This window comes from Lonchura striata, chromosome 6 (assembly GCF_046129695.1).
Source record: "Lonchura striata isolate bLonStr1 chromosome 6, bLonStr1.mat, whole genome shotgun sequence".
NCBI lineage: Eukaryota > Metazoa > Chordata > Aves > Passeriformes > Estrildidae > Lonchura > Lonchura striata.
The window spans coordinates 61,333,670-61,477,848 of NC_134608.1; the positions used below are offsets into that span (position 1 = coordinate 61,333,670).

Sequence of the window (144,179 nt, forward strand, 5' to 3'; positions counted from 1 at the left end):
GGTTATAAAGGTGAAGATGAGGGGATTCTGCATGTTTGTGCTGCTCTTATCTCCTCCCAGAGCAGCTGCTTTACTGCCCAGCCCTTCCCATTGTGTGTGGAAGTGGCACTGTGGCCACCAGCTGGGGATGTCAACTGGCCCCAGGCTGCAGTGGGAGCATGGAATTCCCAGCAGCTGCCAGCTGGGAGCTGCAGCCTCCAGCTTGCCCAGCAAGGCAGGTGGCATTAACACCAGGATCCTGCCACATCCAGAGCCCAGTCGTGCCCCCACTCCTCCTGCTGCTGACCAGGATTGATCTTTGGTATCCTCTGGCTTTGCTGCCCGTCTGTCCATGCCCATGGGGTGCAAGTGTGCAGCTGAAACCTCCTCCTCCTCCTCCTCCTCCTCTTCCTCCTCCTCCTCCTCCTCCTCCTCCTCCTGCTCTCTGGCACTGGCCCCTGTGTGCTGGTTTAGTCTGGGGTTAACTCTCTGCCTCATGCCTTCTGTGGGGTGCTTAGAAAGTGGTCTCAATAATACAGGAAAACTTTAAAAATAGTTTAAAAAAGTGTAGCTAACAATACAGAAAAGTTTAACTCGTGCTGAGCTGGGCTTACATGGAGCCAAAGCCTTTTCTCCTCTCGGCCCACCCGCGAGGGGCTCAGGGGGCACAAGATGCTGGGAGGGGACAGAGCCAGGACAGCTGACCCAGCTCACCCAGGGGACAGCCCAGGCCATATGGCCTCATGCTCAGCATGTAAAGCTGGGGAAGAAGGAGGACAGGGGACATTCAGTGACAGCATTTGTCTCCCCAAGAGGCCATTGTGGGAGCTGGACCCTGGGGATGGCTGAGCTCCTGCCTGCCTGGGAGAACTGGGGAGGGAATTCCTTGCTTTGCTTTGCTTTGCTTTGCTTTGCTTTGCTTTGCTTTGCTTGCATTGTGGCTTTTGCTTTCCCTATTAAACTGTCTTTACCTGGAAAATCCTTTACCAGGCTCTTCCTTCCACCCTTGCCAATTCTCTCCCCCATCCCTCCAGGGGGAATAAGTGAGGGCTGTGTGGGGCTTAGTTGCCAGCTGGAGTTAAACCTTGACACCTTGCAAAAAATGTTAAACATCTGTGGCAGGAAGTACTCGAATGGAACTGCCAACCATGCATCACACAGAATTTATGGAAGTCTTCCCCTCACATCTGAAACCTTGCATTCACTGAAGGCCACAGCACTCAGATATTATTGCCATGTATCTTACACAAACAGGGACTCAACTAACCTGAGGTCAGGGAGTGGGGGAGCATGAGATGCTCTCACTGTGTCCTCCTCCCATTTTTATTTCTCTGGATGCAACCCAGATGCATTTTAATAAGTAGGAGCTGTCAGTATAACATCTTGCCATCCTCATATCCTGTGTGGGAACATTAAAATAGCATTAATAATAACATAGAATTAATTATATATTAGTTATATTGTGTGTGTTAGTTATAATTATATATATTAGTTATATTAGTTATAATTAACTAATAAATTAACAATTGATTAATAATTAAAATAATATTAAAATAAGAAGTTCATTTTTGATCCAGAGATCTTGGAGTGTTTTTTGAGGGACAGGAGCAGACTGGAGGATCAGGGCCAGGACAAACATAAGTCCTGCCCTGTGGAGGGACTGTGCTGGAGTGTCACAGACCCCTGTGCTCAGCATTTCTCAGGCTACATCACAACTGAGATTGTGAGATCCAGGCTCCCTCATGTAAGGAAGGAGAAGAAACTCTGCAGGAACTATTTAGTCTGATTTCTGCATCACCATCCAGTTCTGCCACAGGAGTGTCCTTAACCTGCAAAGGGGGGAGTACAGTAATAACATGTCAACCCCAAAATCCCTGTCCTGCATCCAAGGCTCCTGGGATCAGACTGCCACATTTTATAGCTTAAAAATTAAGACTAGAGCTGGTAGTCTTCATCTTTGGGGATGTCATTACCTTTAATTAGCAGCTAACACTACCCCTAACTGAGAAACTGAGTAATCTTTGTGACTCATACAGCCAAGCCAGAATAAACTGCCCTAAGGTTTAAGAGCAGCTTCAAATATCACTTATTTCCATCCCTGCTTCAGACACTTTGTCTTCAAATTGGCTCAAGAAAGCAAGCACATCAAAGATCAATATACTTCAGGGAATGTGGGGGAGGAAGGGAAGAAGAGTAATGGTGAGATGATTCCCATATTGCTTTGAGGCACATTAATATTTCTTTGGCCACAAAGCACAGATCACAGGTGAGCTGAGCTCCTAAACAAGGTTGGTTTTACTGCAAGATGCAAAACACTTGTATGAGCTAGGAGCCCTGCAGGTTTCTTTAATGGGTACCAAACATTTATTGAGAAAACAGGAAGGAAGAGTGGTGATTAACACCAAAGCAGTTGGCAGAGGCTCACAGAGCACAGCAATGCACTGTGATAAATGTAGGCAGCAATGTACATCATTCTGCACAGTCAGAGCCAAAGACTGTATAGACCAGGTAAGAATTAACCAAATACCAGCAAAAAAAGAAAAAAAAATACCAAAGAGGATATTATCCTCCAGTAATTCATTTTTTTTGGATGTGACCAGCGCTTGAGACCAGGGCACAGTGTGGTGGCAGTGCCACAGTTCACACTTCTGTAAGAGGCTTTATAATCAGGCAACAGCACTTAATTTTGCTCTTAATAAAAAATGGCAGGAGATTAAGACCAAGCTGAAGATTCCTACTGCCATCCTGGGATTTAGAGGTTATGCTGAAATCATTAATACAACCACTATTTGAACTCTTTTGATCACCCAGTATTAAATTCATCCCTGAGTACATAAATCCTGGGAAGCAGGAAAGCAGAGCTACCAGCATTGCTGGTCCTTTTTCATCTGCTTTTCCCATCATTGCTGGTGCTTGTAATGTCTCTCAATCATCCCCTGAACTGCATGAAGAACAACAGTCCCTCCCCATAAAAAGCTCTCCTAAATTATCCTGGAAAATCTGGGGTTTGTTTTAATTTCAGACTCTCAGAGCATCCATTAAAACCCCAGTGGCTTTGTTGCCTCCCTGGGGCTCGTGTCCATGATTTGTGCTAGCCCAGGGAAGCAGGCCTGGCCCTGGCCCTGCTCTTTCTAGCAGCAGGTACTGCTCAAAGCAAAGAGCCTTGGTGCATTTGCAGTTGTGACAGCCCAGTGCAGGGCAGTGCTGGCAAAGGGTGAGACACATTTCATTCTTTTTTATGCTATTATTATTTTTTCTTCTCAACCTTATCCCTGTGCTGTGATGATAGAGAATAAAGCTTTTTTTTTTTTTTTTTTCTGGGAGTAAAATGAGTACCTAACATAAAATCTGTGCTCTAAACCTGACCTCAAGCCATTTATTAAACCAAAATTTCCCTTGCAAGTAGATGAGTCAGCACAGTAGTCAGGGAACTCTAATAGCAATTTCTTGTTGTTGTTTTAGAAGTTCTTAACAAATATTTCTAAGTCAGACAAAGGATTATGCTAATGAACCTGCTGAGCTGACACTGCCTTTCTACAACTTTTTAAGACAATAGCCACATTTTCTTCTAAAAGCAACTCTCTCATTAGCAGGAAGGCTCCAGAATACATTCCAGTTCTCACAGAGAAATAATTTCTCTAGTTGTATTTTCTGTTTTACTTCAAGCAGTATTTGAATAAAACTGTCACTCCAAAGTGTTATGGCATTGTTCCATTTCTTCAAGCCTTTCTTTTCACATCCTTTTCCACCTTTAAAATGAAGGCTCATGAAGTTTGCTCTTGCAGCAAATTGTTGTTGTGTGTGTTGGGCTTTTTTAAGCACCCCTCACCACAACACTGACAGCTCAGGTGAGCTTACAGGATCTCGTGGGAGGTGGGATGGACTTAGCAAGGCTTTCATCACTCAGCCAGAATGGAGAGTCTATCAGTTACACCTGCATTGGCAGGCTGCTGAATTAATTGGCACGTTTGACAAGGACAGCTATTACCCCTTGTTGTTCTGACAGCTGGGCTTGATACCAGGAATTTGTCAACTTCCCCTTCACATCAGCTGCTGCAGGAACAGGTGAACACATCAGGTGAAAACATTTCAAGATTTCTTCCTCCACCCTCACCACCCCAATACAATCTCAACATCTGGTGATAACCTAAACCCTAAGTAAAACTATGGACTTCATGACATCAATAAGCAGCAATGCCAGACCTGTGCTGTAAACAATCTCCTGACTGGGCTGGTAAGGCATTCAAGGAGTCAGAGAACTAATTCATTATCGTCAGAGAAGTTAGCACCTTTCAGCAGTGCCTTTCTGTGTGCCCTTCAAGTGCCAGTGATACTTATTGGGGGGAGTGCTTCAGGTTTGTCTGAGTTTGGGACTGGTGTTCACAGAAGTGTTAATCACTTAAACCTCACTTCACTTAGGATCAGGAGCAGGTTTGAGTTACAGTTGGATGTAAAAGGTTCTGGGCATGGAACACTGTGCTGGGAACCTGTACTGCTCACTGGATGCCACGGTTCCATTTTGAGACAGTTTCTAGAGCCTTGTTCTTCATTTCCCATGGCTGCCCTCAGGAGCTTTTCCTGGTTTTAAGACCAGATTAGAAAGTGATGTGGTATTTTCTAGAAAACAACAATGCAGGCATGCTCCTGCCCAGAGCTGGCAGAGGTTCACTGGCCTCACAGTCCTACAGTCTCCTTCCTCTAGCAATGCCTCAGGTTTAGCTTTTCTATTTTTCCCATTCTGTGCTGCTTTAGTGTGCACTTCTGAGCTTCCCATGAGGGGATGCTGAGCTCTCTGCACAGAGCAGGGACACAAAACAATTCCTGCTCCAGCTGGGCACCAAGGACAAATGATCCAAATCTCAGCCCAGGAGCACAAACACCGTGGGCTGGAGAGAGAAAAACAAGCAGGATGGGGCTGCCTGGGCTGAAGCTGGAATGGGACAATGAACTCCAAGGTGCCAATGGAGCAGAACTGATCCCAGGGAGAGCCCCTGGGAGCACTCGTGCATTTTGGGACCATTTTGGGTCATTTGGGTGCAGCCCTGGCTGGGCTCTGGTGCTGCCCAAGGTGGATCCATGGAGGAGATCCTTTAAATCAAACCCTGCTTTGTTCTTTAGATCTGTCCAGCCTCTGTTCCAGGGCAGCCTTCTGAGGCATCACTAGAGGCAAATACCTGAGCCTGTCCCCAGCTTAGTGAGAGATCATCCCTTTCTCTGTGAAGAGCAAAAGCCAAGCTGTGCCTCTGCCCCTTCTGCTCCCCTTGATGCCTTAGGATTTTAGCTTTTATAGTTTTCAAACCCTGTACTGCATTAGTGCATAACTCTGACTCCATACAAAGTGTAGTAAACTGTCTTCACATTTTGGTCAGACAGAACAATCCCTCTGGGCCTGTGATGCAAGGACACACCACAGCTTCAGGCCCTGAAAAGTATAAACAAAAGTGAATTGGGAGGGAAAACTGAGGGGAATATGACTTCATTAGCTGAAAGTGTAATTGGAGGATTAACCCCTGATATGTTATTGGGCCAAACTTGTATCTGTCTAAAAAACTCATGAGTGTCATCCATCTTGGGTGTAGCCTCAGAGGCTTTTGACTGCCCTGTTTGAAAGCCTTTAATAAATACCCACTTTATTCTCTTAACCTTGTCTAGCCTCACTTCTAGGCAGCCACTGCAAGGCATCACTCTCTGCTGGGCACAGAGAGGGAGGAATGCCCTTGTCAGGAGATCCTACCCAAGCCTGACAGGAGGGCAGTGAAAATAAACTCATCCTCACAGCCCAAAGTGGCTCAGAAACAAATCCTGAGACATGAGACTCCATTAGGTCTAGCACTTAGCACCAGTCAGGCTTAAAAGTTAATTTGTAAACAATTAGGATAGGCTAAAGCTGTTAGAAAGTAAAGACTTAGCACAGTTCTATAAAAAGGAAAAAAGAAAGATGTGCCAAACTTCCTAATTCCCCAGCTCAGCAAACAAGTAGCAGCTACTTGGCTTTCCCAATGCCACGAGGTAACCTGGGGAGAGATTTGCCTTGGGGCTGCCCTTTAGCCACAAAGCAAGTCTCTTTTTTCTTTAATAAAATGACATTATTTTTTAAGATCTGGATGGCTGGCTATCCATTACCCAAAGAGTGGCAACAGGGACAGAGCAGCAGGAGGGCTCTGGAAGGTCCTGGATCCCCAGGGAGATGGGGCTGCCTGACTGTGGCAGTGTGAAGACAGAGGCCAAGCCTGGCATCTGGCTCCTCTGGGCAAGCAAAGTGTTCATCTCCAGGTAGGTTCTTGGGGTCTGGGGGTTGGGATGACCCCAAGAGTGTAAAAGTCCTTGTTCTCCCAACCCATGCAGCCAAAGAAGAAGTTTGAAATGTATAGGGTCGGCTTCTCAAGGTTGCTTATTTTTTCTCTTATCTAGAACATTCTTTCTCTGACCTGCTGAGCTCTGTCCAGCAGTTTGACCATGGCATTCTGTCTGCCCTCAGGGCAGTGTTTACATTTTATACCAAAAACTACCTGGGCTATGTTTACAATAATGTGCCAATATCTATAATTTATGTTGGACAGTGTGTCTGTACCTTAAACCAACAGAAAAGTGTCACCATCACACCAAGACATGGAGGACAAGAAGAAGAAGAAGGTCAGGACATGCCCAAATGCCTCCATCTTGTCCTTCTGAACCTTATTTTAAAGAGTTTTAAAATTCTGCTTTTTCACCCTGTGCTAGTCCTGCTACCACACTACTCAAACCCTTGTGGCTTGTAATTCCTCATACAAAGTAGGCAGTTTTTTCCATGGGCTAAAATCGAAGCCACAGGTGTTTCTGACTTTGTGCCAGGGCCTGGAGACAGCCTGGGTGTCCAGAGGGATGTCCTGGGCTCTGACAGTAGGTGATCACCATCAATGCTTTATCCTACAGCTGTGGCTCCATTCATTCCCGGAGGAAACACAGCCAGGAGGAACTGCTGCCCTTCACCCGTCAGCCCTGGCTTAACTGTGGGCCTTGAGGCCAGGCTAGCATTAGTGCTGGAAATTCCTGCTTTTAAAGCCAAAAATGCAGGCAGGTTTTCATTTGTACCTGACTGGTTTTGCTGGGAAAGTAGAGATCCAATCACCCAAGGCTCGGTGAAAAGACACAGAGGAAACACAATTATGGTGCTTATGACTGTGGAGGGGAAATAGCTGGGACAAGCTCATTTATTTTCTTTGACCAGGTCATTTGCTCGTAGCCAGCAAAACCATTTTATCCAGTACATGGACATGTGGTTACCACCAAACTCCTTTAGCAGGTAGTCCAAGAAAAGTAAAGTTAAAAATGTATTTTACAACACATCCAAAAAGCCAGCAGAAAACAATCTGGCAAGCTCAGTCCTATGGATCTTTGAAGGAAAAAATTGTCCTGTGGTATCCAGTGGTTCTATTTTCATAGCCAGGGGCTGCTGACCTGGACAAGGGTTTTCAGGCCTGGAAAAAACACCATGGTGCCTGCCTGCCCTGGCCTCAGACCACAAGAAATGCATCCCTGGACTCTTGTTCTGCCTCTCATCCAAAGTAAAATTCCCTAAGCTGGGGAAGGATGCAAGGGGAGCAGCTTTCTTATTGCTGCTACATCTGCCTGCAAAGCTGGTAAGTGATAAACTGCAAAAAACTGAAATGTGCAATGGACAAAATGTACCCCAGTTTTTGGAGATCTGTTGATATCACCTCCAATTTAAAGGGATATTTTAAACAGATGATTCAATCAGCAAGCAGAGAAAGTTTTAAAAATTAAGTGCAGTTTAATGGTGAAGCATTTCCATTTCTGAGGCACTACCTTGAATAATGCAGCAGTGCATCACACTAACTTTCAAGTCAAAGTGACCTTTGGTCAAAGTATATTGAAATAAGCTTACTTTATAAAATATGGGTTAGGGGAAAAACCCCCAGCACCTGGCACACATAGATTTTGCCATTTCAGAAACTTGTCTTGCCAAATGAAAAAATATAGTCTTGTAGGTGTTCATTAGCAACAGAAGTAGCATGGGGATCCATACCTACAGTTAGTGTGATCAAACTGAAATGTTAAATTACCTAAGCAAGAAGTGCACTGGCAGATTTCTCTTAGGAAAAAAAAAAGGGATGGTCAAGTAGGCTGAGGCAGTAAGATTACCTTTAAAATGTTTTACTGTGGGCCTAAAATAGCTACACAGCTTTGTAAAAAAAAATAAAAAATAAAGGAGCGAGAAAGGGAGGGGGGAAACAGGGAGAACATAATTTCCAAACCCTTAGCTTATTTTTAATTTATAGTCCTTGGAAAAAAAATAAGTGGATAGCCCAATCATTTATGTGCCTGGGCAAAAGCAATACATCTATATAAAAGTACAGTGATATATTTCTGTTGCTAGTTTAATGTGCTGCTCTGTGCCCTGTGTGTTCTGATTCATTGGAGAGCAGCAATCATGTCGACAGGAGCTGTTCTTCAGTTCCCATCAGCGACAACTAAAGGCCAATTCAAGGTTGTGGTGGGGTCATGAATCTAACACACTCACTGATGGAACAATTTTCCTTCTGCATGACACTGTTGGTGGGACACAGAGGGAATACACAGCAGCTATGTCCTGTTTCCTCATCCTTCCTCCCCTCTCCCCAACCCCCCTCCTCTTTTTTTTTTTTTTTTTTTTTTTTTTTTTGTTATTTTTAATTTTTGTTGATGGTGTGCGTGCTGTTAACAAGCAGCCTCTGGGGAACATAGAGCCAGCACCATGGAAAACAAGAAGGGAGGAGATTTCTAAGCCAGCACACTCCTGGCCTCTGTGCAGGGCAGCTCAGCAACATCAACTCATCAACTTGAAATCATTAGTGGGAAAACTGGGTCCACCCTGAGACAGCTGATGAGACACCTTGAGACACAGCTGAGGGCATGGATAAAGAAGAGAGGTGCTGGACCGAGCTCCACAGTGTCTTCACCTCTGCTCCATCAATAAACAAAGAGGCATTTTTATCTGGCTCTAACTGCACCTGAGCTGCTGTCCTCCTGTGGTATGAAAAGAAGAGCTGAATTTTACCTGACAATATTATTTTCACACATTGGAGCTTGTGGGTGGGAACTTCCACTGAACTTGGCACAAGCTTTGCCCAAGCTGAAAACAAAAAGCCAACTCCCATGTGTGGCTGAGAGAACTGATCTTGGAGCTGGCGATGGTTATTTTATTCTTGTGCCATTACCTGTCACCACAGGGCTGCTCTGGTCTGAAATAACCACCCAGGGCAAGGTGAATGGTTATACTCCATGCTCTGGTTAGTCCCATGCCTGGAAAGCCAAAATTCCAGCTCAGAGCTGCAGTGGATGGTATAGGTCCAAGCTTTTCTGTCCATCACATTTCCTCCACTGTGGGTCACACTCACAGGGGACACCCGGAGCCAGGACTGGAGGGGACTCCAGGGACTCCTGGAGCCAGGCCACGCTGCTCAGGTGTGAAAAGGCCACCAGTGGGGCTGAGCACAGCACAGCTGGAAGAGGGATGGCCCTTCCTGATCCCAGGAGGCTCCACAGGGCTTGGGTGGCAGTGCCTGCTCACCTTCCTGGTGCAACACCCCGGGCACGATGAGCAGGGAAGGGAGAGGAGCCGCAGCCCCACAGGGACCCTGAGAGCAGACCTACTCTCTTGAGGGATCTCCCCAGCTTTCTAAGGGATTTCCTTCAAAAGTCAGGGAGTCGCCTCCTTGTTGTGAGCAGCTTCAAAGCCAGGTGAGACCCAGTCTGCCATTTCCCTTTGGTGCCCAAGGAAAATGCCACGGTGACTTACATGGACCCATTTACAGGCAGAGAGGAGCTGAGTGTTTCTCTGCTGCTGTGGCCTTACAGAGTTACCAGAGCACTGGCAGGCTTCCCCAAGAGCATTAGCTCTCACTCACCAGCTCTCAGGCCCTGCAGCTGTACACAGTTGTGTCCGGGTATCTGATTTTTTAACTTTTATAGTGCTGCAGTGCTCCTGATCAAGCTGACTGCAGACAAGAGCCCAGCATGTGCTGAACTCAGAGGCAGACGCTGGGGTCACCATCCTCTTCCACGTGTGCATGTGTCTGTCCCACCACAGGAGCAGAAAATGGAGAGTATACAACCTCCCAAAGCCCAGCCTTTTGCTCTTCATTGGGCAGAATGTTTGACCATATTGATTCCATTTGCATTAAAAATGCTTCTCTGGAAATTAAAGACTTGCATCTGTCTTATTATTTCAGATCTGAGCTGGCAACTGAGTTAATATTAAAATGACACATAGACACAAATCACATTTTCTGTGTTACAAATAGCAGGAGCAAAGCGAATATGCCAACATTAATAATTTACCTTTTGAGCTTATCCCTTCTTTATTTTTCTGAAACCTCTACAAGCAGATTGCCATTTCCTCCAATTTATTCATTATTCAAATTCAACCAACAGTTTAAAAGAACATGTTTACCTAACAGATAGCTTGCATTTTGCTTCCATTTTCACTGCTCAGTATTTGTAACAAAGTGTGAGTCACAATTGTGTAATTAAATCATATAATACAATTCCTGTTCCTCAGCTAAATCAAAATGTAATACTTCTGGGGGAAAAGTACTGCCAATGTGTCTATAAAAAAATCAAATTTCTACAAACAGCTTTGTCTATGCTTGAATTTCATCTACATTCATTCTGGCTAACAACTCAGCTGCTGGGATGTTTAGCAAATAATCATAAAAACAGGCAGAGCAGCTTTATGTCCTGCCTTCCTTCTCTGTAAAGGACGAAGGAAAATACATTTGCTTTCCTTGAGCCATCTTTAACTTCTTCTGCCACCGAGTCACTGCTTTCCCCCGGTCCTGCAGGTGACATTAACAACAAAAAAAGGCCACTGACAGCAGCTGCCTTTTAGTTGCCTTTTATTCACTTTCCAGCAGCAGCCTTTGGGGTTTTGCAGATCCATGGGGAAAGTGAAAACCAATAGTAAACTAAAGAAACATCAGGAGAAGAACAATAAATCTTTCACAGTTCCTCTCAATCCTTGTTTAGTTTTCATTTTTCTCACCTAAAGAAAACAATTTTTTTCCTCCTGTTTTAGTTATTTTTTGCTAATTTCAAACACCATTCCTCATTTATTTCAGGGCAAACCAGACATGAAACCTGCATATACAGAAACTTAAAAATGCACCTAGCAGACCTTTTGCAGATGTGATTTTTAGCTAAGCTCCTGGCTGTCCTGGGAGGATGCCATTAATTCCTGTCCAAGAGCACTGGAAAGGCAGCATCCCACCAGACCAGGCTGCTCAGAGCCCCATCCAGCCTGGCCTTGGACACCTCCAGGAGTGGGACAGCCACAAGGTCTCTGTGTCAGGGTCTCACCACCCTCACACGAAAAGAAATCATAACAGTTATATATGATTTAGACATGTGAGACTCTCTAATTTTCTCTGATTTCTGCCAAGCTGGGCTGAGATGCTGCTGAACGAATGTAAAATTTAACACCAGTTTGCACGTGTACTGCTCTTTTAAAAAAAAAAAAAAAAAAAAAAAAAAAAAAAAAAAAAGGAGATGCAGGGGATCTCTTGTAAATCCATTTTGACTCCAAATGGCAGCACTCTGCATTTTTGGAGGAGACAGAATAGATTTAGAAAGTGGCTGCTCATTGATTTATTGTCTTTATGCTGGACATAGTTTTTTATTAAAGAAAGCAGATACTCAATAATGTTAACTAGTAATGGGAATTGACTTTTCACTAATTGCACAGAACCTGACATTAATACACTTTAATAGAAAATAGGCTTGTGCACTCCAGATCAATCCAAAAGTTTTTTCTGAGTACGCAGCAGACAAAGGGCTCCAACAACAACACAGCTAAGTAAGACATTGCATTTGTTCACTTATTATTCCTTAATTTATTGGGATAGGGAAATACCTCCAGGGAATGAGGGAAATGCTGTATCTCAGCTGCTTTTCCACTTTCTGTTTGCTCCATAGGGCTCAGTATTTCCTGGTCTGCTCTTCTGCCCCATTTGCCTAGTTTGTAAACAGAAGCATTTTTGTCTGCCTCAGGTACTGTGGAGTGCAGGCAAAATAAATGTGTTGGATGTATGACATGCGAAATAAAACAATTTATCACTTAATATAAATATGTTATGATTGCTATAATTATTATTATCATCATTACTATTATAATTCATGTTGTTATTTATGTTATTATATTTGTTTAAAATGTTAATGTTAGAAAACAAATTCTCTGTATGTTTAGTTTCACCATCTGGCTTCTCATTAGAAGAGCACAAGGGGATTAGACACACCAGGGGCTAAACCCTTCTGCATTATCTGGGGTGTGTATCTCTGTGGGGCTCAGCTGCCTCCCAAGACACCATCATGAAACCCTTTTTCTGGGGCCTGGCAGGGGAAAGCCAGTGGGCACAGTCAAAACCACTGCATTTTCACTCAAGTTTGGAACAGTCACTGCAAGGAGGCTTGCTCCCATGGTGCAGTTAACAGATACTTTGCATTGCCTGTCAGCCACCTCCAGGAAAAAGATGAAGACAAATGAAACAAGATCAAGACTCAGTCCCTGTCCCCCTGAAACCCTTGCAGGAAATGAGACCACGTGCTCTCACAGCAAATAGTGGTTCCAAGTGGAGCAAATTGGAGTCCCAACCCTTTTTAGGCGCTATTACCAGTCCAATAAGGCAGCTAATAATAAAGGATTGCTGCTTTATTTCCTGCACTTAAATAAAAGGGATTGGCAAAACCTTGTTAATCATTCCCAACACTGAAGCACTATAGCAGCAGACAGGCTGCTGGAGAAAAGCAGGAATTTCCAGCAGGACTTTTGAAGGGTAGGAGTCCATGACTTCATCTGAATAAAGTTTGAAGCACCCTCACCTCTCTAACCACAGCTCCCATAGTTATCAGCTACTTTAGATCCTCTAGCCTTCTCCGAGCGAGCTGCAGGGTCCTGGCAGTGACACAGGGGCTGACAATGCTAGTTAGTAACCCATGCTCGTGTCACAGGAAAGCCATTTTTAGTTCTGTGCTCTGAGTGGTGGCACAGCTGGCATGGCTGTGCCACCCAGACAGAGGACAGAATTAAACTTCTGCCACGGCTGGATTCCCAAAGGATGGCCCCGAGATGAGCCAGGGCACAGCAGGGACCTGCTGCTCCCCAGGAGTGAAGTCAGCTCTGGAAGAGGAACCCGGCACTTTGGAGAACTTCTGTCTCACCTCAACACTCCAGCAGGAGACAACCAAACCCCAGAGGGAGAGCCCCTCCATGGGGAGGGGATCCCCCAGTTCCCCCCTAGACTGTCCCCACAGCTCCATCGCTGCCGTGGCTGAGATGCCTTGGGAAGGCTGGCCTAGAGCAGAGGCTGGACAGAGCTAAAGAACAAAGCAAGGATTGATTTAAAGGATCTCCTCCATGGATCCACCTTGGGCAGCACCAGAGCCCAGCCAGGGCTGCACCCAAATGACCCAAAATGGTCCCAAAATGCACGAGCGCTCCCGGGGGCTCTCCCTGGGATCAGTTCTGCTCCATTGGCACCTTGGAGTTCATTGTCCCATTCCAGCTTCAGCCCAGGCAGCCCCATCCTGCTTGTTTTTCTCTCTCCAGCCCACGCTGTTTGTGCTCCTGGGCTGAGATTTGGATCATTTGTCCTTGGTGCCCAGCTGGAGCAGGAATTGTTTTGTGTCCCTGCTCTGTGCAGAGAGCTCAGCATCCCCTCATGGGAAGCTCAGAAGTGCACACTAAAGCAGCACAGAATGTGAGAAATAGAAAGGCTAAACCTGAGGCATCAGTTGGGTACAGGAGGATGCAGGAAGGTGGGAGATGCCCCTAGCAGTGTTTCAGGCTGAGGTCTTTGCCATTAGAAAGGAGAGGAAATGTGTTCCTGCAGGCAGCTGAAGGGTGCAGCACACTGAGTTTGGTTCCATTTTGGCTTGGGACCAAAACAAGGATGGACAGCCAGAGCCACATCACCAGTGCCAGGCTGCTTGTGCCCCTGGACCTGCCTGTGGCACCAGGAGGTCACCACAGCTGCTGTGGGCTCAGGGCTTTGCTCTGCAGCTCATCCACCCCACCTGATTCCCCTGGCCCTGGGATGAGCTGCTCAGTGAGCAGAGCCTGGAGAACACTGGAATTGCCTTTTTGCTTCTTTATTTTGCTGCTGATCAAAGCAATGGCAGCTCAGACGAAACTCACTAAGGAACTATGACTAGTTTACCATCATTACTATTTAAAATTGTGTTAAGATGCTGCTTATTAAAAACTAACATATTATTGATTAATGTCCTATCTTGAAGTGAACTTACACCACTATCAAACAGTGATAAAGCCACTTATATTTGTCCCCTTTCCTAAAATGCTAATTTGTACTGGAAGAGCTACTCATAGTGCCAGACATGTTGCTTCTGGATACCTGCAGAAATACAGGGTAACTTGCCCCACATAAATGATTTATTTAGTCAGAGGGCCCTTCGAAGTGAAAAGGTAACCATTTCTGATCATAACCTTTGCTTTGCACTTCTAGTAATTATCCTTTAATTGTATTACCCTGTTTGAAATAGATTAGTAATTGGAAAACAACAATTTTATGTTCCCTTATGCATACTCTGACATGCATTATTTGCTTTTCATTCCAATATAAATGCTGTCTGCAATTCTCTAAAAGAAAACAGAAAAATAAAACCAAAGTGAAATGTCTGTAGCAATTTTGGACATGTGAGAAGCATCACCAACTAGTGCTGGGTGGGAAAAATAATATTGTGATAATTAATATAATATAATATAATATAATATAATATAATATAATATAATAGTAATATATATAATATCTATAATAATATAATGTTATATATAATAAATAATATATATTATATATAATATTATATATATAATATAATATAATATCATATTATATTATATTAATTAGTGGTGTCAGTGGAAAGAAGAGATGTGGAAGGGGAAAGGGCTCCAGCTCTGCTCCTGCAGAAGCTGTCTCTGTTCCACATGGTGGTGTCTAAATACTGAGCTGGGTACCAGCTGAATCTGAGGGACGGATGGGCCTTTAAAACTGCACTGAAGCACAGAAGATGCAGAAGCCGAGTCTCCAGCCTTCCAGCTAATTCTGAAATAATTACTGAGGTCAGTGCAAGTCCATGGAGTGCAGGTCCCCTTTCCTCATACCCTACAGGACAGAACACACACTCAGGCACAAAAGTGGTTTTACTTCTTCCTTCTTGGGCAGGTTCAAACAAATGCAGATCAGTGGTACCTTATACCCATGCCACTTTTAGCTGGGATTTCTGAGAGAGGAGCTCCACCCAGTTTGGCTGGATCAGCTGCACTTTACAATCCTACAAGCACATGTGCACATGCACATTGCTGAGATCTGGCTCAGCTCTGCCCCGTTTGGAGCACTGTGCAGACAGAAATGAAATAAGTACAGTGTTAGTGAGACAGGTTCTGCCACTCTGCAGCAAAAATAGAACTTCTAGCCAAGGATGTGCTCAGAGGGTGGACAGAGAAAACCATGTTAGCCCAGTTTGGGTCAGAGGTGCCTGGATGGGATGGAGTGTGCACACAGAGCTGGGTGCTGCAGCCCTCTCCCAGCACAGAAGAAATTACAGACATTTTCTGCAGCAGCTCCTGTGCCAGATGTCCTCTGACAGCAGCCCTGCATCCTCATGTGCTCCAAACCACAGCCAGCCCACTCTTTACTTCAAGAAGTCAGCAAGTCACAGACAAGAAATTACCACAGGAGAGTCATAAAGCAGAGGATAGCTGGCACAGGCCAGGCTGGATAAATTTGGCCTTTCTGGGGTTTTTGATAAAAACAAAACCAAACACTCAAACCCAATAGGAAGAAAACCTCTTTTGAAAAATAAAATTCTGGTGTTGTCTGGAGATATAACCAAATTCCACTAGTATAAACTACTGCTTTCTACCCAGTTTGTTTATACTGACCACATCCAACAGGAAGCACAAGAAAAGGCATTTGCTCTGCTCGTGCCCGTCTGGCTGCCCTGTCCCCATATCCAAGCCCCATCCTGAGCTCCAAAGGGAAACATAAGTACTGAAGTTCAGATCCAGGCATTTGGCACTTCAGACTTCTCTAGATCTTTAGGGAACAATCCTGCAAAGGTTACCCAGCATTTTATTTTGGGAATCCCACAACAGAAGGGATTTTATTTTAGGTGTACACTGTAACTCTGTAGCTGCTTCACACAGTGACTCCTTAGGATCATGAGATCTTGGGCACAATCTCTCCACCTGATTCACACATAACCAGTGAGGGTGAGTGGTGTCTTTGTCCAAACAGGTCTGTCAGTCTCAGCATTTCATCCTGACACATTTCACCTGGGCAGAACACACCTCTTTGCTTGGCTTCCTTCACTGCTCTAAGCAATTTCACTCAAATCACCAGGACCGCTATTAGGAGCTCACTGGTGAGATGTGGAACAGTGCAGCTGAGGTCTGCGGCTCCCTCAGCACTGACAACTTAAGGAGCCTGCTGGAGGTGAGGCATTCTGCACAGGTGTATTTAACAGAGAACTGTCTCTGATTTTTTTCTCTTTTCTTAGTGGTGAACTCCCAGGAAGCAAGCACAAAGAGAACAAATGAAAACTAAGCCAAAACATAATCACTCTAATTATAATAACTACTAAAAAGAGATGGTTCAGAGAGAAATTCCAGGAGCATTGAAGTCAGCTGTCAAGATCCAGCCCATCTCATTGAGAACTGACAAGCAAGTCAGCTGAGAGAGCAGTACCATGTCATAAAAGATGACCAGCTTGGAGGCTTGATGGTGGTGTTTTTGGTTATCTGTGAGTTTGTGGAGGTGGTTGTTTTTTTTTTTTTTTTTTTTTGCATACTACAAACTTGCAACAGAAAATTGATGAAGTGGAAAGAAAACTCATTCTCACCTGGATTATAAAGTACTCTAATGCAGGATTAACTAGAAAAAGAAATGGTGAATTAAGAAAATTTATGTTACTGAAATTTGGTAACATCTTATTTTCTACCTTTAAGCCAAGTAGTTATGTTAAAAGGTTTCCCAGATAACTTGTGAGGCGTTTGGAGCTGTGAATTAAATAGGAGCTTTGGATTGCCAGTGATTTCTCTTTGAGAATTTAAATTGTGATGGTGCTGGTAACCACTTTACTCAGGCTGCACAGCTGGTGCTTGCTGGTGTGTATATATATATATATATATATATATACATATATAAACTCTTTTTAATATATTAACTGATATTGTCTACTTCATGGTTCCAGTTCAGCAGCTAAAACAGTAAATTAAAAAGTAGGGAGAGCTATCAGTTAAAATGCAAGAAAAACTGGAAGAATAACAAGGAGAAATTAAAAAACGATAGAAGAGAATTGCTTTTACTTCAGGTTGCAGGCTGGAGCTCTGCATGGAGCACTCTCAGGAGGTTGCAGTAGGTAATGCTGACATCTGTGGGTGAGATGGAGAGCTGAGCTTAGGACACAAGTTGTTAAAACTGTCCTAACTAGAGCTTAGAAAGGCAAGCCACTTAGTGTGTGATCCAGATTTCTTCTGCTGCTGAGTACAGGGCTACCCAAGGGAAAAAGAGAAGAATTAAGGCAATTTTCTCACCACTTGGTTATGATAGGAGAATCAGGGAAAGTCCCTGTCTCTCTTGTCTTCTCCCTATCCCAACCCAACATCTATGGCTAGGCTATTCTGGCTGCTGTTGTAGCTGCTCTGGTAAAATGCTGACAGGGTATTTCCCTGGCTGTCTGGGAAAGTTTTCCCCATTTGTCTGGGAAAGTTTTCCATTTTGGGAGAGCAGGGCCCTGCTGTACCTCCTTGCTTACCCAATACTGCCTTTCTGAGACAATGCTCAGGCAGGAAGGAGATCCAAACCAAGCTTGCACAGTGGAACGTAAAATGCAAATGTATCAATAAAAATGTGCTGCTCTCCTCTGAAAGGACTAGCAACCATCGAGGTGTTTGGGGATTGGGTGTGAAGCTCTTATAAAGCCCCAAAAGAAAATAAATTCCTCTTAAGTGAAAATCTTGTGCCTGAGTCAGCTCTATTGCAGCCTCGTGGCTGTGGGTAACACTTCTCTTTCCTGCTCGATTTCTGAATGTGTCAATGAACTCCTCTTTGAGGAATGCCTCAGCCCTGGGGTCGCATCTCTTGGAGGTGCACCACGGAACTTATAACGGGTTTGCAGTAAGCTGATGCCCTCTGCTGGGTGCGAGGGACCAGAAACATGGAAATTCCCTGTTTCAGAGGGATAATGGCACAAAACTCTTTCAAACAGGCAGCTGGACAGTTTAATGGCAAGGGTTCACACCTCCCTACAATATTTTTTAATATATGTTGGAGGGCAGCTGATGATTTGAAATCTAATTGATGTCTCTTTGATTTGAAATCTAGTAACAGCAGTTCTGGTTATGGCTTCCACACTGGTGAATGTTAAATGCAACTTGTAATTAATGATCTTTGAATATATTAATTTCAATGAACTGTTTCTCTATCAGCTAGATTTAAAAGAATGTATAATTTGAAGCTGGAGAGAAGTGTCTGAAGGGGCCTTTAAATAAAGTTGCATTAGTGTGGTATTGGTTAGAAACCAGACTAAAGATGAACAAAGCTTTCAGAATGTTTGCTGAGGAGTTATTGGGAGAAAAGACCTGGATCATGAGGGACAAGCTACTGTATGTCAGCACACCCTATATTCCACTGAGAGATCAGCTGAGAAATGCTGGAACTGCATGTATTGAGACACAAATACTACAAAAGAAAACTGGGAATTTTAGGGGAAAAGAAATTTAAGCTGGAAATGTGTGTTTGTGCTTTGCCATGAGACTGAGAACGTGAAGGCCTTGATGCTGACTGCTGTAGCTGTTTCTGTCACACACCAAGGGATAGATGTCCACTTAACCTCTCTGGAGCTCTGTCACTATGGGATTTCAGTGAGAGCATTTGTGCAGCTGTTTATTGGTTCATTCTGGTTAATATGAGTAATGCCTATGAGAAAAGGCTAAAAGGAACATTAAAACAGATCTAAAATAGGTAAACATTGTCACCTTAACTGCTTTCTTTTCCTCCTTTAGAAGGTTTAATTCTGACTTCTGGCTTTACAAAATTACAATTTTTGTGTAGGTCTGTCCACTTCCAGCTCTAATGCCTTGAATGGTATGAGATTCAAAAGTTAGAAGCTGTCTTATGTTAGTCACTGAAATAATTAATTGTATTTATTGAAAGAACCCAAATTCATGCTGTGTCTAAGGATAAGGCTATAACATACTCTCAAAGATGCCTTTTTGTAGCATAATGCTGAAAAAGTTAATATAAAGCTTCTCTGAGTTAATTACCTGACTGCACTGTGCTGTTGAGTATTTAAAACAAATAATCCCAAGGGATGTTTAATTGGTTTTAAATGTTCAGCTTCATGAAGGGGCCACTATCCCTTTGTGATTGTCTCTGGTCTGAGCACTGGTTTGTGCAGCAACTCTCACAGGGTCAACAGAACAACCCTCACTGACTTTTGAAGATGTTAAATTTGCCCATTTTCTAAACTTGAAGTTTGTTCTGTGTGAGAAAGTAAGTGTTAAGGACTGGCTTGGTTTTTTACACAATTCTGGAATTTCTGTTCAATAAACTCAAACTGATTCATGGGATATGCACTCTTGATAAAACAGATTCTTTTACTGTCATTGCTTTTTGTCCCTTAAATATGTAAACTTTGCCAAGGCATAAATTCTTGCACTTAATATACCAAAAGGAAAGTTTTATTAAGCCACTGAGGTACACCTACAGTTGGTTTCACTGCATGCAGAGCTTAAAGTGGTTATGAATTTTGGATTTTATGGACAGTAGTTGTTGTTTCCTTTGGCTCAACTGAAATAATGTCCTGCTTAACAGGCTTAGGTGAGTAATTCTGGCAGATGAGGAAGTATATGTGCTACTGAGAGTCACGTGCTCACTCACTTTAGATGATGACAAAATAGTTGTGTGGTGTTTATAAAAACAGCAAAAAGAAATTCATGCTGTAAGCAGGTTAAATCTAACAAGATGGTGAAGTTTGACTTGTAACAATGTCTTTTAAGAGAAAAATGGTTGTGAGGCATATAGAACTGTATAAAAACATGCTGAACTTAGTGACACACTACAGCCTAGTCATGTTAAGGAAATACAGCTAAATGGAAATGTCCTAAATCTGTTAGGAGAACATGTGAACAGCCAACACCAAAATGACTTTTTTTTTTTTTTTTTACCAGAAAAAAAACAAACCGTAAGTGTCCTAAAGAACAGTACTCCCTATTTATATTGTTAGAAAACAAGTGTTTTATCTGGGAAAGTAACCACCTGCTAGTGCAGCTGTAAAATGAGAGGCTGAATGTATTAACTTTGCACAAACTTAATAGAAATGGAGCAATACTCTTCTAATAAATGGATGCTCTAGGCAACTTAAGTTACTGGTAGTTAGTGAATCCAAAATCTGGCTGTGGACCTGAAGGGGTTACACTCATTACACATATGGAAGCCTATTAAATTTATTAACAATGGGCACTGCCAACTCTGGTCTAATTAAAACATATGTAAATGACATGAATCAAACAGCTTTTCCCCTCTCACTCTCCTGGAAGTTACCTGTTTATATTTGCTTATGGATGAAACAGTGAGAGACATCCACTGCAACAGCCAATGCTCTGACCAAAAAAAAAAAAAAAAAGAGTCTGATTATTTTTACAACAGATTTAATAAAAATGTAGCATCTCAGTGTTTATACTCCAGCAGGACCAGCAGATGTCAGCAGAACTCAAAGCATAACTTTGGATTTTGGAAAGGCAACATTCATGACACTTAGCAGAACTGAAAAAGTTCTGCTGAGCACATTGCAAAATTATAAAACTTTACCAAGTAAGTCTGCAAGAACTTAAAGTATTATTGGAAAAATGTGACCTAACAAACATGCAGATCTTCCAAGTCATCAAAGAATAGGAAATTATACAAAACACAACAAAAATACAAAGAATAAAAATGTTACTAGAACTTAATTTATAATATCTTTTCAGTAAGTTTTTTTATAGTGTAAAACTTTAATATTATGAAGACAGAGAATGTATCAACCGAAGATACTGTCCATTCATCTGGGTTTTTCTGATAACAGTCTAGATAATTGGAAACAGAAACTCAAGTTAAAAATCAGTAAAAAAAGAAAAAAACTCAAGAGAGGGATGCTGAAATACTGGTTCAGTCCAATCACAGACTGATAACAGACAAATTATTTTAATTTTGTTCTACAGAAAAAGTAATAAGTAATACTTTAACACAATGCCTTGACAGCTTAATTTCAATATTTTAATATGAATTCATATGAATTAATATGAATTCATATCCTTATGAATTCATAAGGATAATCTGACCTCAAATCCCACTAACTGGGATGAGACCTGAACAACAAAATTATTTTGACTCCTTAAGTGAACAGGATTGGATTTATCAGGTGTAGCTTCAATACTCTATAGAAGACCCAGTATTCACTGTTAATTCTAGAAAGAGAGTTCTATTAACACTGCATGTAAATTCTTTGAGAACTTTCACAGCATTTCACATAAAACAGATTAAAACCCATGAGAGCCTGAAACTGAGAAGGAGAAATGAGGAATACACAGAAACAGTGCATCCTATAAAACACTGAATGAAAGAACAGTGCACATCTCAGGATAGATGACATTAGAATTCAGCACCTTGTACTGTTGAGTGAGATCCTACCTGCACGGCTAAGAAGCCTAACTGCAGTGCAGAACTCAAGTGTGAAAAACAGCAGTATGGTTATGTCCATAACCACACTGAAAATGACTGTGAAAGCAAGCACACCCATCATGTGGGTCCTGGCAAGTCCCAATAGCTTCCATTCAATTAAATGCTGCTCATGCTGTGTTTAACCAAAGCGTGGCCCACCCATCCAGGATGGAATAATGCACGGGTCCCCTACCCAGCGTGCTTGTTCCTGATGATCTCCCCTCCCTCGATCTCGATCTGCTCGTACAGCCACTTGCGGTCGCAGCGACACTCGGTGCCGCACTTGTTGGAGCCGCACTTGGGGCAGGCATAGAAGCAGCCCAGGCAATCTTCATCCAGGCAGTCACACAGGTCCATCCCGCTGTACAGCAGCAGCCCCTGGCTGTCATACACCTTACTCTTGGCTGGGATAACTTGCCTGTACAATGGAAAACAAACAGGTATTTTCCGTGTTAAAATCCGCTTATTACTGATACCAAGGTGCTGAGATTTTTTAGGCCAGAAGGAAAAAGCGAACTTCCTGGAAAGGAAGTTTTCCTTTCATCTTAACCTGTGTTTTTTGATGAAGTTTTCCTTTCATCTTTAACATGAAAGGTGTGTACAGCTTTCCAGTGGCTAAAAGCTTTGCATCACTTCTGTGAATGCCTCCAGTGCAAAGCCAGGACAGGAGGGGAGTTTGCTTTCTACAGGTGTTCACTTTAGCCCTGTTCATTTCAAAGATACGCGTATCTTACTGTTTTTGGTAACAATTGTAATTGTATCTCCACTCTGTGCCCAAACTAAGCAGAAGAAAGAGAGGCATAGGGAAAGATGTGTAGTTGGTGAGCAGCACATTTAGTGTCTGTTTCTGTCTGGTACAGTTACACTTAATGTGATACAACTACAACGCATTAATGTGATATTTCTTGCGTATTTTGACAAATAGAAAATGTCTTTTTTTTTTTTTATCAGTCACATTAGAAGGTTGTAACTTGTTATCTCGTATTATTCAATTTGGATATTAACTTTGTTTTTCAAAAGGAAGGCAAGATCCTAACTTGCACACTTGTTTACCAAGCGTAACTACCGAGTTTAAAAAAGATGATGATCAATATTTTCAGTGTAGCCTACTTGCTCTTAAAGTATTAAAATTTATCTTATTATCAGGATTTTAGTTTATGCATGTATTAATAGCTACATCTGTGGTCTGTGTAGTATTGTGCCTGACAAACACCTTTTTGTGTTTGCCTGAAATATGAACTGTAAGCTAACATTTTATCTTCTCTTTTATTTATCTCAGGAATGAGATGGATCATCAACATCCCTAAAACCAAGAACCCAATCCATACACACACAAACATCTACACAGATAATGTTACAGGCTGACCATTGAGGCTATTCTATTTTCAAATGGAAGTTAATGTAAATACAACTAACAAATTACCTGTCTGAATTAAACACTGAGATTTTTGTTTGCCTTCTTTTTTCCCTTTTACTGGTCTCTGGAGTGAACTCCGTTTGTCGTCCTGGGTTAGCAAACTGGAGTGACTTTAAAGCCTTGGCTGTACGCCCCTGAAGGAAGAGAAAATGTCACTTAATTATAAATACAAATTAAAAAAAGATCCAGTCAAGGGTATTGTAATAACCTAGATGAATTCTTGACCTATGATTCTATGATTTCCCAGGAGAAACAGCTTAAAATCTTTATGCTGGAGAACTATTCCTGTATCTGACCCCAGCAACACAAGCTTTGTAGTAGCAGTTTTAATCAATGCTTTCAAATCATCCTCCTAATCACACTGACATATAATTGAAAATCACAGCAAGGGAACAGCTCCTAGGATGCAACTCCTCTTTGCTCAGGGTGCATACAGGCAAGCTCTTGCTGTTTTGGTTGCCCACACCACAGGTTCCGTGTGCACAGCTGGAACTCTGCACCCAGCAAGGCACCAGCCTCACTCCAGGCTCAGCCCCTGGAGAACTGTTCTCCCACGCCCGTTCACCAGTGCCCCTGACCAAATGCCACGGCCTTCACAGCCCAGACACCACAACAGGAGTACACTTAATGCCCCTCACTGCAGGCTCATTTTCTAACGAACTGCAAGAGAAACACCTTTCTTTTGCTTTTAACTGAAGAGACATCTTTAGAAGCAACTTCTGCAGTGCTTGGTTTCAAGCACAGAGTTTGTTGTTTGCCAGGCTTGAATAACAGCTTAAAATACCAGCAGCAGCCTGGTATTTACATGAATTTATAAGAAGACACAATTTTTCAAAATTTAGAGGCCGTATTATTTAATTAGAGAAGATTTTTAAAGTCCTCCAAACAAAGGTTTAAATACAGTAAACTCCTGTACATCTAAAAGACTACATCCTTTCTTATTTCTATGAGAGACAAATTTAATTTCTTTACATAGTAGACTCTAATAGCTTGCAGAGTACAGAGGGGATGGGAAAGCTGATCCATATACATACATCTGGATCCAGCCTTCTCCTTTGTCGCTCCTCAGGTTCCACATCCACACTTCCATTTATTATCTGCATACATTTGGGACAAAGCTTCCAACCTGGAACAAACTGCCTTCCAAACTTGGCACTTAGAAAAGCTGCATCGTCTAAGTCAATTGCTCGCAAGTTTTTCTTTGATAGTTTTCTGTGGATGTTGAAGGGGTCACAACAGGATTTCTGTAAGTCTTCAAACCGTTCAATGTAAATTTTGGCATGGTGGAGGCAGATTGTGTTGCTCTCTGACAGGGTTATCCCAGTCCTGAGCTGAAGCAGCAGCAGGTCAGATGAAGAGATGTCTTGTTTGGTCTTGAAGCCGGTGTGACGGGTGTAATAGGTCTTATGGCATTCATTGGTGGCTTGGAGCTGAACTCCAACTGAACAAGGATCCATTTTACTTTATCAGAATGTCTCTCATCTGTTTTGCCCAAAATAAATCTTTGAAGCCTTTAGGAGTTTCTGTGAAGATCACCCTAGAGAAAGCATTAAAATCCATCAGATTTGCAATGCAAACTTTTATCCATAAGTCTGACATACTGGATGTAAGTAATTTAAAAAACATGTAAAGAAATTATAGCCTTCTAGTCTAGATAAAGCTAAAAAGATAATAGATTTATTCTGGAATCAAACCATGTATTTTCTATTCCTTTCAGAGGCTTTTTTTTTTTTTTTTTTTGCTAAAATAAGTATCTATTCAAAATGTTTAGTTGCATGACTGTCTCAAAAGCAATCTGGGAGCAAGGTACAAAGTCACACAGCAGCCTGCTCTTGTCATTGGTTTTCCTGGGGACCCCCTCTCCTGGGACAATCCCTGCCAGCCAAGACCTGACTGCCCACAGAAAGGGACTGCTGATGGCCACACATTTTACCCATCCTGTTTCCAAGGAGCTTCTAAAGGGGAAAAAAGCTGCAGAAGGTGGGCTGCACAGGCTGGCTGGAGTCAGTCAGCAATTCCCACCCAGCAGCACTTTCCATGTGTATCAGGTGCAGGCCAACACCCTGGATCAAACCTGAGCCTTTCCAAGAACCAGGCTGGGCTATGCACCAAGATGGGCAGCTCCAGTTGTGTGCATTTTTGGGGTCATGTGGCCTTTGTGTGCAGCCCTCTGTTGGGCAGTTATTTCATAGTTATACACTAACATCAAACCAAATTACCAAATGCCAAGTGAGCTACTGCAGACTGATGTTGGAACCCTGGTTGCTGAGAATTTCAGACTTTCTATACTGGCAGGCACTGGCCCCCAGGAGAACTCTGCATGTGACCTGAGGCTGTGGAGAAACTTCTAAAATTGAATGACAGAACTGGGATTGCGGGTGTGGAGTTTGAATAGTGGTGTAGTTTGAATCACATGGTGAAAAACTCAAGAGTTTAAGGTTTTAGAATAGGGCAGTGGCTGGTCCTTCTCCACGGGTTTGGGTGGTTTTGTGTAATTGGATAAAGCAGTCCACATTGGTTATTGGGTTAAAAGTAACAATAATTTAGATGTCACACTCTGTTTGTTGCTAGCCCAGTGATGGCCCTAACACACCACAGCCTGAGCCCATCTTGCACTATTTTCACCTCAACATAAAAAGAAAGGAGTAATTTGCTCTCAAATCCTCCAAGAACCTTAATTACAATGAGAGTAGCTTAACTGGTAGGTTTATGTTCACCTATACCCTGTTCTGCAAAGGCAAAACGCAGACAAATGGAAAAGCAGGGTACTGGTTGTGTCCGAGAGGGAGTCAAACTATTCACAGTGGCTGGTGTGTGAATGATTTTTAAAATCTTTTTTAAAAGACCACCTATCAAACTTCACCATCTTAGTGAGCCAGCTCTAACGACAATCTTTTTTTGTTAGCTGCACAAAGTTTGTGTTCCAAGCCAAGGTAACTGGAGCCGTAAATGAGCAAAGTTCACTACAGCTGAATTAACATTTTAACAGCATTTAGGCAATACTAAGTAACTTTACTCGAAAAAGTCTGTTACATCACGCCTGCTTCAAGTGCTAAGGTGCATTTTTGACCGATTCCTGTGTGTGAGGTGGGGCTTGTGTGCATGGCTGAAACTCACCACATCAATAGACAAGTGACAGTCTGAATTTTCAAAATTAGCACATGGATTTTAAGTCAGGACTCTTGGACCATGTTCTTATAAGAAACCTAATTTGTCTCCTAGGGGAAAAAAAATCCCCAAATAATTATTACAACGTCAGGTATCTCTTCTACCCGCTGACTATGCTACGTGGTATTCCCTACATTAAACTGCAGAACATCTCACGTCTGTCACCTGGCTTTGTTCAAACGACAGTACTGCTGACGGAACTTAGGGATCGCTTAACGCGCAGCAATTCTCGCTGGCAGCTTCAGCGCGTTCCCTCCGGGCGGCAGGAGCACGCCGCTGCTTTTCCTGCCAGCTCACCGGGGCGGAAGGAGCAAAGCCAGGCCCCGCGGCCCGCAGGTGTGTGCCCCTGCCGACGGCCGCCCGGCGCTGCCGCAGCCCGAGCGCTGAGGGGCCAACAGCGGCGAGGAGGAACGGGCCCCACACGGGCCTTCCAACGCCCGGGCACAGAGCCCGGCCCCTCGGGGCCGCCCCGGTACCTCCCCGCGGGCTGTGTGCCGCCGTGCCGGTACCTCTCCGCGCTGTGTGTGCCGCCGTGTGGGCTCCCGGCCTGCGCCCGGTCCCTGCGCGCCGCCGGCGGGCGGCGGCCATCAGCGGCGGCTGCGCCCCCAGAGAGCGGGGCGGGGGCGGCACTTCCGGCCGGCGGGCGGCACTTCCGGCCGGCGGGCGGCGCTTCCGGCCGGCGGGCGGCGACAGCGGCACCTGGCGGCGCGGAGCCCGGCCTCAGGGGCCCGGTGTTCGCCGGCCTTTCCCAGTGTTCCCCGGCCTTTCCCGGTGTTCGCCGGCCTTTCCCGGTGTTCGCCGGCCTTTCCCGGTGTTCCCCGGCCTTTCCCAGTGTTCCCCGGCCTTTCCCGGTGTTCGCCGGCCTTTCCCGGTGTTCCCCGGCCTTTCCCGGTGTTCCCCGGCCTTTGCCGGTGTTCCCCGGCCTTTGCCGGTGTTCCCCGGCCTTTGCCAGCGCTTCCCGGGGCCGGTGCTGAGCGAACGCGATCGGCGCGGCCGTTGAGCGGAAGGTCGCGGCCTGCTGCAGGCTCCGCCGGCACTGACCGGGCTCGGGGCCGGACCGGGGCTCGGGAGTGCCCTGTGCTGTACCGGGAATGCCCTGTGCTATCCTGGAATGCCCTGTGCTATCCCGGAACGCCCTGTGCTATCCCGGGAATGCCCTGTGCTATCCTGGGATGCCCTGTGCTATCCCGGAACGCCCTGTGCTATCCTGGGATGCCCTGTGCTATCCCGGAATGCCCTGTGCTGTACCGGCAGTGCCCTGTGCTGTACCGGCAGTGCCCTGTGCTATCCCGGGAATGCCCTGTGCTATCCCGGGAGTGTCCTGTGCTATCCCGGGAATGCCCTGTGCTATCCCGGGGGTGTCCTGTGCTGTACCGGGAGTGTCCTGTGCTGTACCGGGAGTGCCCTGTGCTGTACCGGGAGTGCCCTGTGCTGTACCGGGAATGCCCTGTGCTATCCCGGAGTGCCCTGTGCTGTACCGGGAAGCCCTGTGCTCTCCCGGGAATGCTCCGTGCTATCCGGGGAGTGTCCTGTGCTGTACCGGGAATGCCCTGTGCTATCCCGGAGTGCCCTGTGCTGTACCGGGAAGCCCTGTGCTCTCCCGGGAATGCCCTGTGCTATCCCGGGATGCCTTGTGCTGTACCGGGAATCACTTGTGCATCCCCCAGGTCCCTCAGACTGTATTCCACACCTCACCCTAACCCTGAAATCAGTGCTTCAGGAGATACCCAGTGTTCTAAAGCATTGGAAGCTTTAATATATGGGAGTAACAGCCTGTAGGTTGTTCCATTTGCTGTTTCTCCACTGACCACTAAAGAAAACCATTGTAAATTCCATATGTTAAGTTATGCAGTGGCTCAGTGATGACAGAGAGACTGTGAAGTGCTGTCATTCAAGAAAGCCTCAGTAAGGCTGCTTCTGCTGACTTGTGTGGCTTAGGATGAAATATGTGGAGTTAATGAAGGGGAATAATTCATGAAGGAGATAACTTGAGATACAGGTTGTGACATCAATTTGTATTACATAAATATAGGAAGAGCAGTGAGGTGTATTCACTTTTTCACCGTTAGTGTCAATGTGTGAGGCTCACTGTGTCAGGCTGGTTTCAGGTTATTTGGGAATTGTAACAAACATGCCAGCCATGGATTTAGACTGGTTTTGGTTGATCACAGTAGCTTTCCTCTGTAAATGGAATGGTGCCTTAATGAGGGAGAGCTTTAGGATTTAGTGTAAAAGGATTCTAGATGAAGATGAAGGGGAACTTGAACAGGAGCTAGACTGGGTGTGGTGGGAATATTCTCATGTATTCTGGTGATACTGGGTGAGTAGGGGCAGTGTGTGGTGATTGGGAGTGGGGCTGATCCTCATCCCCAGTGGGTGCAGCTGTGCAGGACAGGTGAATAAAATTGCAGGTGAGGAGCCAGGGAGTGCCCAGGTGTGCTGGGCAAGCACACAGGGCCCAGAGGCACACAGGGGCAGTGCATCAACAGGAGGGGATGAAAGGCTGGGCTGAAGAATAGAAAGATCAGCTACTTACAGCCTTCTGCTGAGGTGTGCTGTTGCTCTGTTTTGGTTGGAGCTTTCTGCAGTTGCATGGTGACACTTTGTGGATCGTGGCCATCTCAACTGTGACCTTTGCTGCCACAGGTATAATTTAAATTTGTTTCTCTGCCCATGCAGGCTGACTTCATATGCCATTTTCACTCATGAGGACATCTGAAATAGGAAATATGTGCGTCAAGGTAATTTTTAATGGATTTTGTGTTGAACAGTAGTAGAAGTCCTACTGTCTCTAGTTTGTGTCTGCTCACTAAGTCAGTGATTCATGTGTCCCTCAGTTCCCCCACATGTAATAACTGAGTAAAGCAGTATTGTGATACATGATTGCTTAAAAAATATTGTGGTTTTCCATTGCCCTCATTTCCAGACTTAAAGCAGAGACAGATTTGTTGCTGACCTGCAAAAAACTTTGTGATAGACTCAGAAGAAAGGTGTTTCTAACTCTCTTCAATATAGTGTAAATTCTAGGTAGCTCATCTCAAATTTCAAAGGTGATCAAGTAATAATTTTTCATTGCTTTACCTGTCATTTGGACATTGTTGAGCATTATTTTAAGATCTTACACCTTATCCAAAAAACCTCCCAGAGATTCTGTTCACCTATGTGGTATCCAGTTAGTCTGGTCTAGAAATCAGCAAGATACTGGAAAGTGTCAGAGATTTAATTGCTTTTTCAGTTTAAGCAAGTTTGAGGATGCTGTTAAAATGTTTTTTATTAAAATGAGACAGGCTAAGGTATTCTGCTGATATAGAATCACTATCTCATAAAGTGTTTTTTTTTTTTTTTTTGAGCTTTAGTGTCAAATGGAAATAAAATGTTGATATTATTATATTTGGCATATTTGGTTTAAAAAAAAACCCTGAATATAATTGTTGTTATATATTTTTGCTACCACCAGGGATCCTATTACTTTTCTTCAAGGCAAACGTTTCTGTCTAGTTCCTGCAAAATGTGCTGGAACACCAAGTAGGCATAGATGTTGTCTGCTTTGATTTTCTCTATGATTTTCTTATAACATATATCTGCTTTTTTAAAAACATGAAACCAGAGATGTAGAAAGCAATTGTTGCAGAGGAAAAGGCAGAAAAAAAAAAATGATGGTTTTTGTACGGAGCATTTAAAAATAAATTGAAAAAGGAAAATAAGTAGCCTACATGAGCTTTTCCTTGTGTAGAAAATGTGATGCCAAGTGAGGTATTTTATCTAAAAGTCATCAAGTAATGTTACAAAGAGAGCTGTTTATTTCACACCAAATCTTTAAGTCATGGAAAGCCTGGGTAATACCATAAAACTCATTTTTAAAATCTTAAAAATTACCTTAGCATGCTAATAAGTTTTATTTTGTTAGATATGGATTTAATGGCATGCATGTACTAGCTTAAATTCCTCTGTGGCCTAGTTGTTCTGGTTTTTTTATTTTAATTTGGTAATGTTATAAAGAGTTCTGATTATTTAAAAAATTTGCATTTACGTTTTGGCACACAACTGTTGAATATGTGAGTTTGTATTATGTAGAATTTTTGGGGTATCTAGAAATAATAGAAATTCTGTCAGGCTGAAAAAAATTGAAGTCCTCCTCAGCACTTTGATTATTGCTGTCTCACAAAGAGAATCCTCTGCTTTACTGGCACTGACCTTGGGATGCCTCTTTGGGAATCTTCTGCCCTTTCCAGGCTGATTTCGAGACAGTCCTTATAAATTTATGGCCTGGCACATTCTCTGCTCAGTGAGATCTTTGTGTTGAGAAGGATTTTGGCTGCTGCTTTCAGCCTGCTCCTCTTGTCTGAGCAACTTCCCAGATGATGCAGCATCACCCTGGTGCTATTCTGTGTTCTCTGCTTTGGGGCTGAAGGCAATGAGCTCAGAAACTTGGATGTCAGCTGTCCTTTGCAATTGGTGCAGCCACTCTCTGCCAGTTTGGGACACAAGCCCAATGTTTGGGAGTTTCGTTTACCCGTCTCTAAAGGTATTGAATTTATTTCTGATTCAAAAAGCAGGGCCATTACTAAAAGCAATCTCATTCACTCTCCTTCTAGGCACTTTCAGAGCAGCTAATCCTTGCAGACCTGAGACAGTCAATGCTTACTCACTGGTAACAGGCTAGGGTGCTCAAGGAATTTAAGATTTGTCTTTTCCTAAGAAAAATGCCCTCTCTGTGCTTGGCTTGATGGAAAATTAAGGTTGTTAATCTGACAGCTGGTGAAGATTCAAGAAGGGTCTACTTTTTTTTTTTTAATTGGTCCATGCTGAATCATTTGTCTGGGTGTTACTTCTCCCCAGTGCACCCTGATGTCCCAGGGAGCAAAGAGGTCACAAATAAATCATGTGTGAGTGAGCTTTGTCAGTGTGAGTGTGGGTTTATGGATCACGCAGCACTCCAGGAAGCCTTCCACGATTTTTACCTGTTAAATAGTCGGGCTTGATTCATGGTTACTCAGCATTTCTTTTATGCTGTTTGCCATTAAATAAGGCTGCCTTAATTGAACACCAAAGCTGGGGAGAAGAAACAACAGATGAGCATTTAGGTCAAGAATTGTCAGTTCTGTAGCTGCCACCAGCCAGTGTAAAGCACTTTAGTTAAGCCCTAATTTTGGGAAACTCATCCAGCAAAATAGCTAGTAATGATTATTATTAGCCATTTTCTGGAAACTCTTGTGTATGGTATTGTCTGTAAAGGAAGATGTTTTACTGTGTTATTTCTATTAAAGGAAAACATTTACTCTATTGACATGGCTATACTGGCATAACACTGCTACTATGGGTAGCTGGTGCATACTATATTTAAAAAGGATATTTTCCAGGGAAAATCATATCTGTCTTAACAACCACCAGTTGGTTATCTGATTGAGAAGGTCCTAGGCAATATTACTTGGGGAAGTTGAATGGCTTGCGGAAATCCTGAAGCAGACCAGTAGCAAAAAAAGAATAGAACCTCACAAACCTCAGGGTAGGCTTGAGGTCTCCTGTGCAAGGTTTGGTTGTGTCAGTTGTGCTGGTGTAGTTCACATGGGACACGTGTTTTAGAATGTTTTAGTGCAAGAGCATCTTTGCTTACCAAGTTTTCTATGCCTAACACACAGGTCCTACCACACTTCCCCAGTTCCACTCAGAGAACAGCAAGTCCCAAAATGTTTGCGGCAGGGAATGTCAAAAACTGACATTTGACTATGAAGCAAGTTGCACTTATTCTTGTCTTGATATTAAAATAGTCACTGCAGCTGGGTGTATGCACAAACCAATCAAGAAATGTTTCTGTGGACTTAGGTGGTTTTTTTTTTCAGTCCTCTTCTCCTGCAAGGGTTGGGCTATGTGAGAAGTTCAGTAATTGTTCTTCAGTTCTGCCATGCTCTGCTCCGTGACTCACTGTACATCAAAATTTTCTGTCAGCTGTAGCTATGGGAATTACCATGGTTCCTTGAAATCCTTTTAGAAACAAGACAGTCATCCCATGAAACCTTTATTGAAATCAAGTTTATTTATATCTTTTCTATTTTTGCCTTTGAGAGTGTTTTTTTTTTTTTCCTCTCAACATTGTTACATTGTCCATCAGTTTTATGGCCTTCTGACAAATCACTGACCTAAAACAACACTGTTTGCCCCCTGATTTCATGCCTCATTATGTATTTGGAGAGAAAATAGTCCAGTTGTCTGCAATTGTTAGGCCTGTTAGCAGCTACCCACAACTACTGTGAATAGTCCCGGTCTAAACCTAGTAGTTTTTGACTTGCAGAAATGAGTGTAAACCCATCACATATTGTATTAGGCTGTGCTTTATAGAAGTATTCAGACAATCAAATTTTGGATGCTTTGTCCTCTGTCATTGTTGTTTTGAAAGATAAACAGGGAAAGACTCTGCTAAATGATGAAAGGAAAGTCAAGTGTTTCCCACTCCAAATAAAAACCACAGTAAAACCTGTTCAACCTGAGCCCACTGTGTGGATGTACTTTGGATTAGCAAAACCAAACCAAGGCTAGTGCTCATTATGCTTGAGCTAAGCAATGTATGAGTCAGTCTACAATTTATCTAGTGTTGCACAGTGTATTAGGAGTTGCAGCAAGTTTTCTTTATAGATTTTATTGAATCCAGGTAACATAAGAGGACACCTCAGCTTCCAGAGGAAGTGAATGTAAGTTAATGCTAGCAGGTGTGCAGACAGAAGAAAGTGTAACTAATCCTAAAGGTGGCTTAGAAGTTCTTAGTTTTGACAGCAATTATAAGCTTTGGTTTTAAAAATTAAATCTTTGCATCTTACACCTTTATTCAGAGCTGAAATACAGGAAAGGTGATACTGTGGAGCACACAATTAAAATTTCTTTGTGAAGGCAGTGACATTGTATACTTCATTGAGACTTCTTGTTTCTCTGGGTTTTTAGTGCCATTCCAGTGCCATCATGGTGGCTGAGGGGAAGGGGGATGTCCTGTGTGTCCCCAAAGTGTTGAGGGGAGGCTCCAAGCGTGTGTCCAGTCCCAGGTTCCCAGGAGCAACTGGAGCCTGCTCCAGGCTCAGCAGTGAGTTGCTTTGAGTGTCCAGGGTACATTTTATTCTATATCTCAACACCCCTTGGAATATTTTCAAACAGCTTCTTGAGGCAGCTTATACTATCAACTGGCTTTACTTCTTGATGTCATAACATTCTTCTCTTTCCAGCCAACCTCAAATGTTCTTTTAAAGCTTTTCCCTGGGTAGGTTGAGTACCAGCTTCACCATAATGGTGTGCTGTCATTTTATCTGTAATGGTTTTCTCATGTCTGTCTCTCACAGCATGTTAGTCTGCTGGTTTGATTCTGACAAAATTCCACATTTCCCCAGTAATATTTCTGATATAAGCATTCCCTGTCCTCTAAGGAATCTTTGTTGCTATCATAGGTCAAAGGTTTTGTTTCTTGTGACCGTAATATGAATTTGCTATGCTCTAGAACCACTCTTACAGTGTAAAAATAAATTATTCACCATTTAAATAATTTTTTTTTTTTTGGAAAGCCCATGGTTTCCCTGAACTTTATAGGTAGCAAATTGTTAGGAGTTTTTGCTTCTATTTCTTGCTTTGGACCAGCTCGGTGCATTTCTCAGCTAATTGAATTGCTTTGTACATCCTTGTCAGTACCCATTTTTCATTGTCAGGGTACTGTGTTGATTCTCTGTTTATGTAGTACCATCAGTGTTTCTGTGTGACTGAGAATAGAATATTGTTTTAGTCACTAGCAAGGTATTTAAGCTCTTTTTTTTTTTGTAGTTGAGACATTTTAAAAATTCATTGAGATGTTTTTGTAGTTGCTGAGGCATCCAGCCTCCTCCAAATCTGGTTGCATTAGGAGGCATGACACACTTTTGCACTGATAAAAATGTGCTCAGTGGTGACTGAAATCCCAGAGAAGTCAGGCTTTCACCATGTCGTGGGGTTCATTTTGATTCTGACGTTTTCTTCAAGAAGTTCTGAAGTGCAAAGAACAGTTCTGTTACTGGGAGTGATACCATTTTATCCAGACTCTAGATGCTCATGCCTTAGCAGGAACAAAAAGATTCCCATTATGTGATTGTCCAACCGATGTCTAGTCATCTGGACATGATTTCCAGCTGTAAGATAATTGCTAACTGCTTTGAACACATCTCCTTGTACTTTTTCAGTTGTTATTTTCCAAGGAGAAACTTCCTTTTTCTCTCACAATTTTAGTGTTTTAATTTTAGTTTTAAAATATTCATAATTGTGTAGTGACACTTATCTTTCAGATATTTGAAATTCAGATAATCCTTTCAGAACACGTTTGGTTTTTATGACTTTATTGCCCTCCAGCTGTAGGAGACAAACATTTGGGCCATTTTTTTGTGTTGAATTCATGTTATTTTAAATACATAAGCATACCACTGGAACAGTTCTTTAATTATTCACTTTAATAGGCTGTGACCAAAATGTTGTTTTCCTTTCATGTAATTTCCTTTTCTTTTCTGTAATCTGTGTTTATGGTGGTTTTTATTGCTTTTTTTTCCCTTTATTTTGAGGCCTATGCATATTACTTTTATCCAGCCTCTTTGCAGTACAATGCTATAATGAGTGGAAGAATTCTAAAATTTTAAGAGTCTCCAGATTCTTACTCTTGATGACAAACATTCATTTGCTATCTGTGGACTTTGGAATATTAGGAAGTCTTTGGAGAAGTCCTTAGTGTCTCAAAATTCATTAGCTTTGTATAAGTGTCTGATTGTCCAAATTTGGCATCCATGAGCCACACGGTCTGCAACTTGCATGTGTCAAGTGCTGCATAAAAGAAAAAAAAATATAGCAAACCAAAGAATTAATTCTTCTATTAGGAAACCTGTCTGCAAAATAGTTTAGCAAATAAATTCTGAGGACGTAGGCTGAGAAAACTTCTCCCCCAAAGGGCTAATTCATATTGTTAATATTTTATGCCCTCTTTGAAATTCTCAACTGGAATCACTACAGTTTTGTTATGTATTGATCTGACTGGAGAGATGTTTTAAATCCGGATTTTTAGATGAATCCTCTCACAATACAGAGACACTTGAAAGGTCCTGATGCGCAGGCTCATCCTAAGATCAGTGGCTTTTCAAGTGAGGGACACACCAAAGAACTTTCAGTCTTCAGCCTCAGGAGAAATGCTCTCATAAATTAGTGTTTTGTCTATTTATCAGGTTTCTCAGGTTGTAAGTGCTTTTTCTTTCACTCTCTGGAGTGGCACAGCACAGTGAAGTGCACAGAAGCATCTGCTTTGTTCTGGGTTTGTTCCCATGAGGTAACTTGCACTCGGCACAGTGGAACATTCTTCTGCTCAAGGAGAGGAAAGCTCATTTTGTGGAGTGAAATATGGTCCCTGTGTGCTGTGCTTGGATCAGGGTGAGTGCTCTGGAGTTAGGTCAGGCTTGTATTCATTGGGTTGTGCACTGGTAGTTTGTTTTTTTTTTTGTCTGCTTGTTTTGCAACAATGGAAAGCATCAGAAAATAATGGCCAACATATAAAAAAGCAGAATAAAGATTTTGTGTTGGGGAATGGATTATTTATGGTGCCAAGTAGGATGGGTATGGATTGTTTTGACTTGTCTTTACTCTCCAGATAGTACCATGACTAACAGAAAAGAGGCAATGTGCTCTGTTACAGTCATTTGCATGGAAAAATTGTCCAACTATCCAATCCTTTTCAGATTCTTGTCTCCCCAAGGACCAAGTGATATCTGAATTACCATTTTTCAAGCAGTAACACAAGCAGGCTGATGCCTGTACAGTGCAACCCTGTGGGACAAGTTCTGAAGCTTTGCAAAATGTTTAGCTCTGAGAAGCTAGAGCAGATGTTAGTGCAGAAAGAATTTATGCTAGAACTTAGTAGGATGAACAGAAGGGGAAAAGGTACCAGAGGAAAACAAAATGAGAGACGAGGGGGCTGGGAATAGAATAAATGGAGGACCATTGAGGAGTGACTGAGAACCTAACTTAGAGATGAACTGGCAATGCAAGTTAGTAAGACTTCAGGACTGGGAAAGAAAGGATTGAAGGTGAAATATTAAAAGAACAAAAAAGGCAGAAGCAAAATAAATGGAAGTAATGGAGGAGTCTAAAGCTCTGAAGTTGTTAGACTGCAATTTTTCCCACTCTAGTTAATTTCACTTGATAAAATTATAATGTATGAGAAATGTGGCTTTGATCCTTCTGGCAGTCTAGGTGCATTTGTTTCTCAGAATAGGAAAAATAGCTAACCAGATGCATTTTTTATTTTCACAGAGAGGCCGAGTCTCCCTTTTGGTCCTAGCCTAATTTTCATTGTATTTAAATGATAGCCTTTTTGGCCCAGTCAACTTGTGTGGAAAACATTTCTTCAGCTAGAGAGCTCTATTTGGTAGGAACTCAATAAGCAGCAGTGGTCAGGATGTAATTGAATTAGTTCTGAAGTGCCAGTGAGCTTAGAGTTTGGAGTATCCCATATATTCTCACTTGAAGTTTGTTTTTTTATAAAATATCACCTATGAAGTGAATACTCTGTATTTTCTAAAAGGAAAAATTGTAGTTTTTTAATGCATTTTTAGTGCCTCTATGTGTTTCTTCATGTTGCTTTGAAGAACAGCGATAAGGATATCAGCTTTCTGGATAAGGACAAGTTTTGAGTGCTGGAGGTTGACAGAGGGTTTGGTGAGGGCTGAATCCTCCCAGAGCAAAGCAAGCAGGACAGGGAGTGTGCCAGTGCCTGTATTCCTCACCTGGGAATGCAATGTGTAATGCCATCTTGTGGAGCTGTGTGATATTCACCTAGAGGAAAATGAGTAACAAAGTCTGTGGCTTTGCTGAGTGTTTTTCTTTAACCTCAGAGGGAGACCTGTGTGTGTATCTTTAATAAACTGCAGAGCTCTAAAGCTTTATTAAGAACAGTAAATAATTCATGGCTTCAGAATAACACAAAGGTACTTACAGCTAGGTTGTGAGGGAGACAATTTAATATTCTTGGTCAACATGTTATCTCTTTTCATACAGCACAATATTATTCTTATTGACATTATAGGAAAGGAGAATTTTAAGGGAAAATATGAAAGGGAACCAGAAACTGCTTTTCTGGATGTGTCAGCTATTGACTCGACAGAAAGTATAGAGCTGAGTGTCTAAAAGATGATGGGAGCTGTCACTACTGCTTGGTTGGAGGCCTTTAAATACTTGATGAGAGGTGATGGGTAGGAAGGATCAGTCATAATGAGCTTTAAATGTGATGGCAAATACCTTATGGTTAATGCAAAGGATGATGGTCAGAAAAAGTTTGCAAAGATATATTTGGATTGGCATCAAGGCTGGTAATTTGTGCAGCAGCATTCTCCATAAATCTATTATCTATATAAAGTGCAAAAGATTTTTTACTTTTCTATGCTTTTTACTATTTGACGTTAACCTAGTCTCTGACAAATAAGTGTTCTTTATCTTCACTTTTTCCTTCTGTCTAATGTGTCCCTGGAGCACACCACCACATGGGGTATGGCATATTCTTCATTTTGCAGCTAAAGCATACACAGTGAGATGCTTATGAGACATAGGTGCTTCCAGAACTGGGAGCTGTAGCATATCTCAAACAACAGTGCTTAATCCTTCATTGGCTTTCTGCTGCATTCCTGGCAAACCACAACTGCATCACTCCCTTGAGTGAAATTAGGTGAGCAGGTTGAAAGTAGGTGAACCCACATTGTTTCTGTGGGTCTGAAGTGCCTTCTTAGCAGAGGTGCTGTTGTGTGCCTGTGCCTGTTTGTCAGTGCATGCTATTTGGCCATCATTTGATGTTTACAAATTAGGAGAATTAACTTCTGTGTGTATATTTGATTGGTTTTCTGGGTTGGTCCCACCTCCACGCCCCCCCCCCACCCCTCCCCCCCACTTCACGTGCTTCACTATGCTCTGCTGGTTTTACCATCTTTTAAAATACCTTTGAGGAATTATTCCTGCCAGTTGTTCAAGGAGACTGAATTTCAGGTTTATTTGTGGGCATGACCATACCTGGGAAACTTCATGTTTATGCCCATGTTTGGTGGTATAAGGATTCTTTATAGGAGTTGACATTCTTCATCTGGAAAAGGATGATGCTGCTTGCTTTATGTGACTCACTATAACTGCTAAGACTGATAGGATTTCAAATATTGAGATTTTACCACTTTCTTTGGAAATATTCTGAAACAGTCTGGGGGTAAGATTACCAGGTAAATCAGTTTAGCTTGATTTCTAGAATTCTGTGAGCTGAGAAAAGGTTATATTAATTTATTAATATCCTAGTTTTTTTGTGCTGTTCCAAACAGCACAAAAGTAAGATTATTTTCTGAATGCTGTATCTGTAAGTACTGATCCAGAGAGTAATAATACTTCTAGATAAGGTCTATGGGAACTAAAAGGAAAATTGCCTTGGCTCCAAAATCACATGAAATTTCAGTCTGTGTCTTTGACAGGACAAAAAAGATCAGTGGTAGATTCCTAAGGTGAGATCCCTATCTGCTGAAATAAAAGGAAATGAGCTCCTTACTGCCAGGTACCTTTTACAGCCAAAGAGGACTTATGCACCATATAAAATACTCTTGCCATCCCCAGTTTAAGAGTATCTGGCTCCATTTCATCTCTTCTCAATTTCCTGGAAGGGTCATAGCCCGGAGGTGTTCTTAAATTATGCTGGAGTGCATGGGATGCACTTGAAAAGATGATGGGAAGCCACTCATAATTGAGTTTTGAACTTTGGTGCAAATAAGTGGTTTAGATCACTTGAAAGAATCACTCTCAAAGACGCTAGAAAACCAGATTTAATATAAATATGCAGAAGCAACACTGTTAACAAAGTTCAGTGCAAGGCTTACTTCATTACTTATTAGAGAGATGAGGCTTGCAAAAGGAAATATGCTTGGAATCAGTTTAGAAATATTTAGTTCTAAAGGATTTAGCAGCACTTAATAATTGACTAGATTAATATTTGAAGAACAATTCAGTGGGATTTATATGAGCTGAATAGTAACTTTAACAGTGGATCTGAGAAAGCAAAATTTATTCTACTCTTTTTATGTACACACAAATGCAAAGGTGTACTTGTGAAATTCCCCTGAGTTCAGTGAAATATGTTGGTTGCTTTTGCCTCACTGAGCAAAGGCTTCAGCCTTGAGGAGGTGATGCTTAAGGTTTAGCTTTTATATTTTCAGATTCTGTGCTGCTTTAGTGTGTGAGACTGAGCTCCCCATGAGGGGATGCTGAGCTCTCTGCACAGAGCAGGGACACAAAACAATTCCTGCTCCAGCTGGGCACCAAGGACAAATGATCCAAATCTCAGCCCAGGAGCACAAACACCGTGGGCTGGAGAGAGAAAAACAAGCAGGATGGGGCTGCCTGGGCTGGAGCTGGAATGGGACAATGAACTCCAAGGTGCCAATGGAGCAGAACTGATCCCAGGGAGAGCCCCCGGGAGCGCTCGTGCATTTTGGGACCATTTTGGGTCATTTGGGTGCAGCCCTGGCTGGGCTCTGGTGCTGCCCAAGGTGGATCCATGGAGGAGATCCTTTTAATCAATCCCTGCTTTATTCTTTACCTCTGTCCAGCCTCTGCTCTAGGCCAGCCTTCCCAGGGGATCAGAGGGGGATATCAGCCAAAGCCCTGTTGTCACCTTATGTTGATGCTCCTCTGAGGATCCCAAATTTGAGGGCTGGCAAATTCTGGGAGCTTCCCCTTCAGGAGAGATGCTGGCACAGCCCATGGTGCTCCAGGAGAGCTCAGAGGGTGTCACAGAACTGCTGCTTGTGGTTTGCAAACTCTTTGGCTTCTGTCCTCTGCCAGTCCACATCCTGGCCATAATCTGAGGTGGCAATTACAGGGATTTTCATCAGAAGTCCTGTTATATTAATACTGTTTCACTCTGGCAGTGATTTTGGCAAATAATGTTTAAAGGCCTTCCTTGGGCAATAGAATCTTGTAGGAACAGACTGGTAAACTCAGACTTGATAAACTGATTAAGCTCATCTTAACTGGCCAGAAACCATTAATCAAGGCTGAGGCCTAACAAGAATTCCCGAGTGTGTTGAGCAGCCTGAAGAAAGGGGAAGGAGAGGGAATGCACCACCAAAAAACTAAATACCAAACCTTTGGCTTGCATTAATTCCTTGTCACTCTTAATGCCACATAGGCAAATGAGAAGGGGTTCTTATGCTGAAAAGCCTGTTTGTGATTTAGAATTTGTTTTATAAAAGAATTCTGCATTCAGAAAAGACTGCTCAAATCCAGGAAGTCTTAAAAATTATGTGGAATTTCAGAGCTGAATTCAGGCAACTTTTACTTGTACTGTGGCTTATTCAGGACACATTTGTGTACTAAAGGCTAAATGAGGTTTAGGAAACCTGACTTGTGGAGATTTTAATTTAGGTAACTAAAGAAGAACTCCTGAAAGTATTGCTTACAATGAATTATATGTAAGTTTTTTGGAAACTCAGTTTGTCACCAGGAAAATCTGTCTGACCTTGGTTTCCCAATGAATTTTACCTAAGTGCAGGCACCACTTAAAAGACATTTTCATTCAGGGAAAGAAAAATATTATTTGAAATCAAAATGTTGAGCTCAATAAGTGCTAAAAGCTGACTGAGTTGAAGAGGTGAGAGGGGAAATAGTCTCTTTTTTTCCTACATTGAAAGCAGGCTTTGTGAGTGTCATTACTCACGTGTTCAATTATGAGTTCACAATATCAATTTAATTCTGCTTTTAATGATTTTTGTTCAAATACTAGTTAAATAAACTCAGTTTTGTGCTCAGCTAAAGCAACATTTAAAAATACCAGTGATAGCGTTTTACAGACTTGACTGTACCTTTTTCTGAGTGGGAGGGACTTACTCCTATAACACAGATTTTTCCAAAGAGATCCGGAGTTGTGGGTTGTTCAGAAAGTATTTCTGCTGTCTTCTTCACTGCAGAATATGAGCATTTGATAATTATGTGGTTTAGGAACTAGCTTTTGGTGTATGACCTTCAGCTTAGGACTTTTGAAAAGGACACATGCTGTTGTGCAATTAGGCCCAAGGGATTTTCAAAAACATCCACTTCCCATCTTAAGCAGAAGATGACTGATGATTGTTCCTGGTACTGAATGTCACTGCCATTTATCAGTTACTGAAAACTTGAATTTCAAGCTTTTATGTGGCATTACAAGTTCCCAGAAGTGAGAATGTGTCCAATTAATATTAGTGCAAAACTACTGGATATATGCATATAGATACCTTTCCTCTGCAAACTTGAAAAATGCTATGCATGCAATTTGGAAAAGCAGGCATGACTTAGGTGCTTGCCATGTGAAAAGAATGAGAACAGAACTAAAAACTGACTAGAATTGCTCTTCAGAAGACTTCATGTGGAGCAGATGGGAGTTGCTAGCAATGTCATGGTCAAAAAGTGCAAAAATGCCTCTCTGCTGGTCAGTTGCCAGAAAATGTGATAAGAAAAGGAAAAGGAAAATGAAAGCAGCTGTTTTATTAAAACATCTAAAGAGAAATTAAGACTTCCCCAGTAAATTTGTGGGGTTTTTTTTTGGTTTGGTGGGTTTGGCTTTTTGGTGGGCGCTATCAGTATTATCTAGTTAGAGATGTGGGAAATAACCTGAAATGAGAGGCAGAAATTAAGGTAAGAGTGACATTAAAGGGAAATTTTCTAATTTGAGCTCTGACACTATTCCAATCTTCAAAGTGTTTGTGAATATTTACTGGCTCAGATATCTACTGGAAGGATGTAGACTGAATTATTTAAGGACGTCACAAGCCCTTGAATATTTAGCCCCTGAAGAATTGAAATTAATATTTAGGGTTACTAATTATGGTATCATGTTCATTTCCAGATGACTTCTTGTACCATTTCTTAAAAATTTATTTTTAAAGCAACATTGCTCTACATAGTGCAAGCAAAATTAAATGGCTATCCTAATCTTAAAATAAATATTGTACTAAATAGATGAAAATAAATATTCTTTGAGTGGTTTTCATGGGTCTATAATACCACTTCAGACAGACACACTTCCCATTAATTACAGTGCTTTTTCTTAGAGGTGGTGTCTGGGCTTGTGTTGGGGTGCACTGAATTTTTGTCCAAGTACCACAGCTTTGTTATCTCTGTGAATTTATTAGCTCAATATTGGAATTTCACAAGGTGATTTCCACACTCTGCTTAGAGAAATGTTTAATAAAATGGCAGTCCATATGTTGTACTTGCTGAATAACAAATAAATACTGACTAACCAGACTGTGCACAGACAGTGATTTGGTTAAGCTTTTACATTGTCCTTGAACTAAGCATCACAGTGTAAAGTGGTTTTGAGTTCCAGACACAGTAATCCCAGTATATGATACATCTAGAAACTTGTAGATCAGGATCTGCTTGTCTTAAGGCTAGATTGTGTAGACAAAGCCAGGGAGGTGAAGTTTCTGTCTGTTCACACCCACAGTGCAAATCAATCTCCCATCTAAAGTGTTAGCTCACTTTAGAATTTTCATCATGGTCAAGATATTTCACCAAAAGGAGAAATCATATAGGAAAGAAATTAAACTTATTGGGCCAGAGCTGGGCAGAACTGTCTTGTCTACATTTTGGAACTGGGAGCAGAATTAATTTCAGGTTGGCTGTATTATTTCTTGATCACTGGCTGGATGAAGTGCATAGCCCAATTTATAATACCTAGATTTTGGTGATTGAAAATTCCTGTTTGGGGCACAGAGCTGGTCTATAACCCATTGCCTCACTGTGACATAAATTTTGACAGTGTCTGAACCAAAAATTTTCTTTCTACCTGCTGACTATTTTTCTTTGTTATCATATTATTTTGACTGGGATTTTCCACAGCATTCACAAAAGCATCAAGTCTTGCCAATATTGTGTAATGAGAGAAGGAGGTCATGACAGAGAAGATAATTTTTGAATGAGATTTTAAATGTAAACACGTGAAGGAAGAGGAAAACTGGATTGGTTAAATTATTCAAAGGTTTGTCTACAAGCCATTGGGTAGTGCTAGATTAATTTATATGTCTTGAAGATTGCCATTTTAAGAAGGACATATTTTAGGGCTTGATAATATATCTGTCTCTAGCATTATTCAATGAATGCAACTACAGCTGAATGTAATCCAAATATTAGGTCCATAATTAGCTTTACTTTGTTACAGGGAATAATGTTTCTATATAATGTCTGTTTCACACAGAATAACCCAGTGCAAGGAATATATCTGACCCACCTGCCATATTTTTTCACTGAATTTAGAGGTCCAATGGTTAATTGCTGTGAAGCATAGGTGGCTAATTCTTTGCCTTCCCCACCTACACAGAATGCAACACTGACATTTGATTTCTCAAAAGGATGTCCTTTCTCTAACCCTGCTGCAGTCTCACTTGCTCTATTTCCCAGACTGTAGCCTTGTGAGCTGCTGTAATGTCTATCAGCATAAGTCATGCTGACAGACCAAGGCTGTGATAGCTAATGGTAATAACATAAATTGAAGGGAAACATGAGAGACCCAGAAAAATGTTATAGATCCCATTGCCTGAGTGCAGGGGAGCCACTAAGCTCAAGGCTGCCCTCTGCAAATGAATTTTTCAGATTAGCTGTTCAGCTGTTTTTTCGGGTTTTTCGCTAGTTTCAATTAAGATGCCAGGGCTATTTTTAAAATAAAAATAAACTATGTGGCTAAATATTGCACAGTGACAAAACTGAATGCCCTTGCTGAGTTGGGAGGGTGAAAGAGGAGCATTGCATGTGAACACCACGCTGAAGTGACTTTCCCTTGCCATTTAAATATCCAAGTTAAGTGCAGCCCCAAGCTGACCTGTGCAAGCCAAGAGTGCTGCTGCTGCTTCTTTTTTTCCCAAAACATTCCTGTTTCCCACCATTTGTAATTACCTCTGCTTCAGGCTGGATTTGTCTGAGGATTTGTGAATGACTGGTGAGTTCTTATTCATCAGCTGGCTTAATACAGGGAGAGGAGATTTACATTTCTTGCTTGTGGTAAAAAATACAGTCTGACTGAATAAGAAAAAATAAAAAATAAGCAAAAAGGAAAAAAAAGGCAAAAAAATAGAGCCCAGTTATATGGGCTGTATTTATAAATAAATATAAATAAAAATATAAATAAACATGAATATAATATATGTTATATATAAGAGAATACTGATAATGTATGTAATATATTAAAAAAATCTATATAATATATAATATATCTGTATATATAAAATATAAATTAACAAAGCAAGTGCAGGCCTGTTTTTAGCTAGGAGGAATAATTTCTTTAGGCTGGGAGTAATAGCTGAGCACTGACAAATGTGCAGTGATGTTAATTCTGTTGATGCTTTATTAATGGCTTCAGGGTGAGGAATGTGTGTTTCCTTGTCTGCCTGTAAAACCTATTGATTTTACCTATCGATTTCAATAAAAAATGTTAGGCCCATGGTAGGAGTTCTTAAAAATCTACTTCTGACTGTATTAGAAACATTTCTAAAAGCTTATCCACCAATTTACTTTTTTGAGTAGCATATCATACTGAGACTTTCACCTTTCGACAGAACTCCCATTTATTCATCTTGACAGAGCTATACAACAAGCACAAAAATGACCTCTTAAATATTTTTCTTAAATAATAAGAAGCAGATTTGGATGCCAGACTGTACTGATATTCATGGCACGTGTGTACCTTCACTAAAACTTTGCAGAAACATGATGTAAAGCTAAGTTTAATGAAATTATTGGGCAGTCAATGGAAATTGAACTTTAAAAAAGATAAAGTCTGTCTTACAAGCTATCAAATGTAGGCTAAGATACCTTCAAGTATGACCAGCCTTCTTTAGGAGGTTCTGAGTAGTTTTGCTTGCAAAATAAAAATGTGTGGTGCATTTGTCTGATGGATGAAATGAGACCTGGATGATTTTAGGTTTTGCATTCAATAAAATTTGTGACAGATGTGAGCACAGCTCTGGACAGCTTCTAATGTCTGTAATTTAAATAAGATATTAATGATTACCATTTTTATCCATACTACTCTAATATTGCTACTATGTAATATTTCATTATTATATTACTGGGTCAGGCTAAAATATTTGATGTAATTTGGTCATATAATGCATATATGGCTCTAGTGGCTGTACTAGTTACATGGGAAAAATTATGAGAGGAAGAAAAAAACATGCAATTTAAAGCATAATAAAGTTGGCAAGTTGACCCTTAAGTTTTAAAATTGGCTTATGAAGACTCATAACAGAAGTGTAATAATTTTTTTATTATTTGAAAATGCACAAGAGACAATACAGATCTATTTTGAAAACATACTTTTTTTTTACATACTTTTTTTTCTACAGGCTACTTTGTTTTGCAATTGCAATTCAAAATTCTCTAATTTAGAATGGATAATTGCTGATATTAATAATATGCTTAGTTTTAACTGAAATTTACTCATGTTTAAAATTGAAATTAGTGAACCTCAATGTGATTTATCCATTACTTTACCACTTTTAAAGCTCCACTAAACCAAAGAAAATGCATATAAATCTTATAAATAAAATCAAGAGAATGAAAACCTTTTAGTAAAAAAAAGCTAAAAACTATGTAAGTTAAAATATCTATTATCTATTACAAGATAGATTCAGAGTAGATTCAGGCAAATCTTCCTTAAATAAACACATCTGTAAGGCTCTCAAAAGCAGACATGCCAGATAACTCCTCCTTCATTGCCCTGCCTCGCACTGAATGAGCTTTGCCTGTCATTCCCAACAGGTTCCAGGTGTTCTGGAAGACCTGTGCTGGTCACTCACCCACAGCCCTTGCACCCTTCCTTCATTCCCTCCCTCCTTCTCCCAGCCCCTGACAGCTTATTGCAGTGTCTGTAGCTTTCAGAAGATTTGCTGGTGGCTACTCTGAATCTTTCATCAGTTGTTCTGCTCTCTTTGGACATGGAGAACTGAACTGTTCTCCTCCGTGTAACAGTCTTCAAGCATGTAAAATATTCTGCTGATGTTCCCCCTAAGCAAAATGACAACATTTAAATAAATCTTTTTCTCCTAAGATGATTTTTTAGGCCTCTCTCCATCCTTGTTCTTCTTGTGGGGGTTTTCTCTGGTTTTTTTCCACGCTCTGAAGTTCTGTCACAAATAACCACTCAGCCAAGGCCCTGCTGTGTAGAGCTGAGTGGTGGAGGTAGATTGTGTCTTGTAGGCTGTGCTTCTTGTGCTCCAACTTTCCTGCAGCACTGGGATGCTGTTGGATGGTGTTGGTACCACCAAGCCTGCAGTGCCAAACTGCTGCAGGATCCACAATTTCCATTCTGTGCCTGTGCAGGGGATTTTTCTGGTGAAGAACAATGTAATTTCATTTTCCCTATAGGAACTCATTCTGTAGGCTTCATAGAATTCTCACAATAACATGAGTTAATTTCCCATGCTTATTCAGTCAGTCCTCCAGCTCATTTCCAGACCACCCCAACTTCATCCTGGCATTTGCAGAGTTAGGTTGCTGCAGGGTTCTGTAAACTTCCATTCTCTGAAGGGACTCCTGTGGTCGGCTCTCAAGGCACATTAGCACACCATGTCTGCACTACTGGGGTCAGGTGCCTCTGGATGCATCCCTAAACAATTTTTGAGCCTCCTGTGTTAAATAATGCTAAGCATTTCTGTTCACTACATTCTGCACTCAGGTGAAAATAGAGAGTTGATGATTTTTTCAAGTTAGCCAGGTACAAAGCAGAGTTCATGTTACTTGTGTTGGTGTGAGCTAACAAGCCTTACTGAAAGTACAAGAATTCAGGTGGCATTCAACATCTGAAAACAGATTTCGGCTCTTAAGTATACCTGCTGTTATTATTGGCAGAGCATAATGACTATGTGAAACGTAATGCAAAGCAAAATCAGTCAGGATTTCAGCTGAGAGAGGTTTACAGTCCAGCTAATAGAGCCACAACCAGCAGCAAGGCTTTGAAAAATAAGTGTGAGCTTAGGAGAAATGAAAAGCAGGAGATTTTAAATACTTGAAACTTGGGAACTTTTTGAGAGCACAGAATAGCATAGAATAATCTATGTGAACCAGGCAGTGGAAATATAGGAATATAAATAACGAAGTTGTGATAAAGAGGAAGGGGGGAAAAGGCAGAAGAGATTGCAAGCAGCATTTTTCAAAGACCTGTGAAAATGCTTTTAAGGCAACTGATGGGTTAAGTAAGGAAGGCATGAAGATGAGTTCAGTCGGTAGCTCTTCATTTTGGCCTTAAAAATCTTTGTTTCAGTCTTGGTAGTTTCTAACTAGCATAGCCTGCTACCTTCCACTGAAACCTGAACAGTGCCTTTACTTAGCAGGGGACATTTAGAGCCAAACTGCTGTCCCCAGTGCCCCTCACTGGTTACTTCCATTGTGGCTGAAGGAACAGTAGGATGGCCCCAGGCCCCTGACAGTGCAGTCAGTGGTGTCAGTGTCACAGGTGTCACAGTGGCATTCTGTAGCTACTGGGTATGAGTAAAAAGATTCAGGGTGGTCACCACAGCCAGGGATCTTCACTGTTTCATACACAACCTCCTTGAAGGTACAGGTTTGCTGAGCAGTTGATACTGGAGGATATTTATATACTGGATCCTGAAATTACAAGAAGGGATTAACTGTTGTAAAATTGGTTATGGGATAGATTTAAAAATTTGTATAAAACGGGAAAATCCCACTAAGATCCAAAAGCATTTGGGTCTGACTCTAATTTAATCTTTAAATTTCCCCTTTCAGGAGGACTGAAAGAGCAAATTTGTGTCATAGTATCACCAGACAATCTTTAATATCAATTGCTTGATTCTTTAAATTCTTTGAAAGAGCAGAGGGGTCTGCATAATGATGGCTTCTGTATTGTATCTTCTTGCACCCACAAACTGAGCACAAAGCAGAGATCCAGACTGTAATTCTAACTCTGGTTACACTATTAACATAATACATGCAGCCAGTTAATTAACTGAATTTTTGCCACACAATTTCACCCTTCTGTCTGTGCTTCAGATCGGCTGTGAACCTACTCTTGTGTTACTCAGTTATTCAGCCTGTTTATCACAAGGCTCATACTGTCTGTGGTTTGCTATGGGCTATCTATCCATCCATCACTTGAAATATTAAATTCTGGTGCCTGAAATGAAGAGTCTCACCCTGGTGAAGCAGTATCCTGAGCACCACGTGGCATTCACTGTAATACAGAATTCACATTCTTCTCTTTCCACAGCTATGGTGATATTGGTGAGCTGGCAGCTGTTGCAGCAAATTGCTTTCCAGCAAAGGAACAGCACATAGCAATTAAGTGTCTTCATGCTGTCTGTAAAGCAAAAAATATATCTCAGCAGGAGCAACACATATGGTTATTTTCAACAGGAAATAGAGAAGCAGGGAGAAATGGAGTCTCTGCTTTATCCTCAACTGGTTCTATAACAGCACCATCATAACTGGTTTAGAATCAGCAGTGAAAACAGACATGAGATAGATCTTCCTTCTGTTTACTGCTCAAGGAGTTTAATTTTCCTAAGCAATGGAAGTGGCATGTCAGCAATCTCTGCAAAATTATAATAATAGCAGAATACCACACCACTTCCAATGAAACATTTGTATCTAAGTTTCTAGAGAGAGAATGTGTCTTGTCTGTAAGGACAAAGAAAAATAAACAAGAGAGAGAAAAGAGCAAAGTATAATGTATTTTCAGAAGCAATTAATTACTTTAAGAGTTTGCAATATGAAAAAAAAAAAAAGATTTCTACATCAGGATCTGATGGAAACTTACCTGTATTCTACTTGCCTGCCTGGAAGTACCAGCTGTAGTGAGAAGAAAGCCCTGTGCTTTCCTTTTATACTGAACTGGGTGTAATTTATACCTTGAGGATTTGCAGTATCTTAATGCAGCAAGCATTAATTTGGGACTTGGTGAAAGAGGATTAATGTTCAGCCAGACAGTGAGATTAAGCCTTGTTGAGAGGAAAAAAGAAAAGCCAAACACACTCGGAGATGGTGAAGGTTACTGTCACAGTGTCTCTCCACACATGTCACTGCATTTGATTCAGTGGCATTTAGAAATAGCTGAGCCATTTCACAGTTTGAAAAAAGGTTGAGAAGCCTATTTTTGGAAATGAAATGTTCAGGTGTTTAAACTGCTCTGTCAGCCCTCAAAGTGATGGCTTGGGGTGCAAGCTGATCCTCTGGCAGTGGAGGACCCTACACAGTGGGGACACTGCTGTAGTGTTTCTTAGCTGATGACCATTCTCTTGTTAAGGGAAATTTTCAATTTTAATTGGTTTTCTCTGAGTTAGGTCTTACCCAGTGAGCTGCATATGTTTTTATTAATTGATGAAATAAAGCTAGCAATGTGAATTTTGATAAACCATGAAGAGCTCCCCTTTTCTTTGCCATTCTTTTCTACCCCAGAAAATGCAGTCCTGACTCCTATCATGATCACATTTTTAAGTTATGTGAGGGATCTTTGTGTTGTGGAAAGGGATTAAGATGTCATAATGAGGCTCCAGATTTGTGTTTTTATGTCCATGATCTCAGATGAGATATTTTCACGTTCCAGGGAAAATGCTAATGTTTTTAACTGACAACCATGCAAACTCAGCTGGAATGTATTCCATGGTAATAAAAGAGTCTATGGATAGTGTTTGGGTATTTCCTGCATTCACAAGTTAGGGATGTGTGCCTCTTCGTGAGAATAATGACAGAGAAAGAACTCTGAGCTTCACATACCAGTTCTGGGGAGGATGACTCACAGTATTTACTATTATCTGCCCAGAACAGCCAGTCTTGCTTTGTTATGGCTGTTCTATTATGGTCAGTCTGACTCTTACAGAAATCCATCCCTGAAAGAAAACTAGACAAGGACATACAGTTTAAAAGCATTTTATCATGAAAATAAATTCTCACTGGCCTATTAGTTTCCTGCAGACGGGGTACTTTTCCAAGTGGCTTTAACAAATGAGCCCTTTAAGTGTGTCATGCCTTCCTGGGGTCCTGCAGACTGGCCATCTGTTCCAGTTTCCCTGCAGCACCTTCATTGGTAAATGAATTTTGCGTTGCACCAAAGTTAGAAAGTGAGCTGAAAAATCTCCCTGGGCATCTCCTGTAATAAATTTTTTGTTTGAATGAGAAGAGAGTTCACTTAAATCTATAGAGAAGTCAAAGAAGTTAGACATCTTCCTCTGAACTAATATAAACCCTGTGATTGTTTGATAATGGCCTTTTGGGTCGTTTAGTGTCAGCACAGTCTGTCTTCTCAGAGGAGCTTCTCAGTTGCTGCAAATCTCTAATTCCAGAGAGGCCAGACAAAAGCTGATTACTTTTGTTATATCCCTGCTGAGGATCTGATCTTTCCAATGTACTCATTTATACAAATTAAATAAAATGAAGTAAGTTTCATTTGCAGAGCACAGTACAGAAAATATCTGATCTGTTTCATGATTTGAAGAAGTCATACACATTCACTGAAACCTAGTTTGACAAGCAGACAGGGCAAGTTTAGCCCCTGCCATGTTGTATCTCCATGGCCCTAGCTCTTAGCCTCCTCACTTGTGAAAACACAAGTTAGGGGAATTATTCTGTTCAAGGGAAAAGCTGTTTTTTATCAGCATTGTTGTTAACCCATGTTTTTTGCTCCACAATGACACAAAGAGGTGTGGCAGTGTAAGTGATGGGATTGTTTGGAGAGTGGGAATGCGGAATAAGATCAGCAGAAAATGTTCTCCTGAAGAGTTCCTGAAGTTAGTAAACAGAATCCAAACACTTTAATGGGAAGGTTTGTTCTGATTTCAAGGGCCCTAAGGGAGTACTTGATGGCCAAGACCTCTGCACTCTTCTGGAGTGAGCGCAGGAATCTGGCAAATGCTGTTCAGGAGGATCTTCAACAGGAGCAAGGGGCTGGTTCATCAAATACTGGTGCTGCTGTGGAGGAGGACTCGCCAAATTTTGTGGTAGTCACAGAGGACATCAGATTCACATGGCTGGGTAATGCCTTGGTGGCTTCTTGGGGATATAAAATGTTTCTTGTTTTGCTGGTTTTTTGGTCTTCTGTGGCTCTTTCCCCTGGATTCTTTACTGCTGTAACCTAGCAAGCCATTGTCACCAGCACTGTGACAAGGGAGCTTTTGCTTTTATTTTTTTTAATCACTTCAAATAGAATTGCTGTGGCACATTTTGCTCTTATTTCCCTTCTAGCAGAAAATGCTCTTTTTCTTCTGCTTGAGCTCTGGTGGTTGGTTTATTTGTTTGTTTTGGGGGTTTTGTGTGTGCCTGTGTATGTGGGATGTTGGTTTTTTTGTTTTGTTTGGGTTTTCTTTTCCTTGCAAAAGCATCAAATACAGAACTGAAAGCTTTTAGGTTCCTTATATGTTCTAAACAAATGGAATTTCTTTCTTCCAGTGTGCTAAGACTAACGATTTTGTTACTACAGGTTTTAAGTCTGTCTTGCTTAAAAAGGTAGTTTAGATATCTAAGAGAACTTCAGCATCTGTCAAAGTGCCATTGGAAGACTTTGTTATATGTGTGCAACACACCCACCACAAGTAATAAATCTGATTCCTGATAGAAGAGGTATACAACCTTCTAGTGGGAAAAAACATGTCTGGTATAAAATCCCTGTGACTATTCCAGCTGCGGCCTAGCTTTAGCTTCTAATGTAATCTTAAATATTTATGTGTTTTTAAACTTAAAGGTGTCAGGTGAGGATAACAGCTTCTGCATATGGAAGCTGGTTTGCATTGAAAGTTTCCCAAGGCATGCCCAAGGTGCTTAAAGCTGTGGCTTAATTTACTCTGTGTGGTTCCACCACGTGAAGATGTGGAGCTGTGCATTCGGTGCCACCCTGCTGAGTGTGTGCCTTTGCCAAGTTTCTTTGGGCACTGCTTGTCATGGCCAAGCACTCTGCCTTTCCCTTCTGTTTGTCCAAATGTTGTTCTGCACAGCTCCAAATTTATCCTGAGGTTCACTGCTGCTCCCCAGTGACTGGCTAAATTGATATCCTTGAAGTACAAAGCTTGCAAATTGCTTCTGTGCTTAAGTCTGAGCTCCCTCTGTGGTGTTGGCATTTCACAGCACAGCATCACAAGCCTGTGCTAAATAAATGGACTGCAGGTTTGGTTTTCCCTTTTGCTGTTGCTTTTGTCACTTGCTGCTGGTGGGAGATGACTTTTGCCACTGCATTGCCTCTCTCTGTGCCTTTGGGCTTTACTGTGGTTCTTATTAAAATCAGTGGGGAGGCTCTTGCTGCCTTCAGTGGTTCCTGCACTGAGGGGCTGGTCACTGTTGGTCAATATAATTTTTATTGATGTTGTTTTAAGCTGCCAGTACTAATGAAGCAGAACTGTGAAGTAGGTCGGGCCTGCTGAGCACACAGATAGTTGAAACTAATTAGTGTCAGTTGAAGACTTAATCATTAATGATGAATTTGTACATGCATTCTTATGAAGGCAGAATATTTGATCCTCAGGAGACTAAAGAAGATGCGAGAGTGGATTGACTGTGCTTTTAGTAGCACAGGATTTTAGGAGTCTCAGGAGATAGAAGTTTCCATTACTTGGAGCTAAGGTTATATATCCCATATTTTCAAATACCTGCACAAGCTGTTAGTCTTTCTAAGTTTTGTGGAAATCCTGCTTGCAGGCAGCAGCAGCAGAAACGAAATATTCTGGGAAGTGTTTAATAAACACAGAACAGTGCAAGCAGCAATCCAGCTGCTTTGCTGCCATCTCTCTTGTAGCTGTTGTCTCACATGACACAAACTCATTCATGGCTGATTCTTATGCCACTTTTCTAAATATATAAACCAGTTGTATTTTCTTATTTTTTTTAGATGTGGCATTCTTAGAACCTTATCTCTTTCTATGTTTTCTCTTGCAGAACTACAGTGTGGTCTTGGCTCCTTATATAAGATCATTTGGTAACTCCATTGGTATCCGTTAGCAAATATGGGTTAAGATTCTGCTCAAGAGTAAGCCAAGGATAAAAGATATATGTTTGCTAATAATTCTATTTTTATTTCTTTTTTTATAATTCTTTCATTTTTACTTATCACGTATTGTCTGAATATTTTAATTTTCCAATGAAAAGATTTTTTTTTTCCTTTTTTGTGTGTGACTATGTAGAAGTTTTGATTCTGTCACTGCCCTGGAGCACAGCTGTTTTAATTTAAGCTTTTCTGAGTATTAGAGTGTTTTTCAACAAGAAGCATTGTCATAGATTTAAAATAGATCAGCCATATTAGAAAAGTGACAAAGTAAGGCAAGGACCTGATAGATAATATTTAAAGTTACTCAATACATGATCAGCTAGGTTTTCCTTTTTGTTACCTGAGCAGTTCTTGGGTCTTTATGGAATTGTCATTATGCTGTTGAGAACATCAGAAAGGTAATCAAAAAGAAAAACAAACAAACATATCTAAGTAGTCACTTGAAAAGTAAAATCTAATCTGAGTTTATTTTTTATTTAATTATTTTTTGGTTTTTATTTAATTATTTTACATTTTAATTATATTTATTTTATTATTTATTTTATTATAATATTTGAAGGCCTAAATATAATAGAATGATTGAAGTCCAAAGGACAAAAGCTGCCATTAGTAGATTTTGTGAGGAATGCTTGCATTTTTCTAGGTGAGTTTTTTCACTGACCTGCCATGATCATATTTTGTTAAACCTAGAAATAATAATTTAAAAAGGACAATATTTCACCCACTTTAATATTTCATCACTATTTCTGTTATGTTCTACAACTCTGATAAGAAGCTGGGCAAGCTTCTATGATGCCTTCATCTAAAACAGTAAATTTGGCAGGACTGAACCTTATTCATACATAAAACCCAGCAGCTGCTAATTGTTTCTAAACTGCAGCTATGATATGCAACATAAGGATTGTGTGAATCATGCTGGCAGTCTGCATTGACAACACAATCAAGTTGGTGCAGAAGGATTTGGCACACTTGGAGGACAGAGGAAAAGCCCATCTTACTTGGCTTGCTAAATAAAGTCCTAAGCTGAAGAGTCTGACACATTTTTTTGCAATTGCAGTAATTTTAGGTCAAATTGCTCAAGAAAAATAGGCTGGGAAGAATGCCTACAGCCATAGCCACCTTTGGCTGCAATTTTAACATTTTGTCTGACAAACTTTAGCTAAAATATTAACTGCTTTTAAGGGTTCTGAACAATTTCTTTTAAGTTCTTATTTTCTAAGCAGTCATATGGACCTTTTATTCTAGGGCATGGAGTAATTTTGGAGCAGATTATAGGGTGATGGAGTTACCCTGTGAGCTACAGGAATTTGATTGTTATCAGATTGCAAATTTGCAAAGAAATTTTATGAAACAGCAGCAGGAATCAGGATCACAGAGTTTTGATGAGGAAACAGATCTGAAATTAAAACAATAAAAAAAACACATTTAAAGTATCAGTCAGTACATAGCTTAGCATGAAAACCAAATCTGATTAGTTAGGTTGTATCAGCAGAATGATGACATGAGGAAACAAATTTTGTATTTGGCTGAATTCCCAGTGAATGTGTGTTTTTAGAGACAACTGCAATAATTAAAACAGAGGCCTTACTCTTAAACTAGAATATGATAGAAGTCGGGAGATCAGTTTCATTTAAATCACGGTATTGAGAACTTTTTGCTGTCTGAGGGCTAAACATATTTTGGGGAGTGGTGCACGGGCACCATATTTGTGTTCAGACAAATACAAGTTTAGAAAGCTCATTTGGAAGTGGCTTTTTTGAGGTATTTTGTTAAAGGGTTCTGGATTTGAAGTTTTTTCCTTGGTGATCATTGAAGGCTGAGTAGAGAAGTACACAAAGCCGTTTGTGCCATGCCACGACATCATTTCATGGCTTTCCAATCTACAGGGAAAACCTAGGAATGTCCTTGCTGAGAGGAGGCAGGAGGGTGAAACACCTTTATAGTCTAGGAGTGTGAATGATGGTGACGAGAGGCACTTTCCTCACTTACAAGCATAAAATATTCCTGGGAAGGCCTGCTGGAATTCCCTGCTGTGGGACTGAGAGCAGGCACTGCCCAGGCTGTGCTGTGCTGGAGCTTTGGACTGCCCAGCCTGCCAGCCAGACACTCTGCCACGGTGCCAGCAGGTGGAAATGCAGAAAAGGACAGGTTTGTGATGGCTGGAGCCCTGACCACGGTCTTGGGCAGCCTGACATCAGAAAATACTGATCATCATTCTCTTTAGGATGAATCTTGCCTCTTATCTTGCCTAGAAATTCATTTTTTCTCCCTCTTTAGGAGCTTGGGACCCTGTCATGCCAGGCATGTCTTGGGAGGCAGCTCTGCAAGAGGATGGGGGAGTGTGGGATGCCAGGCAGAGGGGTTGAACAGTGAGGGAAAAACAGGCATCATTGCAGTACGAGCTCAGTGAGCCAGCCTGCCAAATGTGTGCGCCTAAATGTGATTAAAATTACCTTGAAATCTGATACCTTGTGGGCACTGATCACCTTTTGAAATATTGATTGATGTTGTGTCTGTTTCAGCGCAGCACTAAACAGCTGTTTGAACTGGATCAGCCTAAACACTGTCTGCCCAGCTCAGAGGAATGGAAAAGTCACTTAGCAGAGATCCATTTGTAATCTCTCTAGTACTGCCTGAGAAAGAAACGGTGCTGCTCAATAGCTTTATTAATTATCTAAACGAGCAAGATCAGGGCTGCAGATAAGTGAGCAGGTTTTCTGCCTTGTTGTGGTGCCATCTCGTGGCTCCTGGGTTAAGTTCCCACGTAGCTCAAAGTTCCTTGGCAGCTAAAGCAGATTTTACAGCACTGCGGCAAGCAAAATGAAATTTGGAACTGAAGCAGCGCTTCATCCTCCTGGCCATGGGCCAGATTCCTGCCGTGCTCAGTCCTTCCTCAGCCTGGTAAAGCCTTTGGGCAAAAATAGGTGTCAGAGCTCTGGCTGCAGGAGTGGTGATAATGCAGTAGTCCTGAAATGCAATTATAATTATTTACACCAGCCTGTTTTGCCTGTCCCTCTGTATGAGAGGTATGCAGAAGTGTGCTCAATAAAACAGGCATTTCTTTTTTCTGAGCCCTGGAACATTAGGCATAATTGTTCCTGCTGGTGTCTTAAACATAAAATTGTTCTGAGAGTGCATAGGGAGAGTGCAGTCCTTTTGCTTCTAATGTGCCTTGTTTGAAATAAGAAGAGGAAATTTACACAAAATATCTACAACAGTCTTCTCCATCTCAATTCCACATTTTTGTTACAGAGTTTGTACACACAGGGGCTTTCCTCCTAAATTTGAGCATCTTTTCGGTGTGCTCCCTCATCTTACTGTGCTCCCAGCCTTGAAAAAGAATGATGTTTGCTCCAACTTGTCCTCCTCATACTCCAATGTAATGTTTGCAGCTATGTGGTTTTTAGAAGTCTTTACTTTTGCTACAAGTCCTCAAAAACTAGTAAACTTTCAGTCCCATGAAAATGGTTCTCATTTTGCAGCTTCCTGTTTTCTTGGTGCTGTCCATTGTTTGCCATTTTCTTTTGCTGTAACATATCTCTTTTTATGGCATCCAGCAGTTTGGCAAGCACTTTCTGCCAAATGTTTGTTGTATTTTTCTCATCCTGAATTCTAATTTCTGTTTGAATGACCTTTTAGGCTATGAAACTGCAGAAGGAAACTGTTGATATATTCATGTCTCTGATGAAATTTCTGTGGAAGACAGAGAACTGTGAATCATTGCAGTCCATGGAACCCTGCTAGGTAATTTAATAAGCTGTGGTTTTGGTAGATTTGTAAAAAGCTTAAGGCAGATCTCTCGGTGGCTGTGGGCAATAGGATATTTCTGGAGCACTGAGTGTAGGAAAGGTGAAGGAGTTCCATCTCAGGCCTTGGCTATCATCAGTAGGTCTGAAAAAGCAGAAGTCACTTTTGGAAAGAGCTGATAAATTTGCTGTTTGCTCACAAGCATTTTCCCTCTGTAGGAAACCTTTTTTGGGCTTTGAGTGAGGCACAGGGAGCGTGCTGCCATACTCCTGTGAGCAGAACAAAGCAGGAATGAAATCAGCTGGTCACTTACCTGCTGTAGGGGAAGAAGGTTTCTAATGAATTCCTGGCTGGCAGATGGGAGTGATCATAATTCATTAGCCAGTCCTGGCTAACACCAGGTGAGATCAGAGAAGGGCTGATGCCACAGTGAGAGAACTAGTCATTACCTTCAGTGCTATTTAAAGGATTCTAAGCAGTACTCAAGCCACTGCATTTGAGTGGCTTAAAATGCTGATATTTTGAGACTCTAGAGCTGTTCTTCACATTCTCATATATATTTTTGCCTTGGTACAAGTGAAAATGCATTTAAGGGTTTCCCCACAGAGCATCAGCTGTGCTAGCCACAATCCAGTGTTTGAGACATATCAGGTCTGCAAGAAATGCCAGTGTTCTGTATTCTTAATTGCTGTTCCTGACTGCCAGTGTCATCACCTGCTCCTGGATACTGGAGATTATTATAAGACTTGAATGACCTATTTAGCTGTTCTGAATTTTGAATGATGATTTTCCCCCCTCTGTTATCATCTGAATTTCTTTCCCCTTTTAGCATAAAACAGAAATTGTGAAAGATTATTAGGTAGTTTTAGAAGACATTGATCCCTATATAATCTGTGAACCCTTTATGAGAAAGCTGGAGTCAAATTTATCATGGCTACTAAAAGACTGGGGAAAGGAGGAGTCCTTGATTTTAAGCCTTATAAATAATAATAATGTCTGCCAGATAATCTCAATTCCCAATCCATGGGGATGGAAACAAGCTTTAGGAAAAAATTATACATCCCCAGAAGTTTAGACTCAGACGATTTGAAAAGCATACATGAACTTTTACGTGCAAATGACACAAAATACAGGGTTTCCAGTGGGCAGATCAGAATTTTAATATCAAGGCATAATTCCCAACCCACACGGAGATCAGGTGACATTTCTGCAGACATCTGCAAGACTGGCCTTCATGTGATGATCAAGAATCTCTCTGCAACCATTTATTTTAAAAAGTGCAACTCTTAGATATGCAAATTGGAATATTTATGATGTATAGAGACTATAGTTTGAGAGGAGGACAAGGTTGTAAAACTGCCCCTGATACTCTGTCCAGCCAGATATGTTAAGTAATCTTCTTCCAGGAATTAAAGCTAGAAGAAATAATTGATGTTATTTCCTGAAAACATAAAGGACTTTTTTTTTTTTTTTTTGTTAATGGTGACAAAAAAGAACATTCAACTATGAGTCTGGATCCCTTCCAGTTAAACAAAAGACATGAATTTTCTTAATTAGGGAGTAATTGGAATCTCCCTCTCAAGAAAATTACAGACTTTATATCATAAGGAAATAAATTATGGGAGAAAAAATTGCTGCAAGCTCTAGGTGAAAACATTTATTATATCCATAGCTCTGCAATTCGCTGTGGTAGACTTCAGCAAAATGGAGTTACTGCCAATGAATCAAATCTAGCCTTTTTTGCATTTTTCTTTCAGTATTTATATTTATGTGTGAGAGAAAATGTAAATCTTTCCTGTGCTTCAGAAATTTCCCCTATAAGCTTGCTGTGTTTCTGTGTAAAATGTCACATTTCAGCAAATTTGAAAGAATGATCTCTCAGCCAACAAAGCAATACCTCAACAATAACTGAAGTGATCTCCCAGTTCCATGAATGAGAAGTTCAGTGTAACTCTTGTTGGGAACAAACTTCAGAAATAACTTTGTAACATACCTTCAAAGTGGTTGTACCAACATGATTTGTGCTTCACTCTGTAACCGTGGAAAATCTGGCATGTAACTGGAATAACTGAAATCACTACTCACAAGGATCTTGCACTTAAACTACTAAAATTGGAGTAGTATATTAAAATGGGAGAATACATAGTGCACATATTAAAAAAAAAAAAACAAAAACAAAACCACAACAACCCAAAACAAAGCATATGGAACAACTGTTCCCATGAGTCTGAATTAATGTGTGTGCAAGCATTGTGAATTGTTCACCTGAAAAGGTGAGTAAAACAGTAAGAAATAGAATAAAGGAAAACCAACAACTAATTAAGACCTGTTGTAGATGATCCTGGTAACCTTGTTCATTTTAGCTCTTATCAGCAATGAGCTAACAGCATATCTGACTTACAAGGTCTCCAGGAATGGGTTTCATATTGTGTCATGTCAAGTGTTGTTCACCTGGAAAAGGTGGCATGCAGCAATACAGCAGATAAATTATGAAGTGATAAAAATGTTATGCAATGACAAAAATTTTAATGAGATAAGACCTAGTGGTCTGAGAGACTCCAGAGTAGTGTAAGCTTCAATCTTATACATCTATTTCATTTTTACCCTGTTGTAAATACTACGTGAGTTCATTGATGTCTTAAAGCTGGAAAACAATTTGACTCAAGCATGAGATGAAATCAGCTAAGTGACTTTGAAGTGAAGCAACAGAAACAGGATGACATTGCAAGGTCATGTGCTTAGGGACTAATTGCAAGCATTTCTGCTATCAGTGAGTAAATAAGTGACATGTGAGAGTCTTAATCAGCTGCAAGATGATTGTGTTTCAGTATTGGTAGGGCAGTGGAAATGGTAAACATGATGCTCAGGTAAGGAGGGGCTGCTGTACTGATGAGAGCTCCTTAGCTGGACTCTGTGAACAGCCCAGGCCAGCTAAATCAGGTAAGGGGACCTGCAGTGCTCAGGTGAAATGGGGAACTTTTCTAGCAAGATGTTGAAAGAACCTTTTCTGTGTAAATGTGGAAGGAAATGATGCCTCAGGTTTAGGTTTTCTCTTTCTCACATTCTGTGCTGCTTTAGTGTGCACTTCTGAGCTTCCCATGAGGGGATGCTGAGCTCCCTGCACGGAGCAGGGACACAAAACAATTCCTGCTCCAGCTGGGCACCAAGGACAAATGATCCAAATCTCAGCCCAGGAGCACAAACAGCGTGGGCTGGAGAGAGAAAAACAAGCAGGATGGGGCTGCCTGGGCTGAAGCTGGAATGGGACAATGAACTCCAAGGTGCCAATGGAGCAGAACTGATCCCAGGGAGAGCCCCCGGGAGTGCTCGTGCATTTTGGGACCATTTTGGGTCATTTGGGTGCAGCCCTGGCTGGGCTCTGGTGCTGCCCAAGGTGGATCCATGGAGGAGATCCTTTAAATCAATCCCTGCTTTATTCTTTAGCTCTGTCCAGCCTCTGTTCCAGGGCAGCCTTCTCAAGGCATCAGAAGCACATACCAGGATGGTTAAATGCTTGAATTAAGAGTTGGCATGAAAAAATAGCTCTAAACCTGCTAATGAATAAATTTAGCCTGGAAATAATATTGGGCCTTAGGAGGCAGCAGGATATATTTGTTGGCAGGACTATGTTGTGGCAGTATCTGCTTGTTTCCAGACTTTGGGTCCTGCTTGTACAGGTGGCATTCAGACAGCGGGGGTTTTTGGATTATTCCCAACTTTTCAGAGATGGGGAAACTGAGAGGTGTTTAAAAATATTTTATTCCATTATCAGTCTTGATGAAGGGTGAGACACAAGACATGTAAAACTCAACACCATTCCATCAGAAGCCAACACATTTCCTGGCTACAATACCTTATAAATGTTTTTCAGCCTAGTAGCTGTTGCAACACAATGCTGCTAATACTCCTAACAACAACCACTATTATTTTACCCCATGTAGTCCTGTTACAATGCATCTTTCACAGCTCTAATTCTCTAAAATACCTGGTCTTTTTGCAAGGTCATATTCTGAAACTTGTTCTAGTTCAGTCTGTCTCTCAACCCTGTCATTTCTAGTCCATGGCCTCGCTAAGCCAGCACGCCTCGTCTCAGAGTTTGCACACAGACCTGCAAGGCTGTGTGAGCTTTCTGTCAGGTTTTGGGAATCCCTTGCCAACCCCTTTCTCCCCAAGAGGATTAATTGTTGTAGCTGGGATGCTTTCACAGCACTGCTCAGAGTCCCTTCAGCTTCATATCTTTAATTGCAGCTGTATGGTGGCAGAAGTGGCAGTCTCCCAGTCAGACTAGTTCTGTTATTTTTTAGTTTGCTTTTACCGTCATTCTGACAAATGAAGTAATTTTCTTTGCCTTAAAAACAAGGGTTTAGACAGATTTGTTTTTCTGATGGGATATTTACTCTGACTAAGAAACAAGTAACTTGTGAATACCTAACACTTTCCTTTTCCATGTGGGAAGACTAATATTTAAGGAATGTTTGCAGGGGTTTTATGCACCACAGCCTTTGGATCAGAAATGTATTCACTGCTTCAGGAATTTTAGTGAATACACTTCCTTCACTGAGGCTGTGTGCAGAAGACTATAAAGGCATGAATCTTTCAGTGGTTTCTGGGATATTATGCTTCTAATGTACTTCTGCTGGTCTTCCTGCATGCATTTGTTGCTTCTGATTTTCAACAGAGATGTGCTGTTCCCTTGAATTCCCCTGCAGACCTCTTGTCATTTTCATTTCTTTTCCTTTGTCTCCAGCCTTCTCATCCTGTCCTTTCATCGTTAATGCCACCTAAACTTAGTTCTGAGATTTACTTTTTTTTTCATTTGTGTGGGATCTGCCTTCACTGTCACAGTTCTCCTCTGAAGAAATTCTGATAAGGTGTTTCTGATAAGAAATTCTGATAATCATCTTTAGGGATGAACACATCTGGAAATCATGGAATAGATATTTCTTTCCTTCTAAAGCAAAGTATTTGATTCATGCTGCCTCATTTTTATGAGTAAAAATTTGAGACAATGAAAAAGAATCCTTTGATATCAGAAAGTTGTTTTCCCTGTAGGAGATATATTGGGTTCTCCTGTTCAACTCATTTTGAGGAAACAGAGGACATGGATTTGAAATTAGCTCAGACCTGCCTTGTTACCAATGACTTGCTTCTCTTTTAATTTATAATTACGGAGGTAAAATGCACTTGTTGCTGTCCTGCTCTATGTACAACTCTGATACTGCATGAAACCTCCTTTAGGCAGGAGGAAAAAACAGTAGTTTATTTTCTCAAGAAGTTCTTGGTGGTGAATTGAGCCAGTTGTTTTCACTGCAACAGTGTTTTTCTGTAGCACCACAATGTCCTGCCTTGGTGGGTAGTACACAACTTGTGCTCTTATGATAACTCACAGAAATCCACTGGAGTTTCTTCTCTATTGTGGATTCAAAGGACTTCAAGGGCACAAAATCATGTAGTAAGCCTGGAGGAAACAATGATTTTTTTTGTTTGTTTGTTTGTTTGTTTGTTTTTTAATGCTTGGGTTGAAGGTTTCTCATTCCTGCACATTTCCTAGGCTTTGGAGTGAGATCATCAGCCACAGTTCACAATTTTTGACTTTTAGCAGCAGACACTGAGTCCCAAAACTTGACCTGGATTTCTCTGTGTTTGCTCATGGGTAAAAAAGAAGAAAGGGCATTTGCTTTATGTTCCTGATGCTTCTCAGCAAGTGTTGTTGAGTTTCCAGAGCTTGTGTGTGTCTAGAATTCCTATGTTCCAGAATTCAAGGAATTCTGCCTGAACTGAGGCTTTACTGATATTTGCCAAGGAATCTTTAAGCATCTTCTTAGGAGAAGCAAACAAATAAAGCCCAAAATGCTTTGCTCTCTTGTGATTCTCTCTTGATGGTATTATTTATGATTATGACAAAAATTATTTACTCTTCTCTAGCTGAAAAGACTGAAAAGGCAGTTATTTCATAGTTATAGCTGGTTTTCCTTGCAAACATATCTTACTTCAGAATATAACTGGTGGTTTTGTATTGGTGGTGCTTTTTCACTGTAACATGAGTCTATTAAATGAAATACTTAAAGATTAAGTAAAAAAACACAAATATTTTTGTTAGTAGTATTTTACTAGTCAATAAATCTTTAAAAAATCTTGTAACTAGAAGTCTTGTGACTTTCTAAACTATGTGGTGAAAATGTGAGCTGAACTCACTTTTCCTACCTCTATAAGAAAAAATAAAAATAAATGACATTTAAAGCAGCTCAGAAGTCCTGTCTTGAAATCATTCAAAAATTCCTCACAAGAAGCTGTTCTCAGCCAGTGAGCTGAGAAATCACCAGAACACAGAGAATTTTTTTGGAGACCAGGACTGGGAAGGATTAATTCCCCCAAAGAGCTTTACAGTTCCCATTATTCTGGAAGAGTCACATGTTCTTGCCTTTGTAAATCCTGTGCTGGCCCATATCACAGAGCCTCCAGAGATGTATCAAAATGATCCATTCTCCAAGGATAAAATTATTCACCAGTTTCACAGGAGTTAGGCTGCTTTGGGCTGCAGTACCTAAGGAAAAGGTTGGACAGATATGGGGTGATAAACCAAGCCCTACTGTCTATTCTGGTTTGATCAAAGCACTTTGATTCTCATTATAGTGGGCAAATGTAAAGGAAGTTGCATGAACTTGCATGCATTCTAAATCTGTTGAATCTAACCCAAAACTAAATATATTCCTTTTTCTTCTTTATTAATGCAGTGTGGGTTTTTTTTGTCTTCCTCAAAGCGGCCTTAGAACTTCATAATCTGTCCTAAAATGTCACTAGAAATGCATACTGCCCACGATTTATAGTTTTGATGTGAAAATAAGTTATCAAGCATTGACAAGGGCCATTTGAAACTGCTGCTGCAGCCCTTAATTATTTAATGGCTGCTGAAGGACTACTTTTTTATAGGAGCTCTGATATTTGAAAAATTTTATTCCAATTTACCTGCAGGCTCAAGCATGCTTTTCTCTCATTAAAGAGGGCAGGAAATTTGAATGGAGAAATAATTAATAAACTCAGAGATATTTGCCAAGGGAATGTGAGTGCACTGAATTTTGAAGCATGTAAGCAGTAAAAGAGCAGCACTGCATCCAGTGGTGGCAAAGCTTCCTTTGGCCTTCAAAGGAGGCTCCGCGAGCAGCTCCCAAAATGTTCTTTGCAATTCCATGGAAAAAGCAATGTTCCCAGAATGGATGCTGAGGGATGAACCCTCTCCAATAACTCACTGAAAATGTTTGTGGAAGTTCCTTTCAGAAGCCCATCTCCCTGCTCTTTGTCATGTAATTTCTGTCTTTTTGCCTTGTTAATTACAGGGTTATTATTTAAGATAAGGTTCTGCCAGGGTCCTGATTTCTGTCCAGATTTAAGGATCTATTTTGGTTTTTTTCTCACAGCTGCTGGTGTCACAGTATGAGTAGGAATGCTGATACCAGGTAAGGGAATGGGGAAGCTGAAAGTAGTTTAACTCTTAGTCTTCAGTTATGCTCTGTCACTCAAACAAAATAATATTTTACTGTCCCTCCCCATCCTTTTTTCTTTTATTTTGTATCCTGAAGAATCACTTCTACAATAGAAACCTCCTTGTACAAAATACTCAGAATTTTTTCTTTTACTTTCTTAGTGTAAGAAAGTAAAACTTAATGCTGTCTAATTTCCCCTATTTGTAGTTATTGATAGTCATTCTGTTGCAGTCTGAGCAAATGCAAATTTTATTTCCATTAACAGACCAAAAAAAAAAAAAAAAAAAAAGGCGCCAGTACCTAAGAACTGAGCAGGAAAATGAAGGCAGGATCTTAGCTGCGGTACAGAGAGTGGAGGGAGAGGGAGGTAGGGGAGTGCTCATGCATAGAAATGGGAGTGGCTTGGATTGGGAATATGTGAAAAAAACCGTGGTTAGGAGATAATGAATCATTGAAACAGGTTTCCCAGGGAGGCTGTGGAGTTTTGGAGTTTTTTCAAGCCCTATCTGGAGGTTTTCAAGCCCCAGGCAATCTGGCTTGGTTTCACCTGGCTTAAAGCAGGCAGTTACATCAACTCCTCAGCTTCCAGTTATCAGTTACCAGATTCTCTGACTAACAAAACCCCTGGGCTGCCTAATAACTTTCACTTTAGTATATTCTGCAAGAGGTACCTTAAATAATGAGGAGTCAAATTAACTTTGAGGTAGGATTGGAATTTTCACTGTAATAATTTAACCTGGTTCTCCTCCACGCTGCAGAATACAAAATCAGACCAAAGAGTGCAAGTAAAGAATGTGGATCTATATGGGCATAAAATAATTTGGTTTAGAAAAAAAATAAAATTTTTAATTTTTTAGGATTTTTAGCTTGCCTGTCTGATCTAATAGTTTTGAAGAATGAAACAATTTTTTTTCCCATTAGAAAGACATAGAATAAAATCAGTTTTCTTTCTGTGAGTCCACTTTTGCTACTGAATTTTCCATGGAAAGTGGGGGTGAGTACCTGACTGAGTTTCATTGTGGGTAACAAAGCAGTAGAGTTGCATGAAATTTCTGTCAGTTTTGAAGTGTGCTCCCTTCAGTCATAGTTCCCAGAATTAGTCTTTCTGATTGACTTTCTGAGGCAGTTTAATCTGCTAAGTGGCATCCCTTTCTTCAGTTAGCTCTGTTATGCTGTGAATTGAAGAGGGAGCCTTTCAGACAGCTCAGTGCAGAAAATCTGATCTAGAAAAGGCGATCAATAGTTGCCTTTGAGGGTGTTGTGATATTTTCTTCCTAACAGGGTCATATTTGACTGCTGCTGTACAGGCATGGGTATCTATGGGTAATTCTGTGTAATTCACTGTAATGTTTTTTTTTCTTTGCTTACTCTTTGCTATGAGGTGAGAAACTCTACTTGTTTTTGTTTTGTTTTTTTTTTTTTAATTATTGAGCCAAGAATCACTCCAGCCCTTCAAGGCATAACTTTTCCAAGAATCTTGATTAGCTGTTAACTTTTCCCTCAAACAATGCAATCTTAGTTGACTTTGGGAGCTGCCATTTCCAAATCTTGCCATGGAAAATCAGACACATTATCTTTCACATCATAGAATAATATACTTAGATTTATTCTTTATTATATTATGATTAATATTATTGTATTTTTTATTATATTTAGTCTTTATACTTAGATTTATTCTTTATACTTTATTCTGAGGTACTAATCCAGAATTATATCCAGAGAACTGTTCATCAACATCCAAACGCAGCAATAAATAACAAGAATGTGAAGATGCTGGTTTTGTTCTCAGTGGTCAGAAAGAGCTGGATTTTTCTACCTCTGTGAATAAAATGAGAACCATTATATCTGAAAAGGAGTTTATTCTCATGGCTACACAGCCTCCCACAGTTAAAGGAATTGTGTCTAACATGATTGCTGAATTCCATTACAGCATAACCTGATTCCTTATTTTGCATTGTTTAATAGCCCACTGATGATATATCATCTGTACCACTTGGGAAGCTTTAGACCATGATTTCACACAGTGTGAGACACTTTTTTTTTTTAATAGTAATAGAAAGAAGAAATGATTAGACATGACCCATATACCTCTCCAACACTGAGTGCAGAATTATTTCTGGGGAGCTCTCAGCATCAAAGGCTGTTTTTTCTGGTACATATTCTCTAGAAGAAAAGATTAAATGTGTTCTATTTGCTATTGCTTTCTGCATTGCCTTCTCTTGCTCCAGTTTTTTTTGGTTTTTTTTTTTTTTGGCCATGAGTTCTAATGTTGCCAGGCATTGGGAATTTTATGGAAGCATCTGCTGTCAGCAGATTGAGAATTTGGCTCCATAGTCACACAGTTCTAGAGCACTCTGACTCCATGGCAGCTGAAATCTGTGGCTCAAACAGCTCCATCAATTTGTACAGAATCAGAGATACTTCTGGTGGAGTCTGCTGGGACACCAAGGAATAGATTCACTTTCCACCAATTGCAGGTCATTCCACAGGCAGTGTGCTGCATTTTAAGAGAGAATTACAGCTGGATAACAAACATTTGTTTCACATTATTTTCCAAGATTGCCAGAGCTTTCTTGCTTAAAAAAGTGGCAATAAAAGGATGTGATAAAATAGTCCCTTCTAACAGGTTTCCCAGTTAATCAGTATAAACAAGCCTAGCTTGTATGCAAATAATGAATACTGGGATGTGCCCTCATTCAGATCAGGAGTGTGAAATACAAGTTTTTCTCTCTTCAAGTAAACATTTAATTTAGTGTTTAAAAGAACTAAAACTTAGACCATAAGATGTTAATTTATACAAATACATTTGAGGTGAGGCTACCTGTGCAAGACTATAGGTTCAGATCTGACCCACGCTCTTATATTATTGATGTTCATTAAAACTCAAAAATTCTATCAAAAGAGGTGTAAGGCCTTGAAAGATAGCACAGAGTAATTGCAAATATTTTATCATAAACCTTTCCCCTATTTCCATTAAATCCCCCCATGTTTAGTCCAGGGATCTAGCAAAGAAAATGTTATGGTGAGGAGCTGCAAGGACATGAACAAACATAAAAATGCCTGTGGTCTGTGCAACTTCCATTCACATCCAAGCTGTGGGTCAGGCCATCATCCTGGAAGAGTTGTGATTGGAGTACCTGCTTTGAGCATAATTATAATAATTATTAGGACTTATACCATTCCTGATCTGTCCTCACAATACACTGAGTTTTGAAGTTGTGCATGGAGTGATGAGTTTTCAAGCTATGTTGTGTCAGTCAGGCCTTTTTCCACTTCACTGGTAAAACCTCCCTGGATCTCAGTGATAATACTTTGAAATTAGAAATCCTGTTATAAAAATTAATATTTCACATAGGGTTTTGAGGTGTCTGTTTACATTTAATTAAATCATTTTTAATCAGGCCTCTTCCTTTTGAACTCCAACCACATAACAAAACATTCTATATTCATCTGATTTTTCTCATGTATCATTCCTGGATGGTTTTCTTTTAATGGATATGCTATTAATATTTATAAATTACTACAACCTCCTTTAGATGCATGGTTCTAAACAGAAAAGAGTTCCAGAGAAGAAACCTAATTACTTGAGCGTATAGGATTAAATTATTTACTTCAAAAGCGACACCATCATCTTTTCCTTTGCAGAAAACCTTTCCATTACTTCTGATTGTCATTTTTTATTGATAAATCAATATTGGATGTTAGAAGATTTAAACTCAAGCCTTACTCTTCAGAGGCATGTGCCCAATGCCAAAATGGAAACATTAGACATATTTACTATCCCTTTTTGGTTTACCACAAAAGTTATGAGACAGGGAGGGCAGAGGAAGCTTTCATTAATGGTCTGAGCCCATGAGCTGAATTTATTCTGCTGTTACCTTGCACTGCTTTTCAGTTGCTGTGTGCTCTACACAGTGGTGAATAAGCTGGATAGAGGAAAAGAGAACTGAAAAACTCAAGTGGGAAAAGAGGCACATGTAAAAAACCATAATACTACTGTGTTAATGTAATTTCAAAGGTTCCAGTAAGTGAGCAGGAGAGTAAATCACAGATTTTGCCAATTCAGTAGCTGCTGAGCCAAATTGTAGTAGTTACAGGGGGAAGGAGCAGGAATTTCCTTTCCAAGAGCTACAAGATTTCCTAGTTTTGTAAATTCAATTTTTTTTGTCTGCCACTGCATATGTATCAGTGAAAAGGAATCTTAAATCAAGTGAAAACTTGAAGTTGTAAGTACTTGGGAATTTGGAATGCACATGACTGCTACCCAGCACAAATGGAATTTGGAAATGCTTGGAGGCCAGCTTTTAAAATGTCTGGTTTCAGGTCCATGAAATAAATACTCAGGATTATAATCAGGTGTGAGTTCAGCACTTGTTACTTCTTTTCCTACTTTTAGTAAAGCAACAACCTGAGAATAAATAAGATGAATATAGAATGTTTTATGTGAGGTCAAAAGGAAGAGACATGATTACAAATAATTGAATTAAATATAAACAGATGCCTCAAAACTTATGCAAAATATTTATTTTTATTACAGGATTTCCAGTTTAAAGGTATTATCACTGTAATCCAGGGAGGTTTTACCAGTGAAGTGGAAACAGGCTTGACTGACACAAGATAGCTTGAAAATTCATCACTCCATACACAACCTGAAAATTCAGTGTATTTTGAGGACAGATCATGAATGGTATAACTTTTTATTTTATTTTTAGATTTTACCAGTTGTTTATAGATCATATACATCCAAACTATGGAGCCCTTTATATTTAAAATTGCATTTTTTTTCAGTTTCAGCTTTATTCATCTCTTAGGTTGTCTTTCGTGTAAAAATGAAAATATAGGACAAAAGTAGTATTGCCTTACATAAGAAATTGTCCTTTCATAGGCAGTAGTGGAGTTCAAGAGCGTTGTAGGCCTTGTACTGACACGTATTCTTGGGGTAAATTTCATAATATGCAAGCCATCTTTTAATGCTGATTAGTTCACAGGTACCTAAGTATAGGAAAAGTCACTTCTGTTGTAATTCACTTTTGTGAATTAATGAAAATACCTGCAATTACACCCCCTCCCCCCCCCCATGGTTTTGAATTTCAGTAGTCTTGACGATTCATGCCAGTAAAACTGAAAGGCATGAGTCTTTGTAGAGAGAAAAGCAAAAGGATTTGTGTATCCCCAGAAAACTCCAGTGGATAGCAGAGTGAATAGACTTGATTTTTTCTTAGCAGCATTTTCTTATTACCTGGTTGTTTTTTGGGTTTTTTTAAACACTGATCCACTGTGTGGGAAAAGAAGAATACTGTGGCTCTAAAATAATGTAAGTTATATAGATATATATATATACACACATACATTCTGAACATCTATCAAAACATTAAAAAGTAGGTTTGTGAGCTTAAAGAATCTGTGACATTGCACAGACCAAATTGAAAGGATTAAGGTGTAGAGGAACAGAGGAAGCATGAGAGAGACAGCTTTGATTTATTCATGACTTTGTAATGCCACAGTATAAGCAAAGTAAGCAAGCAATTTTTAAGTAATAAATAAACAATTTCTATTTAAAAAAGAAGATTAAATGCTGGGTTTTATTGTGGATTTGCCCCTGGTAGCCACCTCTCCACTGAAATTGTTAAGCTTTTTTACATTGGCTTTGCTGTGGAAACTAATGAGTCCTCAGTTCATCCCAGGAGACAGAGGCAAAAGCTGGGATCATTTTTGGATGTGCCCATTTTTGATGTGCTGTGTGCTAATCCAATTTGATTCCTGCTTCTGCAGACTGAATTTAAGCCTTATCGATGTTGCAGCTGCTGAGAAGAAATCTGGACGTATTTAGCACGTTGTGTGCCCATTTTTACTGGTTAGCTCTCAAAGAGTTGTGTCTTTATGTGAGAGTTCAGATGGAATGGTTCAGTTAATCCTTTGGAAACAACGTCCATGTGCTGCAGCTCACTCTGTTGTTGGTTTTGGGTTGATTGAAATGGTCACACTTTTTCCTGAGTGCACTCTGCTGTTTTCTTTGCCTTTACAGAGTCATTTCTTCTCTTATTGGCAATGTAGACATCATCACTTTGCTTTTTTCAGAGATCATGGAGTATTTTATCAAAAGCTTCTCAGGTTTGTGTTACAAAGCTTTTGAAGAAAGGCCCAGAGCTCAACAATAAGCTGTGGTTGTAAACAGAAATAAGTGGTTTCTGCAGTGCTTGACTTTGTGCTAACCTGTGTGATGTAAAAATCAGATTTTATCTTCATTGAGTTACTGAAGGTACATAATGATCTCACCTTGAAAATAGCCTAAATTGGTATTCCACTCACAGAAAAACAAAACAATGAGTGTACTTTGAATTGTAATCTATATCTGAACTCTTCCTTCCTTTTGTATCTTGTGATGATGTATACTCTCTTACCAAAACATATTGTCTAACATTGATGGAGTAATTAACCTATAGATAGAAAACATACTGAATTTAACTTGTGAACACCAAATAATTGCAATTCTTTCATGATATAATTATCAAAGTGAATTCAGTATCACTGTAATAATGATATATAATATAATAAAATATGTAATAATAAAATAGAAAACACTATTATATATAGTTATATATAATTATTATATTATTGATTTATAATAGAAATATATAATATATAATATAAAACATGTAATAATATGTAATATAAAACGTAATAATTTGTAATATAAAATATATAATAATAATATATTCTTCACTGTAGTAATTAATTCAGCACTTGAACAAAATAATTTAGAACTTAATATCAGAAATACACATTTGCATAACCTGGTTCAATAAGTCGGCTTTAGCACATCTGCAGCCACCATACATTTTCCCAAATTAATTTGTAATATATGGATTTTCCGTGGCTACAAACAGTGTTCTTTTGCCAATAAAAAGGGCTTGTTGTTGCCTTTTTTAAACTCCTAGAAGGGTGCTACATAATGTCAAACAGCTGAAAGGAAAGAGCATTTAATATACTTTATTAAAATTTACTAATCTCAGGCTAACAGGGGAAATCTGCTAATGACTGGGCAGCTTGTACACTCTAATGTTTCCTAATTTATTGTTTTCTTACTGTTGTTTGGCATGTCCCTTTTCTCTTCCAGCTCTGTTCCATCCACCTGGCATTGTTTTTGCATTGTATTGCTCTTGTGAGCCCTTTGTGGTGTGATCCATCATTTTTCTTTTCACTTCCAGTGCCTGATAGTCCAAGTAGGTTTGTGAGTTGGTTGTGCAATAGAAAATGTTTGATTTTGATGTTGCACAATCAATTCTGCCATCTTCTCATTTGTTTAAAGCTGTCACTTAAATTCATGTATATTGCAGTGGGTCTGGAGGGGGATCCAGTCAGACACTGGTAGTAGTCTAGAAACAAATACATCACAAAAACCAGTCCTACATGAGACTTCTAGTGTCTAGTGGGCTCTGTGAGGGCTGTCTGCACTGTCACAGGGTGGCGGGGAAAAAGCACACAGGTATGGGGCAAGAGAAAGTTTTAGTGGACATGGGAACGTTTTCCCATAGCAGGAATGTTCACAAAGTGTTGATGTGGGAAGGAGACAGTTCTTTCTCAAAGAACTATTTGGCATATTTTTGCTCTCTTAGGACACATCTCTTGAGTGCTTTGGAATATTCTGAACATGTTTTCCCCTTTGATATGAGGAGAAAGTTCCCTCTGAAGCCAAAGGTTTCTCTGCTTCTCTTAATCTGAATGCAGTGAAGGGCAGCATTGCTGCCAGGGGTCCATGTGAATTTTGGTTTGTTTCACAGCTGTTTCTGGACAAACAGGTCTCCTGTTATCATCCTTAGGGTGTGATTCTGTGCTGCCATGCCTAAATTAGGACTGGTAGTGCATTCTTGTTGCATGCATGCTTTCCTCCATGACACACACGTTTGTGCACTCATTTTTTCCCCTGGGATTCTGCTTCTGAACAAGAATGCAAACCTTTCTCTGGTGTTACACAAAACATTGCACAGTTCACCATGATGAACTCATATCAGCAAAATCCTGGATAGAATAGATCAAAAATACTCTTGCTCTTGAATAGACAGTGGTAACTTTGGGATTGATTAAGATCAAAACACAATCAGATGACTATTAAAAAATAGTGAATAGAATATTAAAAATATTAAAAACCAACTTTTTCAGCCACTCATCAGTAGCAACACATCCATATCACAATAAGGTGCTTCTCTTTTGTGCATTTTGCTTGGACTGCTACATGAACCTGTAATTTTACAGTGCAAATTCAGAAAGAACAGGAAGGAAAGCTCATGCCCAGCATACAGCAGACTTCCAAAAAACCCCACCCTGTACAGCATCAAATGCAGCTGTTAGGGAGGTGAAATTGCACGTGGCACTGGAGGCTTCTTCCTGCCCCAAGCTGAAAAAGATGTTAGTGCCACTGCAGAAAAATACATAGGTGGTAAGCACGTTATGTTTCCAATTCAGTTTTTGAGCTGCATCATATAACAACAATAGGAGTCCCTTTTATGTTCTAAAAATGAAAATACACACGAATAGGCAACCTGGTTGACAGGCAGGGTGTTCTAAAAGCTCAGGAAACGTGTTCTCCACAGAAATGCTCTCTGTTGGTTTTGGGGTTTGACTAAAAGGCTTTATAGCTGCTTAATACAATGCAAAGCAGAAGGTACAATTTGGCTGAAACTGAGGTTTGAGCCCTACAAATTATTTTGAATCATAAACAATGGTATTCCTGCAATCTGCAATTAGTGCCAAATTAATTCTAATCAGGGCTCGGGGAGCATTGGAGTGGTTAATCACACACCCTGGCATATCTGATTCCTGACACACAGGGATAGGAATCTGACCATCAGCCTTCACGGGTCTCTTCTCACAAGGAGAAAGAAGGTATGGCTCTTTACATGTTTATAATTCAGATTCTCTTCCTTGACTGATTACAAGACCAGACAAAGTAATTTGGAAGGTTGGACAGCTTTTCTTCAGAGTTGAATAAATGTTTGAGTAGTGTAATGGTCTGAGGAAACGACTGTAGTGTGCTTGTTCTACCCCAGGTGGTTTCTTCATGGTTTTTGATTTGAAGGAGAAAAAAAAAAAAAAAAGAGGCTACTGTCCTTTAAATAGTTTGTAGCACATTGCATTATCCCATATGGGGCACACACACAGAAATGGCTTGGTCTGCAGCCTTTGAAAGCCAGCAGCCAGAGGCTGAATTTGTAATTTTAATGAAGCTCTAAATGCCCTCACAGCTCAGTTTGGTCTTTATTTCACAGAAACATTTCAGTGCATTCAGACTTTTGTGAGATTAGGACCTGAGGAGAACTTCTAATCCTGTTTTGCTCCTCAGAGTCATAATTTATGAGTGGGTGAAGTCCAATGGTGTTGATATTCCTGTTGTACTTCCCATTTTGGGCTCTCCCCATCAGGAGCTGAAGCAGGTGAATGGCTTTTGGCTGGGGCAGTGCCACACTAATGAGAGATGAGTGCTCTAAGGTCTGTGGCTTACAGCTCCCTTCAGGACTGAAGAAATCCACTTTGCTTCTCTGTGAGTGAATTCCCCACAACAAGGTGAAGATTTGCAGGATGTTTTTACCTCAGAGGAGTGTTGTAAAGACAAGTATTTGCAGACTTTTTGGGTTACAATGGGGTTATCTTCAATGTTTTCAATGCCAGCAGTTCTTGTGTTCAGGGTAATGATCTTTCAATTCTCAGTGAAAAACTGCCACACTTGATTGCCTCCTGTTGTATTTGCTTGCCTTGTGAGCATCCTGGGAGGAGCAAGGAGTAGTTTTGTGCTTTGGGAGCAAAACAGACTCAGACACAGAGTTTTCATGTGTGCCCCAACATGTGCTCCACGGCAAGGAGTGTCTTAATCAAAAACTAGTGCAAACACAAGGTAGGTGAGAGGAGATTGGGGGCCTGTATACATCACAAGGACACAACTGAAAACCTAAAATTAATAGTTTCTGTAAGAACCTAATGCAAATTTTCAGCCAAATCAACTAAAATGAACAAGTATCAGTAGGGTACATGGCTGCATTTTGAAAGCTGAGTGCTTAAAAGATATTGGTAAGAAGTCTTTACTGTGGAAAAACTAGTTTGGTAATGAAAAAAACCTCTAGGAAGGTGCATTTCATTTTTAGAATTTATGTTCTTCTAAATTTTGTGCATTTATGATTTTTTTCATTATCGCACAGTATTCTATGTTATCAGAAAAATAGTGAAGGAAGATTTCTGTAATAATCATTTTACAGAATACATCTCTTTCTGAAACTACTCAGTCTGAGTCCGAGTTCTGCATTTGTGGTTCACTAAAAGTCTTTCAGCTAACAGTGGGAGTTACAGTGATGCAAAGACTTCAGAACTGGAACTTGATTCATTCCCAGTCTTTGTAAAATCAGATTGAGGGTCTGGATAGAAATAATATCCCTGATCCTTATACCACTACAAAAGGAAGCTGCAATCTGTCTTTTGACCCCATTTTTATCTATAGCATGTTTCCTTAGTTCTTATCTTTCAAAAACTAAAACAAGAATTCTGGAGATTCCACTGTTAATATTGTAAAAATTATCCTTGAATGTGTTCATTTGAAGTAAGATGTGCTTCTTGTAGCCCCAGCTAACTCATAATGGTGTCTGATGATTGTGCTTGTGTTGATTATAATTGTATTGCCAATTGCTGCCAGGTTGCACTAAGTGCATCACTAAAAACCAGATTTCTGTTCATTTACTGTTGTACTTGGCTCAGACTCAAAATTTCTGATGATTTCATTTTTTTTCTCCAGTCAATGGCCCAGGCATTTCTCATTTAACGCATACAGAGTCATCAATAGCAAATTCCCTTCTCCCAGTTGAATTTCTCAATACATCCTCTTTGGAATCGTTTTTCTCTCTGTCCTTTTTCTACTGGTTCATTCTCAACAGCCAAGTTGTATTTTCATTCCTTGTGTTCATGACCACAGTCACAATTTACTTCTGTGACATCTTGATCAATGTTTTTTTTAAAAAAAAGATTTAACACATCATATCTTCACTGTGGCACTTCAGTCCTTTTGGTTTGGTCTGTACAGCTGTATTTTACTTCATGACTTTACTTCCTGATGATTTGCTGTTTTGTGCAGTAAATATATTTTGCAAATATAAGAGCTCTCAAGAGTATCCTTTGGGTGAGTATGAGCTTCATCATAAATAAATGATAAAGGTTTCCTCTGTGTTCATTTGCTTTTTTTGTATGGAGGTAGTTCTGCATAGTTATTGTTCATTGAGGGCCATTGTAATGTCAAAGATACATGAAACATCTCCTTAGGACTTATTCCAGAGAAGTTAACCATAAGGAGTTTATAAAAAAAGAAAATTAATTTGGTGTTTGCTTGAGTAACATACTTGACTACTGTGCTGCTAAGAGGGTAACAGGAACTTTTATTTCAGTACAAAAGTTAAGTGTTAGCTGTGCTTGTCATGACTTGTCAAGCCAAAGCAGTGCAATCAAAGAGGCCACGGGAGTCAAACCTGAGATTTCCAGTGTTTCCCACATATCAAACACAGCATCAGTAGAACCCTCCTTGTGGGTGATATGGAATGAAGATCTATCAATAAAAACAGATTTATTGGGAGGTTGACCTCAGGGGAGGAAAACTTTCTTGTAAGTGAGGAAGAATTTGAGGATGACAGGTAGGAGTGAAAAGAGTCCAACCACACCATTACTCTTATCCCTAGGGAATTACATTTTCCCAGAGAAATGAAAAGAGAGTTCAATTATGAAAACTAGGCACTGGGCAGAACACTTAAGTGCTGGTCATTTTAGAAAAGAAAAAGTTCTTACTAAAATAACTGTATAATTATGCAATACAGCCACCTCTTTCCCCACTGGCAAAGTGAAAATCTCAGCATATGTATTAAGGAAGAATTTCTTGCCAGGGTTTTCTGATTCATGTAATTAGAAAGACAGGGCACTTGTGTTTGCATTCAGTGCCTCATTTGGAAGAGGTTGTTTCTAAATCCTGCCCTTTGGGCTGTGTTTGGCATTGTTTTACCATAAAATTCACCAAACCTATTTCTACAGACTCTTTAATGAGTGGACTCCAGCCTGGGAAACACTTCTCACTTCTGCCAGAATAGCCAGCTACAGAGAATTACACCCAAGAGCCATACAGAGCTCTTTGTAAATATTGAGAATTACTTTATGTCTTTTACTGTTTTTTTGGTCTGATATATTTGGTATGATATACTACATTTTTCATATTTTTATTTCTTTATGCTGTCCCAGAAAATCATAGGAAGGAAGGCACTAAAGGTCCAAAGAGAAATTCCTTGAAAATGAGGGAAACTGCTGAAAATCAGATAATGTCCTTTTGAAAAGAAGTGACAAAGTTCAACTCTTAATTACAATGGCAAGATTTAATAAATGTTAGTTTCTTAGCAAAAGCTGCAGAAGACAGAAGATTGCAGCTGACTGATGGCATATTTTGATGCTAAATATAACATAGAAAGTAGGTACCATTGCCATGTCACCTTTATGAATTTTCAAAGCAATGATTATTTTTTAAAGATCAACATCTTTCTCATCAACGTCAAAAGCCAGCAAGGTGAAACCAGGGGCAGAACTCTGGGCTGAATGCAAGACTGGGAGGAAGAATCCTACTGGAAGAAAACCTCATGAAATGCCCTTTTGGGTCTCATGGCCCAGGGGAATTTGCTGTTTGGGCTATGCTTGTGCAAATATAACAGTTTTGGGAAAGCATGGTAGGAATGATACCTGTTGCATCAAATTCCATAAGAACAGTTGCTGGTTCTTGGCTTCTTTTCTGCCTCTGTCAAGGTCGGGATTGAAAGTGCTTGAGACGACGTTTTTTGTTTGGGCTCAAATGTTTATTATTTCTCATTTACATCACAGTCTTACAAACCCTAACAAGCTACAAAAATGGCTATCTCTCTCTGCAAGGCCTTTCAAGGATAAAATGTCCAATTAAGAAATGACACCTAAATTATTGCTACTTTTAACCCAATAACTAATGTGGACGTTTTTATCCAATTACACAAAACCACCCACACCCATGGAGAAGAAGGGGAAGAAGAAGGACCAGCCACTGCTCTAAAGCCTCCTTCTTGCTTTATATCTATTACTCTATTCTAAATCCTTAAACTCTTAGTTTCCCACCCTGTGATGTTACACACCTCTATCCAAACTCCACACCCACAATCCCAGTTCTGTCATCCATTTTGGAAGCTTCTCCACAGCCTCAGGTCAATGCAGAGTTCTCCTGGGGGTCAGTGCCTGTCAGTACAGAAAGTCTGAAATTCTCAGCAGCCAGGGCTCCAACCCGCTCCAGACAAATTCCCATTGTCTGAGACAGAACAAAAGGAAGATACTACATTAAGACTTAATTATAGCACAGCTCAACAAGGAGCATCAGGTTGTATTGGGGTACAAAAAAGTGGTCCAAAGAAGGCAATGTAACTTGTGATAATGTACTTGTGGGGAATTTTGAATAAGTTAGAGATGGGATTTTGAATTGCTTTTGACATGGTTTATTTTTTGCATAGGTAGGAAGGGTAAGGTAGGCTCACATTGTTACAGTATGGTTTAGAAGGTCTTAAGAGTCTTAGTCTTTTTAAGGAGTTATTGATTAATAAAACACGTTAATAAGGATATTTATGGTTCTGACAATTTCTAAATATTTTGTTTTATGGACTTAGGTTACAATGCAAGTTTTCTTAATTATGTTATGACACACAAACAATGCTGTATTTTAGTCTTTTTATTCTGTAACTAATTTTATTTTAAAAAATATTTTAAACTCTAAAACTTTGAACTTTATTTTATTTAGCTTAATGTGTGTCTGCTTTGAACAAAAATAAATTTACATTTTTGTTTCTAGTACTTAAATTTGGAAGCTTTTTCCAAGGTTTCAGATCAAATCTTATGTTTAATTTTAAGTTTTGGTTTACAGGCTCAAAGTCCTAAGAGTTCTTTGTATTTTGGATTCTAGCAGTAATTTATGACTTCCTTCAAGCAAGATGCATTTTGTTTACCTTGTTGAACCAGGGTGCAGAAAGTGCTGAAATGCCATAAACCAAATGTGTAAATATCAGTAGAGTGCGTTAAGGGATGACATAAATATATTAATTTATTATTTATTTATAATTAGCACTTATATTTTTATTAATAATTTTTGTTGTTTTATTATTTAATTTTATATTATTTTATTGTTTTATTTATTTTTAAGGCTGGCTTTCTTGTCACCTGTAAACAAATTTCAGCCTTTTATATGTGTAATAGTTCCTTAGTCTGTTGGCATTGTGATTGTCACAGAGTGTAATCACTACTCAGTGAACTTTGAAATTATCTGCCTTGTTCATTTGGCTATTTTAAGAAGGAAAGCTGATATGAAAGCCAATTATGAGTTCCCTCAATAATGGACATTCTTATGCCAGAAATTTTTACTCTACTTTGACAGGGTGCATTATTAATATAAAGGAAGTTCCAGAACTGCCTGAAACCTTCTGATGTGTCAGACACTTTCTCAAATGTAAAATAACATATGTTTAGAACTCCTACTCTGCAGAACCAGGACTTTATAAATAACCCCACAGAGCTGGTAGTTGCTCATTTATCTCTCTTCCTCAAGAAGATCCTAAAGATAGGTAATGGACTCTGACATAAATGAGCAATGCAAAAAGCTCCTTTATTTGTGGATAAAACAGGAAATTTGTTTTGACCATATTCAGAGAAAGCTTTTGTCAGGATTCATTCACCTTCCCATTGTTACAATTGTTACAATCAGCATTGTTCCCAATGCTAATTCCTACCTTTCTTATTCTTGGTGTATACTGGGCTACTTTAGCCGCCTTTAGATTGATATTTCAGTTAAATCTTGACTTTCCCTTTGCCACACTGCCAACAAAGAAAAGTGTAAATTAGGAATTTATGTTCCACAGAATTTTTACTGTTTTGGTTTTGAATCACATTTGGAACCCTTTTTAACTTCTTTGCATACATGTAAAAGAAAGTACGGATTGTTTAAGGATGGATTCAATTTTCTGACTAAAGTTTGGTTTGCCTTTTTTTTTTTTATATAGATGATTCAGATCCCATTTTCTGTCATTTCATAACCTCGTGGATGCACAAAGGAAATCCTCAGAGAGTTGAGTATTGTGTGGATATGCCCCTGCAGATGTGTGCAGATGTGTTCTGCACATTCATGGGCAGCACAAATGCACCCATTCCACTTTGCAGAAAAGACATTGGTAGGCATTTCTTGAAATAGTTAAACTTTATTTCTGTAAATCACTTTGCACCAGCAAGGTGTGAGTCTAGAATTCAGCTCCAGGTGTAATGCACACACATCTGTGTTGTTCAGACGCCCTAGCTGAGCCAGAATTTTTTATCATAAACTATCTGTTTTGTCAGAATAAATGTTGTAAAGTTAGTAAACCTTGTGGTTTTGATAATTGTTTGTATTGATAAATAATGAATAGCTGTATGTTCAAATTGTAATTATGATGAGACCCTGAAGGCCCTGTTAGAGAGATTCACTTGGTTCCTTCTTCACCTGCTAAAAAATATTTTGCTTAAAATGGAGCTTGAACTTACTGAAGTGGATGAATCTGGGCAGATTTTGAGATCCTGATGTTAATGAAACCCAAGTAAATCAGCTTATAAATAAAGTAGCTTGATTTTCTTTGCTTATTTTCAGTGCTGTCAGCAGTGGCAGCATTTGTGAATGCAGTTCTCTTACTGAAGTGCTAAGGGAGTAGTGCAAGCACACTGCTGCTCACCTGAGGATCCAGGAAAAAATTGCAGAACCTTCTCACCTAAGAGGTTGCTACAGACACACAGAAGAGTCCAGAAACAGAACTGAATGCTTTTCACATTGGTTGACTATGGCTAAAGAGAGAACCTTGGTCTCTAGAGCACCCTCATCAGCACTACACTCGCTATCTAATTTTCCTTTTCTGGGTTAGGGTAAGTGTCTGGAAAACTTAACATTCTCATTTTTCTTCAGGAAAGACAAAAAAAACCAAGAGATACTACTTTCTAAAATTTCCCCAAGAATATCTGAAGTGGACTTCCTGAAGTGTGCATGGCAGAAAGGATGAAAAGCCTGTCCAGGTGAAAAGAAGTATTGGATTTTTATACATTAGCTCTCTTGGATTTTGCCCTATTAAAGTTCATAGTGAACATCCCTGAATAGGACTTTGGCTTGTAAAGGCAATTTTAACCAGAAGGGGGTCTAGTCCTCTTGCTAGCATTTGTTTATTTATTTATTTTCTAACTATAACTAACTAAATTAATATATTATAAATTAATTTATTTATTAATTAACTTATTACTATTACTACTATTTACTGTAGTATGATATGATAGTATTGCTAGATATGATAGAATTACTACTATTTACTACTAATTTATTAATTAATTTGCTACTATTAATTTATATAGAAAATTATTTTACCTGAAAGTGGGTGTTCAACAGATTAAAGGACCATGATACAAGAGTCTGTGAGCATGGTGGCGTGGTGCTATTGTTGTTGTTTAGGGAATGATTTCACTCTCAAGTTATTATTGCTACTTGTGGATAGGATAGAAAGTGCTGTGCTGTCAGTGTGGTGGCTGTGGACAATATTCACTGATGAATTCACTGCTTCACACATTTCAGGGTGTGCTGAGAGAAGTAGGGTGAATGCTGAGCTCACGGCCAGCTCAGAGGAGCCTTTCACAGCTGGCACACCAACAATCCCCTGTGAGAAGCTCTTTGCTCATAAGGAGAGCATTGTTTAGTGCTGTTTTATTTATTTATTATTTATTATTGTTTAGAGTTGGGTAAAGGTAAAGGGATCTATGAGCCCAGCACAGAGGGATTTTGTGTTCTTCTTGAGCTCCCCAGAAATCTCACCAAATTTTTTTGGCATTAGCTCTGTTAGCTAATGGGTATGGAGAAGTATATTGACAAAAATTCAAGTTCAACTCTATTCCTGTTGGATTTAGGTGGGAGGTAGGTGGCTCATTGTTCTATGTGCCTTTTCTAGAGACCCCCATGGGGAATGTGATGAGCCATTCCTAATCACAGAGCAGGCTATTGAAGGTTCCAGTTCCAACTAATTAGCTACACAGGCCTAGTCTTGAACAATTCATTGAAGCTCTTGACTTCAACAGAGGAAAGGAATTAATCCATGTCAGCCTGAAAGATCTGAAGCACTCGGACCATTAGGTCCACTTAAAACTGAGTTTTACAACACACTTCAGTTAGGTTTTCAACCTTGGGCTTACATGCCAAGATTAACTCTTGGGCTGTAATTTCCACCCTCTAATTTCTGACACAGGTATAATGCCCAATTTTTACAGTAGCTAAGTTTAATGCAGTTCTCAGGATCTCATAATAATGATAATTGTATTCATAAACTACAAATGGTTTGGCCTTTGATCTCTCTGTGAAAACTCATGTTCAACAATAGTTAAACAATGCCCAGGGGCACATAATAACACAGGGAGAGTTCCCACACTGACAGATGGGAGGAAATTTTCTGTAGTATTCTGCAGCTGAGAGCCACAAGATTTCTCTGAATTTAGAGGTTGATAAGGAGGTTTTACTGACTTGGGATACAAATAGGGTGGAGCTGAGCTAATACTAACTAGGGATTTCCCAGGAGTTACTCTGCCATCAGGGTACAAAAGAACATCAACTCTCTACAGATTACTTCTGATCTGCATATGCAAATTATTTATTGGGATGACTTTGTAGCCTAATGAGGCTATGACAACAAATATCTCCCAGCTTATCTGCCTTGTAAAGACAGACAAAGGGTGCAAATCTTCCCTCCCCTGCCTGTAGCAACTCTGTGTGAATGTGAGGGAAGGCAGATTCTGTGATTTCCAGAACACCATTTCCTGTTCCCACTGGAGAAAGGGCTGGATACTTCATTAAACCTACAGAATTTAATATTTCCCGACATTAACTGCACCTCAGCCCTCCCAAACATTTACTGTAAATGATCCTCAATGTTCTGAAGTGCAGGTCTTCTTCAAAAGGGTAATTTCAAAAGTATTTTTAGTAACTCTATTTATGCATCAGTGTTAAAGCAATTTTTATATTGCCTTTGTGCTACCTATTTTAACTTCTTGGTTCCTAGCTAGTCCCTGGACCCCAAACCAATGACAGTACTCTAGAAAGGGCACTTCCATTCTGGAAATGTTTTCTCAGTAAATGTCACACTGAAAAGCACCATAACTACTTGTTTACCTTGTAGCACACCAAAATAAAGGCTATTATAGGATTTTTTTCTACACTGTTTGCTAGTTCAAAATTGGCCACAATAATATTTATTTCATTTAATAATCTTAATAATTCATTTCTTCTTTAACTTTGTATAGCAGTAAGTGTTGCACCTGCTAAAGTTGGTTAATTCTGTGTGTTTATTCAAGCTGGGAACATCTTTTTCTTGTTAACTCTGTGCTTAATGGACCCCTGAGATCATACAACAATATCTCTAAAAGAGAGTATTAATAAACTAGATGAAATTGTAATTTATTTGAGAACAGTTTATTTGGATCAATACACATGGCACTTAAAAACTTCCAGACATCCATCTGTGAATCCCATTTTGAAGCCATTAGGAATAGGATTGAATAGATTCTTATTTTTGTCAACATAGTCCTCCTTATTAAAAATTCCTTATATTTTCTCAGATATGCAAGGCTGGTTAAAAATCCACACACATTCCTCCAGAATTTGTGTGGAAAAAAGGGGAATCAAATTTTGCCTGGTTATCTGAATACTCTGTCACAGTTCTGCTCCATGTCGTTAACTCAGACCTAGCAGAACCAGTTTCCTCTTAAAACATGGAGCAATTTTCTGCATCCTTATTACAGCAGGAGAAGAGTGATCCTTTAGAGCAATGGTGGCATGAAAGCACCACCTCTCACACACCTTTACACATCAGAGGGGAATGCCTGTGGTCCTCCCTCTGTTGATCAACTTAACAGGGACCTTATGGGATCTTCTGGCTGCTTCTCTCTTCACCACTCTCACTTGGAGTCTCCCCTGGCTGTTTTGGGTTTGTCAGCAGGGTGACAAAATGCTGCCAGTGCAGACTCTGCTGGTTTTGACCCAGAGATTCATCTGGAAGCTGCATCTGACTGCCATCAAATTATGAACCATGACACCTGTGTGCCTACTGCAGTTACAGCCCTGAATCTTTAGCAGGAAATGTTCTAGTCCAGTAAATTTATATTTATCATCTAATTTATGTGTAACAATCTCTGTAAGTAGAGCTTTCTAGTATGGTTTGGACTGCTACAACTACAATGGTGTATTTTGACTTGCAGTCTGATCCTACAGTTCCCTCATCCATGTCTTCCTTTTCTTAAATAGAAATCATAAAACATATTTATTAGAAATTTACCATCATCTATCTTCTAGAACTTCATAGAAATATCCTTTTTTTGCTTATAAATATATATGGGAGCTACATTTAATGTCATACTTAACATCTAAATTTTCTCTCTTTATGTGCTTCTTCACATAACAGTTTGCTGCTGCATGTTCTTGGAGCATGAGATGCCAGAAGTTCCAGCTAACAATTATTATATATTTTAACAGGAATAGTTTTGAGCTCTTGTCATACACATGTTTCTTTCCAGTTGTTCCTCAAGTCACGGTTAGCATCATAAGGCAAATTTACATTAATTATTATCCTACTGTCTGCTTTTTCTGCAGAATATTCCTTATAAAATCCCAGGGAGAAATAAGTCTACTATGCCCTCGTAATGCTTTTTGATCTGGACAAAAATATATGCAAACAGGGATTTTTAACAGCATCTGATATTTCCAGGTTTTATAATCATTACGTTTTCTGTCAGCATAGTTGGAAAATTGGGTATTCAGAATAATACATTTATTCTTAAATGCAGAAATAGAGCAAATCCAATGATATGGTAATTTAAGTAATTCTGTGAGGCTAATTCATCTCCTTCATGATTTAATTAAAATAACAGTTTCCAGACTGCAGATCCACCCTTTTCACTACTACTAGGCATATCTAAAAGAAGGCGCAGTGAATGATCCAGGTTCTCCCATTTCAGCTAAAATCAAATTATTAGGAGAGAAAAAAAGAGAGGTGATAAATAACCCTTGTTATACTGGATAGAAAAAGGATGTCAGCATTATGATTGATGTGGCTGTGGGTATCTTGGAAATCTGGTTTCTCATTTAGCAGCTTTCTCTCCAGACTACTCTTTTTTTTTTTTTAAATTTTTCACTATTGTCGTTTTTCAGAATAGACTTGATATGAGTCCCTGTTTGCTCAGAATGAATGGAGAAATATCCAAGTCCAAAAATAGAACATACGTGGTATTTTTATCCTGTTTTCTGAGTAAATCCAAGCTCTGGTACAGGAAATCATTCTCCCAGTAAAAATATCATCAGTTTTTACTGCTGTTCATCCTAAACTCAGTGGTAAATGGCCATGGTTTTGCAAACTTTCCCTGAGAAAATATGAAAGGGCTGCTGTTCTCTGGAGCATCAACTTCCTTGGATTATCCTGCTGAAGCACAAGGAATGAACAGATGTGCTTTTCATACAGGTTGTGTGGAAGAACTAGACTGAGGATAGGCTGCATTTTAGTCTGCCAAGTGTCTCATTAAACACTGCCAGTCATATTCAAAAGAAGAGTACTTGAGCCAGATTCTTTGACAGGAGAGTCTTACAGAGCCTAGTTAGTAAAATATGAATAAAATATGAACTTCCTGAAGTTCAATTCAACAACCGCTGGGAGACAAAACTTATTTGTGGAGGCAAGAATTCACTGCTATACTTTGGTACCTAAGGGTCTCCAGCACTAAACAGCTGAGAGGAGAGGGAAATGCAAGTTCTGAATCATGTCTCAGCACATCTGAAATGCTGTAGTGACCAGTCTTTTCACCTGATAATCCTGAGCTCCCACTGCTGCAAGGTTTTGCTTGTTTTGAAAGGAGCCCCCAATCTTACAGGACCTTGGATGTGTTGCCTTGGAGGGGAATAGAAATAACAGTGAAGCAAGCCTAGGGAAGAGCAGAAGAGCAAAAAGAGAAGGCTAAAAGGAAAGTAGAATTATTCATGGTCTGGAAGTGCAGTAGTACTGTAGTTCAGTCTTATTCACTGCAGAGATTACAGCAGGGAGGTGAGGGCTGGACTGAGGACAGACCCTGCCAGTGTGAATTTCAGCATAAATTAATATTGGGCATAGGAACATAAAAGAACTTTGTAAATCTCATGTTCCCTTTGCATGGAAATGTATTACGTCGTTGTGCATTTTTTCATAGCTAACCAGTGGTGCATATTTCTCACCTGCATCACAGTAAAACAGGACAAACCTGTGTGACAGAGATCTTAGAGATTCTTTACTATGATACAACATCTCTATCAAAGATAGTGATGTGCAGATATTCTCTCTTTGTTCTAATAAGGGATAATGATATTATCCCTTATCAATGTGAAGGAGCAGAGGAAATGTAATAGCTCTCAAATAAAAACTGTTCTCTGAGTACTATGAAAATAGAAAGCTGAATGAAATGAGTCAAAGTATTTATCTGCATATACTTAAAGCTTGTTTTTTGCTTTTAAATTAGTTAAAAATTGGATCAAGTTAGATCTCTGAGCTAGATTGAAATGCATGTGGTTACGTGATCCCTATTACATTAGAATGGATTTTAAAAAGCACAAAAAAGCCTTCTGCTTCTCCCATTGTCAGTTATGTGTGTATCACGTGTGCATAGAATCCTACACCACAGTTTGTTTATCTTTGCCCGAGAACATGCTTTAGCTAATAAAAACAAAATAACAGTGCTCAAAAAGGAATACCAAAGTGATTGGTCTGTTTCTACTTGTCTTTTTCACTCAGATGTCCACTGAAAATTTCATTTTAACAGTCACAAGATAACGTAAGACCATGCATCTGAGATTTTGAAAGAGAAGTAGAAGGTAAATAAGTCATTATCTTTTATCCCAAGTCCTTGAAACATCTCAAAAAAGAAATAAAAGGGTGTTCAAATTCTACAGATAAAGGGCAACAAAAGATTTGTTAGGGTCGAAATGACTGAGCTCCGGAAAATGCCCCAGAATTAAACTTTACTGATGAAGGAGTGAGTCTAGGTGATCCTAATGATTCCATAAGTTTACCTATGATAACTGGTATTTTTATGGCTTCATACATGTCCTTGTGTTGAAGTGATGGTAGGGGTTTGATCCATGACTTTGGTATGCCCCTGTGCCAGGTTACAGAAGAATCTGAGGTTTGGTATTAGAAATTAATTTATAGATGTTTTTAACTGTTTTTGAACCCAGATTTTGGGTTGCTTTTGTGCTGACAGGAGACAGTATTTTAATGGTGTTTGGGATGACATTAGTGATTTATTATATTGACTATGGAACCTGAAGTATTGTGAATGTTAAAAAAAAACAGTTAGCTCTAGGTGCTATTTATGTGTTTCACGGCACTGTTGGCACGACTTGGTGCCTGGCAGGCAATATGTTGATTTGGCTGATCCCCTATGCTCCCCTAAATAGTCATAGGTCATCCACTGACATGAGTGGGATGAAAGGTATGGGCAATAACTGATGTAGGCAGCAGAAGTACATGGATAATGTGGGTTGTGCTGCTGGGGATCTAAAGGGAAATAGCCACTGGGCTCTCTTGGTTGCTCTATGGAGGAGGAGCTAGGTCATGAGAGAAATGCCCAACCTATTTGCTGCACATGTTGGATTTGTCTCCAGTTGCAAACCCTTTGTGGCAAAGTGTCTGGTGTTGGCGCTGCCTTTGATTGCTTCTCGATTCAGTCTTTTTCTCCATGAGGGGAGTGCTTGCAGTTTGTACTGAGGTGGTAGAATTGGAGGTGGAGGGTCAAATATAGCCAAGCTGTATTTCCATGGCCATCCCTTACAGGGAGTGGAATGTGCCACAGCTTCAGTTTTCCAGGTGCAAAAGGAACAGGCAGTCTATACCCTGCTCGTGCTGCAGCGGGGAGAGGGAATTTGTTGCAGGATTTGAGGTGTTAACTCCCAAACACAAAACGGTACCCTCTAGCCATGAACTAGGTAGGACCTGCTTTCTGTTCAGGCACAGAACTAGGAGTGAAAGTTGACTTGGCTTCATTTGCGACAGGGCTGCAGGAGCAGAAGGAATGTTTGCTCGGCTCGGGGCCGAGCGAGGCAGCGCCGTGCAGGTGCGGGCACATCTTCTCTCCTCGTGCCAAATTTGATCCGGGCTTGGCTTTGGAATTCTCCGAGCGACCTCAACAAAGCGTTTCGCTTCCTTCGGGGCGCGCCCAGAGCAGCAGAGGCCGGTGCTGGCAGCATCGCTCGGGGCGGACAGCTATCGACTCCGGTAACGGCGGCGTTAACAGGGCGCGGGGGCAGGAGCCGTGCCGAGCCGAGCCGTGCCGTGCCGAGCCGAGCCGGCGCAGTGCGGGCGGCGGCCGGCAGGGGCCGGCGGCGGGCCGGGAGCGGCGGCAGCGGCGGGCGGCGGCTCCGGAGCAACAGGGCCGGCTCGGAGCGCCGGGGGCGCGGTGCCGCGGACTGGCCCAGCTCCCGGCTCCCATCATCCGCCGGCTCCCATCTTCTCCCGGCTCCCATCCGCTCCCGGCTCCCATCATCTCCCGGCACCCTCGGCCGCCAGCAGCGCCCGCCCGCGCTCCGGCCGGCGGCTCCCCGGCCGCGTCGCCCCGAGTGGGAGCAGCCAACAAGTGGATGGAGCGGGCGGCAGCCGGCTGAGCCCCGGACGTGCCGGGGGCAGGCGCCGCACGGAGCCGGCCCCGTCCTGCGTCCGCCGGAGCCCGGCTCCGCGCACGGATTTAGCCAGCGCTGATTTACGGAGCTGCCGCCCGAGCCGGGCTCGCCGGGACCGGCGGTCGCGCCTGCTCCGCCTCGCACACGCCAAGCACACGCACACCGCCTTCGTTTTCCCCGTGGGGACGAGACCCTCGCTCCTTGCCTTGTGGCCGATGCCGAGGCGAGCGGCTGTGGCGGTGCGCGGTGCCCCCAGCCCCGGCCGCCTCCCCGGCTCGCTGCCCCGGCAGCCGGCTGGAAGGGGCAGGAATAACCCGCCAACCTGTGGTGCGCACTGACCACAGCCACCTGCGAGCGTGGAGCAGCCGGCACAGCCCCTCCGCGCTGCTGTCCCCCGCTCCTTACACCAGCGGGAGCAGCGCTGCTATTTCTCTGCCTAGGATCGGTAAGTATAACGGTGTTTTTAGGCTTTTCTTCTGCATGACATGTAGGTACGATTTGAAAAATAGCGTCGTTTAATAGTTCGCGTTCACCTTCTCTGGTGTATTAATAGATGTGGCTATAAATGAGGCTTCTGTTTCAAAGGGGGGTGTGAGGGGCTGTGGGTATTTTTGTGTGTGTGCTTGCATGTAGACGTTGCTTCAGTGCACCTGCAGTTGTTTTCTTGACATATCAGGGTATTTTCACTTGGCTAAGCATTGTACGTGCCCGTTTCCAAATTAAATCCAGTGAGATGTTCATTGTGACCGAAACACAATTCTGCTGTGGATTAAAATGTAACATTCCCGCATCTGATGCGTTTCTGCAAATACAACAAAAGCTCTTTGTCAAGATACATTTATTCTTTAACGTTTCGTATGGATACATGGAGGTGTATCTCTTACGTATGTGCTCAAAGACCTGAATGCATTGTGCGTTGCAGTATTTTTATTAGTGTTTATATGTGTTGGTGTTTCAGAAGCATGCATATGTTTGTGTATGGATGCAAGTGCTTGTATGGGTGGGGATTTTGTATCTGTCTCTATATATATGTGACATACCCACCCACATCCTTACCCACAGAGTCGTTCAAAATCTCTGTGCATGTGATGTGGGTGTGTGTGTAATGTAGAAGTGTGAATAGTGTGGGCAGGAGAAGATTTGAATGCCATGGTAATAGATGACACAGTTTCATTTGATCGGTTGACCTTTTAGGAAAACAATCCAATCTTTTCCCTTTTTGTTTTGTTTATTTTTGTGTGTTTGTGCATGTGCCTCAGGTTAAGTGCTTCTTCTGCATGACCATAACCAAAGGGTGACCCATCCACTCCCCTGTGTCCCATGGGGACCTCAGAGCCAGTTTCTCAGTCTTCATCTCCTCCTCCTCCTCTTACCACTGCTGCTGATGCCCTGGGTGCTGCTCCCAGGTTTGAGACATTGTTGACAGGCTGAAGAATGGATTTGTAAAGACCTCCTCACTGTGTAAATGAAGTGATGGCTGGAATTAACTTCAACTCTCCAAGTAAGGACATTAAACAATACGTTTGCTAGGCCAAAGCATTACCAGGAACAAATAATGAGCAAAGAGTCTATTTGCATTTAGTTTTAATGATGAGCTAAAACTGTCTGCGGAGAACAGGTACCCTTTGGTTTGCATATTCTTTTCCTGAGGAATGCAGCCTTTATAGCCTGCGAGGCAGTCGTGATTCTGATCAGATACAGCTGTGATGGCTGCAGGAGATAAATGAAAATAAAGGGCCTTGGTGGATGGAAGAACAAGGTCTCAGCTGTTCTCTGGTCCGATCTGAGAATTTCATCTTTTCTCATTAGCGAAGCAGTAGCTTGTGTCAGACGTTCTGGAGAAGAGGAAAATGCGGATGTGTGGTTTTCCAAAGTACAGATTCAGTGTTGTGACCACGTTGCCACACTTGATGCGCAGCAGACTGTCCTCCAAACGCAAATGGCTTTGAACTTCCCAGCGAAGGTCGCGGTGGTGCTGTAAATAACGCAAAACCCTGTTACGGCCAGCGGTTACGAACAAAACCAAGCAGCTGCAGGATGGAGGTCGCCATGGTGAGCGCGGACAGCTCCGGCTGCAGCACCCACATGCCCTACGGATACGCGGCCCAGGCACGGGCCCGGGAGCGGGAGCGGCTGGCGCAGTCCAGGGCGGCGGCGGCGGCGGCTGTGGCGGCAGCCACGGCGGCGGTGGAAGGTGGGGCGGCGGGCGGAGGGGGACCCTACCACCACTACCACCAGGAGCAGGCCCGCGGGGCCTCCTCCTCGCACGGCGGGAGCGCCTCGCGCAGTGGCCTGCCCTGCCGCCAGAGCGGTAGGAGGAAGAAGGGCAAGAAGAGGAGCCACCGCTTGGGGAGCAGGGAGTGTGGCGCCTCCTTCCCCTGCTCCGAGCTGCTGCCGCTCAGCGGCTCTGAGGAGAGGATACTGAAGGACTTGAGCGAGGAGGAAGAGGAGGATGTAGATGAGGATGAAGATGACGAGGAGGAAGGGAAGCTCTACTACAGTGATGACTATGGGGAGGATGAGTTTTCATACTCGGACCAGCCACCCGATGACGGTGGAGGCCCCGGGGGTTACAGCTCCGTCCGCTACAGCGAGTACGAGTGTTGTGAGCGCGTGGTGATCAACGTGTCGGGCCTGCGGTTCGAGACCCAGCTGAAGACGTTAGCTCAGTTCCCGGAGACGCTGCTGGGGGATCCGGCCAAGCGGGGAAGGTACTTCGATCCTCTCAGGAACGAGTACTTCTTCGACAGGAACCGGCCCAGCTTTGATGCCATCCTGTACTACTACCAGAGTGGCGGCAGGCTGAAGAGGCCGGTCAATGTACCCTTTGACATCTTCTCTGAGGAGGTGAAGTTCTACCAGCTTGGGGAGGAGGCCATGCTCAAGTTCAGAGAGGATGAAGGCTTTGTCAAAGAGGAAGAGGAAAAGGTTTTACCGGAGAATGAGTTTAAGAGGCAGGTTTGGCTGCTGTTTGAGTACCCGGAAAGCTCCAGCCCAGCCAGAGGCATTGCCATTGTCTCTGTCTTGGTCATCTTGATCTCCATTGTCATCTTTTGTCTGGAGACTTTACCAGAGTTCAGAGATGACAAGGAATTTGTCATGTCCCTGAGCTTAGGGAAGGGGCTTTCCAACGAGTCTCTTCGCCTGGATGCTGGGGAGCACACCATCTTCAATGACCCTTTTTTCATTGTAGAGACCGTGTGCATCATTTGGTTCTCCTTCGAGTTTACAGTGCGCTGCTTTGCGTGTCCCAGCAAAGCACACTTCTTCAAGAACGTCATGAACATCATAGACATTGTGTCCATCTTGCCTTACTTCATCACCCTGGGCACGGACCTGGCGCAGGAGCAGGGCAGCCAGCAGGCCATGTCCTTTGCCATCCTGAGGATCATCCGTCTGGTCAGGGTGTTTCGCATCTTCAAGCTCTCCAGGCACTCCAAGGGTTTGCAGATCCTGGGTCACACGCTCAGGGCCAGCATGAGGGAACTTGGCCTCCTCATCTTCTTCCTTTTTATCGGAGTCATTTTGTTTTCCAGTGCTGTTTACTTTGCAGAAGCTGACGAGCCTGCCACCCATTTTCAAAGCATCCCAGACGCCTTTTGGTGGGCCGTAGTGACCATGACTACGGTTGGTTATGGGGACATGAAGCCCATAACCGTGGGTGGGAAAATAGTCGGGTCCCTTTGTGCCATTGCAGGAGTGTTAACCATTGCTTTACCAGTGCCAGTGATTGTCTCCAATTTTAACTATTTCTACCACAGAGAAACTGAGAACGAAGAGCACACACAGATGATGCAAAATGCAGTCAGTTGCCCTTACCTCCCAACAAATTTACTGAAGAAATTTAGGAGCACATCCTCTTCATCCACAGAGGATAAATCAGAGTATTTAGAGATGGAAGAAGGAGTTAAAGAATCTCTTTGTGTAAAGGAGACTAAAAGTCAAGACACGGGGAATAGCAGTGAGTCAGAGAAGAAAAACTGTGTAAATTCAAATTCTGTGGAAACTGATGTGTAGTTTTGAGCGTTTCCAAATATATTTATGCATTAAAGAGTGCAGTGAAAATAATGAAATATGCAAACAAGAGTCTGCAGCATACAGTAGTATGCCATTTAATGGTTAAATACAAATAAAAAGCATTGCTGAACATGTATTACATATCAAGTAAGTGGTACAACTTGAGGAAAGGATTGCTAGATCTGATAAATTTTCAGACTTTATATTTTTATTAGAATGCAAGTGTTTTGCACACGAGGCTGAAAAATTTATTAAAACCAAGTCAGTTTTAAAGTGGGTGCATGAACTGTCGACATCACTAATAACAGCTCTGTGGTAAAAGTTGGCATTCAGAGGTATTTACTATGTAAGAAACAATGAAGTTTGGTAGTCATTTATCTATTTATCAGTGCTTTAATAGCAGCTACCATAAATCATTGGATACCATAGTCATTGTTTTTCAAATGGTAAATTTATTGTAAAAAGATATTCTACAGAAGATAGATCTAAATTTTTTTTTCTTGAAATCTATAATGCTTGTTTTTAACTGGAAATTTACTTTGAAAAGGCTGTTGACCCTCCAGAAATTGTTTATTTTTATAACTCCCTTTGGAGGCATTGCAGCATTTGTTGTCTAATAATGAAAGAAATGAAGTAAGAGTTAAACCTGGTCTGACTGCAAAGGCAAAATGACTGGAATGCTTTTTTGCACTACTTTATATGCTGGAGATATATTGAAAGAGACTTCATACTGTGAATGTTTACTAATGTAATAGTTCAATGACAATCATTGGGAGAGCGAATTCTGCATCATATTTTATTGTTTCTTCTTTCTCTGTGATGCTGATGGCAAAACAGCTGACATGACATCAATTCCATACTCTTTTTAATTATGAATATCTGTCATCTGGAAAAGGATTGTGAAGTAAAATTTTCTAATCAAAATTATTTGAAATTGGTGTTTTCTACTGATGCCCTCAAGAAATACCAACCGAATTGATATAATTTTTTTTCCTGCTTAATTTAGCATTCAGAGTCTATGATTAGTAGATGCACTTTGTCAGTATTGAGGAAATTCGGTGTATGGGAGGAGAAGGTAGAAGTAATAAGATACTCAGTTGTTACAGTACTGACAATCGAAGATTGCTGACTTTTAATAATGTGCTATTATTGGTGCTGCATTTTCCCTTGATTACAGCTTTTGCCCATGTATATTTGAAGCAGCATTTAAGACCTAAACCAGGCATTTTGGGCTTCAAAATGAACTTATTGGGTCCCACGGAGTCCTCGTGAAAGCATTCCATTGTTTCTTTTCACTGATTTTTAGGCCAGCTATGTTTTGCTATGTGTCAAAACCTCCCACTGCCCTTCCTAGGAGGTTCAGGTAGATAAAGATTACCTGGCCTGGAGTGTATTCCAGAGCCTAGAATGAGATAGGTAAGATATTGCTGCATACAACATAAATAATAGATTCAGAACAAGATTTTTTTCAGGCTTACCACTACCAAGGGAAGGCACAATGAAACTGTCACTGTTTTTCAAGAGGCACTGTGGAACATTCCAGATTATAAAACTTGAACCAAATTGGCATATGCACTTTAAGATCTGGGACAGGCTGTTTTGGAAGAAAAAAGGTTCTTAATAACTCCATGAAATTACAGTAGTTTGCAATGTTCATTTAAAGCTGAGTGGGGTTTTTTTTGCAGGGAGGAGAACTTGTTGGTGACTGACTTACAGCAACAACAGAAGCACTCTGAATTGGGCATCCATGATATTACACATGATCCATCAGATCAGCCTTTTTTGCTGAATCCAGTGGCACCAAACAGAGCTGCAGACACAGGCTTCTCTTTAATGGCTGGGGTTTACCTTCATAGTTTTTCTGTGAGTCTCTTCGAAAAGTTTCTCTGCTTGTCTTCTTTTGCATTGCAGAAAAATAAAAAAAAAAAAAAAGACAACACACAAAAGACTGCGTTGTGCTGAGCCCTGCTTCAAAATGTGTCTTTAATTGTCTGATTCCTAATTTAAAAACACTGAGCAGGCTTCACTATATTTTTGAAGTATTAAAAAGAGCTGCTTTTTATTGTGGTGTCACTTCCAACTGTGCTTTGAATGAAGTGACTCAGTCATTTTATACATAGGCATTTGCCAAAACGTAATGCTTCATTTCACTCCAGCTCACCTGAGTTAAACGTGCTGAATCCTCTTTTCCTATGGGGGGGGGACAGTATTAGCAGTGAGGATGAGTGCTCTATGAAACCCAGCAAAAAGCTGTAACTGGATGTACTTCTTTCAGAGATTGCAGTTAATGGTGTAAAGGGCATGAGGGTTCTCCTGCTGAATGCCTTGGTACTAGTTTTGTCTGACACCAGAGACCGTTTAGTGCCTGGGACCATGGCAATGAGCCAGGAGTGAAAGAAACACTGAGCAGGTAAATAAAGAACTTAGAGAAAATAAGTGCTACCTGTTTGCAGTATTGAGTGGTTGAGAGGGGAGGTGGATCCTAAGAGGTGGGATTCCAGACCTCTAATGAAAATGAGAAAACTCTTTGAATCACTTTTAAAGAGCATTCATGCTGTAGCCACAGAGCTCAGCATAAGAGGGGAATGCTTTAATAAACAGCTGAGATGAGATGCTGACAAGCACCTGTTCAGGAGTGTAAGAAGATGCAGTTTGTTACATCATCAGTTTCATTGAAAGTTCTGTTCTTCATTACAGTCTCTGCTGGTTTCATCTTCTATAGGCAACACAAAAGAATAGTGATTGCTATTAATATAAAACCGATTTAGAATTTTTTTGCTCTGTTTCTTCAATACATGAATGTTTCCAAAAAAAAATCTTCAAACACTGAGCTGTTAGTTTAAAACAAGCATGCAGTGTATGTGCTGGGCTGTTGTCAGAGCAGAAGGAAAAGGTCTGACTGTAGGGGCTCCTAGCAGTTGGCAGAGCAATGTTCTGGGTCTGTCCTCAGGTAATGGTGGAGCCTCATGCAGTGAATAAACCCTTGGTCATGATAAATAAGGACTTTGGAGCTCAGTGCTAGGTTGTGCTGTCAGCATTCTGAATCACAGAAAGAATTGTGCATCCCAGAGTGGAAGCAAATAGCTCTTCTTGGGTTTATAATTTGATTATTCAGCTATCCATTGGTCCAGTCACAATATAGTTTTATCACACTAAAACCCAAAGATCCCAAGTGCTTTAGAAGTTTGTGTTAGGTATTACTTTGGTTGAAATTTTGTGCCAGAGAAAACCCTCTAGCTAAGCTGTTATGGCTCCAAATTACTGCTCTTGCTTCTGTCAGTCCTTTCCCAGGGATGCTGGCAACTCTCAGAAAAATAATTTTGTTGTGACCTGGGCATTTTACATTTTAAAATTATAGTAGTGAAATGCATTCCTGATGTGAATGGATTTACACAGGGGATCATTTTAGTTCTACTAATGTAGTTCAAATGATTTCACATTGACATACATTTCAGCTAAAAATAATGCAAAAAGAGATATTTCAGATTCGCTTGCAGTGGTGAAATAATTTGGAGGAGTTCCATTAGAATTCATGGAATCACAGCAGCACCAAATCTGATTTCAAATATACTCTGATACTTAACAGTGTGCTGGCATTTGTTTAAATAATTCCCTAAGCATTTTTATAGTAATCTTAAGTGCCAAGGCCATAAGACTCATAAGGAGAGAGTTTTGTCAGCTGAAGGGTTGGATTTAATGGCTGACTTCAGAAATCCATAATTTTTTTTCTTTATTACATTTCTGCTGTTACATTGGTTCCTTGAAAACATCAGGCTGGATGCTGAACTTTATACCAGAAGAAGTGTTGTGTAACCCAGTTAGAATTAAGGGCTTTAGTGTTCAGTTAAGATTTCTGGAGTGATTCCATAAGAGGCTAATTCCATTTGATGGAAAATTTAATTTGTTTGTATTTGAAGGAAAGTCCTTCTGCTTACACAGGTTTTTGTGTGTAGAATCCATCTATATGATGTTCATGTAATGCAGAATAAATCTGGGAGATCCAGGGGATTAAAAAAACCCATTGTGATCATGATTACATCTGATTCATGACAATAGTGTCCTTGGTGTTTGGGGATACTGATAGGCATTCTTGTGATCATAACAATTGGGATTTGAGTGTGTTTTCAGTCTGTAAAGCTTCCGAATGTGGAAGTTATTTTCATAATACTGGTGTGGAAAGAGTTTGGGATCAGGCCATAACCTTGAATAAAGGGTGTTAGAGTGTGACTCCTGACATGGAACATTGCTGTCAAGTTTGCTGTCAGGTGTTGAGAGTCATTTGACTCAGGATCTGAAAATTCAGTGCTGAGCTGCCCAAGAACATGAGGTACTTCATATTTGCATAAGTGTAGGATAAATGTGCTATGGAAAACCAGCTAAATATCAGAAAGTCTGTTCCATTTGTAGCTAGTTGCTGAAAAGTCTGTCACACAGCATTGAAAAATGAGATGTGTCTTTCTGGCCATCCTGGATGCATAAAACATTCTGAATGCCAATTAATTTTTAGCATAATCTTTACATTTATAGGTAATGCTCAAATTAAATATAACCTATCCATGTCACTCCCTCTATTTCTCTATTTTTTACTGGTTCTTTGTTACTTTCTACTGTCATTGCACCCAGTTATAAATATGTAAATAAAAGTTTAAAACTTTTAATTAATTTACATGAGAGAGTAAGAAATAAAAACAAATATTAAGGACTCCCCAACTACAGCACACAACATATAAATTACATATTTTTCTTATCATTAAATAATCTAAATAACAGAATAACTTCTGTAGACATGGGGCAGGGTATACACTTTCCTCTTGCTATAACTGAATGATCAAATGCTTCAGATTTTGCAGTGAATAAGATCTAGTTGACAGATTTATCATATTTTTGCAGCTCCATTTTAAGCAAATATGCATAGAAAAGTTGACACTTTTGTAAAAATGAACATCTTTAATTTCCACAGAGGCCATCTGATGTGGACAAAGTGATTGACAGATTAATTCTGGGTGAAAGTGCATTAATTATTTTACCTCAAACCCAGGTACTCTCCATAGTGCTGCCAAGCTTCCTGTGTGTTCAGGATTCCGAGGACATTAATTCTGAAAGAAAAGTCATTAAAGCATTATGTACTGAGATGGTTGAATTAATTCTTATTTTTAATCCTTTTTGTACAATTAAAATGTGTCTTGAGACCTTTTTCTGCAACAGACCCTTTGGAAAATAAATCCATAAATATATAAGAAGAAAAGAAGAGAAGGCTTACATCACATGTAAAAGCTCATAAAACACACTAATTGAGGGAAAGTAGGTAAGTAAAAACTACTTGTATTTCCTCCATTTGTGCATTTATGGTGCTGCCAGTAAAACCAAGCTAAGGGCACCCTGGGTGAGCTGGTCTGCAGCTCCAGAGAGGTGCTCCATGCATTGTTTCTCTTCCCTGGTCTCAGGGGCAGCAGCAGCTGCTGCTGGGGCATCGTGTGCCTGAGAAGATGCTCCCTGTGCTGGCAGCACCACCTGGGGTGGCACAGGTCCTGGAGAGCTTTAGCCTGTCTGGGAAGTCCACGGGGGGAAATGATGCCTCAGGGTTTAGCTTTTCTATTTTTCAGAGTCTTTGCTGCTTTACTGTGCACTTCTGAGCTTCCCATGAGGGGATGCTGAGCTCTCTGCACAGAGCAGGGACACAAAACAATTCCTGCTCCAGCTGGGCACCAAGGACAAATGATCCAAATCTCAGCCCAGGAGCACAAACACCGTGGGCTGGAGAGAGAAAAACAAGCAGGATGGGGCTGCCTGGGCTGAAGCTGGAATGGGACAATGAACTCCAAGGTGCCAATGGAGCAGAACTGATCCCAGGGAGAGCCCCCGGGAGCGCTCGTGCATTTTGGGACCATTTTGGGTCATTTGGGTGCAGCCCTGGCTGGGCTCTGGTGCTGCCCAAGGTGGATCCATGGAGGAGATCCCTTTAATCAATCCCTGCTTTATTCCTTAGCTCTGTGCAGCCTCTGCTTTAGGGCAGCCTTCTCAAGGCATTATACCACAAGCATCCTGCTGAGTGCAAAATTTGGATTGTTTGCTTGGAAATACCATGCAGCCTTCCCAGACAGGGAGGCCTCAAGGGCTGCAATCTGCCAGTTCCTAAGTTGCAAAGAGTCTCAGGTCTGCATTCATAAAATGTGCTTGGAAATACCTGAACTCCATTCATTTCATAAGGAACTGGGCTGTAAAATGCTTCCTTGTCTTGAGGAGCAAGCAATTTGATTAAGGTCAATAGGGACACTCTTGTGGAGGAGGTTTCCAGGTGTTAGAGTTGTTACATGAAGGACTGTAGGAAGGGACAGCACATATTCAAGAGAGATTTTGGTCCCTCTTTGTTTTAAATCTCTTGCTCAAATGTTCCTGGGCCATTTATGTTCTGAGAAAGGGAGGGGGATGGATGGAGTCAGTAATGTATGTCAAAGGCATCTTTAATTTTAGATACATGCTTTTTTTCTGTTCTTATCAGTCAGAATAAACTAAGTTTGGGTGGGTTTTGTGGCTGTTTTTTTTTTTGTTTTGTTTTGTTTGTTAGTTTTTTTTTTTTAACATTATTGTTACTAGTTACTTAGTTCTAACACTTATTATAAAAGGATGATAGACCCTGAATCTGGAATTATCATCCTGGACATGAATGGCACCATTCCATTCAGAAAACCAACTGAGACATACTCAGAATCACTCCTGTCCCTCGTGTTTGTTTCAGGTGTGCTGCCTTGGGGTCCAGTGCTCTTGCACTGAAGTCTTGCAAAGTTTCTTGTGTCAATGCTAGGCGGTGCCTGGCCCTGGTAGGAGAGCCAAGGAGAAAATCAGCTTTCCTTATTTGTGTTTATGTTGGTATGATTTTGGTGCAGAATTTTGCTATAGAGGAGGGATGCTCCCATGATATGCTGTGGAAAGAAATCCAATCACATGCACGGGGAGACTGCATTCCCTATTTTGCTCTGCCCTGCACAATCAAGGACGCTGCTGGGTGCCCTGGGATCCCTGCACTGAGGATCCCATCACATTCCTGTTCCACTGAGATCAGTGGAGGTTTGGTTTTCCATCAGAGCCTGTGAGATCTGTCCTTGTTGTGCATCATCTGCTGTATGAATGAAGTTTAATTCCTGCCTGTTGTTGTCTCCCTGCTGGCAGAGCTTTGATGAATTCAGGGTGTCATTCAGTGACAGTTTCTCCTTGCACAGGGAGCCTGAATGCAGAAAACTGCAGAGGGCTGTGGATGCTGATGAAAGCTGTGTAGGCACAAAGTTTGTGGTGACTGGGAGTGGGGCTGGGGCTGATCCTCATCCCCAGTGCGTCCAACTGGAACACCAAGGTTTGGGTTCTGAGGATCACAAAGCAAAACTCCATCTCTGTGCAGGACAGGTGACTAAAATTGCAGGTAAGGAGCCAGGGAGTGCCCAGGTGTGCTGGGCAACCACACAGGGCCCAGAGGCACACAGGGGCAGTGCATCAACAGGAGGGGATGAAAGGTTGAAAGGTTGGGATGAAGGACAAGGGGAGCAGAGCCTGCAGCCTCCTCAAGTGCCCTGGTGTGACTCTGTGTGGGTTGGAGCTTCCTGAAATTGTGTGGTGACACTCTGGGTATCATGGCTGTCTCGACTGTGACAAAGGTATCTCTTGTTTTTCTATACAAAACTATATGTGTATTACAAGCTGTACGTTCCACACGCTGTGTATTTCAGGTTAAACACTTTCTGTTTCATCAGTGGGTTTGTACTTTAAAGTTGCCCTCAACTTGCCCTGAATTCTTCAGGCATTTAAGAATTTATTTTTCAGGTCTCAAGCTTGAGAGAAGATGATCCCTCTTTGCATTCAAAATGGCAAGGCATTATTTTAAAGCAGAAATTTTACATATTTTCAGTTTAAGAAGCTAAGGAATAATATTCATTTCTGTTAAAGTCATCCTTAAATATTAGCTGCAAATACACACACAGAGAAGAAAAATATGGTTTGATCAAAGAGAAGAAATAGAAAATAATTTTAATTCAATGTTTAAAGGGCATAATTGTGTTTTATTCTGTGCCAGATGACAAGCTTAGATAAATATTGCTTTAGAAAGAACCTATCCTACTGCAGAGAGTGCAGTAGAGGAATTGTATACCAATTTATACTCCAGCATTTATTTCTGTGTATGCTTATTTCTGTTAGCTATTTATAGGCAATGTTACTTATTCAGGACTCATAGATCTCAAAATTAAGGACAAAAATGTTATAAGGATCTGAGTAAATGAGAGGAACAAGGTTTAATTCTTCTGAAAATCTGCAAGAAGAAATTGTGCCTTTTTACTTGTGAACATCTCCTCTAAAAACTGATAGGATGATTCCATAGGCTAGACAATAAAACTGTTTTGTGTGGCTAGTGAAAGATTTTCTGTTACTCGGAGTTTAAGGGAGGATTAGTATTTTTATGTCTTTGAAATATGTAGAAAATGTGAGAAGACTAGAAGGTAGAAATTGTACTGATTTGCTGCTCTTTGACCTATTTCAGAAAAAAATATTGCCAGAATTGATTAGTGATACTGGACAGCTCAATTCCTAAGCACAATGGAGTAACTGTAAACAGATTTTCTTTTGAATTCATGCAGAAAAAGTGCTTTTTAAATTGTCTTATTTTTGAGTACCCAGAAACAAGGGCATTCAGACCACTACCTACTTCTGAAAAATTCTGATGGTTTGACTGATTTGTTCCTTTTGAGAGGAGAGAACAAATAATATTCCAGCTGTTTTTGTTTTCTGTGCTATTCTGTATTTTGAATTCCACCTACTAGAAGCAGGCAGAGAACCCACAATGTTTCCAAGCACAGCCTCAGTTGCACTGCCAAATGAAACAACAGATGTGATTTAGCAGGTTCCCCTAATTAGTCAGGCATCTCACATTATAGGATTGCCCAAAAAAGTGCTCCTAATTCCTCTGCCCTCAGCTCTAGGCTTTAAAAGGCTCTCCTGGTGCCAGGCTAGCACAGAGCAGGCATGGCAATTTGAGGTGGTGACACAAATGTGTCTGGGAGCAGCCAGGGCTGGCTCCTTTCCAGGGGCTGGGAAAAGCAGGAGCTGAGTCTGATCCCACAGCCAGGGACCTCATCACTGTCCTACAGCAGGGGAAGAGTTAAATGGGCTCCAGGTGAGGCTGGCAGGACCATTCCAGCCAATTTGGGCCCTGATAAAAGTCTTACATTAAGTCTTACTAATTGGATCTACTCTGCTAAGATGCAGTTGTTCCTCAAGGTTTGTGTTGCTCCATCCAAAACTGAAAATGTGCATTTTTTGCAGAGCTGGGAGTACTGACCCATTGTTAAGCTTTTTGCTGCTCTGTTTTTTTTTTGTACCTGAATCATCCCTAGGTCTTATTGCTTCAGTGTTTTACTGCTGCCAGTATGTCTGTGATTATTTCTCCTAAGCTGTGGTACCAGTTGCTTTTTTTAGACAGCTTCCTTGTGGTGGTAGGCCAGAAGATTTTCATGGATTTTCAAAAGCAAGGCTGTTTTTCAGCTGTTGGATGTACAGGTTCCAAAGAAGGTGCTGGGAACTAACTAATGATGTTCTGGTTTGGACTGACATCCAGAAAGGTGCTAGAACATGATGTGTAGTATTTCTTAATCTTTTCATTGAGCTGATTAGTGGGTTTTTTTTGCTGTCCTTGCAGCAGTGTCATTGTTGGAACTGGAGCAGATGTTGGTGTTAAGTAAACACAGCCATAGCAAATGACTGCATATCTAAATTTGTGTCTTGTTTGTACTACAAAGTATCTGAGCTCTGTACCATCATTTTATAATGGTTGAAATATTTGAGGAGGTGTTTAAAAATTAGCCTGGTGTGAACTAAATGAATGAAAAAGAAACTGGAGTGATGCCTTCCCTTGGTCTGTTTGCTGAGGGTGGGAGGTGAGCTGTGTGGCTTGTACTGAAGTTCTAACAGTGGAATATGACCTTAAAATGGTGATTGGACCTGGAATGTCGTTGTTTAAAAGACAGCCAGAGTGGGTTTTCCCAGTATTTATGCACACAGGTGGGAAACTGCACATATCTGAGACACAGAATGTCCAGGCTGTTTTCATGGGACCATCCGTGCCTGCAGACTGAAACACGATGGAAAACTCAAGAGCCCCAAACACCAAGGTTTGGGTTCTGAGGATCACAAAGTGAAAATCCATCTCTTTCCTAGTGTTTGCTTCTTCACAGAGACCTCAGTCACCCTCAACAGCTTTGTAGCCCACTGGCAATCCCACAAAGGAGCAATCATAAGCAGTGAAAATATGAAGGTGAAGGAGAACATTCACCCCAGATTGTGTGGAATAAAAGACTTAAATGAAAAATGCAATCGATATATTGCAATGTCTTCCTTCAGCTTCATTATTTTTCTGAACACACAGTGTTTGATGCAATGCTGTGAGCATTCTCTGGAGCCTTTTTCTGTGATGAGCACTTAGTTTTTGTGGCTCTCTGGTGTTAATGAGCCCAAGCAGATTCAAGAACTGAATCCAAATGACATAAAACTTCATGAATTCAGTGAGCAAAGTTAAGAGGTTTTTGTTGTTATTTTCAGTAACTGCTGGTAAGAATGTGATGTTAATTGGAGGGGTTGACCTCTGCCTCCAAAGGCAGATTCATTATCTCATCTTTTCCAGCCTTCAGACTGTTTTATCTTGGACCTTCCTCTTTCTAAGGACTGGTATTTCTTCCATTGTAAAGCATTAAAAGCTTTTTTTCCCATTTGGAGCTGTTTTTTAAGGAGGCAGCTCACTCTGTGAGTGCCTGCTGTGCAGGAAGGGCTGCAGAGGTTTGCGTGTCAGTGGTGCCCAGACCTCAGGAGAAGTCCCACTTCCAGAGAAAGGGAAAGGCTGTTCTGGGATGCCATTTGGAGCTGAGCAGAAGCAAACCCAGCAGCTCTATGGAACAGGAGTCCAGAGCAGCTGTGGGTGCTCCATCCCTGAATTGTTCAAGGACAGGTTGGATGGGGCTCTGAGCAACCTGGTCTGGCGGTTGTATCCACCCATGGCAGGGGGGTTGGAACTAAATGATCTTCAGTGCCCCTTCCAAGCCAAACCATTCTATGATGGCAGATTTAGTAGCACTTTGTGCACTAGGAACTTTGTCTGGTTGATAACATAATTTGCAAAAGCATTTTTATCAGGTAATCAGGTAGTTCAACCCTGAAGTTTGGTTTTAGTTAAAACAGGTCAACTGGTCAGATAACTCAGAGAGTAAAGGGGTATCAAATAAAATGTTGGTAAATACACAGAAAAGTGAAGGGCATTATGAAATAATGATTATCTCCTAAACAAAGCCACCAAAACCTTTGTATTTACATGACAGGCATTTCCTAATTCTCTGTGCCTGGGGCTCAAAGGAGCAGAGTGTTGTTGCCCTGCTCCAGGTCTGCGAGTAGCAGCAGCTATAGTTTCTCACATTGATAGTGAGTTTCACACACTTGGGAAAAATGCTTTGAAATCCCAGGATTAAGGAGAAGTGGACAGGAATTACTGTGTCTCTGCTATTTCCCACAGTTTCAGATTGTGGAGCAGCTGTACTTTTTTCTTTCTGACAGTTCAGACACTGCTCTTTTTCTGCTGGGTTTACAGATCATGCTCTTGCCTGAAACCACTTGAAGTGGATCATGATCTTTCTTTTTACTAGATGTTGTTGCCCAAATAAATACTTAGGACAGAATTGTTCAAAATGGTGTTGTGATCCCCACTCAGTGAAGGCTTTCTATGCTAGAAAAAGAGAAATCTAAAAAATTATTCAACCACATAAATTATATTGTATATGCACAGGCACCAAGCAGGGCATCATATTCTGCAGGATGAAGATCTCTATTTAGGAAGGCATCAAAATCTGCAGTATTTTGCAGAACCTGAAAAATCAGAACCAGGGATGTGTAGGGTTCTTGTTTTTGAGTTTGGCCTCATTTCTGCTCCTGCCACTGACTTGAATTTTGGGCTGTATTAAAGTAACCTTTGTGTTTGGGAGGAAGAGGTGGTCAGTAATGCAGGAGGTGTTGTGGGTGTGTCAATGTGTGCAGTGTGATGGTTGTAATGGCTATGTCAATGTGCACAGCTGGAGCAGGGTGCAGCACAGTGCTCTGGTATTTGAGCCAGGTCTGAACTGAAATTTGCTCAGGGCTTGGAACAGCCCTTCCCAGAACACAGGGAAGGGTACTTGTGTGATCACTGAACATTCCTCTTGATTTAATAGAAGCAAAGAATAGAGATTTATTTTTAGAGTCCAGTGCAACTCTCTCCAAACCCTTCCCCTTTAACTTAATTTTCATTTTCATTTGGATTCACTTTATTTTCTTACTGTTGCTGAGGATGCTGCAGACAGTAGGGTTTTGTACCCCAGTTGCAATCCAGTGGCACTCAGAAGGAAAGAGACTTTGCTCTACAGACATTGTTCTGCAGGATGATGTGTACAGCACAGCTCACAGGCAGATTTATTAGGACTGTGCATATAGAAAATGCCTCTAAGCAATGAGAGATTTGGGCTGCTCGGTCAGGTCTTTGAATGATAAATGGATTTATTCAACAGCAGTCATCTATCTGCATGCTTTTGACATTACCTGAGTTTCATTTTGCTGTAGTCACAAGGAGACGGAGGAAATTGAGTTTTGCCAGTCTTGGAAAATGGTGTCTAATTGCACCCTGACTTATTTAGTGTTCTGGAGAGCTGAAACAGTTGATATTGTAGAATGATTGGATTTTATTGATGTGAGGCTGCTTGTAATGAAAAGGAACATCATGGTCCTGTTCCACTGCGATTTTTTTTTTTTTGTTTTATGAAAATATTTTTGTATCTTTCATATCAGATGTGATATTATTTCCCCACCAGATGTCACGCAAACAAGCCCTAATTATGCACATATTCAGTGTACTGGAGCTCAGGGAACCTGCTCAATGGCTGACTAATATTGCTTGCAGAGTGCTGTACTTGTATAAATATAGCATTTACTTGTTCCAAGCCACCTACAGTTACTTCTGCTTGAGATTTATATAACCAGTAATATTTTATGTTTTTAGCCTGTACAAAGGAGGTATTGTATTAGATGAAGAAAGAGCTTCTTTTTAATGCTGTAGTTAAGGTTCCACAGTTTCTCATCTTGCTTTCCAACTCCTTTTGCTCTTGTAAAATTCATGATGAATTTTTCCATTTATTTTATAGATGCAGAGTTTGTTTCTAGAGCTTTATTTCCTACAAGTAAGCAATCTTCATTTTCAGACTTTAGTGTTTCAATGCAACGTTTCAGTATGTTGCAATGCACTGAGAACCTCTTGGTGGACTGGCCTTTATCAACATAAAATATTAAATGGTACTGTATGTCAAAGTATGGAAAAATAGTGGTTTAGATGATATCCAGGAGGCTCCATTCATAATCTCTCTCTCTCTCTCTTGTTATTATGTCAAGAATAGTGTGCATTATTTACACTCATTGAAGAGGATGTGAAGCTAGTTTTAAATTTCCTGGGCCCGGAATAGCCGTGAGTGATAAAGCCATGAGTGATAAAGCCGTGCCTTTCTGCCAGGGTGCTCCTGCAGGCAGCACAGCAGCTGTGCCACGAGCTGCAGGGGCACTCGGGTGTCCTGAGCAGCTGTGGCTGCCCCTGGACCCCTGCAAGTGGCCAAACCAGGCTGGATGGGGCTCTGGGAGCTGGGAGGTGTCCCTGCCATGGCAGGGTGTGGGAATCCAGGGCTTCCCTCTGGCTGCCCTGGCAGGTCTGGGACCCTGGCAGGGGTCAGGAACCCCCCTGGACAGAGCCCCCAGAGACACTGGCTGTGATCTCTGTCCATGAAAAGAGTTTTCAATCTTACAGGATGAATTACCAGATCTGAGTGTTTGATATCAGTAATAATTAAGTGTGGCACGGGTGCAAAAGTAAAATTTTAGGATTCTAGATGAGGGGTCCAAAGGGGACAAGATGGAGGAAATTGGGTGTGCCTTGTCCTTTTTCTCCTTCTTCATGCCCTCCATGTTTCACTGTGGTGTTGGCATTTTTCTGTTGGTTCAGGCTGGGGACACACTGTCCAACGTAGGTGACAGATATTGGCACGTTCTTGTAAATCCAGCCCAGGGAGTTTCTGGTATTTAATGTTTGTAACATCCCACTGAGGGCAGAGCCCCACACGCTGCCCTGCAGGACAGAGCTGGGCAGGGCAGCAGAACATGTGAGAGAGAAACAGAATAAACAACCTGGAAACCAGCACAGACCAATTATGGCTTCTGCTTTGGCAGGGGGCTGACAGACAGAGACTTTTACAATCTGGGAATCATCAATACCTCAGATTCTGACAGCAGGGGGTTGGGATGATCTGAGCTTTAGGGTCCCTTCCAAGCCTGACCGTGCTGTAATTCTCTGTGGGATGTTTTTGCAGGGGAGTCCTGCGGGCAGGAGCTGCAGAGCATCCTCTGCCTGTTGCCTAGATCCACTTATTCTCTTGCTGCTTTCTTCTGCAGAGACTGTGGGCTTGAGGAAGAGGAAGTGTGAGAACAGGCAGCCTCCCCTTGACTTTAAAGAATCGAGGGTTTTGTTTGTCATGTAGCAGCCAGGAACGTGAGGTAACAATGCTATTTGTCCTAAAAGGACTCCAGTACCTAACTGGCAGGCCTTCTCCTGAGAAGGAAGCAAAAAGGAAAACACACACTCTGAATGATGATCCAGATGTGTCCTCCTCCCTTTTCCTTCAGCTAGAGCTTTCTCTCCCCAGTCCCATATGATTGCTGGTTACAATCACCCCTGTTTCTGGAGGGGTGCTTCTGTTTGCATCTGTAGCAGGGTGCAATTTTAACTGAGTTGCCCTTGGTAGCTCAGAGGTGATCATGGCAGAGACATTGCTGCATGCCAGGGTTTATTCTGATCCTGGCCTGGAACAGGGAGAGGCAATACTCCCTTGTCACTAACATGAATTAGTGGGATATCACTGTTCTTAAGTATGTGTGACCTAATAAGAAAACACAGTAACTAACCATGGAAGAGTAATTTTAGCAGAGAACAAATTGCATTGGGTATATTTAGTTTCTTTTACTTCAAACCAGTGAGAATATCATTACTAATCTTTATTCAGGTGTCTTTTACTTAACTGCATAGCAAAATCTCTAGTCAAATAATATAAATAGATTCAAGAGCAATTGTGAAATGCTATCTAAAATGAATACCTCAAATTGGACTTGGAAAATTATTGCGATATAAAAATTAATTCGGTATCTTGCTGATTTTTTTTCTAGCTAGAAAGCTTCTTTCTACTTTTGCTTTAGTAAATTTTTTTTCTGGTTCTCATGCTATGGTGCCATTCTTGAGAGGACTCCAAAGAAATACAAATACACCAGAAAAATTACATTAATGAGAAGTGAGGAAAAAAACCCACAAGGTTTTGGTATTTTTGTTGTTGAAATATTTGTAATTTTGTGTTTTAAATACTTGGCCTAAAATGACTGACAAAAAATTCCAATTATGAAAAGCATTATCAAGTTGTAGTACATTCTAATTAGCGTAATACTCACTAATGTGTTCTGCTTGGGAATTGATGATGCAAGATGGCTTAAATGTGTAGTTCATTATTATTATGGATGGTTTCTAAATTTACTGAATTGCTTCACCCAGTGCTGCAAAATAAAAAAATATTTTCCCAATAATACTCTTTTGCACTGAAGTTTATCTAGTTATAGGAATTTACATGTTGGAATAACTTGTGAAATAAAAGAATGGCTGTTTTTAAACAGAAAGCCAATAAGAATAATGGTTGTTAACACAGTTTTCTATTGAATAGCTTAAAACATACTAAAATTTAGAGACAAACAGTCAAAAATAAATAAAAACATGAACAGTAATAAACAAAGCACTGAGTGTGGGCAACTCTTACTTCTTTTTGTGTTCCTGCTGATGGCACTTTGCTGAAGTCCCTGTGGGTGAGTTTCATGGACACAGATGGGGGTGTCTGGTTCTCCCAGGCAGGAGGGGTTGATGCACCTGAGCAGAGTTCTGGCTGAAAGAACCCCTGGCATGTTTGGTATCAATGGGAATGGAGTTGTTTAACCTGGAGAAAAGGAGACTCAGGGATGACCTTATCACTCTCTACAGCTCCCTGAAAGGTGGCTGTGGCCAGGTGGGGTTGGGCTCTTTCTCCAGGAACTGACAGAACCACAGGACACAGTCTCAAGCTGCACTAAAGGAAATTTAGGTGGGATATTATGAAAAAGTTTTTCACGGAAAGAGTGGTAAAGTTCTGGAATGACCTGCCCGGGGAGGTGGTGGAGTCCCCATCCCTGGGTGTGTTTAACAAAGCCTGGATGTGGCACTGGTGGCCAGGGTTTAGTTGAGGTGTGGGGCTGGGTTGGACTCAATGGTTGGAAGGTCTCTTTCTACCCTGTGGTTCTGTGAATTCTGTGCTGCAATGTGGTTTCCTTCTGCTTTTGGTGTCCCTGTGGACACCACGAGACCCATCTGGTCATCCTGCGTTAGCCTTTGCCATCACATCACCTGAAATTAGAGATTGCATTTTATGGATTAGGTATTGAGCTTCCTATTAATGCAGGCTCACAGACAAAGTCTATATTTTAGACTAAAACTTAGTACAGAAAACCTGAGTAGCGTAAATGGAACCCATGATTAAAGACTTAGATAAGAATAGGTACTGAAATTTGGGATGGATTAAAGAAAATTCCTGTTCTCCATTTTTCATACTGGAAAAGTGTCTTTTAATAATCAAGGACTATTTTGTTAATACAGTACAATATTTGGTAGCTGAAATTTTTAGTTATTTTTATAATTGTTAGAGTAATGACCAGTTGATAATAAGGGATAGTTTACAGTTGGTCAGTCTCAGTCAGAAGAGTGGCTTCTTCTTTTTTGCCTCTCTGGAAAATTAGTTCCATTTAATGGAAGTAGTGCTGAAGTACTTGATGCTGGATTTTGAGTTAGTTTTTTGTGTGTAAAATATATTTAAAAATAGTTTCCTGTTACATATGTGTATTTCCATGCATCATAGAGATTAGTCACTGTCTATCATAACATACACCTTAGAAGGCTTTTTATTTAAAACAAAAAAATCTGTACATTAATGCATGGAAATGTGGACTGCAGTTTGTCTTCCAACCCTTTTTTTGTGGCATCTCTTTATCCAAAAGGAGTATTGAATGTGATAGGAATCAATAGGGTTTCTTTTCATACACTTGTAGTGTGCAATGCCACTGACTATCTGTGGGGTGAAGCTGGCAGCATAAGTGACCCCAGAAGAAAGAAATTCAGAAACTGCTGTGAGCTCACTGCAAAGTGCTGCTTCAGTACCCTTGTGGCAGAAAATGCACCAGTGCTAAAAGAGGAATTCACTGTGGTCAGCCACAGAGCAACCTCTGCTCTGAAATGTGTGCAAGTTAGAGAGGGTAACAATTCAGAATACTGCTAGAGCATAATGGTTCTTGATGGCTCTTGGTTGCTTAAGAACCACTTTAATAAGTTTGTTTTGTTGGAGGTACCTGCCTTAAATTATTGGTGAGTCTGGGTTAGGCAGTACAAGCTCAACAGATATATTTTTTTCTTGAATGGATCTGTGTCCTCTTTTGCCAATTGGTTTCAATATAGCACGCTCTGCATTTACAGTAAGAAATGTTATCATTTTATAAGGTATAAGAGCTGGACTTTATTAATTACACATACTTTGTTATTGTTACACACACTGCTGAGCTCTATCAGTCATTCCCCTGAGAGAGAACTTAATGCTGAGGAGTGGTTCATGTAGGGGTGGACATTGCTGGGAAATGGCAGAGTCTTCCTCTTTTGTGCACTTTTTCACTCTAATTGTGAGCTGTTCTTCCCAAACTAAGCCAGAGCTTGTTGGCATCCCAGTGCTGGCCTGCTCCCAGCAGTTGGTGAAGTTGGTTCTCCCTTGGCTCTTTGTGTTGGAATGGCCACCGAGTGCCAGGCTTATCTCTGCCATCCTTCCCTGCAGCAATCACACTAATTATGGCTTTGCAGGACACTGGGAGCTTGTGTCTGGGCAGCTTCCAATGCTCTCAGCAGCACTGTGGGCTGCTGAAAATGACAACTTGCCCTGTCTGATATTTCAAAATGCCATTTGAGGGCTGCTTGGCAGTGCTGGGCTCCACGTGAGGAGGCACATTCTCACACTTGACTCCAGCCCTGCACCCAGGTGGCTCCTAAGGGTTCAAGGTGGCTGCAGCACAAGCTGTGTCAGGCAGAGAAGGCAGTCGAGGAAAAATTACACTTTAAAATTTTCCCCCAGGTTTGGAGATCAAAGGTGTTTTGAAAGGAACTCTGGTGATTCAGCAAAACCTTTTAAACTCAGAATAATGTTTTGAGGCTCACAATTGTAGACTGTGATACTGCAGAGAGTTAGTGCTGAGTTGTTATTCCTGAATTACTCTAAAAGTGAATGAGAATTTTTCTTGCCAACTCAGTAAAAGTTAAGGTGAGATCAGTTTTATGTGCTTCTGCTCACGTTCATGTCTAAGGTGGTAAAAATAGGATGTTGAAGAGTGTCAGAGGCCAACTTCTTAATTTAGACCAAAAGTGGAAAATATTCAGGAAATTCTTGGGTAGAAGATTAGTGACGTAGTAGAATAGGTGAAAGAATGAATGAATGCTTGCAATACTAATTTACAACAGAAAGATGGATTTTAGAATAATTTATATGAGCTCCCTGAGCTCGTTTAAAATTGATGAACGAAGATTTCAGTAATTGAAAAGAGCTAAGAGCAGTGCTGAAGCATGACTTGAGAATAAAGGAAAAGGTGTGCAGTATTGAAGAATGATTAAGAGTACAGAATAAATTTGTGGAGAACTAGTGAATTTGGACAAAAGTACCAGTGAAGGAGCCACAAAACATAGATGGAGCTGGAAGATGTGAAGTCTTTGACTTCCCAATTTTACAGGCTATGCATGTGAATTGTTTGTACTCCGGTTTTGCCTCCCCTGCTTCCTCTTTTACATCTTTCTGTGTGTGTTTCAGTGGCTTTTTGGAGATGGATGCTGTTTACTGCACAGTCTGGCAGAAATCTGATTGTAATTTATGGGATGAAATTTTTCATTTATTCCTTACAAACACCTTGCATTTTCTCCCTTGGGAATGTCTCAAGGGCGTGGCTGCAGCTGGGGCAATATGCCACCAAAAAATGACAATATTTACAATATTTACCTGTATCTTTAAGCAGTCTTTGATGGATTGCCCCTTGACTTTCCTGACAAGGTTGACACTCAGTTTCAAAATACCATTTTCCTTAGACTTTATTATTTTTAAGAAGTGCCATGGTTTTTTATGCTGCAGAAGCACAGTGAAGTGGGTATAGCTTATAGACCTCACAGAACCGGGCTCAGTTAGATATAAGGTCCTGTCCTTTCCTTCTTAGGCACAGTATGTTCCCTTGGGGACAAATTCTGCTCTTTACAGAAGCTCTACATGTGTAACTGAAAGCAGAGTTCTTCTATTTGTGACAACTGTATTTAGATTTCATAAACATCAGCTTCAGCAGTTATTCTGGCTGCTTTGAAGCAAATCACTATACATTTGCTTTTGAAAAATGCCCTCCTGTCCAGAAAATGCTAACATTTTTTCTTTTTATGACTGTTTGTTGTCAGTGTTTTTAGCCAGCTATCTCTAAATACTTTTGGTTTTGAAAGCACCTTCATCCCAGCATTAAATCACATCATGACTGATGGTTCCCACTGATTGTTATTTATTGTTGTCTCCCAGCTCCAGTAACTCTTTCTGCTGGTCTGTCTGCAGTGCTGATGTGGTTTATATGGGAGCTGTAAAATGGCTAAAAACCAGCTGGGTTTTGGTGTGGTGGTTGGTAATGTCCCTTCCCAGCGGGTGTGTGTTGGGGTGAGTGAGAACATGCTGCTCCTGCATTTCTGTGTTATCCCCAGGTCCCTGAAGGACACAAGCTTGGCTCTGTGCCTGTCTGGTGCAGTTTGCCTCACGGAGGTTTTGCTGTCAGGGCTGAGGAGCTGAGCTCTCATGCCTGCTGTGAATCTCACTGTTCTCAGCCTGTCTTTCTAGGGAGAAGTGCATCCCCCGTGTGCTTGAAAGCATTATTCTGGCAGGCAAAAATGTGCTGGATAGCACAGCACTCCATTTCATTAAGCCAAATAAATTGATATTTAGCAGAGTCCTTTTGATAAAGGATCACAGCCCTGAAATATCAGCTGGCATAATTTTGCAATTCTCTGTTTAATTGAGTGGAGTTAAATGAGTTCATACTGGCCTACCTGGGATGAGGATCAAGCAAAGACTGAGTGTGTCGTAATGAGCCAAAGACAAATTAATCTGAGATGATTTCTACACTTTGTGTCCTTGGAGAGGACCAACATAGTGTTACACAGATTCAGCTTCTGGTTTAAAGTTTAGTTTCAGCACTACTGAAAATCTTTTTGATTTTTAAGATTTTTTTTTTTTTAATACTCCAGCATGAGCTTCTGCACCATCCTGCCTGACCACAAATGCTGTGATTATGTAAAATTTTCAGGTGCCTAATTTTTATTCAGGTGATGTGATTATGTGGACTTTTGGATGTAATAAATCCATGTAAATGCTGCAACTACCCAAGAAGAAATTGTGATTCTACAAGAACACTGACATAACAGTATTATTGCACAATATGTGTTCCAGCATTATGTGCAGTGAAAACAAATAAAAACCCCTTAAAAGCAGCAACAGGTGTTTGAGTCTAGCACAGAAACATAATCATTAATGGTTATTTCCTTTCTTCTCATTGGAGATGCAGTAATTGTTCCCTGAGAATTTGGTGGTGATGGGGATTTCTTGCTGTTTATTTTAATAATATCCTCTGTAGCACCAGTAGATAGTACCTTCAATGTTAATAATTTTTGAGCTATTTTCTGTCTTCTCATTCTTCAGTTTGGGCTTAGGTTAGCTTGTTTTACGTTGCAATTGGGAAAAGCTATAAGAGTGTGCATTTAATAAGTTGTAACAGCTCATGTCTCAGTCATAAACAGGTAAACTATCCTGGTTTCACTGCATTAATACATGTCAATTCTGATAAAGACAGTGAAGTTGTAAATCTGGTTAAATGTGATGCCAGCATTGAAACATGAGGTGTGAGGTGAGGGTATTGTCCATTTGAGTGGTGAATCACTGACTTTGTACGATGGAGAAATACTTTCCAAATAAGCTGAAATGGGTCACATGTGAAAGAAATACAAACTTAAATGTGCTGTAGATTCTTTCACAGCTATCTAAAATTTAACTGTGCAGAGCTTACAGCTACCTGGAAATCTCAGGAATCAGGACAGTGTTGTGTGTGTGAAAACCCATCTTTGGGAATTGTCTCTGTCTGAGTGTCTTTAGCCCAGCTTCTTCAGTGCCTGGGAAATCTTGAGATGTTATTTAGGTGTAATTTATGTTATAATTCGGTGCTGTACCTACTGCTCAAGCCCAGCTGTGTCAGCAACATTGACAGGACCCCACATTTCCCTGCAGAACACTGCACACACATTTCCTCACAGTGTGCTTCTTGCTGTGCCTATCAAAATTACAGTGTAGATAGCAACACTGCTGCTGGGGAAGCTTCATGGAAATGTTAGAACTTGGTACCAGCAGAACAGCCCCTTCACCCTCAGTGTCAGCCTGCCAGATTGCTGTGATGAGGAGAATCCTCACAGTTTAGCAAGGCAGCTGTGCTGGGTGTGCCAAGCCTTCAGCAAGGCTGCTCCAGTGGGAAAAGCTCCTCCTGCCTGGCTGGGAGATCTGTGGGAGCACTGCATGAACTCTTTCAGAGAGTAAAAATGCCCTTCAGCTCATCCTGAGGGAGATTCCAGAAAAATGTGGCTGCAGAGAGCTGGCCTGCTACATCTGAGCATCCACAGAAGCACAGGATGACCAGGCTGGAGGAGACCTCCAGGATCACTGACAGCCCCAACACCTCAGTGCCACATCCAGGGATCATGACACCATTCCAGAACTTCCACTATTTCTGTAAAAAAACATCTTCCTGATATCCAAGCTGTATTTCCCTCTGTGCAGCTTGAAACAAGACGATAGGGTGTGCCTGACTGTCCGAACTCAAAATGTCCCTCAGACATTTTTGGAGGTTCCAGGCCCCGGTCAGAAGCATTTGAGACCCTGGCAGGCAGCTGCAAACAGCTGTGATTTTGGATTTGAGCCATGGAATGATTTACCAACCTTGCAGGAAGAACAAGAAGTCACAGAAGTTTAGATATTAGAGTAGAAGTAGCTATAAAGTAGAGGGAAGAATTTTTGAGTGCTGTATAGGGGGGGTTTAGTTTGTACATGGGGGTCAGACATTTTAAGGTGGAGGGATTTTGGTTGGTCCTGTCCTTCCTCTTTCTCCTTCCTTACCTCCATGTTTTTGGTGATGTTGGCACTCACAGATTGGTTTAGAGTAGAAAAGCACCATTTAATATAGGTAATGGGCATTGGGGGAAAACTGTACCCATGTAACACGTAATGTATCATATAAAAAATAGAAAAAGCACCATTTAATATAGGTAATAGGCATTGGGGAAAACTGTACCCATGTAACATGTAATGTGCCATATAAAAGAGAGCAGCAGCCCTGGGCGGGGAGAGAAGAAGCAGTTGGAGTCAGAGAGGATGTCAGGGTGTGTGTGTGCCTCTGCCTGAGCTGTGAGCAAACCACAGCAGCCCCAGAAGAAAATCTTTTAGATAATTTGTAATAAACTGCCTTGAGACCGAACAACAGAGACTGCTGAGCCTTTCTTTGGAAGCACGGGTTTGAGGAGGAGTTTTTCCACCACACGGAGCCACCCCTGACCTAGGGTGAGCTCCAGCTCCTGAGGAGGTCACTGTTTGGTGGGGGTGGTTGGAATCCTGGCATGGGTTACTAGAACAGACACTTCTGTATTTCAGTGGTTGGGCTCTGAATGGTTCTAGTGTGGCCTGAAGGGAGCTGTGCAGCGAGTTCAGGCATGGCTGGTCATACAGTGCTCAGCAAAACCTGGGAGGCAGGAAGCCACTTCCAGGGTGTGAAGCGAAAGTAACATTCAAAAATAAATGTGGCTGCGTTCTCAAGGTCAGCTTTTTTAAACTTCACAGTCTGCAATGTCAAGATCTCGATACAAACTAAAAAGGAAGAAAATCCTGGTGTTTGAGAGCAAAAAAGCAACACATTTCAATAGCCAGCTATTATTCTTCCCACTAATTTACAAGTGTGGTATGCAAGCTTAATTCTAGGCTGTGCTTGCACACAGCCCCTGTCCTAGCAATTTCATGTGCAGTTTATTTTGGGGCACAGTATTTCTCACCATATTAGCTAGCTGTCTGCAATAGCCATGGCAAAGTAAGCAAGCTGTGCTCTGTGAGATGTGATGTGGCATGACTGCCACAGTGTAAAGCAAGGAACCCATAAAAACAGATAGCAGCTATGGAGGAACAAGGAACAGAAAGCTGTGCTTCGAACTTTGACTCACCAGTTAGAAAGAAATAAACCAGTGATGGCTGGTGGAAAAGAAATACTCCATCTACGTGCAACAAGAGGAAGAGTATACCCTAATCTTTTATCTATTTTCCTTAAAGAAATAGGTGGTTAAAATTTTTACCACTATTTCTTTGACAGCTTGCAAATTTTTGCTGTGGTTAAGAAGCAGGTATGCAGCTTTAGCTGATATGAGATGCAGCATGTGGTGCTTTTACCTGCTGGTGCTTGCTCCTGAACAGCTTGGAACAGCAGCGCTGGAAAGGGACATTTGTCCTCAGCTGTCTCAAAGTGATGTAACCATCAAAGACAAATTAGGCCAGCAAATGTAACAGCTTTAACGAGGAATGCCATGCCAAGAGCTTTCAATAGTCTGGTTGTCCATGGGCAGTGCCTGCATTTTGTAGCAGCAGAGACAATACAAGCAAAATTCAGACCAGATTTTGTTTTTATTTCCACCAGAGAACAGCTTGATGGAATTGATTGGCTCAGAACATGCCCATATCTAAATGTGTACTGGATTGTGTTTAGCTTGATGCAAATCAAGGCAGATCACTGAAAGCTTTTGTCTCTCTGTCCCTGAGCCAGGTTTGTGTCCTTGTCACCAGGAGCAGAGCAATGACTGCTCCAGGCTGATGCTGCACAGCATTTCTCCCTTCAGTGCAGTGCCCAGCAGCATGAGACACAATTTGGTATGCAGGTTTTCATGCAGAACTGACCACCACAGCTTCCAAACAGCCACGTGGTAAACTGGGCATTGCCTTTTTATCAATGAAAGCAAATCAATAGTGCATCTTTCTTTGTAACTTAGATTAAAAAACCTTTTTTTTTTTCTTTTTTAAAATTTCATATGTGTTCCTGTATGAAACATGCTGGTACTGCATCCATATAAAAGACATAATTAACTTAAGCTGCCCTGGCTGAGTAAAGAAAATGAAAAAAAAAAACAAAAAAACTTTAATCAAATCAGTTTGGTTAGAGGCATAAATTAAGAACATCCATGGATTTCATTGAGTAAAAAATGTTCTTTTCTAACTGTCACTTCCAGAAGCTTTCTGTATCTCAGCAGCTCAGTGGTCTGGAAAGACTTGGTGAAAGAAGCCAGTTCTAGAGATCAGGTTTAAGTTAATGAAATAGTGGACTGAATATAATCCCCTACTTAAAATTAATTGTGCTTCTGGATTCTGCTTGCTTCAGAGATCTTAACTCTGGATTTGCTGGCAGGGATGAAATAAATTGTGTAGCTATTATTTCAGTGGACCAACACTTATTCACTTCCCTGGACAGTGTTTTGTTGTTTTCATTAATACATTTTCTAAATTAATTAATAGTTATAATTAGTCTTATTAATTATAATTAATAATAATATATATATATTAAATAATCAATAATTATTTAATCATTAAGTAGAATTATTTACATTATAATCATTGTGGAAAATCCCAGTACTCATTAGTGTTAATAGTATCTTAACAGTGAAAATCAGCATCACCTTTATTGTTGTGCCTGGCTGCTTTCATGAACATAATTCTTATATTCTTATTCACATTTTCACTCATTTCATGCTGGAAGAATAGAGGTAAACTTTTAAAGTTTTGATGAGCTGCTCTCCTTTCTTGAGTTTGAGTGAGTTTCTAAATGTAACCCTGTCTTTGTGTATAAAAGGGATTTTTGTAGCCTTGGTATTTAGCTTTTCAATGAAGTTAAAGCTTCCTCACTAGACAAGCTGGAATATATTTGGAGCAGGCCTGCCAGCAGATTGTAATTTGCTGCTTTTGTGACCTTGAGAGGCAGCATCTTTCTGATGTGCCCAGAACATTTATGACCTCTAATTCTTCATTTAAGTAAGCAGCAGGCTAATTTTAAGAGGAGCAGCATATGTCTCAGTAAGAGTTGAAGAGGCTAAGGAGATCTGGGCTGAAGGAATCTAACCACCCATCAGACCACAAGCCTCAAAGATGGCTTTAAAGGGAGCAATATTTTTGTTGTTGCTGTAGTTGATGTAATGACAAGGATATCAGCAGAAGGTAACCACTGATGCCAAGAAGCTGCAGAGAAGGGCTTCACTCTGATCTGAGTCTTTGCTTGATTTTAGAAAATGATAGGATAACTAAATGTTCAGTTCTAGCTGAGTTTTAGCTAGAAACTAGAGTTATAGTTTTGGGTATGTATTTTGGAAAAAATTCAAGCCAAACAGGTTGGGTCTGTTATATTTTATTGGACAGCTTTGTCCATTCAGCATGGCTGAAATGTGGCTTTTGGAAGTCTAAGGACACCTATCAGCTTCCAGGTTGTTTGTATTCAAGGTTAAAACTCTACCCTTATTTCTTTCCATCAAATTGTAGATTAAACTTGGCTGCTGCAGACAAATGTGAAGTTCTTGGGGGTTTATTGTTTGTGTGAAAAGTCTCTTCTCTGAGTTTTGCTTCTACTTACCCTTTCCCCCATGTCTGTACAACTAAAAGAAGTTTTTGCCAGTCTGGATCTGCATGCAAACAGAGAAAAGCTTTCAGAAAAAAAATCTGGGTGAATTTGAGCCAGCCTGTGTCTGGAAGAATGTAGTGCTCAAAGTGCTACACAGAGTGTGGATTTTACACAGAAAATACTTCCTGAAGCCTTTAGTCCCTCCTGAGGCTGTGCTGGAAGTGAACAAAATCTGTTCTGCTTTACAGAGCAGACTCTGTCAAGTCAGGACCTGCAACAGTTTTGTTTAACAGTTATTTCTAATGAAAACAAATTTTCTTTCAGTCAAAAAATATTTTAGAAACTAGTTTACAATTCAGTGGATAATTTATTTGGTTTAAGTGTCATTTCTTGGCTTTGGTATTAAGTTTTAAGAAAGGAAGGTCAGTGGTTGTTGTAAAGCTCAAGTTACAGGAACAATTGGTGGATTGTTATTTAGTGATTCTCTTTAGTCTTTGATCAGACTTAGTTTTTCTCTGAAAAAATGGACTCAGAGACACCTTTCTGCAAAGTTTGGTATTTTTTTATTTTCCTGTATCTCAAAATTATCAGAAGGAAATATCACTGACTTTCTGAAATACTCCTGCTTTAAAGAAAAATATCTCAACAATGAAGGAACACTTATATAATGTGTTAAGCAATTCAGTAATAAGAAAATGTCAAGTCAATGACAGTTTAATATCCTCTTTGTTACTGTAATGTTTGCAGAATTTCCCCTCTGAATCACACAGTGAAATGGTACAGATTGATTTAATTCTTAAGAAATTAAAGTATTACTAATAAATTTTAGTATTCCAAAATCACGGGAGAAGTGGGAAGCAGATCACAGCTAGTACACAGTAAATCTCCTGAGGTCAGACCATCATTTTAAAGACATCTTATGATAAAGTAAAATTTAATTTTTTGAAAATGAACTGAAAGACACCAAAATATTATAATCTTTTTTTGTTCTGATAAGATGGAGAGGAGTGAACTGTCATTTTTGACAATGATTTTTTTTTTTTTTTAATATCAGAAGTTCTCTATTTAAATAATTTTCTTACTGAGAATGGTTGAGAAGTATGGAAAGTTTAGTCCAAAGTACTTTGGGGTGGTTGGACTAGTAGATTTGGGAATAAACTCTCAGTTTAAGAGCTGAAGGGCCTATAGAGAGACTGATGAATTGTTTGATGTTTAGAAAGTGATAGGATAACTGAATATTTTTAAAATAAACTCTCTTTTGGAACAAGGACTCAGTGGTACTCCTGAGCAAAGTCAAGGTTTAAGTTTCAGAAGAACTAGGGTTGTACAATCCATTTCTGAGCAAGACAGAATAAGTGAAATGTGTCAGCAGACACATTTATTTGTTTAAAACTCAACCTTGGGAACAGACTTCTCTTCTAAAAAATAATTGAGAAGCAGATGCATTGCAGAAAATGTCACACTAAAAGGCATGTCTCATCCTACATCTCTTTTTTTTCATTTTTCTCTTGTTTTTGTTTTTCTCCTGCCAATCTTTCTATCTGAAATCAGGCAGTTCAACACTTTCTATTCCACTCACTGCCACTTGCTGGCACTTGACTAAGTTCTTAAACTTTTCTGATAATTGTCTGTCAGCCTAGCACAACATTTTACAAAATTAGTTGCATTCTCAACAATAACAGGCAATTTGACTCACACAGCATCGTGCTGTCACCACTTCATGTTAATACCCTGCCAGGAATTCACGTTAATAATTCTGTTCCAGGAATATCTATGCTTTTGCCACTGAATATATTTGCCCTAGATTGTTTTCAGGTCCTTTTCTCCATTTTTTTTCTCTCTGCTGTAGGGCTTTCCCCCCAGTACACCAGCTCCTTTTGTTAAAAACCAGTTTCATATATACCTAAAGAATTGCAGGAATGTTGGCTGTTTGGGGAGGTTTGGATTATTGATGGTTGCTGTAGGCACCTAGAGAAAGTTTTCAAGCTGGTGCCTGTAAGTCCTACAGCTGTTGAGCACAACCCAGTTTAATGTGCTCTACAGTATTTACTTCAGAATGGATGAATAATTTATACAACTGTGAAATAATTTTTTTTAGTGTTTTGTACTCTTAGGAGAGCAGCTGAATATTGCAGTGTTATTTGGCATGTTATGATTATTTTCTGTGAATGTTTTGAAGAATGTACCAAACCAAATAAAAAGAGCAGCTCCAGTTTTATTACATGAAAGGTTTCATTTTTCAGAGAAAGTCTTGGCATATGGCTGTGTGGTGGGGAAACAGAAGTTGCTTAATTGGAAGTGTGGTGGGTTTAGGGTTGGTTAATTATTAGTGTATTTACTTTTTATTGAGAGGTAGGATTAACAGAAAGGTAAAGTAGGTTTAAAATTTTAAAAGGGTATAAAGAAAAGTTTATTAATAGCAATTAAAGAAATAGTAATAAGAATTAGAACAAAACTTTTAGAACACTTTTATTACCATTTTTTTTATTGACAATGTGAAGCAACAAAACACTAAATTTTTAGTTAGTTTACTATTTCTAGAATAGTCTTTTTCTAGTTTACTTAGGGAGAGAAGTTATTTTTGCTAATATTGCGGAGACTTCTTTACAAGGAAAACAAACTAGTTTTCTTGTGGTTTTTTTATGTATAGTAGTTGTTTGGGGAAATTTGTAATTATGAAGTGTTTTTTATTTTTACAAGATCTTTTTATAGACCATATGAGCAGGATTAATTCTCAGTCCCTCTCAGTCTTTTATGGTTGTAGAAGATTGACTCTGTAAATACACAGGACACAGGTTCAAGCTTGGCTAAACAAAATTCCCCATCACATCACTGGAGGCTGCAATAAGAATCCAACAAAATCAGTTTGTTGGGTAATTTGTGATGATGCAAAAAGCTAAATGGATTGCCCATTAATTTACAATACAACTATTTTACTCAAAAAGTGATGTTATGTATCAATTTGTGAAATATTTCAAACATTTCTCTGAAAAGTCAGGTTGGACCAAATATTTTAGTGCCATGGAAACATCAAAAATCAATCATACTAAATCTACAGATACTGGGAAAATTATACAGCAGACAACAACCATTGTGGTGTCCTGCTCATTGGTTCTTGAATGCCAGAAACAGCAGATGCAGAACTGGTTCCAGTGATGGCTTGGAGCCATAGCTTTAAGTAGTGTGCTTCTTTCAGTTCTTTATTTTTTTCCAGGGGACAATGTTGTGTTAAAGTTGTGTGTCCTTCTTCCCTCATAAGGTGTCCCAGGGAATCAGGTAATAACTTTTTCCTCTTAGGAAGGATTTTGAAGTTCACTGGACACTGTACTACTTGAAGGAGTTTTGCTGTTCATGAGAGAAACAATCGGGTTTCACTTTTGCTCTTCAGAAAATGCAGAAATTTTTCCCTTCTTGGGTAGAAGGTGAGTTAAGCTAATATCTAGAGAAGCATCTGATGAAGGAGAAGGAATGGCATTTCAGGGAAACTTGGGATTGTTGCATGTATGCAATAAGTGACAAGAAATAATATGTTGCATTTAGGGTGATCTTTAGAATCATTAAACCATTAAGCCCCTAACCCATCTGCAGGAGTTTCTTAGAGATCAAGAAGGTAGTGTGTTGTAGTTGAGACAGAGACAATACAAAACAACACACTCCATTTGCAGAAGGCTTCAGACCTATTTTTATTCTAGCATGCTTGCTGTTTATACAGTCTTACTAAGCTCATGAGTTTACACTTTACTTATTGTTGACTAAAGACAAAGAGAGTGTTCATTGGAACAGGCAGTTGCAGATTTCCTATTTATCCTTCTTCCTTTCTTGGTTTCTGTGTCAATGACCTTGGTAGAAAATTCTTTCAGAGGTAAACATGGATTCTCTTCTCAAACTTCCCTCTGGCTCAGAGAAGTCCCTGTAAAACCTCTTCCACAGTAGTGAAGCTTCACAGGACCACCATGGAAATATAATGGCTTAAATTGCGTGTATTGATACCAATATCCTACTTAATATAAAATCTGAGCACTTCAAGTGAAGCAGAAAAACCTCCTCTTGTGAGATTAGCCTTCAGAGCATCCTACACCACATGCCAGCCCTGCACAGAGAAACAACTGTTGCTATACAACACACCTCTGTGCACACCTACAGTGCCTGGTGGTGACAATGAAATGAGAATGTATTATTGTACTCGTACAGATCAGGGGGATTTTTTGGGAGCAGATAATGACACATACTCCTACTGTTTCAAATTATGAGGAGGAGTCAATGCGGAGAGGTCTGTGAGAGTAAACCTTGTGTTTGCTCCCCTCACAGAGTGAGCTTACAGAAAATCCTCTGCTGCAATAAGGAGTTTGAAGTACTGGTTTTCATGAGCAGTAGCTTTTATAGATTTTATATTGGTATCAAAACACAGCACCAGCTTCTTGTTTGCTTTTGTGTGTCAGACAGCAATGAATGCCTCAAAGCCTTACGTGGTTTAGCCCAGGAAGTTTTGCACTTTTTCCACTCCTATCCTGTTGCTGTGATAGCTACGACAGCGTTATAGACTTTGTGGTAGAAAACTGAGGAGGAAGACTGTACTGATATATGTGGTTCTCTTTTTACTTCAACAGAAAGCCAAATTGTAGAAGACACAGTTGCTACAACACTAGTGCCATTATACATTATTGTTTTTTCACGTTTATGTGTAATCATGCACATTTTTTCAAGGACATTTTACAGACAGTGCATAACACCATCTGCCTGCCATGAGACCTATCTGTGTTATGTGACATTAAATTTATTCGTTATCTTAGGAGACACTGAATAAAGGTTCTCTCAAAACTAGACAATACCCACACTATTGAAGAGAAGAGAAGAGAAGCTACGTACAGTAGAAGTGCAGTACAGAGCTGTGTTTTGGAATCATGATGAGAATAACTGATAGCATATTGTTCCACACCGATTTTTGGTTGTTGCTAAGCAGGGCTCACCCTAAATCCAGGAGTTCCCAGTGTCCCAAGCCCTGCCAGTGGGCAGGTGCACAAGAGGCTGGGAGGGAGCAGAGCTGGGACAGGTGACCCAGGGTGGCCAAAGGGATTTCCATCCATGGAAAGTCATCCCCAGTACATAAACTGGGGCCAGGAGGGGCTGATCACAGTTCACTGCCTGGGCACTGACCAGCTGGTGATGAGCAGTGGAATTGTGCATTATTTTTTAATTTCCTGTCTTGCTTTGGCTTTCTTACTACCTCTCCTTTTGTGACCTCCCATTTCATTAAAATTATTATCCTGGTTTTTGGTATTTCAGTCATGAAACTGTTCTCTTCTCAGCTCATTGCTAAAAGTAGCTCAGCTGGTCAGAGCGTGATGCAAATACCACCAGGGTGGTGGGTTCAGTCCCTGCATGGGCTGCTCACATGAGAGTTGCACTTGGTGATCCTTAGGGGTGCCTTCCATCTCAGAATTTTCTGTGACATGGAAATGAGGCTTTTTCTCCCCATCCCACCAGAAGGGATCCAGCTGCTCTATGGTACTTTGTTGCTGGCTGGGTTTTAAACCACAGGACTTGCATTTCAGCTGGAACCATGTTATATTCAAGGAAAGCCCTGTATAAGTTTATCCACTGCAAAGACTGAGAATCTGCCAGGGCTCTTGACAAACTGCAGTGGAGAGTTGCATTTTTTTTTAACTGAATTGATGGTGACCTTTTCCACTTGGCTGGAAATGCATTATATCCCCCAGCTGATCCCAATGATAATATAACTGCTGGGGGGCTCACAGTGCAGTGCTTTCTAGGTATGTTTTAAACTCTACCTTATTGGCATAATTTTTAAAGCAGACAACTATATTAAGCTTTCAGTCTTAGAAGATTTTCTTTGAATCATTCAGAAGTCGTTGAGCTAATATATGCTATCTATTTATGTCTGTATATGCTTTCCTCTGGCTCTTTGGCTGCTTCAGAGTAACTTTTTACCACTTCTTTACCACTGCAAATCTGGTCACAGTTATGCCATCTCTCATATTGGTTTAGAAATTAAAATACTTGAAGTGTATTTCTACATAGAATGATATACGTGTAAAATCCAAGTTTTACTGTTTCTTAATTATGCTTTTCTGTACTGTGATACATTATAATTTTTTATTATTTTTGCAATAGCTATTAAAAATTTACAGCAGTCTCAAAGCATGTATTAAATGGCAATAAACAAGTACATAGCTTAATAGCTGTACTGATGCAAATGAATAAAAGGTTTTTTGTGTTGCTTTTTACTGAAGTTAACGGATCAAAACTGAAGTTGTTGCTGTCAGTGAGACTGGTAACTTTACTTTTGTAACACTTGGCTCAAGACTTGTATTTCTTGATTCAACTTGCTCTTTATTTTTCATTGGAAGGCAACAGTTTTTTAGTGATGTTGTTACATAGAGGTGTAATAGTAACTGTGCTTATTGAAACACTTTTTCAGCTTCCAAGAGTTATTCTGCTAAGGAAGGAATAAATGCAAACTGGCTCTGTACTTAGAACACCTTCCAGTTGTGTTTCCAGGTAATTTGTTGAGCTCATGCTTAAATACAAGGGATTTCTTGTAATAGCCCCAGCTCACAGTTTACTTAATTCTTCATCCCTGTGTTTACTGCATGATTTATTGTAAAGTTTCCCTAACTCCAAGGAAGTTACAATCCAGCCTTGTTAGCTCTGATCACCTTTGTCAACTTCAAATACTTTGTCATCCAACATCCTAAGCTTTATTTATCTTTTATTCTAGGTTTTCTTTATATTTTTATCATCATCAGTATCTTCTCCTAAATTGTTGATGGACAGGTTCAGACTAGGCTAATTCAAGTATCCTTCTGCAGATTGCAATTGCAGTTCTTGAATGAGTGAAATTTGCTTGATCATGCATCAAAAAGCTTTGGTAATAATGAAGAATATTTAAGGGTTTTGACAGGGGCTCTGTGTGTGGTACTTCTGATGAAGAAACATTTGACAGCCAAAACATTGATTTAGAGAGGATTTTCCAGCCTGCCAAGTGAGAGGTGTAGGGGTGGCTCGGTACACACATGGAATGCATGGGCTCCTCCTCTAGATTGAGTTACTGTACTGTGACATGAATATACACTTAAATCACTGCAAATTTGGTTGTGTTGCTAGTAGGTTAGGTTCCTGTAGAAATTACCCTCTAAGCAGAATGAAAATATTTATGGCCAGAGTTATATCCACCAGAATTTACAGAGAAAGGGTCTTTGTAAAATGGATGGAAAAGCATTTCTTTGCATTTGGGACTGCAGAAGCTGTGAAGCATATAGAAGAAAATTGCATTGAAAAGATATCTGTTTTGATCTTGCAAAAATATTGGAGGACTTGCAGGAACATAACATGCTGAAAAAGGGACAGGATTTTCTGGAACAGGTTATAGTGTGATTGGGATTTTTTTGGTTTGTGCAGGAAGTTGATCACAAGGTTTGTATGAAGAACAGGGCATACATAAATAGTTCTCTTAAGATAGTTTTTTCATGGCTGGTACATCAGGGATTTCAAAACTGGAGTGTCTGAAGGATTCATAAAGTGTTTAGAACCAAGTACTGAAACAGCCGCTTGGCACAGAAAAATAACGGTAGCAAGCTTTCATATTTTATATTTTTATAGTCAAATCTCTGCACTAATATCCAGTGAGAGGAGAATTCTGAAAATAAACTGAATTATCAAAGATTTGAAACATGACCAGGAGGAAATGTGGATTCTACATTAACTGTAGCTGCAATAATACTTTAGGAGTAACAATTATGCATTTACAGAGGACTTTAGCATGCACTGAAAATTATACTTTCTCTGCTAGAAAGATCTTTAAATTCTAAGTAAAACCAGATAAAATATGTCCATCTATAAAAGTTTGTTAAGATTTTGTAGAGTTAGAGAGAATAGAAGCAGATTGTTTCAAATGCATGAAAAGTTAAAAAAGGGAGGAGGAAGGTTTTGTGATGGAGAAAGATGAACACAGGAGATGGACAGAGGGGTTCAGAGATGAAGTGAGAAAGGGAGCAGGAGCTGGAGCAGATGGGCTGGACTTGCTCTGCTGTGGGCACAAAGCTATAAAAAGTAGTTAAGGTACAAATTGACATAATTAATGCAGAAATGACATTCAGGTGTGGACAAATGCAGATATTACACCGTTGTAGCTAATTGAGTTCCTTTCTAATGCTTGATCCTTTTTTATTTGCCTCTTAGAGGGGAAAATACTGTTCTACCCTAGATTACACTACAAACACCCCATGGTAGTTAATAAAACTGTCCCTTTAATTTAATTTTAGCCTAGTGGATTCTTCAACCAGTAACTGAATAAAAATGTTGCACTCTGAGCATATGAAAAGGGGGGTTTCTCTCTCTTTGGAGAAATAAAATTTAACAGCTCTGAAGCTTTTGTGTGTGGGCAGAGAGTAGACTTCACTTTAGGTCAGAATTTTGAATGTCTTTTTTTATATACTTTGTACTTTGTACACTTATAATTAATTCATTTGTGTTTAAGTACAATAAAGGCTTATGTCTTCTAGGTTTTATGTGGAATTGATACAAGCTGAAAAAATAGAATATTGGTAGGTATGTCCCAAAAGTAACATATTTCTTCCATCTAACCACCTCATACTGGTTTCATATTATAAGTGAGTTTAGTTAATTTTGGCCCGTCTCTCCTCAAATGCCCTTAAAAGTTCTCTTGTTTTTTTTCTTCTGATTGTTTTGTTTTCTGTGAATTATTTTCAATTCTAGGTTTACTGTCAGACTTGTCATTTTAATGGAGAAGATTTAATTTTTAAAAAAAAAATACTGTTGGTTTTAAATTTCTTTTTATGAAGATGAGGTAGCTAGTGTGTATCAGAAGAGGCACAATTGTAATAACAGCGTTTTTCATGGTCATCCTTAACACTTCCACAACAATTAGCTCTTATGTTGGAACCCGAGAGGCTCAGAATATGATGGTACAGGTCAGTGAATGTGATCATGATCATGACAAAATGATAATGAGTAACAAAACGATAACGAGGGACTCTAAAGCCTTTCTCTTGAGCTATGATGTGGGGACCACACCAGGGAATATTGGTGGGCAGCAGTGGTGCAGCTAAGGAGCTCTTCCTCACCCTGCAGGGCTTCGGTTTTGGCAAACTGTCTAAGATCTGGAAGCTAAATTCCTCAAAACAAAACAAAACAAAAACCACCCAAAACAAAAGATCTTTGGGGTTCTAGGATTAGTCTGCTTGGACTAAATGCTGCCCTACATCACTTTGTGAAATCCTGTACCATGACTCAGTCAAGCATTCCCACAGTACTCTCAGTTCCTGTTTAGAGAAGTCATCTTTTCTACCACTGGCTTTCTTGGCTTAGGAGACTTTAAAGTTCTGGATTTTAATTTTGCAGCAGCATTTTTAAAATCTTTGCTTTAATCCTTAAGCTTTCCCTTGTACAAAAAAAATTATAAATTAAGGTGTAGGTATATTGTAGCTTGTGGAGAAGAAGGAACATATAAGAAGTTGACATCAGGGCATTAAGTAAAAGAAAACATGAATGAAATTCTGCACAGAAATAATGAAATTTCTGCACAGAAATAAAATCTGCACATTTCATTTTAATTTTGAGCTATATAACTACAATGAATTTAGCAAGTAAGCATGTTGGCATAATCTATCTTTTATATAATTGCAACACCTACAGAATTGCCTTAGAATGAGGTGGGGTCTTCTTTGTAAAAGGCTGCTTTCAAAAAGTAGTGGAGGAAAAGATGTACTCGCTGTACAGGATTCCATTGTCATGCTTTAAAGCTGAGATGGATAACATGGTATAAAGGTTTTTTACTTCTTTCTGTACACAATGAACTGTACATTTTTTCCCCATTACCAGGGTACCCATTTTGGGTGGGATTTCACACCTGTACAGAGGTGCTTTTTTCCCCTTTTATTCTTTTCTTCCAGTTGTGCATGAGTAGTTTCTTTGATAAACTGCAGTATTTTTACAGCAACTCAAGTGTCAAAAGCTGGCTGATGGTCCCTAAATTTGTTCTGCAAATGCAGCCTCCTCTTCATTTAAAAATATAGAATATATTGGGGTTTTTTTCAGGTTTGTTTGCCACAAAGCTCTGACATTGTCAGGCAATCTGAAAAATAAAAACAATTCAACAGCCACATTTTAAATCTGTAGAATGCTTTGTCCATCTTTATTCATCTCTTTATTTTCTCTTGACTGGACTGCTAGAGCACTTTAAATGCTGGCGTTGGTGGAATGTGTGGCAAAGGCCTTTCTTCATCAAAGTAATATTTCTTTTAACACTGGAAACCAAGCGCTCAGTGAGGAAAAGAAAGACTTGGAAAAAAGTGGGTTTGCTAGCAAGCCTAGAAGCCTGGCTAGCAATAAATCTCAGTGTGCACAGATGATGGCTTTGGCAGGTGCAGCTTTTTTAGTGGTCTCATTAGGATTCTGCAAGGGAATCTTTATTCCCAGAAAGATCTTCTCTTTGCTGGAGAGGGGCCAGCTTTGAAGCTGTGCTTCAGGTCTTTGGGAATCTTCTTTCTTGAGGCTCTTCATACAAAAGGATGACAATAAATGAGAGTTCTCAGTGTGTTCCTTAAGACTGGAGATGCCTGTCTTGAAACAGGCATTTTCTTCCTGTCTGCTTCTCCAGACAAGACCTCCCTGAATTTATTCAGACATTTCATCTTCCCGGTAGCAGGTCGACATGAAGCATTAATGTATTATTTCAAGGCAGCTGCAAATCCATCACAACAAGAGAGAGAATGTAGAAAGAGGGGAATGGAAAAATTGGGTGATGTCCTCAAGGTCATAACCAGAGCATGAGGTGGAAACTGTGTTTCTCATCGAACACACTTGCAGCAAATGAACAATTAAAAAACCACCAATTTCACCCAAAATAATAAACCCTCAACATTTTATTTGGTTAATACACCTTTTAAAATCTTCTATTATGGCTGGCTTTCAAGATGTGAAATAACTGGATCTGCAGCTTCTGTTGTCCTTGAGAATTTTTCAACTGTAAAAATATATTTAATGAGTTATTAAGGCCTATTTTTCTCTTATGGGCTTTGCAATTAAATTTCAGCAACCCTGTTTTAAATGATACTGAAGAGGAAAAAAAAAAAGTTAAACTGAAGAAAGATTTGAAAAAATAAAATACCACAATAATAAAACTGTTAAAATTCCAGATATAAGATGAAATTAAAATGTATAGTAAATGCATGTTACTTCAGATAACCTTTAGTAACAAAATGAGAAATCTGAGCATGATAAAACTGAATATAATGGCAAGACCAAACCCTCAGGAGGGAATAATGAGATTCCATCATTGTTAAGAGTGTAAATCCTTCTGGGCAGCTGACACATGACTTGGATTCTGACTCCATTACGAAAGGATGCAATTTTTATCTAGTAAATTTAAGAAAAAAACTTGGGCTGAAAGGGCAAATAAAACGTTTGAAACATCCTGAACTGGAATGTGCACAATACAGATGTCATGTCTCAGGTTACATTGGGGACCATCCCTGTTCTCAGCACTGTAGGTTATTTTGCTTCTACTCTGTCAGTTTTCCACAAGTGCTAATGCTCTGATGTTACTACCTATACCCTCATTTTCTCCACAATATATATATTAACAGAGTGAAAAGGAAAGGCAGCTTAATTACTCTTTTTGATCCAAGGAATCGGAATGACAAATTTTCTTAGGTGAAAAAAAGCAGTATAGGCATGCCTTAATTTTCATAGTTCTGTTCCAGTTGAAATTATTCATGTACCATCTTATTTTATGGTATCCACCAGCAGACTTTTTTAGAAATTACTCTTTTTTGGAGGATGCAGTGCACAACATTTTCCCATTATAGTTTTCCCCACCTGGAACTGTTCCCTATGATTCTAAAAACAGCATCATTCTTCAACTCAGAAAGATGGTACAAAGAGTCTTCAGCAAAGGCTTCTATTTTTTCTTCTGCAAGTCAATGAAATAAGATGCAGAACAGTAGTTTGAACTGAAATGCAGAGTGCCATCATTATAATTTTCTTGCAGAACACTGAAAAGCTTGATTTCCTTCCTTGCACATAGTTATAGTGAAGTGACAAGAAAATCTCTTGTACTACAGATAGCCTGGATTTGTCATAATTCCCAGTGTGTCTCCCTGGCACAGTGGCATGTACTTTATTCACTTTTCCTTCTGCAAAAGGAAAGTAAAAGGAATAACTGTAAGTAGGTAGAAGAAAAAAAGAAAAGTACCGATCTCAGACTTTTTTTAAATTATAATTTTAGAGCTGTGCATGATTAGATGGAAGAAAAACAGTGAAATAATTTAAATGAAAATTATATTTATAAAGAAATTATTCAGTGAGGGACTTAGAGGAACAGATTCCTGTGAGTCTTCAGGTGAGGAGATGGAGAACCTTTTAGATCTTGAATGTCAGCATTACCTGTAACAGCAGGCACATTTAGGGGAGCATAGGACTTCCTAAGAAAAGCACAGTGGAACCTGAAATAGGGATCATGAGGTACATGGAGCTGTAGCTATGTCTCCTCACCCTCTGCTTTATACTTAATTTCTATGGCTATTTTGTGTTTGCACTCCACCAGGCTGCCACAAGAGGACTTGGTAGGGAATAATCAGAAAAATAAGCTTCTTTTTCCAAAGTACAGCACTGTTCTCTCCTCCATACTGATGTCCCAAATTATTCACCATTTTTAACCTTTCCCCCTTAGTTTTTTCTTATAGAAAAATTTCTCTATGCTTCGCTGTTCAGAATTTTTCTTCATAGCATTCTCTATTCCATTTCAACTGCCCTCAAATCTTCCTTGAAGTGGGACTGAAATCTGAATAATCCTGTTTCTCTCTCCTGAGTGGTGCATACTTATGGTGGCAAATCCAGGCACCACTTACAGGTTTGCAGGAGGGATGTGATGCTGTCCTGCAAGCAGTGCAGGCAGTTTGTAAGCATATTTCTGTAGGCAGCCTGCTAATGTCCTGGTGAATCTGGACTCAGATTTTGGATGATTCCTGGTGATTGTGGACCCAGGCTTCATGGCTGCCAGGAAGTGTGTCAGTGCTTTCACTGCCACAGTGCCTAAGAGGTGACTGAGATGCTGGTTTCAGAGGTGCACATGAGAGACAAATGAAGAGAGGTGTTTCTGTAAGCAAGTCCTCCATTTCAAGTGAAAAACTCTAATGGTGTCTTTTGTTAGCACATCTCAAAGTGCATTAGCACAGTCAGTTACATATTCTCATCACCATTTGCTGGAATGGAAAAATGGATGTTAAATATATTTGCCCTATCTCTAAATCTTGCCATTTAAAAATCTTTCCCTAAATATCTATTCTGTTTTCATGAGATCCTTACTTCTAAGCATTTTAACCACTAACATGCAGGTTTATGGGACTGCCAAGATGCTTACTTTTAATCCATAAATTGACTAAGTAAATTCTTGTCAAACACGAGTGTCCCGTTAATCTTGGAGAACCTATGATGATGGTCAGCATTTGGATACATAAATTGATTTCCCACCCATGACTGATATGTTATGGGAGAATATTTAACTCCAGAATCATTACAAAGTATTTTGATTAATCGTGTTTATGCTGAGAATTTTTGCAAGGCAGCAGAACTACTGCTTGCTCACTATTCTATATGGCAAACCAGGGCTGGGGCTGCGTTGCAAATGTACCTCATATTCCTGGTTTTGTTTTTGTCATATACTGTATTTGTTTTTATTAGTATGCTCCCTTTTCTCTGTTGCTGTTCCATTTTTCTTTGCAGTTGTGCTGCCCAGTGTTTTATACTTAATTTCATCTTTTCTCTGTTTACAGGATAATTCAAACTCAGTACAGATGAAGCAAGACACACTTGGAGGGGCAAGTCTTTTAAAGCCTGCATGTTTATCTCCACTTACTCTGACTTCCTGCAGTAGGCAGTGTCCCTTTATGTACAGGGCTTAGTAAAATCCATCCAGCATTGCAAAAACATTCAGGAGCCCACTGATACTGCCCTCATTCAAAGCCTAGGGAAACAAATGGAAATCTCTGGCTAATCCCAGTGAGCTCTGATCAAATCTTTGAAGCCAGTGTGTATATAGCTACCTCTTCAGATGGGTTAAAAGTTGTCTGGGCTGGCATTGCAGAGGGACCAAAAATAATTGCTGTACTTCCAGAAGATGGAACAGCGACTACAGTCTCGGTGTTTGCTTTAAGGGTGAGCAGATCCTGTGACTGTGTGGCATCTCAAAATCTACTTCTATCTTTGGAGGAGTTGCAAATATAGTTCTGGTTTGCAAAACCTTATTCATGTTTTAATTTATTCCCTTTCCAAACTGATTATGAACAAAATTATGGAAACAATATGTAAAAAGGACCCACCAAAAGGAATAGAGGTGCACATACACCCTGCAAGCTGCTGACCTACATGCACTGTTCTGCATTTTCTTCCCTGAACTAGGTTGTGTCTTTTCACCACCCATCTTCATTTTTTTGGGTTTTTTCCTAAAAACATTCTTGGTTTTTTTCCACTTTGGTGACTCCTTTTTCACCCTTCTTGTTCATTGGATAATTTTTTTTTAAATCTTGTTTTTATTCTGAATTAAAATTAAGCTAAAATATTTCAAATGAGCAGAAAGAATTTGGAGTTATCTTATTTAGGTATCATGCCAGATGATGATTCATTAATTATAGCAAGACTGCATAAAGGTATGAGAGAATAATAAGGGATGATATCTGGTGTTAGAAAAGATGAAAAAGGAAAAGGTTTTTTTGCAACTTTTTTTTATGTTAAAGGGACAATAAAAATATTTGCCTGTCCATTGTCCCATATCACTCTTTTATCTCAACATTTTAATACTTGGTTAGTCCCTGGAGTCTCTCTCCTGTGTTCTTGGGAATCCCTGTTGTTATTAGCCCCATTCAACCCTGTAGTATGTGATTTGTACTTGTCATTCCTGCAGGCTGCAAAAGGTCAGGAAAATAAACCCTTCTACAAAGGTAAGATCAGCACAAGTACAGATTTTAGAATTTGTTACTAATGAGAATGAGTGGTACAGACAGTGCGGGTAAAATTTGGGAAAGAGGAAATGGCTTCTGTTCAGTTAGGTCAGAGATGAAAAGCTGTAAACCCAAGTAAATTCTCAGATACAAACTACAATACCATAATCCTATAATCACATTAAGCAAATGGTAGATTTTTATGCCAGAGGAAACCGTCAGGAAGGTTAAACTGCATCTGCTGTGCAGCACTTTCCTCTGAACTGGGCTGTGTCTTCTGGCTTCCAGAATCTGGAAACAGTACTTTAATTTGGGATTTAGTTGAGGCCAAATTCATGTTTAATATCCCAGACATTCCACATGAGTTGAAAGTAAAGCCTTTCTTTCCTACACATGAGTTGATCAAACTATCATGAATGTAGATAATAAAGTGACTTTCCTCATCTCCTCAGGGCCACAAAAAGCAATTAGCCAATGTGCTATAAATAAACAAAAGAACCATGAAATCCTCTAAGTTATAATCACATAAATAATGAGAGGCTTGCTAATAAAATTAGACGAAACAGAAAACCACATTCTTTGTGGGGATGGCTAAAAAGCCATTGACAGGATCCCATTTCACCATTGACCAAAAGGATCCCAGATGTGTAGACTCCATTGACATAATCAATCCCTAATCTGGGATGGATGAACAAAATTACTGCCTTGTGTCTCAAAAAGTAATTTCAGTGGCTTGGTAGTTATGGTATCCATGTACAAACACGTCTGAATTGCCCTCATATTAAAAAACTTAGTAAGACAACTTAATAACAACAACTTCCTCAGAATCTCGGTGACCAGTGAGACGCTGCAGAAATCTGAGTGCAAGGAAGGGCAGGTCAGAACAGTTATGCTCTTTCTGCCTACAGCACAAACCATGCCTGGACCATTTCCATGGCACTTCCCTGCTCCTGCAGCACCTTGCTCCCAAAATTCAACCCCAAACTTACTGTGCCAGCTCTGCTGGGCCTTGAAGTGTTCTTAGGGCACGCCATCCGAGCCATCACCAAGTGCAGCACTTGGTGAGTAATCCGCTTGCTTCAGAACATTTCTAATGAGGCTTTTGATGTATCCTTCAATTACTAAAGAATAAGGTTTTCTGTTGCTTATTCCTTTTAGGGTTGTGTAGAAATATGCTGCAGGGATACAATGGGTTGATGGATGTTTTTTGCTTCACTCTTTTGAGTTTTTCTGAGATGTGGGTTAAATTATTCACTTTTTTCCCCTGAATGTATAATTAACTATGACTTATACTGAGATTTCATTGCATGGTAACATAATGCCAGTTATTTTTATGTCAAACATATGTTTTTCATAGCAGTTTAGGTAGTTGTGGGTTGCAGTTGGAGATTTTTACCATGCAGTTATCTCTTAGTTTTATGTAATGGCTTGCGCAAGTTTTTTTCAACTTAAGCTGTGCCAGAAGAGATAAAGCCTGAATTTCAGGTATTATAATTCTTTAGGGAAATCTAGTCCATGTTGTTATTCCTCTTGATTTTATATAAATTACATATTTTTCATAGAAATTACATTTACACTAAAGGATTACCCTTTACTGCAAATGTAATTTCTACTAAATACAATTTATACATGAGTTCCTAGATTTTTTTTGTCCAAGTATTTTTAAGTAAAAAAAAAAATAGGTAGTGGTAAAACTCAAGCAGAAACACATTGCCACTCTTCCATTCTAAAGCTTTTATAATAGAATGGAACTTCAGATTTCTTTTCCCGGGGAAAAGGTGACCTTTTAAAAACCAAAGTAGGTAAATAGATTTTATTCTGGCTGGCATGAAGAAAGCTTTCTAACCTAAAATGGAGCAAAAATCAGTGGCACTGTGGGTGTATAAGCCCAGACTTCTGCAGTCTGGAGGTGCTTTCATGCTTGTGTGCTCTCTGGTGCCTTGTCTGACTGAGGAGCAGTGCTCTGTGTGCCCAGCTGGCCACCCAAAACCTCAAGTTCTGCTTTTCCACGAGCCATGGATGCACAGCACTGCCTTTTGAAAGGGGGCTTTAGGAGCCTGTGAATAGGTGAGGAACTGGGGGAATTGCAGAGAAGGGAAAAACCCAGGGGCAGAATGGGAAGGCACAGCTCTTGTGCTGAAATGTCAGAGATGTTAAACTCTTATCTCACTCACACAGATGGTCATTTCTGCTGTAAGTCTATTACCCAGCACATCAATTCATAATCTTATTTCCCTATAAACCTGCTCAATTAGCTGAGCATTTGAGGCCTGGTGTTGCTCTGTCAATTTAAGCAGTCAAAAAAAAGGTTTTGTGAGGCTTTTAATGAAATCCTGGTGTTTTTCATCTGGATTACATTTGGTTGCCACTGGACTGAGTTTGGCTCAGAATCTGCAGCTAAAAATTATCTTCAGCTCCTTTCAATTCAGACATAATAGTTCCCTTAGCCTTTAATTTATGGTAAAAGCTTTAGACAGTAAAATATTTTTAATTATTTTGTAGATAGGCTGCATCCAAAGAGTTGCAAGTGATTTGCCTGAAGCAAGATGATGATTGTCAAAACTAGGGCTAGAATGCAGAGGAGCACAGCTCCCATTCTCATGCTTCATCTCCTGTATGCAGTGACCCATGTGCATTTTTAGCACATTTTTCTTCTATGTAGCAGAGGAAAAATCACAATGTAGTTCTGGATAAATGCACTAAAATACACTTTTGTTTGTAAGTCTTAATAATCTCTCAATACAGAGAGATTATTGAGATTATTACTCAGTGCAGTGTAACAAAGTGTTATTGGTTCAATACTGCAGTATAAGACAGGAGTAATTGCAATCTGATGTAAAGATGTGATGTGAAGTCCTGTCTTCTTGAAGAACTGAAAAAAATATGTCTTTTCTGACTGGAAAAAGTGCTTTCATCAGTGAAGATCCACTGTCAGAAAGTCAGTTTTATTCTTCTGTCGTGGTGAGGCTGTAACAGATGGAAATACCATCTCACTGGTGAGAGTTCTCCAAATAGGTATCACAAAAATGTCTCGGGAATGAATAATCATGCATTGATTTTAAATGGTGTTATTCTCACACAGTTAAGAGCTCAGCTATACTATGAAATATTGGTCCTGTTCCCAGCTTAGGTGATTTCAAAACACAGACTGAATGTATTGGCCAGGAAAAAACAGCAATTTCTACTGATTTTCTGTGGAATGATCTATATTGTAATTCATTATTCAGCTCCAAAATGAGCTGGAATAAGACACCCCCTTCACCCAGAAAAATAAAAAAAAATCCACAGGAAACCCCAAACAATGCATAAACAAAAAGAAAAGAAAAAAAAAAGGCAAGATAAAATGGCATAGTGTTAGGAACAGGAAAATTTCTAGAAGATCAGTGAGGGGTGAATGCAGAAGTAAAGACAAAGGTGTAGCAAAAATACAGGACATATATAATTCTATATTAGGAGATGGATGCAGCTGGCTGCAGTTTGGAGTTGTTAGGCACTAATGCAGGGCTCTCTGCATTGGGAAGATGTCCTTTTGTTCTGCTCTGGGGTGTCACCTGCTCCTGCAGAGTACCCACCCCACGGAGACAGGGGCTGGTTTCCCCTGGCTGGTTACAGAGCTGTGAGAAAAGGACCACAGCTGTGCAGTGCAGTGGAGATTTCTTGCAGAGTTCAAGGGTTGCAATGAAGCTGCTGAATCACCAAGCCATCCTATTTCTGCTCTGAGATGCAATCTGGAGCATAACGTGGAAGAAGGGAACGCTTGGTAGGCTGTTTGGAACTGCAGGAGGATTTCCAAGCCTGAGGTAGATAATGTCTGAAATAATTATGCATTCATTTCAGGTGTAGGAAGCAAAGAGCATCAGCTCTCACTGTTAGTTCTTCTGGCAGACATTTGGCTGAATAAAACTGAGAAAAGGCAAAGTCCCCAGAGCAGCATGAAGGCAGCATCAGGATGGATAAAGAAGGTGAAGTATTCAATGACCAGGTTCAAGAAGCAGTGGAAAGAACTGCCAGCTCCCATATGACTGATGCATTTTACCCTTCCATCTCCCTCTCTGAGCTCTGTGCTTAATACCCACTCAGTGAGCAGGAGGCTCAGGATAGAGAACCAAACATTGGCATTCCTGCTTGAGAAAGTTGGAAGTGGTTTCTGTGTCATTTTTTTATTAGCGTTTTTAAATTTTTATTTACTGCTGCGTGCTGTGAGGGTGCCAAAATAGTTGATTTTTGTTTGCCATTATGATAAATCACTGCTTGCAGTAGCTGTAGCTCATTTTGTAGTGTCAGCCTACCTTGCACAATATCCTATTGTCTGCTTGCAGTGTCCTTTTTCCATTTCCTGTGTTTATAATTTGGAATAAATACTCGTTTCAGGGCCCTTGACCAGACTGGATCTGTAGTGCCCAAATGTGGAACAATGTCAGTGCAACAGAGGGTTGAAATATCAGGCATGGCTGCTCTAAGAAATTCTCTTGGTAGAACTTGGACAAAATACAGCAGATGGTGTACAGACAAGCTTTTGGGAACTAATCACAAGGATTTTTCCTTGAAAGCTCTTCTTCAAACTCCAAACTTCCTCATTAGGAAAAGGGCTGAAGTGTATTAATTGCTGGTTGAGGTGCCCTCTTTAAACTTCTTTAGCTAAAAAGAAGATGATAAAAATCCAAGAATGCCTAAGAACAGGTATTTCCATCTGAGATGAATAAAATGTAAATGTGGTTAAAATTTAATTGTGGTAAAAAGAACTGGAAAGGTTTTACTTGGAGTGCAGTTGGATAGGTAGGAGTGGAGTGTGTAGTGAAAAGTCCATCTGGGGTCGAGGAGCATTAATTTCAAAGAGCATTTCATTTAAGGGAACTCTAAAACAGTTTGAAGATTTTGTTTCAGCAGATGGGAAGCCCCAAGGGCCTGTGATTGCACTGTCTGATTGCTCTGAGCAGTTTGGAACAAGGAAGGAAATTTGCTGTTTCATTAGGGGCTGATACAGAAACAAAGATGTGTAACCTAGTCTTGGATGAATTTTAAGGTGGAAATTAGAAGGAATAATGGAAATGAAGCAGTGAAAAGAGTTTAAGATGGATTTTGGTTATTTTAATCACATCATCTGCTGACATGTATGTGTTCATTTGTGGGCAAAAGAGCTGCTGTATCCCAGTTGTCACACACTGAGTAGAAAATGGCTTCAGCTCACAGAGAAGTTCTCTCATGTTCTTGAACCTGTGCAGGGAAGAAATAAAAAACGCAGATCGATACAGTGCTCATTGGTAATTTCATCAATTAGAGGCAGCATGAAGTGCTTCCCCATGGGACCTGTTAAGGAATACAATAAATGCTGTGAAACTAGACCCGTGCTGCTCTAGAGAGGATTTTCCATCATATGGCACTAAAAATATCTCTGAATCCACAGCTGATGAGTTTAATTACTCATCAGCTCTTTGCATTACAATTCATTACCCTGAGGTAATAAAGATAAAATAAAGCATTTAGATGCCATTGTGCCATTGCTGCAGCGTGTTCAGCAGATTGTCTCTCATCAGTGCTGCTTGTGTTTGTGCAGCATAATTAATAGAAACATGGGAGCACTGTCCTGAGCAAACCAATTTTAACCAGCACCTGAGCTGCTGCTTGTCTGTAATTTTCTGCTACTTTTCTGTAAGGATGGCTAGTTTAATCACAGAATTTAATAACTTATAGTTGTGGATATTACATTTTAAAGTCACACTTTGATTTTCACTTGTGATTTCTTTCTTTTATTATATAATAAAGATATGCCCTTAAACCACAATAGTTCTGGCTATAGTCCATTCTGTAAAACCCTTGATGCTAAAATTTAGACAGAAATGGTATTTTAGATAATAAAGCTCTGAAGAAATCAGCATTATATTACAAGTAGTGAGTTGTATTTCAATATATTACTTCTGGCTATAGTCTATTCTCTGCAACCCTTGATGCTAAAATTTAGACAGAAATTATATTTTGGATAGTAAAGCTCTGAAGAAATCAGCATTATATTACAAATATATATTTAAATATATTATGTATAACTAAAGGACTTTGCTACTGGCAAAGTAGTTTTTTGGATTGTTGATGTTGTGTGGTGTATAACAGCTGAAGTGAAAGTGCTTGTGTAAATGGTAACCCCAAATCTTCCCTGATTACTAGGAGACTGTGACTCTTTACTCAAACCATAGATGACTGTAATCTAAAAATAATTATATTTGACCATTATATATCATATAATATACATCATATATATCATTATATTCCATAGTATCTGTTATCATTATTTTCCAGCCCTGTTGCTACCATCCAGCACATGGGAGTGGCACAAAACTGCCTCTGTGATCTATAAATCATTATATTCTATCATTATATATAATATACATAATCTATATCATTATATTCTACTGTTATAAATATTTACAGCCCTGTTGCTACCATCCAGTACATGATGTTTGAGTTGCACAAAACTGCCTCTGGGACAGAGGCCACTGAGCCTGTAAAGCCATCTCCCCGAATGATGTGATCTCATTTAGCCCACAACACTATTTCTGATCCTTTGTCCTCATTTTCAGAGCAACAAATAATTCAAATCTCAAATGTAAAGGAGGCAAACATGAGTTTGGGAACCACCATAGCATCTAGGGACCTGTGGGGGAAAGACCAGCACAAAATATGGGGGAACTGCACACAGGACCATTTCTTCCATCACCAACACTGGTCAAACACCTCTTTGGTGATGGAATGACCAAGAATTTTGTTCCTTTCTGAAAAAAAAAATTAAAAAGTCAAATGCAGACCTGATGCCCAGGGACTTAATACTGTTTAAATAATCTATTTCAGAAAATAATTGAGACTAACTCTGCTGGTTGTGCATGGAAGAGAAAAATATTTTAAATTCTAATATTGACATAATGTTTAATATTAACAATTAATAATAATTGTATTATTATTTATTAACTCTTTTCAGTCAGGAGACCACTTTTTTTAAAGTTGTTAACCTCTTTGTCATAAAAAAAAAATCTTAATATTTTTAGGGCAGTGCTCTGGCTGCTGCTCTCAGCAAGCATGTGCTTATCAATTAAAGACTGACCTGGTCTACCCTTCTTGCTGTTTTGTGCCCTGCTGTTATTATATAGCATTTCTTCTCTCACTTCCAGCACTGCAATCAATAGCTGTGATCACAGCCAAGGATGTTACATGACTATATGACCCAGTTATACAAGTCTAGGACAAAAAAAGCCCTGACACTTTGGAGAGCCTCACATTTTGGTTTAGTTTGCTCTAAGAAAAAATATTTTCCGGAACAGGTTGAAGGCTTTGTAACTTCCCTGTGAATAGTTGTTGTAATGCAGGCTTCCAGCACAGTGAGCACATGTAGGGGGTTTCAGTGAAGCAAAGGGGAAGGGTCCTCATTCAACAGAGCAGAGAAATCCCTTATAAATCTATTTTTCAGGCTTTTGCAGCACGGCTCATCGTGACTGATGTATGCTATGGAAAATGCAGGACCCAGAAGTGAACTGACCCTGTTGTGTTTGAAAGAGAAAGGGTGTGCTGACCTGTATAAATGTGCTAAATACTGGAGATACAGAATTTACTATAAATCAGTCTTTAATCTCCTAGTGATCCTAGCCTGTTCTGTTTGTGTATTGCAGTTGTGCTCTTCCATTAAGCATTTTCATTGTAAACAAGAGGTAAGTAGTTCTGTTTGGGTTACATAAAGGGTGGTGACAGGAGCCTGTCCCTGTGATGTACTCATGTTGAAAGGCCATTTTTCTGAGGCCTGAAGTGCTGCAGCACGTGGAAGAAATCTGGAATATACTTACTGTGGCTGACACAGAAGTGCTATTTTAGGACGCTGTTATGGTTTAATTGTGTAATTTAATTTATTTAATGAAGTCAATATGCTGACTTATCTAAGTGGATCTCAAAGAGCTCAGCTGGACACTGGCAGTGGCAGAGCTTTGTTCCTAGGGTCACACAAACCGAAGGGAATCTTCCTCTCCAGCTGCCCACCCTTCAGCTGAGTCAAGTTCACTCATTTGAACATTTCTGTAGGGCACTGAGCTTTTGCCATTAAGCATTTACTGTCTTTTGCATAAATGACTAGTTCTTATCCCCAGGATAATTCTGCCATGGTCCAAGTTACAATTGAAAAGGGCTTAAAGTGTGGGGAGCCTTCAATTTCTAGTTCAATGTACTCCAGACTGCTATTTCAGTTGTCTGCCCTACTTCTTCCCTAAGCAGTATTATATGTGTTAAAGGAAATTTATGCAGTCACTGTAGGAAAAAAGTTTTGCTTTTGGATTTCATATACTGGCCACTAATATTATCAGGAATAGGATTAAGGCCTAGAGAAACTCTTGAGACTGTCCCATGTGGTTTTAAATACATGCACAACTGGGTGCAAATGACAGAATTTCTTCCTCAAGACCAGTATCTCGAGTGCATTATTTCAGTTTGGAAGTGAAATATTGCATAAACAGTGCCTGCAGAAAATAAGGACTTTAGGTTTTGACACAAAGGTCAGGATAAATGGCATGCTTTCAAATGATCAGTGAGCTCAGTAGTTCATAAGTTTTGTTTTCTACAAGGGTTAGATTCTCAGGCCTAACAATACACCAAGTGGCAAACAATAAACATGGTTACACTGAATTATTCTGTCCTCATCAGCTGGAGCAACAGTACATAGCAAGTCTCTTTCATCCCAAAGAAAATCCATAGACTCTCCATCCCAGTAAGAGGGCTACCTGGAGAAAGAAGTGGAAACCACACTGTGAATTTAAACTATAATTTAGGGAGGTAATTTCCCTGTTTCTATTAGGTTTTTTTCCCTAACAATATCTTTATCCATGTAGAATACTTTTTGTTCCCAACTGAAAAAGATTATAGACTTTTCTACTTTTGTTTCATGGCCTCTCAAAGGCTTTCAGCAACCAAAATGTTCATCATGCAGTCCAAGCATTCAGGATGTTGAAAAATGGGGACAAAACTGTGGTTACAAGAAGGTTTTATTTAATTTTATGATTAGACAATGGAACTTATAAAATTATTAGTATCAGAGGGTTACATGTGGCAAATACAGTTTCATTCCTTTGTACCTGAAAGAATTTTGGGTGTGCAAAGGTATTCAGAGGGTTCATGCAAGAAAAAGGATACTTCTGGGACAGGGAAAAATAAAGTCTGCTCTATGTCTTCATGTGAGGGTGATGTCAAAAGGTGAAGTTGAAAAATGTTTTTTTTTTTTTTTCCTTTGGTTTGAACTTTCCGCTGTAGGAAAAAATCCCCAAACAACAACTTAAAGAATAAGGCCAGCAGTGCTATGTCTGAGCAGTGTTTTTATTGTAGAAATTCTTGATTTGTTGATATCTTGAAATTAGTATCCTTCTGGCTGCTGAAGAGGAGATGGTGTTTCAGCACAGCTGCTCCTTTGAGCAAGAACAGGCACATTATTTAAGAGCTAAAGGGAGGAGGAGCTCATGAGTAAGAGCAAATGAATGTTAAATGCTGAAATCCATATGAAACTGATATGAATTAGCAAATATGAAACTGTAGAATCACTTTGGTTTTCCTTGCTGTGATGCTACAGAAGAAGTGCTTCAGGCCATGTGTATAATGCAAAGCCTCTTGTGTAAATTCATTTTAGGTGGCAGTGTTTTTAGCAAGTGATGGTTCTAAATATAGCCTGATGAGTAAAAAGGCATTGCCCTTAGGATGGGCTGATCACTTTGCCACAGCTTTTTTTCCCTCTTCTCTATTACCATTTCAAATACCAAAAATAAAATTAAACAAAACAAACAGAACACAAATAAAAGAAAAGCTCTTTCTCCTAGGGCTTCTCTTGTAAATAATGATGAAGCCTTATGTGAGGGTGATATAGTTTTATTCCAGGTTATTTTTGCTCAATTTAGTGTTCATCTTTAGCAGTGTGATTGGATGGGAAGTGCTCAGTACACACTCAGTGCTGTGCTGATGATCAAATGCACATATTTACAGTGTGTTTGCTGTGTATCTGATGAGGGGAGGCCGAGCACACAAAAATTAATGTACTGCATCCCTCTGAACTTTAAAATGTATGGGCTCTAAGGGGATGCCTTACAGACAGGATGTTTCTAACTATGAAATTCACTTGACAAAAGTGAGCAGAGCAGCACTCACAGGATGTTGGGGGTTGGAGAATTTTCAAGGCATAGTGTGTTACCTTGGCTTGGAAAGAGGTTCTATAAAAGACCATTCAGTTAAGAGTTGGACTTGATGGTCCTTGTGGGTCCCTTCCAATTCTGTGAAAAGATAACAAGAAAACTAATGTGATTAGTGAAAAAATCTCTAGTTTTTTTTTTTTTCCTTGTAACAATTTGTAATTCTAAAAATTAACACTGAATATAATATGAGCGGAAAAACAGAAGAGACCATATGTTATTTGCAAGGACACGTGAATATATTTTTACATTTTTTTTTTAATTATAGAAGTTTTATTTTCATTATAGAAGTGCTACCAATTTTATGAAGCTCCAAGCAAGGAAGGAGGAGCTGGGCCATGCAAAACAAGCCACAGGTGGACCTGTGACAAGCACTGTAAATCAGAAACTTCATCTTGCCTACCTCAGCTGCTGCTTATCATATTTAAAGTGACATCCTGTGTTCCCAAGTAGTACCCCATGGTTTAAGCCATTCCTGGCTTCCAAGTGCTTGCCACTGCCAGGAAGGAAGTGCCATGATTAGTCAATAAACAAGTAAATCTTTATTAAATAAATGAGTAAATCTACCTGGACAGGCAGATTGTGGTGAGGTCTCTGTGTTCTGAAGGGGTTGCACTGTAATTTCTCACTGGAAACAGCAGTGTCAGCTTCAAACTTCCAGGCTCCTTTCAGATTCTCTCCAAAATTCACCCAGACTGGGATTTTGGTGGAGCATCTGTGTTCCCACAGAGGCAAGTGGATTGCTGCATGGGAAACTGAGAAATTGCACTGAGGTTCAGCATCCTGTATCACGTA

At 40.3% G+C, this 144,179-nt stretch overlaps 3 protein-coding genes across 4 annotated transcripts; 1 reads left to right on the top strand and 2 right to left on the bottom strand.

Moving 5' to 3' along the window:
• Positions 1 to 20,667: 20,667 nt before the first annotated feature.
• ARL14EP (ARF like GTPase 14 effector protein) lies at positions 20,668 to 26,956 on the bottom strand. Of its 2 annotated transcripts, none has more exons than XM_021536713.2 (4): positions 26,826 to 26,956; positions 24,183 to 24,685; positions 23,155 to 23,282; positions 20,668 to 22,149 (listed from the first exon to the last, which is right to left on the bottom strand). In XM_021536713.2, exons 2-4 carry the CDS (start codon positions 24,603 to 24,605, stop codon positions 21,921 to 21,923), a joined length of 780 nt encoding a protein of 259 aa, XP_021392388.1. In that variant the 5' UTR covers positions 24,606 to 24,685; positions 26,826 to 26,956; the 3' UTR covers positions 20,668 to 21,920. The 2 variants fall into 2 exon arrangements, with proteins under 2 accessions (XP_021392388.1, XP_077640521.1); XM_077784395.1 differs by lacking the exon at positions 26,826 to 26,956 and adding an exon at positions 26,614 to 26,798.
• Positions 26,957 to 47,715: 20,759 nt separating this feature from the next.
• Positions 47,716 to 48,659, bottom strand: FSHB (follicle stimulating hormone subunit beta). The gene is made up of 2 exons (XM_021536709.2): positions 48,501 to 48,659; positions 47,716 to 47,952 (listed from the first exon to the last, which is right to left on the bottom strand). The coding sequence occupies exons 1-2, from the start codon at positions 48,657 to 48,659 to the stop codon at positions 47,716 to 47,718; spliced, it is 396 nt and encodes a 131-aa protein (XP_021392384.1).
• A 39,396-nt stretch (positions 48,660 to 88,055) lies between these two features.
• Positions 88,056 to 97,459, top strand: KCNA4 (potassium voltage-gated channel subfamily A member 4). Its single transcript, XM_021536712.3, has 2 exons — positions 88,056 to 88,757; positions 89,572 to 97,459. The coding sequence occupies exon 2, from the start codon at positions 90,350 to 90,352 to the stop codon at positions 92,327 to 92,329; it is 1,980 nt and encodes a 659-aa protein (XP_021392387.2). The 5' UTR covers positions 88,056 to 88,757; positions 89,572 to 90,349; the 3' UTR covers positions 92,330 to 97,459.
• The last annotated feature ends 46,720 nt before the right edge of the window (positions 97,460 to 144,179 follow it).

What these genes read in the sequence shown, in the direction of transcription:
- ARL14EP (XM_021536713.2), bottom strand. Translation starts at nt 24,605, where the DNA reads ATGGATCCTTGTTCAGTTGGAGTTCAGCTCCAAGCCACCAATGAATGC. An exon ending in GGAGAAGGCTGGATCCAGAT is followed by an intron (nt 23,283 to 24,182) that starts GTATGTATATGG and finishes CTCTTCCTTCAG; the next exon opens with GGGCGTACAGCCAAGGCTTT. An exon ending in TCAGTGTTTAATTCAGACAG is followed by an intron (nt 22,150 to 23,154) that starts GTAATTTGTTAG and finishes TCCATTGTACAG; the next exon opens with GCAAGTTATCCCAGCCAAGA.
- FSHB (XM_021536709.2), bottom strand. Translation starts at nt 48,659, where the DNA reads ATGAAGACACTTAATTGCTATGTGCTGTTCCTTTGCTGGAAAGCAATT. An exon ending in CAGGATACTGCTTCACCAGG is followed by an intron (nt 47,953 to 48,500) that starts GTGAGACTCTTC and finishes TTGTAATTTCAG; the next exon opens with GATCCAGTATATAAATATCC.
- KCNA4 (XM_021536712.3), top strand. Translation starts at nt 90,350, where the DNA reads ATGGAGGTCGCCATGGTGAGCGCGGACAGCTCCGGCTGCAGCACCCAC.